This window comes from Prosopis cineraria, unplaced genomic scaffold (assembly GCF_029017545.1).
Source record: "Prosopis cineraria cultivar Desert tree isolate PC_DT_omini unplaced genomic scaffold, ASM2901754v1 PC9, whole genome shotgun sequence".
NCBI classification, from domain to species: Eukaryota; Viridiplantae; Streptophyta; class Magnoliopsida; order Fabales; family Fabaceae; genus Prosopis; species Prosopis cineraria.
In genome coordinates this window covers 24,408,848-24,553,026 of record NW_026555340.1, presented here as the reverse complement: position 1 = coordinate 24,553,026, position 144,179 = coordinate 24,408,848, and the positions used below count along the sequence as shown (strand labels likewise).

At 31.1% G+C, this 144,179-nt stretch overlaps 12 protein-coding genes and 1 pseudogene across 13 annotated transcripts; 6 read left to right on the top strand and 7 right to left on the bottom strand.

Annotated features, from left to right (window-relative positions):
- Positions 1–4,145: 4,145 nt before the first annotated feature.
- On the bottom strand, positions 4,146–7,668 carry LOC129319224 (glutamate receptor 2.7-like). Of its 2 annotated transcripts, XM_054964223.1 has the most exons (5): positions 7,307–7,668; positions 7,020–7,094; positions 6,437–6,761; positions 5,875–6,287; positions 4,146–4,753 (listed from the first exon to the last, which is right to left on the bottom strand). In XM_054964223.1, the coding sequence occupies exons 1-5, from the start codon at positions 7,664–7,666 to the stop codon at positions 4,307–4,309; spliced, it is 1,620 nt and encodes a 539-aa protein (XP_054820198.1). In that variant the 5' UTR covers positions 7,667–7,668; the 3' UTR covers positions 4,146–4,306. The 2 variants fall into 2 exon arrangements, with proteins under 2 accessions (XP_054820198.1, XP_054820200.1); XM_054964225.1 differs by lacking the exon at positions 7,020–7,094.
- Positions 7,669–37,049: 29,381 nt separating this feature from the next.
- On the top strand, positions 37,050–38,387 carry LOC129320448 (protein GLUTAMINE DUMPER 3-like). Its single transcript, XM_054965909.1, has one exon. The coding sequence runs from the start codon at positions 37,196–37,198 to the stop codon at positions 37,718–37,720; it is 525 nt and encodes a 174-aa protein (XP_054821884.1). The 5' UTR covers positions 37,050–37,195; the 3' UTR covers positions 37,721–38,387.
- A 14,021-nt stretch (positions 38,388–52,408) lies between these two features.
- Positions 52,409–53,983, bottom strand: LOC129320385 (zinc finger protein CONSTANS-LIKE 5-like). Its single transcript, XM_054965813.1, has 2 exons — positions 53,176–53,983; positions 52,409–53,086 (listed from the first exon to the last, which is right to left on the bottom strand). The coding sequence occupies exons 1-2, from the start codon at positions 53,902–53,904 to the stop codon at positions 52,691–52,693; spliced, it is 1,125 nt and encodes a 374-aa protein (XP_054821788.1). The 5' UTR covers positions 53,905–53,983; the 3' UTR covers positions 52,409–52,690.
- Positions 53,984–68,000: 14,017 nt separating this feature from the next.
- On the bottom strand, positions 68,001–78,374 carry LOC129319700 (probable 1-deoxy-D-xylulose-5-phosphate synthase 2, chloroplastic). The gene is made up of 11 exons (XM_054964784.1): positions 78,281–78,374; positions 71,428–71,654; positions 71,109–71,309; positions 70,768–70,932; positions 70,526–70,676; positions 69,850–70,121; positions 69,472–69,748; positions 69,053–69,360; positions 68,671–68,952; positions 68,281–68,565; positions 68,001–68,159 (listed from the first exon to the last, which is right to left on the bottom strand). The coding sequence occupies exons 1-11, from the start codon at positions 78,372–78,374 to the stop codon at positions 68,001–68,003; spliced, it is 2,421 nt and encodes an 806-aa protein (XP_054820759.1).
- Positions 78,375–83,027: 4,653 nt separating this feature from the next.
- Positions 83,028–87,014, bottom strand: LOC129320779 (ADP-ribosylation factor 1-like). The gene is made up of 8 exons (XM_054966375.1): positions 86,785–87,014; positions 86,645–86,683; positions 86,250–86,312; positions 85,549–85,567; positions 84,535–84,646; positions 83,829–83,876; positions 83,399–83,529; positions 83,028–83,263 (listed from the first exon to the last, which is right to left on the bottom strand). Exons 1-8 carry the CDS (start codon positions 86,885–86,887, stop codon positions 83,230–83,232), a joined length of 549 nt encoding a protein of 182 aa, XP_054822350.1. The 5' UTR covers positions 86,888–87,014; the 3' UTR covers positions 83,028–83,229.
- Positions 87,015–87,909: 895 nt separating this feature from the next.
- LOC129320543 (xylose isomerase-like) lies at positions 87,910–92,994 on the bottom strand. The gene is given in 22 exon segments (XM_054966049.1): positions 87,910–88,161; positions 88,331–88,410; positions 88,494–88,563; positions 88,696–88,795; positions 88,920–88,960; positions 89,062–89,132; positions 89,259–89,338; positions 89,466–89,517; positions 89,996–90,022; positions 90,025–90,050; positions 90,129–90,174; positions 90,273–90,324; positions 90,562–90,663; positions 90,745–90,799; positions 90,874–90,947; positions 91,515–91,571; positions 91,770–91,861; positions 91,950–92,079; positions 92,175–92,256; positions 92,470–92,570; positions 92,680–92,748; positions 92,947–92,994. Coding segments are annotated over 21 exon segments (1,437 nt in total). The 5' UTR covers positions 92,743–92,748; positions 92,947–92,994; the 3' UTR covers positions 87,910–88,125.
- A 6,679-nt stretch (positions 92,995–99,673) lies between these two features.
- LOC129321025 (pathogenesis-related protein PR-1-like) lies at positions 99,674–100,563 on the top strand. Its single transcript, XM_054966754.1, has one exon. The coding sequence runs from the start codon at positions 99,737–99,739 to the stop codon at positions 100,322–100,324; it is 588 nt and encodes a 195-aa protein (XP_054822729.1). The 5' UTR covers positions 99,674–99,736; the 3' UTR covers positions 100,325–100,563.
- Positions 100,564–104,368: 3,805 nt separating this feature from the next.
- Positions 104,369–105,291, bottom strand: LOC129320858 (pathogenesis-related protein PR-1-like). Its single transcript, XM_054966511.1, has one exon. The coding sequence runs from the start codon at positions 105,216–105,218 to the stop codon at positions 104,700–104,702; it is 519 nt and encodes a 172-aa protein (XP_054822486.1). The 5' UTR covers positions 105,219–105,291; the 3' UTR covers positions 104,369–104,699.
- Positions 105,292–116,525: 11,234 nt separating this feature from the next.
- Positions 116,526–117,261, top strand: LOC129319406 (zinc finger protein 2-like). The gene has a single exon (XM_054964464.1). It carries the CDS (start codon positions 116,599–116,601, stop codon positions 117,106–117,108), a length of 510 nt encoding a protein of 169 aa, XP_054820439.1. The 5' UTR covers positions 116,526–116,598; the 3' UTR covers positions 117,109–117,261.
- A 4,928-nt stretch (positions 117,262–122,189) lies between these two features.
- Positions 122,190–123,435, bottom strand: LOC129319311 (xyloglucan endotransglucosylase/hydrolase protein 24-like). The gene is made up of 3 exons (XM_054964334.1): positions 123,054–123,435; positions 122,766–122,959; positions 122,190–122,668 (listed from the first exon to the last, which is right to left on the bottom strand). Exons 1-3 carry the CDS (start codon positions 123,330–123,332, stop codon positions 122,278–122,280), a joined length of 864 nt encoding a protein of 287 aa, XP_054820309.1. The 5' UTR covers positions 123,333–123,435; the 3' UTR covers positions 122,190–122,277.
- A 10,574-nt stretch (positions 123,436–134,009) lies between these two features.
- Positions 134,010–135,386, top strand: LOC129320511 (xyloglucan endotransglucosylase/hydrolase protein 22-like). The gene is made up of 3 exons (XM_054966003.1): positions 134,010–134,359; positions 134,467–134,660; positions 134,764–135,386. Exons 1-3 carry the CDS (start codon positions 134,081–134,083, stop codon positions 135,167–135,169), a joined length of 879 nt encoding a protein of 292 aa, XP_054821978.1. The 5' UTR covers positions 134,010–134,080; the 3' UTR covers positions 135,170–135,386.
- Positions 135,387–138,631: 3,245 nt separating this feature from the next.
- On the top strand, positions 138,632–139,869 carry LOC129320509 (probable xyloglucan endotransglucosylase/hydrolase protein 23). The gene is made up of 3 exons (XM_054966002.1): positions 138,632–138,951; positions 139,043–139,236; positions 139,326–139,869. Exons 1-3 carry the CDS (start codon positions 138,688–138,690, stop codon positions 139,717–139,719), a joined length of 852 nt encoding a protein of 283 aa, XP_054821977.1. The 5' UTR covers positions 138,632–138,687; the 3' UTR covers positions 139,720–139,869.
- Positions 139,870–143,263: 3,394 nt separating this feature from the next.
- Positions 143,264–144,179, top strand: part of LOC129320508 (probable xyloglucan endotransglucosylase/hydrolase protein 23) — a 1,279-nt pseudogene continuing 363 nt past the window's right edge.

The window sequence follows — 144,179 nt, the reverse complement described above, 5'->3', positions numbered from 1 at the left end:
ATATATTAAAAAAATTAGTAAGTTAATTATTTGGAAAAAAGGTGTGTTGTTTAAATACCAATCCTTTTTATTATTTATACATCATATGAGAATCTCATATAAAGATAGTTTGGAAACAAAATAAAAAAGATGAGAGATAAAAGAGGTTAAGATCTGGTTACCGAAAAAAAATAGAGAGAGAGGTTAAGATCTTATACTGAAGAGCAAAAAAAAAATCCCAACTAGCTCTTACATTTAAAGATTTTATAAACACATAGGTAAGGCTAATTAATTGGAAATAAGAATGACTTGGATTGCGACATTGAGACGGAAACTTCGGAGAAGATGGAACAAAGTCAACCCTAAAACTAGATGAGACATGATGTCACCAACCTAATTGTGTCATCAACAAATTACTAATTCTACTTATAACGGCTTCCCTTTTGATTGATTAATTCCTTAACTATATTATTAATAATGATGTGTAAATTATTAAGTGCTTGGTGTCAAGCATCAATATCTATTATTATAATAAAATTAATGAGATGATAAAACTTTTAATCCCTCAAATTTTTTTAAATTATATCTTTTAAATTTATTTTTTATTAATTTAATTTTTAAATTTGATGTGGTTATTGATTTGATCATTAACAAGAAATCAAAGTTGAAAAAAATGACTTGTCAATTGCGCGTTGATATGATATGTATGGCTTACTTGGATTTTGTGACTGTATGGTTTTGTTATATCGTTTTAAATTTACTTTTCAGCGAAACTTACAATGATAATAATTTAAGTTAATTATTTAAAGCCGGCTGATGCTGACATGAAATAATTTTTTAATGGAGCAAACTTGTATTATGTCTCTAAGCCCTGTTTATTTGTTGAAAAAGAATGGATTAAAATAAATATCATAAAATTAAAATATAGTGATCAAGACATGGATAAGAAATAAGCCAACCATGTTCACAAGAAGAATAAATAATTCAGTTCATGATGTTGAAAGTCTTGATTTTTGAAGTTTTGTAGTAAGTGTGACAATTCTCACATTTAAAGTATGTTATGATATTAAATTTTTTTCATATTTATTATAAATAATTGAATAATTTAATTCATTTTTATTTTTTATTTTTTTAATTTATTCCATTCTATTCTCGTTCAGCAAGCAAACATTATATATATATATATATATATATTATAGCTGTTAATGAAACTTCATTAAAAAAATACAAACCCTATCTACCCGTCTTAGTGCTTCAAATATGAATACATCGCTTCTCATCTTCCTCTTTGGCGCTGAGTCTTCCTCTTTAAATGTTTCCTATATTTTTGTCCTCTATGTGATTGCATGCATCCCCATCAAGACTCTGCTCGTTGAGGCTTTTAGTTTTCTTGGTCTTGATCCATGACAGCAAGTAAGGCTGCGCAAAGGATTGAACGAAATTGAATTTTGACTTAACTCAAAGTTTAATTCTTTAATAAAAAGGACTGGTTTAGGTAATTAGTAGTCCGATCTAATTCAGTAATAACATGAAAATTAACAGGATTGGACTTGATCCATAGAAATGAAAAACTGATCTTATTCGTCCAGTACTTACTTAGTTTTTTTTTTCCTTTTCCTTTATAAGAAGTAATAATTCATTTCAACTTAATAAACTTAATTAAAATAATAAAAATATTTATAATCATAACAAATCTATAATAATTTCCAACAACAAGAAAAAAATTACAGTTATAATCCAAATAGTCCAAATTATTAGTTTGAGCGCGCGACTGCATCAAGAACCAAACTTATTAAATTATTAATAATCTTAACTTATTATTATAAATAATTAGTAAAATAGTTATAATCATATTAAATAAATTTAATAGGATAAGACTGGACCAAGTAGTCCATATGCCCACTCTTTTGTCCAATCCAACACAAAGAAATAGTCTAATTTTTTTAGTTTTTTAATTCTAAAGGATCAGTTTTTAACCAAACTAGATAAACCAAACTTTCTAGGGTCAGACTGGATCAAATAGAACTACAGGACTTCTGCAAAGCCCTAATAGCAAGTTAGCAACCCACGTATTAAAAAAAAAGTATTTCCACACCAACTGATTTAACATTTGCAAGTGTACAATATTGAAAAAAAAATACTATGATAAAACAAAATAGCCCTTAAATATTTGCATGATTTTCATTTCTCTTGCTCCAATTTTATGTACTTTAAACTTTCGTAAGTGCACCAACAAAGTCTATAAGAAATTAGTCTTTCGCAATGTAATAAACTAAAATTTAAATTTTTATTAAAAGAAATACTTACATTTAATACTCAATGATACCTTAAACAAAATTGTCCCTAACAAAAAGAAATCTGTAGTTGATAAAATAAAAACTTTCAGAAGTGCAGTCATATTCTATATATTTAGCTTTGGGCCAATGTTGCTTCCTGTCCAGCCCACGAAGTCGTGCGTCAGTAGAATGTCTTGCTTAGCTTAACATTACAACTGATATAGGCCCATTAAACGTTTGTTTTTTGGGCAGAATATAAGCCCACGCCAGTTACTTGAATTTGAGATTTGAATTATCTTAATTTACCCAAAAAAACATCACTTAAATTTTACAAACTCAGTACATATTTTTTAAAATTTTTTTGGTAAACTTTTGTTTATGTCCCCATCCAAAAAAAAATCATTATAGATTAATCCCTAGTCATGTGTTCGTTTTCATAGATGTGCTGTCCGGTTTTCAAGAAATTTCGATGGAATTGACATATTAATTAATTACATATAATTAATCTTTCACGTCACGGAGAGATGCGTGAGCAGGGAGAGCAATTGCCTTCAGTTTATGCAATATTCATCGGTGTTTAATGAGAGTGCCGTTTATGTGACTTTGTGGGAATTCAGTAGTCCTTAACATTATGGATATATAATATCAAAATGACGTGCTCTTATATGAATGTATGTATTGTATTGTATTGTTAACTTCCTTGAAATATCGGCTTTTGGTTTGCAAATATCACTGCTGCGAGGGACCACACATTGTAGAGACGAGGAAGGCCACATATTGATCTTTTAGACGCTTTGCTTGAAATTTCGGTGGTGTCGATTTCTCACGTATAATGTTACTGCTAAAGTTGAGAATATAGAATTGAGAATATAGACCAATCCCAATTATTTAAGTTGGCCAATATGAGTTGGAGGATATATGAATTAGATTAAATTCAATCAATTCTCATAACCCAACATTTGAGAATTGGTGGATTAAATAAACTAACCTGTCAATTTATTTATTTTTTAAATTTATTGTTTATGAATTTTTTTAAAAAAATACACTTAAATGATAAGTTTTATTATGATAATTGTTCATGATTTATTCTAAATACAATAAAATATTAACTCATAATATTTATATAAAATATATGAATTGAGTCAATCAAGTAAATTATGCCTTATATAGTCTATAACTTGACAAAATTTTCTTCTTTTTTCCTTTTTTAAATTTTCTTAAAAATAATATAGGTTAAACAAGTTAATCTTAACTCATCAGAATTAATCTATATAATTCACGAGTTATATAGTCTGGGCCAATAAAAAACTGTTTTTATTTGGGCTACTTTTTCTCCAACCTAACTTGATCTGTATGACCGATTATTCTAGCCAACTTATATAATATGGACTATATTGCCGGTTGTAGTTACAGCTTCCAAGCTATCTAGAAATGGAAGCACTAAGGTTAATGCGAATAGGAACTTTTATTTTGCCGGGTAGCTGAATTTCTTCCATTGGGGTTTTGCTAGACGTAACGCTATGTTTTCTCCTTTTTTTCCCCTTCATTTCAATATTTTAATGATGCCAGGTGGTGGAAAAAAAGCCCATTTCAAATTAGAATGAGCTAACTCGATGGACTACCAGCATCATATTCTACCTCGTAACTTAAAACAAAATGTGTTAAGCCGTTTTTTCATTATCTTTTTTTTTTCCAAGTCAAAGTTTAAATCTAAATTTGAAACTCAAATGGAGAAAGGAATTAACATTGAATCTAATAATTGTTATATTAAACTCACATGATTAATTAATCTCTGTCAAACATATTTTCTTTAAATTACGGACTGCTCAATTGAAAATGCATAAGAAAAGGAAAAGACCGAAACGAAACCAAGAAATTATACGCTTCAAAGATGCCAGAAGTCCAGAACACATGAAAAAAACTATAATTATGCACATGGTTTTCACAACCTAAGCTCCAAGACAAGCTTGGATATTACTTCACAGAACCTAATTAACTAACTGACACTCATGTCTAAAACTTAATTATCCGAGCAATGTTTTAGTACCCACTTAGGGAAGAGATGCCACCAATATCTTTACGTAGTTATATTCTCCATCTCCTGATAATCTAATATTTTCTCTGTTCACAGAACCTTCTCCATCATCATCAACATTTATTCTCGTTCTAGAACCTTCCTCTGACGTGTTGGTTCTTGTGGAACTCCAGCTCAAGAATTTTTGGCTATGCATTTTCATAAGCATGACATGTCTTCTCCAAAAATGATGTTCAGAGATTAACAAAGCTAAGAGTGAGAGAATTCCAAATACTACAAACAAACCTGCAAAGCTATATGCGGTGAGGCTGGGACTATCAACATCTGACGATGAAGAAGATATGCCATCATCTTCACAGGTGTTAAAATATCTATCCTCAATGCAGTCCATTTCTTTACTCTCACTTACATTTAATATGGCTTGAGAAAAGTACGAGGTTAAGGTCGAATTCTTACAAAATGCCTGAAAAATCATGCAAATGTTTGAACAGGTCAAGTGTTATGAATAGTATTGGAATTTACAACCATGTTAATTAGATAAAGGGACCAAACAACTATTATGCATGACACACCGATATTTATGTTTTTGCTATTATTCCTTGTACCAAATATAACTCTTTTTCCGAAAGTCCTAGAGTCTATAATATAAGTTATGTATCTTTATATTATTAAGTACGCGTTTGGCTCTTAGAAACAAGAGTAATAAAATAGATATAAACAAAATTGATAGGAATGTTGATTACCATGAGAGCTTATTGGATATTTGGGTGATCAAAAGAGAGCAACGACAGGAAAAGATGGGATAGAATAGAGAGCTTGAAGGAGGGAATAAGTTGATTGGTGAAGGGGTGGAGCGTAATTTAGTCTAATCATGATTCACGAGATATTTGGTAGGTGTCTCGCTTCCAATAAACTTGGTAACAAGTTTTCCAATGAGCATGGTTATGCTAAGATCAATGTACAACCAAATGAATAATACGGCGTAGAATGGAGATGTCATTCTCATAATCAATGCCCTGTGCTAGAATTCAAGCGATCAAACGGGTCTCACACTTATTTTTTTCCAAATACCCTTACCTATTATTAAATGCTTAATTTTGGAACCAACAAGCAAAGAAAAGAGAAACATTAATTACTAAAGGCAATAAAAACTAACTTTAAATAATTTTCTTAATCAGCATGTATGATGCTTGTATAAGAACAAAAGGTAATACTCCTTCCATTCTAAATTATAAGATATTTTTGAACAAAATCTCACATACTAATAAGTCTTACTAAATATATTTAATAACTTTATGTAAAAAATAAAATATAAACTTCTAAAAATATCCTTTATTTAATATATTGAAAAGAGAGAGAGAGAGACAAGAATTAAAGAGACAAAGAGACAGGAATTAAATAGAGAGAGAAGTGGTAATATTGAAATAAGTCTATTTAATGAAATATTTATCTTTTTAAAGTATCTTATATTTTAGGATGCCAAATATTTCCTAAAAGTGTCTTATAATTTAAGATGAAGGGAGTTCTCACATTAAAAAAAAAAAACTTAAATGAGATAGGAAAAGAGAGAGAATGGAAACTCACAAAGCCAAATCCAGCATTGCGATGCCTAGGCCCCACCATGGCATAATTTGAACCATATTTGGCTAGAAAGACTTTAATGTAGGGAACCTCGTCAAAAATGGCATCAACACCACCTCTTCGGCTTCCCTTTTCTAAAGCCTCCTTATATTGCTTAATGCTCGAGTATTCCTTCACTCTTGAACTATCAATACTCAAGCTATCAACTAATAAGCCATTTATGAATGAGCCATAGTGGCATCCAACAAAAATGCTAGGGTCTGTTATAATGTCATCCTCACTAGGGTAATGAGATTGAAGCTGATGTACTGTCAAGATTGATGATAAGCAAGCAGTGTAACTTTGCATCAGTATAAATACTAGAATCAACCACATCACCAACACAAACTTTGAGCAATTCTTTGCCAATGATCCTCCTGCAAATAGTACAAATGACTATTCATGTTTTCTCATGCATGTGCTGCACAAAGTCAATGGAACATTTGCAAAATATTGAGAAAAAATTGTAATGAAATAGTAAGTGTGTGTATATATATATATATACATGATAGGGTTAGAGACTCACTTTCAGGAAAAACTGCTTGCACTACAGGGAGCCACAAGATTGAAACCCCACTAAGTTGTTTTCTAATGGGAGAATTTTTAAGCATTGAATCTTCTTGGACATTGTGTTCCATGAATAATATAATACCTCCAGTAAAAACAGAGACCACGACAATGCATAGCCACATGTCCCAGCTAAATGGTTGTACAAAAGTCCACATATTCAAGCGTGGATCATTTCGGAGTTTCACAAGCATCCTCACATCAGACTGTGCATATGGTAATGTAAAATCTACATAGTTTGACCTATTTGCCACTATTGTCAAATCTGCCACAGCAGCATCATACTGTTCATAAAAATACATCTACATAAGCACAAATATAAAGAGAGGGCCTATCCCAAAACACTAGGCTTTAAATGGGAGAGCCGTTCAAATTTTTAAGGGAAAAACAAATTTAAAGGGAGCCCAACCTAAGAGATTAGTCTGTTAAGTAGCTAAATAAAAAAAAATTCACACTTATAAATCACATTTTAATTATGAGACTTCGCAATATAGGACTTATAACACAAGTGTTGACTATGGCAAAAAATAAATTTAAAACACCTTGCTGCAAAAAATAGTGAAAAACGTGGAAATTCCAGGCCTGACCAACCTCGTTATACAGTCAGCTGGCTTGGTCTGCATGAATAATAATAGAAATAAATCTCTTCAATTGTACGTATTGCTACTGATGAATTGAAAAGAGAGAAAAATAGACTGGACTTCTGTAAAACCCATGTGACTAGAGGTGTAATTAATTAATCTTTTTCTTTCCCTTCACTCTAGCACTAATACATTAAGGAGATCTTCATCAATACATGCATCCAAGACAGTAAATTAAAGTGTCTAACCTTTCCTTCGTTAACCTGGCGGATGAGTGCGTCGTAACCCCCAATAGTGTTTCCATTTTTGTCTACAAAAGCACTAAACTCGAAAGAAATATTGTAGTTTGAACGCTGAAGATAAGCTACTGCAGCCAAGAAAATGTCAATAGAATAGCCTGTAACATTCACGAGCTGACTCTTGTTCAAGGGATTCAGTTGTACATCCACAAACTGGATGAAGCTCACTTTCTTAGGAACACCAACTATCAACTTCTTCCCTCCCAGGAGTGACCCTGCACCATCACTTGCTCCAATCTGAGCTGTTAACAACACAGCACAAGAAAACATTACAAGATAACCATGGTAATAGTAATTTGGGTTGGCCATCTCATGAAAGTTATGTGAGCAGCAAGAAAATGAAGATATTAAGAAGCTAGCTAACTATATATAGTCTGAGTTTGTGCAGCTATATATGCTTCTTTAAGGAACAAGCACGCATGAACTTAGGAGGTTTCTTACTGTCTAAGAAGCGATTTAGTTTCGAGGAAGTTCAGATCAGAAGGCGACGTATTTCTAGAATGTATTTAATTTTCCAGAGTGACATGCTTTTAACGCTCATGACAGTGACTTGTATATGCAGGTTATGAATCAATAATCATGTACAGTTTCATTTTCCATGGAAGCTTTCAGGTCAAAAAATAAAAACAGGAATAATTGTTTACTTGAGTCTTGAGAGTAAGCTTCAAGCTTAAGCTAGTATTGGTTGATTCGCGAAGACTTTCATGTTCCAACAGTACCTCTGAACATAGACGTGTTAAAGATGAATGAATTAAACGGTTGGTTGATTAGTCAAGGCCTTGCAAAGTTGTTATAGCTAGCTACATCATGTTGCAAAGATGAATTTTAAATAGTGATAATTTTGACAAAAAGTAGGGCAGAATACATCATTTCTCTGAAGCTATTTGCTCGAGTGATCACGAAATTGACCTGTTTACGGTTTATGAGCCTTGTCAATTTATGGAATCACTGAAATGGGAAACCCTTTTTCTTGACTCAACCTAAGAAAATTTCCAACTTCGCAGAATGAATGAATATATATATATATGTGTGTGTGTGTGTGTGTGTGTGTGTAATGTATGTATGTATAATTATATGTGGATTGACGTTTTACGTGTCTAGAAAAATAAGTCCCATTATATTATTCATAATTTATGAATTTTACATTTTATTATATATTTTTACCAACAGCTTATCAGGGTGTTATATATAGATTAAAATTATAATTTAATATTACTTCATTATTAATGTATTACTTCATTTTTCTATTGTTATATTTCGTATGACAGGTTTAGATATGTTCCGTAATGGTGCAACTATTCAAGTCTTTAAGTGAATAGGAGAGCCCATTGATGAGAGTAAGGAGATTTGAATCCTTGACTTGAGAGCTGGCTTTGGTTCATTCAAACCATAAATTAAATGTTAGTATAATCCAACAAGACTTTCCCAATAAAGATGAAGATAAGGAAGAACCCTAGAAATTTTGAGGAATATATACCACATGTTTAGTCTCTGAATTTATTGCTTTAAAGATGAATACGGCTGGGCATAATCAATTCTTAAATAAAAATTAATGTTTTGTGAGATTGATTTCAATTATTTAATTATTTTTCAGAAATAATTTTTTGATATGATATTTCATTTTTTTATTTTTAAATAAAAATATTAAAATTAAAAATTATGAAATTTAAAATTTCTTTGAATTTAATTTAGATAGTCCAAGTTACATCAAAATGAAAACCACCAGCTGCACGGACTTGACTTGAGTTTTGACTATTCAAATCAGTTTAGTTTGAATATCCATTTCAGAACATTGAACCAAATCCATCTGCCCCAGAAAAAAAAAAAAAAATTCCGAAGCATGAACCAATTCTTTTGTGTGGGGCGGCCAATTTCTTTTTTTTTTTAGATCTATTTATATGTATTTAATTTTTAAAATAATAATTTGACAACATGAAGGAAAAGTAGTCATTGAAAACAAAATTATGTATAATGGTATCAAAGCAAAAAAAACATATAATACTAAAACTATAAAACCAAGATGTTAATTGTATATTAAAAATCAAAAAAATATGAAAAATACATAAAACGATTAAATTTAAAATAATTTAAAAGAATAATCTGCATGTTCCTTTCCTTGACCACTTCATATCATTTTCTACTCCCCCAAGAAAACGAGTTTATTTTGAAATATAAAATTATTGGCTAGACTTTGGAATGAAAGTAACTGGTGGAGGTTTTATTTGAGGAAAAAATATAACAACTGGTAAGCTCGTAGAAATTTTGGAATATCTTAATTTTAGTTGGGACCATGGCTACATTTTAGGTCATCATAATCATAATTAAGCAACTATTTGATGAAAGCCTTGAAAGCTTATTGTGAGATAATAATACCCATTAACTGACTTCCCTCTGGTAAAAATGAATTTCATATACGGAAGTTCTTCAATTCATAACTGGATGATCTCTATAAGTTCTCAACCCAACGTGTTGCCACTATTCAAACGCGCTAATATGAGAGAGGCTGAGCCAAAAAAATTTATTAGGAGGCCAAAATGACAGAGCACATATGATACTTAAAAAAATTAAATCTATATATATCACTAACATAACATAAATATTTTAACATATATATTTATATTTAATTATATATATAACAAAAAATATATATACTGTTATTTTTTAAGTTTTGTTCATTAATTTTTCATAACATAAGAATAATTAATTATTATATTTATGATAAAATTTTTAACAATTTTCTTCTCAATATAAACTATAATTAAATTGGTGAATATTTCATCTTTTTCTTAAGTATTGAATAATTTATATGTATTATTGGAACCTAGAATTATGTTTAATCTAAAAAGATCTATTACTTAATTACTGAATTTACTATCTAATTCTTTCAATTAATAATTGTAGTAAATAAATATATTAACACCATAATTATGCTTGATTGTCACAAATTCTTTATGTCAATGAGATCTAAATATATCATAGTAAAAACCATTCACATAATAAATGTCAATAGTTTAGTTATTACAAAAAAAATAATTTTTTTATAAGAACATATTTTAAATTATAACCTTTTAAATTTTGGATAAGGGATTTCATATAAGAGATTAAGCACATAACATTCAATATGCCTTGGGATTTTTGTTGCAATGCTTAACAAAATTTGATAATAATAATTATCATAATTTTCTTCATCAAATATAAAGTGAAAAGAAAATTAAATAACATCAATACTTTAAGAATAACTGTAACATTATTTTGTTAAAAATAAGTAGATTATGTGATGATTATATATTTAAACGATGAAATGGTTAGACTATATATTTATAAAAGACTACTATAGAATTGCAATGAGAATTTCATAAATGTCTCAAGGCTTATATAATATGTTAATTTAGAGAGCTGAAAATATATATTTCCTACATTTTACAAAAAAAATAAAAAGTTGGGAGGTAGTGGCCCCTGTTGGTCCCCCGGTCTCCACTATTTATTTTAATTAATTAGAACTTCCTCTGATCCAAAATATAAGTAGCTTTTGGAAAAAATTCACATATGCTAATCGTGTGGGATTGGCCAAGTTTTCATTCTTATAAAAATACATATTATTTTTTCTTTTTACCCTTAGTTTTAACTACCAATATACTCTATGATGAGTGAAAGATATATTTACATAAATATCTAGATTAATAAATACAAAAAATATAATGGAAAAAAAATTTTACATGTACTATTTTGTTTATATTTTAAACCAAGATTAACTTACAGGAAATGCTTATATTTTAAATTGAGAGTAATTAATTAATTAATTAACACCATGATATGGATGTTTACTTCAAGCTAAGATATTTAATTTGATTCCCTTCCCCTTGGCTATTGGAATTTGCTATGGTCATATGCTAATTTAATTTGACCATGTTAATCGATCTACTCCCCCACACTTCACGGCCTTGTATTGATTAAGTTAAACGAAAGATCAATTAATTTCATCACGATCAACTAACTTGTTATAGTTCATAAAGTCAAGATACTGCTTGATGAAGAACTAGTTTACAATGAGCTAATGAATACAATCAACACTTCTTGTAGGCGCGTGAATATTCTTCATATTTGACGAAGATGGAATGAGTCCTGGTTCTTTTGGTCAATAGTGATAATATTCTGATCTTACCTCAAGTCATTAACGATCCATTAGAAATAAACTAATAATCCAAAGACTCCGTATGGTCAAAGTATTAAAGTCAAACTCCGGTTTTCTAATAATATAATGAAGAGCAATTACCTGAAAAATACCCCAAGATTTATACAACACTTAATCTCTCAAGTCTCAACACCGTACGAGAGACTAATTGCTTATGGTGACTGCTATCAAATTGGACAAATTTCACCTAAGCAACATAAATTAATCAAATGACACACAGTTTTTTTTTTTTTTTGAAAAAAAAGTGATACCTTAAAGAAGTAACTTGGTATTGGTGCTCCTCAGAATTGCTACTAATATATATTTTCTAAAGTAGTAATATAGCCTTCTTCTTCCTCCTGATAACTTTCCTCTATCTTCTGTGTGTCCTTAACCCTTCAAAACAGAGCAACGGGAGAAGCAGAGGAAGGCATATGGGAACTGTTACGTTGTCCCTACGAATTAAAAAGATTGGAACTGGCTCTAAGATTTGTCATGTGCTGTTCTAATGTCCTTTTCCTTTCGCGTCTGGTCTTCTGTCTTCTGTTAGTCCTTGGCTTTCTTTTTGTACAATTAAAGGTATTCACATGTTCGGACCAAACTAATCTGTTTATTATAGTTTGGGACCTCTTTGATTTTTTCTTCTAATCAATTTGGTTCGTTTTGAGTTATTTGGTTTTGTTTGGTTTAAGTCTAGATCAAATTTAAACTTTTTTAATGAAATATTTTTCATGATCACCCAAATATATTTATGTTTATGGATAATATTTAACTATTAACTATGATTTGTAATGGAAAAATCTCTTGAGTATGAGAATTTTTTTTAACAATTAATTGGCATGTTTAACTATTAAAAATCAATATATTTTCTTTAAAATACTTGATTATGAAATTAGAAAGTTATCTTAAACAATTGTAAATAACATTTAACTAATTATAACTTATTTTTACTAATGATTTACAAATAACTAAACTTGAAAATAGGAAAAAAATTTCACAAATTTATAAAAATATATACAATAAATATAATAGTTTGATTTGATTTAAATTTCTAGAAAAAAAAACGTAGATAAAAAAATTAATTGATTTTGTCAAAAGAAAAACCAAACCAAATATCATTTATAATCATTTTTGATTGATTTATATCGGTTTGATTCAGTTGATTTAGTATAATTGGTTTGAATTGGCTTTTAACACCCTTGATCCACATCATCAAGACATTTCATGTTTATATCTTTTTTTTACATATGATGGCAGATCTAACATCTGCAAGTATATAATATTGAAAAACTATAATAAAAAGTATATGCATTTTAGGTCTTATTTTCTTTTGGGCTTTGTCTGATTTTAATTTTCATGTTCCAACTTTCTATGCTAATAACTTCGCAAGCCCAGTATCATATACAGTATTTTGGGTCAGCCCATGAAGTCATCCTTTTGTACTGTGTCTTGCGTAATATTACTAAATTACATGAGCCCATGAGTTTTCGGCTAATGGAAGCCCATCATAAATTACGTCTGATTGAATTTGAATTATCTTTAATTTACCAAATAAAAAAACAGAGAATAAATTGTTAAAAAAATACTCTCCCTGTCCCAATTTATAAAATATTTTTGAAAGATATTTGAAGTTAAAAAATATAAAACATCTTAATAAAAATAAGGTTTCATTAATTATACTTTTTAATATTATTTTTTCATAAATTTTCTCTTTTTAATGTTTTTTTAACCAATGAAATATTAAATGAAGTGTATTTTAAAAATTTATATTTTGTAAAGTGTAGTTATAAAGATTTATTGATATGTGTAATTTTATTTAAAATGTCCTATAAATTGGGACAAGGGTAATAACAAATTATATTTATGAAAACCAGAAAAATTTTATTGGAATACCAAACCAGAATAATTTAATTCAACATTTTAGCTTATGGCTAACTTCCACGAGCTTTCCATCCCTAAAGTTTTCTAATTTCTTTGCTCACAACACAGGACTCAGGAGTAAAGTTATTTTTCGCTCCAAAACTTCAGCCAAAAATATGGTGATCATTCTGCAATGTTACAAAAATTTCACCTATAATTTATTTTCTTCCATATGTATATAAAAATAATTGGCACATACTATAAACTAGTAACAAGAAACTGTGGCTGTGAACAAATATTGTTTTTCAAATCAAACTGAAAATATATAGTAAATTATAAAAGACTTATTATACAGAAGGAGGTGCGAGCACGAGAGAGGGCCCTTTGATGAAACAACATTCTGGGAAGCTAGTGAGTCGTAGGGCTATTCGTGTCTCCTCAAGACCAAACATCATGTGCTGTCCACTCTTTATTCTTTGTCACCCACTTCCCTCTCTCTCTGATCATCCCACTCATCCTCTGATCATCCCACTCATCCTCCACACATTTCATACCCCCTCTTCTGTGTAACGCAACGAAACTGGTGCTTAATTTGTTTTCTTTTTTAAATCTCTCTCCCACTCACTCATCACTAGTCACTACACGCCCGTCATTTCATAAATCACTCCAATGTTGATCCTCATTGATTGAAAGCCTCCTTTCTCATTGCCTCCAAATTGCTCATTCCATTTTTAAGTTGCCAGATTTGGAGTACCACGAATCAGATCTTACTGATTTCTAGTACACATCAAATATCTTGCCCTACCGACAAGTTTCTGCAGAATTACTGTACAATAATAACAAACCCTAGGTATTTAAATATATCACTGTAGATACATAAGTATATTGAAGATTAAAGCCAGGTGATCCTGGAAATGATTCCAGCGGGAATATAATGATTGTTCTCCGATGAACTGCCGAATTACTAGCTGTGAAGTGGCACTGCAAGTGGTGGAATAAATTTGCAAGTGACGTCGTTGTGCATTTGTTGTGATTGCTACGTTACGTTACGTTACAGTACAGTGACTCTTGCTCTGATTGAAAACGATGCATCATAATGAAGGGTCCCATATTATTGTATTTTCTCAGTCTTTCTGAACCTATCTGACTGCATTTTTTCTTTTTCTGGGTTAGCTCCTATTTATCATTTCTTATCCTCTCTGATACATCAATTGCCACAACTACCTGGCTTCATGTGGGATCAATATATTTATACATTTGTCTAAGAATTTGTTTCTGAGACTTGATATCTGCATTAATTATTATTGGATCATTTAGATCAGAGCTATATGTTTGCCGGATATTAGCAAGTTTTTAAGCTTATCTCCACAGTACAGATCCTTTGGATGACATGATCGCATCCTCTCAACAGTACGTTTTTATCAGTAAGAGAGAACAAAATTCACCAGAGTATATTCCTCTATTTTTTAAGATCTTACGAAATATAAGGAAAATTAGGTTATTGAATATTGAAACTTCCCTTCTTTAAAAATCCTAAACAAGTGAAAATTAATGTTGGGAATGAGGAGTGACTGGAAATGAGGGGAGAGCTGAAATAAGTGAAGAATACTGGAAAGACATGACATCTTAATATGCTCAAAACATTAAAACTCGAGTTTATGAATTCTTTTTATTGTTATTAAATTTAACTTTATCTTATGTGTGATTTTCCTACATTATATTAAATTCACTCACACTTAAACATCTAACAAGTAAGCTGCTGGCCTCATGTTTGCGATTTGTAAGTTCATACTTTGTTTTGTTCAGGTGGCTTTTTGGTGTGCAACAAAGTCATAGTAAATAATAAGGTGTGCTTTATATTCTGTGTGCTCCAACACGCAGATACCACTCGCCGCTTTTAGATTCGGATTAGCTAAGGCAACTAATTGGATTGGGAGACCTTTTAGTATGTATATTGAAGTTGAATTATCACATCAAACACATCCATAGTGTTTGCAATTTGAAGAAGTTAGAGAAAGAAAGTGCTTAATTATTATATATATGAGTTTCCGGTCAACGCAAGAAATCATGGAAGGGACCAGGGTGTCACTTCCTCTAATGACACAAGCTATGTAGTGCTCTTCACACTCAGTTCACCGTATTCAACTTTAGTCACGGACGTACCATCTCTTTAACTATGATAATCTCACTGATCTAACGTGTCAGATTCTTCGGCTTGCTTTCTCAGGGCCAAACAAAAACAAATTGAGCACACAATGGTGGAAAATCTATTGTTTGCTTCCAAGCTTACCATGACCATGTTCGACCTCTCATAGTTTTTAAATAGGTTGGGTCCAGGGGCAGAGTCAGGATTTAAGAATAAGTGAGGCTGAAAATAAAAAACATATATATTATAAAGTTTTTATTTAGAAGGACCAGAAATATGTAACACATATATAATGTGTTAGAGCATGATTAGCTTACGATTTGTTAATAGGCATATGTGTATAGAATATCCTATTGTAATACGTGGCAGTCTGTTATTATTGCTTATTCTTTCTGTTGTAACGGTCTGGCAAGCATTGTACTATTTATTGCTCAATACAAAATACGCCTGGGCATCTTGCCTTTTGGCTTCATTCACTCATTTGTCCTATTCTCAATCTTGGTATCAGAGCAAGAGGATTACTCTCCTGTTCCTCAATGGCCGCCTCTACTGGTGCACTCATCTCCTCCACTGGTGCTCCTCCTATTATTGTTAACATTAGCTCTAAGGTCAATCCGCTATTCTCATCCTCTCAGGTCGTCGTCCTCTATCAAGTTGGATAAGGGGAATTTTCTTATCTGGGAATCGATTGTTCTTCCTCTTATTGAGGGAAACAATCTTGAATCTCACATTAATGGTACAACTCAAATACCTCCTCGCATGGTCGTTGATGGTGCCACGACCAAACCTAATCCAGCTTTTGTTGAATGGTCATCTGTTGATCGTCTTCTTGTCGGATGGCTTCGAAATACTATGGGTGTGGATGTTGCCTCACAACTTCTTCATTATCATACAGCTCAAGAGTTATGGGATGGTGCTTGTTCTTTGTTTGGTGCTGCAACTAAAGCACGTGTGATGGTGTACAAAGCTGAGTTACATCGCACTCTAAAGAATGTTCTTTCAATGGCTAATTATTTGTCTAAGATGAAGAATATTACTGACTAGCTTGCCTTAGCTGGTTCTCTTGTTCCTACAGAGGATTTGATCATTCATACTCTCAACGGACTTGATGCGGAATACAACGCTATTGTTGTTAAATTAGTTGATGCTCCAAACTTATCCTGGATTGATGCTCAGGCAGCTCTTCTAGCCTTTGAGAGTCGCGTAGAGCAACTTAATCATTTTGCGTCTCTCTCCCTTCAACCTACTGTAAATGTTGCTCAACGTGAAGATAATCGTTCCTCTGCTTAGCGTGGTTTTCGATCAAACAGAGGCTTTCATTCAAGGGGACGGTCACCATGAGGAGGGAATCGTTCTTATTGTGATCTCTATCATCGTCATGGTCACACGGTTGCTAACTGTTATCATAGATTCGATCGTTCTTTCCAGCCACCATCTCATGGGTTCACACCTCAGGCACCTCAAGCTTACTATGCTTTACCTTCCACCGTTAATGACTCTGCATGGTATTTAGATAGTAGAGCAAATTATCATGTTACTCCAGATCCTACTCAGCTTGATTGAGTCACTCCTGTAGGTAATACTCATTTACTTACCTGTACTGGTGAACGCACAAGGATTAGTGGCTCAGGATCTATGTCCTTGCCCTGTTCTAATTCTACTCTACAACTGAATGATGTTCTCTTTGTTCCTTCTGCAAAGAAAAATCTAATAAGTCTTTATCGTCTTGTTGATGATAACTATGTTACTGTTGAGTGTTTCTGACCAAGGTTGTGTTGTGAAGGACAAGGTAACCAAGCAAGTGCTGATGCAGGGAACACCACAGCAGGGAATATACCTATTAGCAAGTGAATCGATGCAGGCACAAGCTCATCATGTTTATCTACCTGAAGTCAATTTTTCAGCATAGCTTGATTGGCATTACAAACTTGGACATCCTAGTGATAAGATCTTAAAGCAAATTCTAAATAAATGTAATGTTAAAGTTAGTGTTGATGATAAACATGTTTGTGAAGCGTGTCAATATGGTAAATCAAAAATGTTGCCATTTTCTTTATCCTCGTCTCATGCTTCAACTCCGCTTGAACTTGTTCATACTGACTTATGGGGTCCTTCACCAGTGCAATCTGTTCATGGGCACAGATTTTATATTAATTTTGTGGATGATTATAGTAAATATACTTGGATTTATCCTTTAAAACATAAAGCCGAGGCAGTTAATGCATTCAATCACTTTCGTGCTTTAGTTGAAAATCAACTTGGAACTAAAATAAAGAATATGCAATGTGATGGTGGTGCAGAGTATAAGCCTTTTATTCCTATAGCAAACACTCAAGGCATTAACATGCGGTTTACGTGTCCATATACTTCCCAACAAAATGGCCGTGCTGAAAGGAAGCATCGTCATTTGGTAGAAATGGGTTTGACACTGCTAGCACAGGCTCACATGCCTCTAACATACTGGGTAGAAGCATTTCAAGCTTCAGTTTATTTAATTAACCGACTGCCAACTCTTGTACTCAAAGATGTCTCTCCCCTGTTTCAACTCTTCAAAATAGAGCCAACTTATAGTTCACTTAAACCTTTTGGGTGTGCTTGTTATCCTTGTCTAAAGCCTTATAATGAGCATAAATTCCAATTTCACAGTCAAAAGTGTGTGTTTATTGGATATGCTTCTCAACAAAAGGGATACAAATGCCTTAGCTCAACTAGACGCATTTATGTCTCTTGGCATGTTATTTTTTATGCTTCTATGTTTCCATTTGCTACAGGATTTTTGAATAGAAGGTCTACTTCTCACAATGAAGCTTCTATTCCCTTGATAATCACTTCTTCAGATTTTCAATCACAAGTTTCTGGTGAAGTTTTACCTTCATCCACTAATAGTATTCCAGTCTCAGCCACGTATTCATTGTCTTCTTCGTCAGACGAGGTCTCAAATGATCTGGTCCAATCGGATTCACTAGGCCCAAGACTTTCTTTAATGCCAAATCATTCAGATACTCCAGCCCATGAAGTTGAAGGTTTGATCAACTATAATGAAAGTCCAAATCTTATTTCCTCGGCTATTTCTTCTATGGACCAGACCAACGTACACCCTATGGTTACACGGGCTAAGAATGGAATTTTTCAGCCTAAATATCCTTTTGTGGGCTTGTTACATTCTGAAGATTCCATTTCCTTATCTGATGTTGCAGAACCGAGCTTTGCACGAGAAGCACTTCAGTCGGTGTCTTGGCGGCGAGCAATGTTAGACGAGTTTGAGGCACTTCAACGCAATAATACCTGGAGCTTCGTTCCCTATGATGGATCTCAGAAGGTTGTAGATTGTCGGTGGGTGTTCAAGACTAAGTTTAATGTTGATGGGTCCTTACAGCGTCGGAAAGCGTGTCTTGTAGCCAAAGGTTTTCAACAAGCACCAGGAATAGATTATAATGAAACATTCAGTCTAGTGATTAAGGCAACTACAATTAGACTTGTGCTTACAATTTCTGTTATGTTCAATTGGGAGATTCGACAGCTGGATGTTAACAATGCATTCCTAAATGGTTTTCTTCAAGAAGATGTTTATATACGACAGCCGAAAGGATTTGTAGATCTTAAACGCCCAACTCATATCTGTAAGTTGTTTAAAGCTTTATATTGCTTAAAGCAAGCACCTCGTGCTTGGTTTGAAAGGCTGCACGTAATATTGCTTTAGTAGGGTTTTACAAATGCTAAGAGTGATACTTCTCTGTTTCTTCTTCGCTCTGCACGATTGACTGTCTTTATTTTAATATATGTGGATGATATTTTGATTACAAGTAACAATTCAGCCTATTTGAAGAATTTTGTGCACCAATTGAATTGTTTGTTTTCCCTCAAGGATCTAGGATCGATTCACTATTTTCTGGGCTTAGAAATTTTTCGTGACAGTTCTGGAATATTTTTGAATCAGGGAAAATATGTTCTTGATTTTTTGAAAAGATTTAACATGTTAGATTGTGCTCCTGTTCCCACACCTATGGTAACAGGGCGACAATTATCTACAAATGATGGAGAGCTAATGAATAATCCATTCTTATATGGACAAGCAATAGGTGCATTACAGTATCTTACTACTACTAGACCAGATATAGCCTATGCGGTTAACAAACTCAGTCAGTTCATGTCTAATCCCACTGTGATTCACTATCAAGCAGTCAAACGAGTGCTTAGATATATCAAAGGGACTTATAATTTTAGTTTACATTTAAAACCTATAGCTGCTATCAGGATCATGGCATTTACTGATGCTGATTGGGCTACTGATGTTGATGATAGAAAGTCTGTGGCTGGTTATTGTATTTATCTTGGTGGATCTCTAGTGTCTTGGGCTTCTAGAAAGCAACGTGTAGTCTCTAGATCAAGTGCAGAATCAAAGTATAGAGCATTTGCTGATGGTGCAGCAGAAATACGTTGGATTTGTTCTCTTATATTTGAAATTGGTTTTATTCCTCGTAGTCCACCTATCATTTGGTGTGATAATGTCAGTGCTAGTGCACTTGCAGCCAATCCAGTTCGTCATGCCCGAAGTAAGCATATTGAAATTGATGTGCACTTTGTTCAAGATCAAGTGTTAGCTGGTCAACTTGATATCAGATATATTCCTTCTTCCAATCAGATTGCTAATAGCCTCACTAAAGCTTTGTCTTACTCTCAGTTTTCTATTTTAAGGAGCAAACTTGGGATAGCTGTTACTCCCTCTCGTTTGAGGGGGAATGTTAGAGCATGATTAGCTTACGATTTGTTAATAGGCATATGTGTATAGAATATCCTATTGTAATACGTGGCAGTCTGTTATTATTGCTTATTCTTTCTGTTGTAACGGTCTGGCAAGCATTGTACTATTTATTGCTCAATACAGAATACGCCTGGGCATCTTGCCTTTTGGCTTCATTCACTCATTTGTCCTATTCTCAATCTTAATGCAAAGAAAATTTTAAAAAATTGAGAAGGTTACGGCCCCTGCCGGTCCCCCCCTCCCTCCGCCACTGGTTGCATCTCAAAGAACACTTTGAAAAAGATCTCACAGATGGGCCACTAAGTCATTAACAAAAATCTTACATCAAGGTACATCTAAGTTGTATCCAAAAATAAGGCATCGATGGTTGATCATCGATAATTATTTTTGCTTTAGGTCTCTGCGGAGTAGAGATCACGGAATGAGAAATTCTTTTTCAATATAAGCTCTGATCAAGGGCAAAGCACACGTGGAACAAATTAAATTGATAAATGATGTATCAATTGGACCGCATTGAAATTTTTAACCGGCCATCAGAGGAGAATGAACAGAACAGTTGCGTTCCCAATCTGGCAAACCAAATTAATGAATAGCAATAATGTTCAAATGGATCACTTGGACCACATCACAAAAGTTTCGTCTGTTGGTGGGATCAGTTCCTTCAATTTTCTGCCAAGAACAACATTGCGAAACACAAACATCACATTAATTAACCTATGTGAACATGTTCTGCTGATATATATATACATCGATCTAGCTAAGCCATCTGTCCATTATTAACACGCGCGCGCGCATATGTATATATTTACACCCTCTTTTGACTTGAAAACCCACAAAAACGTGTGGGGTTCATTTACGCACATAATAGAGCTATCTCTAAAAGTAAGGGGATGGGGACGAACCAGCATCATGCAGAGAGCCTACTTTGCATGTCATGGTGTACACTGACTGATGATTGGTCCCATAACGCCATCATAATCGTTGAGTGTGTGTGTGTGTGTTTTCATGATTGATAGTAATATAGTATACCACTAGCTAGGTAATGCTAATTTTGCCAAGTACTAGCAAGGATGAATATATGAGAATGGAAATGCTTTTGATTAATTGTGGCATTCGCTTTCTTTTCTTGTCACTGTCTGCTATACACATCGTTTTAGCAAGTTTTAACGTCTTCTAGTAGTACTGACAGTGACAGTGCCGGATACAGCATGCTCACCGTCTCCGTTTTCACCAGGAGTCACCATCTAATACAGATTTTGTTTAATACAATGCTTTATTATTGTCTTACTCTTATCAATTAACGGTGGGTGGGGGGGTGTGAGAGAGAGAGAGAGAAGGGGGGGATTTGATGAGTATCAGCATTATTTGTTTGTGGGATCAGGATCAGCAAGTCCCTAACTTTCCTGGATCCCCCGAGACTACATTGCTATATAATAATTCATTCGTGGCTTCATTGTTGTTTATATATATGCTGCTCTTCGAAACAAGCCAAACCTACAATGACAAAATCCACCAAATCAACTTTTTATTTCTTTCTTATTATTAAACAAAGATATATAATAGAGTTGTGTCATCTTTGCTTACAATTATTATTTTGCTTTCTCTAAAGCATTCTTGTCATTTTATGAGTCATTCCATTTTAAGGGATCTCTCTCTCACACACTCTCTCTCTATCTATATATAATATAAATTTATGATTGAAGATAATTTCAAGTATTTAACTTTAACCTAAACATTTGAACTGCATGGAATCTGTTAGTAACGCATCAAATATGAGATTAGTAATGAGATTAGTAGTTCCCCTTTTACTATACTGAAATGAAATTATTAGTATTGCTTTTCTTATATTAAGCATATGCATGTGTAGTTTAAATCCGAGAATACACAGGGTGGAAGTATATATATTTCATGTATACATATATTTGCTGATTAACTTTAAAATATAAAAAAAGGAAAGGAAATGGTGAAATAATTTTTGGGCAAGGCACCTGAGTGAATCTTTGCTTGAAAAGAAAAAGGAACAAATTATGAAGCACTCTGTCCTCACACTAATGTTGTTTGCTGATAAGAGATTCCAACAAGTTCTTCAGTCATTTCAGCAGGCAAAGGCGACCCTGATTTATTAATTAGCCTCTGATTATCTATAGAGATCGTCCACTCAAGTGCCTTATCTTGTCTGTACATGTTTTATTGTGTATGTATTAGCAAAGAATAGTGTTAAGTAACATAACAAATGATCAATTAACTTTAATTTACCCCAAGGCCCAATCCATTTTATTTCCGTAAACTATGGGCTTGGGCATGCACGTCACATCTACCATCATGCATGATTGATTATTCTTTAAAAGCAACGTAGATATATCTGCCCGAAAAATTAGAGCATCTGCATCGTGTTAAAATTTAAAATTTAGTAAACGTTCTAAGTTCACTCAATAAGTATTTTAATTATAATTATTGAATTTCATTCATATTTAAAAATTATCCAGATATATCTCAATCTAAAAATTTAAAATAATTTTTATAATCAAAACACTCATTATGTATGCTATTCTCTTAAAAAATTTGAAATTTAATACCTTCTTAGTGTTATATGATAAAATCTTTTTCATCCATTCAATTAAATTAAATGGTTGTTATCGATTTGTCGAGCAATGTAAAATAATTATTGAATGAGTGGATGTAGACTACTTACTAGATACACATATTATTAAAAAGAAATCACCAGTTTACATATAATTATTCATGGATCTATGTATGCGTGTATCAATGGCGGAGCCACGTTGAAGCCATGGGGACAAGGGCACTCCCTGAGTTGGGTGTAATTCCACGCGAGCAATGAGGTGTTAATTCTTTGCTCCATTGAATCATAAAATCTCGAACACCGTGACAGTGGGGTAAGAAATTAGAAAGAGTTGAACATTGAAGAACTTGTCCAGTAGGAAAGAGAAATTAGAAACCCATAAAAGTTTCGTGCACCATCAGTGCTTTCCAATTCATTCTATAAAATACTCTTTATTTTACATTAAAAAATAGAAATACTTCATTTTACAAGTAGCTTGTGTAAGATTTAATCTTTTACATCTCCTGTATTCTTGATATTTTACAATCTTACACTTATCATTGAAGCCACCTACTTTTGATTTATATCTAAATATATTTTATTTAAATATTTCATACATATAAATTGTAAATTTTGAACACAAATTGTAAACTCAATGATATTGAATATGGCTTTATTTTTTTTTTTCATTTTCATATATCAAGTCCAAATTTTTCACAACAATTTTTTAACTTTTTTATTTTTATTTCATATTCAATTTTTTAAAATATGAAATCATAATTATAATATATGAATTTAAAATTTTATTTATTAAAATTTTATTTTAAAATTATTTATTTTTAATTATATTGCACCCCTTGAGCTGAGGTTTTGGCTCTGCCATTAGTATGTTTGTATGTATGTATGTATGTATATGCATCAAAGATCTTACATAGGCTTGACACCATATTTGAATCCAAAATATTAAAGCGATGACTTTATAAATCCTTGGGGGGGAAAAATAAGAACATCAATTTAGGGGGGAAAAAAGAATAAACAACAAATTGTAGCATGATTGAAATATAATGGAGTGGAGAGAGCAGGGAAATAAAATAAAGGTCCCTAAGGATCTGCGTCCCTGTCATTAATTTCCGTGGTCGAGATATTTTCAAGCTCATATATGCCATCCATCTTTTTAAATTTTTTTGTTGCATATCCTTTATCTTTCCATATGAACTTTGCAAAGACCATGTCATACTCACAATTGGGTTCCAGTCCATTCCATTTGACAACAATATCACATCAGAAACTTTGCACGCGTGATAACATTACGTCAAAATTAATTTCATGTCTTTATATTATATATTCAGTCCAATTAAAATTTTATATCGCTAGCTAAAGATACTTTACCAAATTTTAAAAAACTAATTGGTTGATTTATCCAAGTTCCTTGCTGTGTGAGTGTGTGTTGTTGTTTCACCTGACGCTGCGAAAAAGTTTTACAGCCGATTTTCTGCAGCACGTGAGGTCAATCATTGCTTCTCAGGTACGATTGAGGCGCTTTAATTAAGTGGATGAAATGAAAGCTGGTAAAGATATTTGTTAACTAAATAGTAAGAAAACTAAAAAGATTATCGACTTTTACCGTGCGTATATGAATTATAGATTATAGATTCCAGCTCATTTGTGGAAGTTGAGTTGAAATGCATACTTGTACGGTGGTGGATTTTGGAATTACAGAGCATGTTACTGGACAATTATATATGTGAATTGGGGTTACAAATATAGAATTCCACTCATTATTAGTGGGAGCTGAGTTGAGATGCATACTTGATTAATTAGGGTGGTGGGTTAATATGGAGCTACTAATCATGTTATTAGACAAACTTTCCTCCAAAGGGCTAATAGAAATTAGAAACATAATGAACACAAGGATTAATCATCATTGATCAATAGCACGTAGAAGCAAATATCCATGATTACATGAGTAGTGAGAGCCTAATGAGAGGAAAGCATGCCATTACGGAACCCCGGGGGGTGGGGGAGAGAAAGACGTGTAGTTCACTTAATTAATCATCATTCATTATAGACGAAACGAAGTGAGATTTGGTTTGGATTTGTATATGTCTAATCCATATATATATATATATATATAGTTTTACTTCTTATCCTATTGTTGGTGAGATAAGATAATAATGCATGTGAGTGCGCAGAATATTAACGAAGCCTTCGCGCGCGGTGTGTGTTTAGACGAAGAGTCAAGGCATCCTTTAATTTTATTAATTACTATATAGTATTATAATTAATAATTATACTTCCTTTCTCTTAAATTATAAAATATTTTTAGAAAAGATTTAACGTTCTAAAATATAAGATGCTTCAATAAAAATAAAATTTTATTAATAATATTTTTTTAATATTATGCTTCCTATATTATTATGCCTCTTTAATATTTTTTTATTAATAAAATATTAAATGAAGAGTATTTTTAAAAATTTATATTTTGATTTTAAAAAGTAAGATTGTAAAGTATTTAATGAATTTTATTAATATATAAAATTTTATTTAAAAATCTTTTATAATTTCAGTTGAAAAGAGTATATAATTTTAGTTGGTGGTGGAAGCTGACGAGGCTTAGTGCGTCCTTACAAAGAGGGCCCAAAAATTTAAGTGGATGGAAAATGACATGATAGAACCGGACCTTTGAATTTGATTCTATCAGTGTTTCATATGCCTCTTAGCCTGTCCACCCTGTTGCCGTAAATTTTTATGAACGCTCAAAAATTCATACTTAATTAAAAATAAATGAAACAGCTGGTGACTTGAAAAACAGTTATATGAGAATGTATTTTCAACATTGGATTAAGATACTCTCTCTCCGTTAAAAAAAATAAAATATTTTTAAAAAGTTAAATATTAAAAAATATAAAATATTTTTAATCTTTTAAAATGTAATCATTACTTTTTAAAAAAAATTTTATTAATAATAACTTTATATTTATTATCGAGTATTTAATAAAGATAAATATAAAAAATAAAATTAATTAAAAAATAAATAATTATTTTATTAAAAGATATAAAACAGTTCTATCAACATTGCCGTAAACCAGAGGGCTGTGATTTGGTGTTTTCTACATACATACATGAATACATGTATACATCATTCATATATCTCTAGTGCTTATCCATTTGATGAAATTGACCATTTTTATAGTGTTGTGTGAATATTTACTAGATCAAAGGATTTAGAACACCCATGAAATCTGGATTCGAATATAACAATCATTTTAATTGTACTTTGAGATTAGAGTGAAGTGATAGAAAAAATATTATTTATTATAAATTAAATGGGTTTTGTGAATTTACATTTATATATATTTTTACATAATACTCTCTCCACTTTAAATTATAAAATAATTTTATATAAAATCTCATATAGCAATAAATCTCATTAAATACACTTAATAATTTTTTAAATAAAAATATAAAATTTTTAAAAATATCTTTCATTCACTGTATTAAAAAGATAATGAATGAAAATTAAATATAAAAATAAAAGGTAATATTAAAATAAATTTATTTAATAAAATATTAATATTTTTAAATTATCTCATAATGTGAGACGAGGGAGTACTTTCCTGTTTATATTATCGTGATTTTGATTTTCAAGTGATAAAGGAGGGGAAAATCTAGCTTCTTAAGAATTCTCTTACTTTTATTGGAACATGCATCCTTCCTCCCCATGGGACCCATTATTACGTACCTTGCAAGGGATTAGAACTCATTTTTCCAAGTTTAGGTATTTGTACCTTTTTAAAATCTGCATCAACTTTTTTAAAACAGAAAATTATAACGTCATTCTCATGATTTGGCTAATACACACCGATGATAGATATAATTTCTCTTATTTCATTATATGAGGTATCTTTTAAATATTATTTCGATCGATCTTTGATATGAATTAGTTGATAGAATATTGATTACATTTTTTAATATTACTTCATTTTAAATTTATTATATATATATATATATAGCTTTTCCCTTAAACACCATTTAGTCGTTAATTTGATGTTTTTTGTCTCAATATTTTATAAATAATAATAATAATGCATATTCTAGAGAGATAATCCATCAATCGTTAAAAGTATATTTATTTATTTCTTTCGTAATAGATCCTTCCCAAGTAGGTTTGGACGTGCATGAAGTTGGGAATAAAATTCTAATCACTTTGTTTAAGATGTGAGAATTCCCACCGCTCACAGCATTTAAGTTGGCTGTTAAAATTATGATTTACATACACAAAATTTAATTTAATTGTCCTATTTATATCGTAGTTTTGAAAATTAAGGTAATATATGAATATTACAATCGTCAATTTAAAGACAGCAATCATGTTATGACACACTTGAAATTTCAAAATGTAAATAAATAATTACGTATACAATTAAGTTGTTATTTAACTGAATTTTCCATTTAATTAAATCATTTTATAAAAACGATCAAAATTTTAATTCATTCATATATGTAAATTAATTTTTTTCTATTGAAATAGATTGTAAATAAAATTATAGGCTATTAATACAGCACTAAATCCTGAGATGGTAAATAAATCAATTTGATACAGGTTATATACTTTGTTTCTTCACAGTAACTTCATAATTTGAGTTTTTTACAGTACCTAAAAATCATTTTATTTCGTTAGTTCATGTCAAGAAGAGAAATCTCTTGCACATAGCCAAAAAAGAAATAAATATATATGTGTGTGCAATTTGATACGAAGAAGCAAGCGTAAAGTAGTGGAAGCTTGTTGGTTTGGTTGTATTCTCTTAGGATGTTTTGAAAATGATACAGATGATAATAAGGTTTTTTGAGTTATTTAAGTAAATATTGATAATATTTGTACACATTTCACAGTGCATTTAATATATAAAAATCCAAACAAATATTATGAATTTTTTATCGATTTTAAATGTTATAGTGCTTGATAGTAGATAATGAGGACATACATACATACATGCATACATACACGATAACAGTGCGTGATGAATAAGAAATAACAAAATGGATGATAATTGTACTTTTAAGATGTTTGTTGAATTTTTATGTGCTTATTAAATAACTTTTTGTATATGAAGCACTTGTGTTGTATTGAATTAATATGATATTAATTGCATTTGAACTCTATTTTGTTGTGTCTAAACTATATAAATACGTTGCAATAGTAAAATATTGCACTATGAGGAGCCTATATGGTAAGTTTTCGCTTTAAAAATTTTATTTATATCTGGCTAACTTGAAAATATGAGAAAAGCTATGTTTATCCTTAGCTATAGCAATGGGCGATTGTATGATAATGTTTATGAAACACATGCAAACGGACGGATTATATCTTTCATTTCTGATATGTCACGATGAAGAGTCCACGTACGCACGTCACTGAGAACAACATTCAATTTTCCTAATTCTATCTTAATTTTCAAATTTCAACCAACTGCGACCCCTTAATTTCTGCTATTCTCACCAGAGTTCATCTCCCGACGTTGTCAAATCAAAATATTTTATGTTATCATTATAAAAACCACTGTTTTATGGGGCCCAGTAGTAAATGCATCTTCAATTTTCAGAAATTAACTCTATATTCTCCAATTATAGATGTAACGGTATATACTTGCCCACTACACATCAAGTGATAATTTAAATTTATAAATTTACTATGTCCTGGGGCGTCGGAATGTATATTGTATATTCTGATATGATCTTTTTTTTTTAATTCTCCTTGCACAGTTTTCTGGTGACTATGTATTTAAAAAAAATGCACATAATTGCTTGGATTTCCAAATTAAATTTGAAGAAATAGTTCAAATTCCAAAAACTTTTATGTGGTTCTTGGCATAGTTACTCCCTGATCTCCGTAAATTTATATTCCTCTCATTTCATTATAATCATCGTTTAAGGCTATTGCATACATGTTAAGAAATATAATAAATATGCAACAATATATCATAATATATTTATCAATTTTGTCTCTCACTTATTTCAACACATTAATGACTTTAAAACCATGCAAGTAATCGCCTAATAACGGAATATTCCTTTAAAATGTCATTAAATATTGATTTGGAAGTATAAACTGAGATGTAATATGAAACAAATTTTTTCTAAAGAGGCAAATAGTGGAAGGGAGGGAGCATTAGTTAATAATAATGGTCTCTCTAATTGTACGTACTTGTAAAGAACTCAAACATAACAATGATAATACAATATGATCATAATACTGCAGTTGTCATTGATCAAGAAGGAAATACAAAAGGAACTCGAAATTATCTTGCCGTTTTTTTCTTTTTAGTTTCATATCATATAACATATATTATAATAATAATAAAAGACTTATATACATCTGAAATCTGCCTAACAAAAAAATGAATATTTTTAGGGAATGCTCGGGCAAAGAAGAAATGAACCTCTTTTTTTTTTAAGCCAAAAAAAATGTTAAAGTAAATAATAATAATAATAATATGGTTTAATTAAAGTCTATCCAATCCAAATAACTGTAATTGGATATGCACAATCATACTGAATTTTCAATCCAAGAAACACACTTGGTTCGTGCGTGTTGTGCATGTGTTACGTGATCCATAACTGCGCAAGTGTGTAATCCACATGTTGGATAATTTTGTATGCTCATCCAGAATTAAATCATTCCACATCGAAATAACTCATTATTATTTTGTTTTTATTTTTTTTTACATGCAAGGTCTCATTTTTCCAATCTAATGTAAAAATCAAGAACTGAAATTCTCACCAATATAAAAATATAAGAAAAATGTAAAATGTTATTTTATTATTTATAAATAACAAATACCATACTAAACATAATCTCGGAATTAATGGCCGAAAATCACGGTATTAATCATTGAGCCGTCTTAATTAAGATGAAGCTCGAGAGTATTTCCATACACGTATATAATTATAATTATAGTATAATATTATACAATTAAAATTCTTGTGTGTGATTAAATGTATCACGCGGGTTGGCCAAAAAAATATTAAATGTATCACGAGGCGAGAGGCCCACGCGTAAGAATTAAATCTGAACGCTACATGGCATCTTGGAATTTTTCCCTAAGGAAATGGGCCCCAACCTAATAAAGCATGACGCCACTAGGTCCTATTCTACACTTAGGCGTACGGGTACAACTGTACAAGGTACCCCATCACGTAACCTGTGAGCAGAGCTGGAAATAAAAATCCGAACATTGTGAGAAGTATAGGTTGAATTAGATTTAATTTATTTTTATATAAATTAAAAAAATTTTAATGCAACCTAATCTTTGAGTATTGGCAAGTTCAGTGGACTAATCTGTCAACTCATTTTTAATTTATTTTTTATTATTTTTTTAAAAATATGTATAAATGATGAGTTTCAATTTAATATTTTTTTCATGATTTATTTTATATATACAAAAATAATAATTTATAATATTTGTATTGTATATATGAATTGATTCAATTTAAGTAAGTCATATTCAATATGATTTATGCTTATAATTTTTTTTATTTTTTAAAAAATAATATAAATTAAATAGGTCAACGTTTAAGACTAACCCATCAAAGTCAGTTCATAAAGTTTACCAATTATATAATTTTAAAAAAATATTTTTTATCTGAGTTAAGTTTTTTTAATTCAACCTAATCCTTTTTTAATTTAAGTTTTTTGTTTTTCAAATTCAACCCAACCATTATAATCAGTTATTAGGGCCAATTCATAGTGCCAACTCTATTGAGAGTGCCTTTTTTGTTCTTTTAAAATAGAGCCGCGACATCTTAAGTGTTGGAATATTGATAAATAAATTTTACGGATAAGACACACTTCCAGCATCTATGATGGAGGAATCCACTTTCGGGTAAAAATAAAATATTCCTAATAGCGCAACGCTTTGTTGTGAAGGAGCAAATCAGGTTTCAGGAGGATCCTTGTTTGTTAGTATCTCCATGAATATTTGTATAAATATTTAGGACATCAGAATTAGGATTAGCACTTGATTAAAAAAAGTTAACTCGAAGGAATCCTTGTTGTTTTAAATTTTATTTATTATATAAATCTTAGCGTCATGAATCATGCACGTCCAACAGATATTGATAAATATTAAGAAGTTATTCCTTGGAAAACCACTTACATACATGTGTTTCCAATTATAAATCTCAATTTTTAAATTTGGGAAAACTTATATAAATGCTTAATTTTATATAGTTGCTTATATTTTGTATTCAATCAAATCAGAGCAGTTGGATTTTAAACTGACAATATTAATAATACAAGTTTTCTATAGAACACATAATATATAAAAAATACATGTCTTCATTTAATTATAAGTATTTTATTGGTAAAACATATATAACTAACTATAAAAATACCTTCCTTTTAGATTAATCTATCGTGCCCTCAATTATAAGTTTTATTGCGAAATTATAAGTGTAATTAAAATATTTTCCCTACAATTCTCCTTTATAGGATCAAAATTACCTGTCTTGATAAAAAAGTACACACTTTCTTTAATTTTCTGTACACATTTATTTGATTTCAGTGTTTTCTTAGTTGAGACTTGTAATTAAGAGGATTATAATTTACTACTACAAGACAATATTAAGTACCAACGCATACGCACCCAAAGTGAGGCTTTTTCTTTTTCTTTCTTTTCTTTTCTTTTCTTTTTCCCAGAGAAAAGTGAGGCTTGGTTGTACTTGGTCCCAAAGAGGGACGCTTTTTTTGGGAGCATTGTGATCGAGTAAAAAAAAAATGTGGTGTGTATTATTAAAATATAGGAGTATTTAAAGTGGAAAAAAATGCACTGATAGAGATACTTTATTAGGTAATATGATCAAAAATTACTTATTATTGATAATTGTCCCTAAAAAGGACTGGACATTAATGATGAGGTACAGCGATACACGTAAATTATTAGCGGTAAACTAATTACTGATGAGAATGAAAGCAGATGAGGATGTAATGATGGAATGAAAGAAACATTAATTGTGTTAATAGTAATACAGCATCTTTTCATTTTTAGTTACAGTAATACTACTGCTCATAAGTCATAACCACTGATAATTATCCAGCTAGTTAATTAATTAACTAACTAATTAACTAAGAGCCTTGTACGTAAGATTCATCCCCCCTAATAATAACAACATATTTCTCTCTCTTAGCCAAAAAATACGCACACATGCATACATATATTTCTCTTATTTTTACGACTATGTGAATGCTGAGGCAAATTAAAAGAGATAGGAGCGGAGATGAAGAGAAAAGGAGGGCCGAAATTTGATGAGAAAATTGTTGTTTTTGTTTTACTAATCGTTTGAAAATCCAAGTCAATATACCTCATGAATTAGTAAAGGATTAATAAAATATTTTATTTATGTTTGGTTTCTCACAGTTTAATTACAAAATATCAAACTGTGCATACTTATATGTGTACGAGAGAGGCATATAACTTATGTCTCTTTTGGGTTTTTTTTATCAGCTCATATCTTTTTCAGTTATTATATATTTAAATCTGTTTTTTATAACTACATCATTCAAATAATTAAGTTTCAGCTTGTTAAATTAACTTTTCGAGCGTATTCAAACATAAACTACATTACAATAATTGACTGTTATTAACCCAACTTCAATTTGCAAACTATAATTTATATAAAATGTAGTTTAATAAATGTTAATCCAAACAAGCTCTTAACCATGGCTTTAATTTTATTTTCATTACATTAGCTTTGCTTTTAAGCGCCCATAAAAGAAACCACCTACCAAATTATGATGTTATGTTGCATATAAATTTGTCGCTTTTTAAGGCAAACTTGACCATTCCCGACCACCAAAGGCTGCTTGATACAGTGTCAGCGCCAGTCGGCTGAGTTTTGATTCAATTTTAAAATATTTTATATTCTTTTAATTTAATTTAATTACCTTACTAAAAAATAATGTATTGAAATGAAAATATATTATTCATAATACTTTCTTCCAAGTGCGGGGTTATAAATTTTTATTAAAAGAAGTCGAGATCACAAAGTATTTATAATAATTAAAAAAATTTAAATATATATACTACTGACATAATATAAATATTTTAACATATATGTTTATATTTAATTTTGCACATGCAATTATATATATATATATATATATTAAGTTTTGTTCATCAATTTTTTATGGTGTAAAAATCATTAGTCATTATATCTATAATAAATATTATAACGATTTCCTTCTTAATATGAATTTTTATTAAATTGATAAAAATTTTATCATCCCGCATGAGCATTAAATGATTTAAATACATTATTAAAATTTAAAGTCCTATTCAACGTAATAAGCTATATTACTTGCTTATTAAATTTATTATTTAATTTTTTAATTGATAATTATGGTAAACAAATATATCAAAACATTAATAATGCACAACTATAATAAAATTTTTATATCAATAAGATTAAATTATATTAGCATAAAAACCATTCATATCATAAATTTTAATAACTTTATTATTTTAAAAAAAGTAATTTTTTTAAAACATCTTCACTAAACCTCTTAACTTTTGAATAAGTAATTTTATAATAGATATCAAACACATATCATTCAATATATCTTAAAATTTTTATTGTAATACTTAACAAAGTTTGTTAATAATAATTATAAAATAATATCAATATTTTAAGAGTATGTATAGCATTATCTTGTCAAAAATGGATAGATCCTGTGACAACCATATTTTTAAGCTAGTACAATAATTATTTTATACATATGTAAAAGACTACATATAAAATTAAAATGAGAATTTTATCTAGTATTTTATAATTTTTATAATGTACTGACTTAAAAGAGCCAAAAATATATAACACTTACATTTTATTAAAAAAAAAAGGTTAGGTGGGGCCATGGCTCCTATCAATCCCCCCTCTTTTCACCTTTGCTTCCTTCAATTCAAAAGATAGAAGTCAGAAAACTAATTTATTGGTATTAAAAAATTAATTATGTTAGTTCTTTGTTTACAAAAAATGTGTCATAGTTTCACCGGAATACTCTATTTAATCATGCACGTCATGAAAAATTCTTGTATGGATGGAAATCCCTTTTTACCATGTGCAATCAATTGAGATAGTTTAAAAGGAAATTAAATTTTTAATTAAAATCTTATATTTAATACAAAAACAAATTTCATCAACCGGCCCTTATATTATGATCGGAGATGGTTTATGAATGGTATGACCCTCTTTATGTCTCTCGCGAGAACGACACGAAGAGAAATGTCTCTAGACAAATGAAATATATAGAGAAAGGGGTCGGAAATCATACAACTTATTTAAAAGGATTTAAGTAGATTTTTTTTTATCTTAAAAGTATCTCTATAATTATTAGTGTCTAAAATTATGAAACAATGTAGCATGATATATTTCAAAATCCTTGTAATATTATTTTCTTTTTAATTATTAATGTTAAGTCTGTTAGTGTGGGAAGAATTTTTTAACCCAGCGTTGACTTAATATTGACTGTAAAAAATGACAAATATTACACCAATTTTAAAAATTATACACTTCATTGTTTCCTAATTTTTAAAAAATATTTATAACTTCTCTAAAACTACTTTCTAGACAAAAATGAAGTTTAGTTTAATTTTAAAACAAGAAAAATATAATTCATTCCAAATTTTGTAAAATTAAGCTTATTTTATTAATATTTCATATAAATCAAATATTATTAAATAAGGAAAACGATTGATACGTTGAAAAAAACCCAAGCTTATTTTATTATTGTATTATAAAAACATATGAAGTGAAGCTAAAACAAAAGGTGGTAGTGACATGATTGGAAGGTTGCGGGGTTGTACCATAGTTGCACGGTAGGAAGTAGATGGCTAAGGCCTACATTTATAGATAAATGTCTCCAAAGGGATTATAAATCCAAAACAAGCCCAAGTGAAATTTTGTTGCAAAAAAATCATGAATGAGTTAATTAGGATCAAGAGACTTATTTATAAATAAAATTGATGAATTTATAAAAACACTTTCAAATTTGATCATAATTAATTTTTCACGTGGAACAATACAAATGTTTTTGGACTTATTTTTTGGACCAGTATTGACCAGTAGTCGTACTAATTTGTCAGATAATTTGTAAATTTTTAAAATTTTCAAGTTTCTTACATAGTTGCATTTACAAGTCAACTTCTTATAATATCTAATATTTTAATATTTAGTCCAAGTTAAATTTTATAAATTTACAAGTAAATATTTAACATTTACAAGTAAACTTCTTAAACTTATAAATAAATATATCATACTTCACTTGAAAATATTGAAATATTAACATTTTAATAAAAATATTTTTTAAATTTTTATTTTCCTTGATTGTTTAATAGTTGACAATAGTCATGATCAGTTATTCAAAAACAAGGGACACGTGTGACATCTCACGAGTGAAAGTAATAACAAATTAGTCTATAGGAATTTGATAATAAAAATTAATCTTTTATTTAAGACTTACATGTAATTTCCCCTCTTATTATCATTATTATTATTTTTTGTGTGAATTACTATAAAATCCCACTAAAGGAATGAAAACACAATAAATCCCACTAAAGATTAAAATATCCTTGAAGTTCCAAAATCCAAATCCCATGTAAATGAATTTTCATACACAAAGTTGTTATTTTGGTGGCTGAGCATGAAAACTTATTTAAATACAAGAAATTTGGGAGTCTGGAGATATTTTGGCATTTTCTTAGGGATCTGCTGCATTTTCCTTTATTCCATGAGGCTTTATAATAATTGCCCCGTTTTCTTTCTTGCCCTGCGGCCGAGGGAGAGATTTGATGTGACTAATTTGCCCCTGAGTGCGCTTCACTTTACTGCATTGATGAATCCTTTACTTGAGTATCCAAACACGTTATTAGTCCCACAACTCACGCAACAACGCAACGCTGCCTTTTGCCTTTCGGAAAAATAAGGCTCTTTTGTTTGCCTAACCCACTCTTCCAATTCCTCCCGGGCCCCATTTCCTTCTCATCCAAAATAATTGGAAATTTAAATTCAACAATTAAAAAGATACAATAGATATCACTCTTTGCATTGTATGGCTAAATTAAATCTTTATATCTGCCAACCTCATATTTAATTAGGAGTCTTAAGTTAATCTTAAAAATATTATTGCATTAAATACTCATTGAAAAAGCTTTGTCGTTATTGTAATTTCTTCCAACTTTGGATGGGAGGTGAGAAGCAAGAAGATGTGTTTAAATATTATTACATAAAAATAAATATGATTCTCTTTTTCATTTTTTTGTTAAAAATACTTAGACCTTTTTCATTTATTAAATTAATTTTTTGTCTATTACTCTATCCATTAAAAAATATATCGAATCTCACTCTCAATAAAGTAATTATTTATTTTTAATTAATTTTATCTTTTTATATTTATCTCTATAAAATACTTTACAATAAATATAAAGTTATTTATGAACACTAAAAAAAAAAGGTAATGATTACACTTCAAAGATTAAAAATATTTTATTTTTTAACATTAATTTTTAAAAAAATGTCTTATATTTTTAAATGAAGGGACTATATTATATCCAATTTATTTAAAAAATTTATATTTTCTGACTTGCAAATCTCCCTGAATAAAACACATACTTTGAATTACCTTCCAAGGTTTTAGTTCTCAAATACACACATAAAACAAGTGATACTGCATTCATCAAATCCACTTCAATTAGATTAAATTATATACAAATTATACAACAACAACAAGCTTGACCCGACCAAGTGGAGTGAGCTAAATTGTATACAAATTATAACCCAGAAAACTAATTGTATATAATTGAAAATGCGTATAAAAAAGAAAATAAAATCAAAATCAAAATCAAATGGTTAAAAATATATATCTCACGATCCAAAATTATGCAGTTATGTCAAAAAAGAGAAGATAAAAATAATTGCTGGCCAAAAATAAGTGATAAAAATAATTCAAGATTACACAGCTTGATGCAGATTTATATTTACATACAAAGTATATATACCATTATTTTATTTACTATTGCAAAAATACACACGCACACGCGCGCGCGCGCGCACACGCACACACACAGACACACAATTAAAATCCGCCTATAAAATACGGCCAATTATTTATTAGAGATATTGAATGTGTCCTTGTACGAGCCAAGCCTGTCTCGATCCACTCTTTCTGGTCTCTATATATACCTTTTCCAACCCCTCGTTCACTTCCCAATCCAATTCTTTCTTTTGTATCGCCATTTCCTTAGTTCTTAATTAATTCTTGCTCTTCTTCTCTCTCTCGAACGGAATTAATGGCGGCAGCGGCTTACAGCGACCCCGTAGACGACTCAGCCAAACCCCCCGCGTCGCAAGCGCAGCCACTCCACTCGCCGTGGCATTCTCCGGTCCCGTACTTGTTCGGCGGCTTAGCGGCCATGCTGGGCCTCATCGCTTTTGCCCTCTTAATCCTCGCCTGCTCTTACTGGAAGCTCTCCGGCTACCTCGAAGGCGACGGTGACGGCGAGCGAAACCTCGAGGCCGGCGACTCCAAACTCGACGACCAAACCCAAAAAACTCCGATTCCTTACGAGGAGAAAATCCTGGTGATCATGGCCGGACAGGAGAAGCCGACATTCTTAGCCACTCCGATGTGGTCGAGCCGGTCATCTTCCTTCGGAGACAACACCACCACTTGCTGTTCCTGCGACAAGAACGCTAAATCTGAACTCCATACGGGAGAGACCACTGTGAAACCAGAGGAAATCAGCGGCCACGATCAGGTACAGAGCGAGAACAGGGGAACTACCCCAGAAACCTCACATGACCAGAGCCATTAGATCTTCTTCCTGTCTCTGATTTTCTTTCTCTTTTAAGCTTCCTCGAAGAAGCTCGTGACACAGAGATATTTTTTTCCCCTGACCTTTATATTCAGTCAGTTTGGCGCGGGTATGAACGAGCTTGCATGTTGAGTGATTGGGTGGTGCAGAATCAGAGATAGACATATCATATACATCCAATTCTCTTCCTTAAATGTCTAGTGATAATTAATCAATTCGGGGGCCGTAAATTCAATTGAGCTGAAATCGAAATCTGGTTCAGTGTTTTTGCTTTTGTTTTTTGTTTTTAAATCATAATGGGATGAGATTTGAAGACTTTGAGAGATGGATACGTATGAGAAAAGTTAAAAAAGAAGCTAGAACTTTGACATCTGTTTTCTGTGAATCTGTGGGTCGTGGGATTGCCAGATTAGGGATCGATGTATACGTGGAGGGTACGTGTAAATCTGTTTCTGATGCGGCGAGATGAAACTGTTGAAGCAAAGTTTCTTTTATTTTTTCTTTTTTATTTATTTATTGTAGTCTTCAATTTTCTGGGTTTCTCTGAGCGCTATACACATGAAGAAACGAGCTTGACTTCTTTGATGCTCATTAAGTTGATGATGTAATTTCAGGAGGTAAAAATTAAATATGAACCTTATGCTGGATGAATCAATTTCCTTGTCCCTGGATTGTTGTAGAGCATGATAAAAAGAAGCTTGGTTTATTGAATAGTTTGAGGGGATAGCTTATTATTTGGCTGGCTAACAACAAAAACAATAATAATAATAATAATAATAATGGTGCTCTATAAAGCGTTAGGATAGAATAAGGGGAATGAAGGGTATGGAATTGTCAGGCTTTAAACTTTAATGCGTGTCGCTGGGGGGTCCCAGAATGATGATAAAACGACAGTTCTTACTGCGTTTGAGTACCATGGTGCTACTGGCGAGCCACAGGCTAGGAAGCTCACTTCCCAACAACGCTTTTAAATAATCATTCTCTTTGATTCTATAATTACAAGTTATTTTTTAGCATTTTTATCAAAATTAAAAAAATTAAATTTTAATAATTTATTGATAAATTTAATAAATTTTAAATTTCATTCTCATTAAATATATATATTTTAAAAATAAAATAATTTAATTTTTAATAATATTTTTAATATTTAATAAGAATAAAAAGATAAATTATATACAATATTTATTGAGATGTCTTATAAATAAATTTAAAATAAATATTTTTTTTTTATAAATAAATCCAAACCAGTAGCCCCAATCCATATTGGTGGGTCAGATTAATGAACCAGTCTGGTCAAGAGTTTTGGGCAAAAGTGAAACAGGTTAAGTTTTATTTATTTATTTTTTTGGCTTTTGTTAAGCCTAAAACGAAATTGTTTTAAATTTTAAAAAATTAGCAGCTTGTTGGATTTACACTTTAGTAGCTCTGTCTTGTTAAATTGTATGTGGTTTATACATTATTTTTTTCATTTACTAGTGAATTAATGCTCTTGTAGAAGTTGTATATGAATTTTTTATATTTTAATTAAATTATATTATTTTAATCTAGCTGGCCCCAATTCAACTACATAAAACCATTGACTATTTACTATTTTGACAGTTTAATATGAAGTTTGGTTTACAGTAAGTTGCATTTCAATTCCCACCCCCCCCCCCCAATCTTCAGTTTGAAACTCATTTCATAAGGGAAATTCTATCTATTAAAATTCATAAAAAAATATCATTCATAAATTATAAATAGTATAATTGGTTTTTGGCTTCTACAATTCTCTCTTATACTCTCTCCGATCTCATTTATAAAACGCATTTAGAAAACTCTATTTTATCTTATTTATAAATTATGATACAATTTTTCAAGCTATATTTCAAAGTATTTTTAAAATTATCTTTAAATAAAGAACAAATAACATGCTATCACTTTTTAATATTTTTATAAAATTATATTTAAAATTTTACATACTTTTATTTCTGTTATTTTGTATATTGATAGTGATAAGATTGATAGAAATAATTTATAAAACAGGTACGAAGGAATACTAATTTTACACAATCGTTACACCTAATCGTTGCAGTGTACGCGCACACATTTTAACTATCACAAGGTGTTAGAATTTGAGTGGAATCATTTCAAAAACGTATAAGAATTCATTTTACAGTTTTAAGCACGACTCTAATTATAACAATGCACCCTTCCTTGCGTCATTACTCTGAAGTATAGGAACTTGACACGTACGTTTTTGTTTCCATGACAACTAATTGCCATTAAAATTAATTAATATAAAATATAATATAAAAGATATAACTTGATGTAAGGCATTTTAGAGTGTAAAAAGAAGTCTCACATCAAAAAGATTAAAAAATTGATTATGATATATAAAATTTAAAAAGTATTAATCAAATGATTTAAGCTGTTTTGATAGATTATATTATCCTTAAGCATACTTAATATAATAAATCTAATATGGTATCATAAGCCATTTTCTTGTGGGACAAAAAAAGAAGAAAGAAAGAAAAAAAAGAAAAAAAATGAAAGAAATAAAAGAGGAAAAAAAATACAAGAAGTTAAAAAAAAAAGAAAGAAAAGAAGAGAGAAGAAGAAAAAAAAAAGGAAAAGAAATTGAATAAACCTGAGACATATGAGATTGAAAAAAGTACAAGTCCAGGCAAGAAGAAGAAAAAAATTGAAAAAAAAATAGAGAAAAAAAAAGTAATAGAAAGAATATTATAGTGTAAAAAGAAGTCCCGTATTTAAAAGATTAAAAAATTGATCATGATATATAAAGTTTAGAAAGTATCTAATCAAATAGTTTAAATTATTTTGATAGAGTATACTATCCTTAAACATACTTAATATATTAAATCTAATAAGGCAGACTCAAGATACCAAATATCTCTGAAACAAGAAAATAGCTTGATGCTAGATTAGTTCTGATTTTTTTCTTCGTAAGATGCATTGGCATACTTCATAATAATTGTCTGCCTTGCAAGCCTCACTTATTCCAATCAAGATATATGCTTTGCTCTACTTTCACTTGTTTTACTTAGGCATTTATACTTTCTTTCGTACAAAATTTTATTTAAGCATTTTCCTTCAACACACCTTCGTGCATGGAATCCCATATACAATACATTCATAGAAGAGTAAAAAGGAAAAGAATAAAAAGGAAAAGAATCTGTTCAACAATCATATATATTTTACAGTTAATAATATTATATTATCTTCAAATAGGATCGATCAATGCAAAAAATGTAAGAGATTGATCAATTAATATAGCTTTGATGTGAGTTACACGGTTGGTCATCATTCATTAAATTTAAGGAGAATTACATTTAAAGACAATTTAAAAAATTTATTTACAAATAATGATCAATACAAAATAAGATATGACTTGTACTTTTTTAAATGAAATTTATTATTAATTATTATTTATAAATAATTTTTTTTAATAGTCCTTGAATGTAATTACCCTTTGAGAGAACACATTAACATGTGACTAGCACGTAAGTACATGATGAAGAAACAATATGTGAGAAATAATTAAAAGTACCAGGGAAGATTGAAAATTGAGGGAAATGTTTGGAGAAGTGTCAACTTCAGATTGACTGTGAGAAAAAGAAGCCTGAAAAAACACGAAACTGCTCTCACAACATAATAATTAATAATTGGATAAAGTTGTCTAAATTAGAAATGTCCAGCTGCCACATCCCGTTTACATACTTGTCCTTCGTACCCTATCTACTTGCTTCTCTCAACGCAAAGCCATTATTTTCAATTTTTCTTTTTCAAGCAAATTATTTTATGACGGAAAATTTCCTCTGTGCATGCACACACACGCCTTTATATGTTTGTCATTAGAGATAAATGAATTTTTGGGCGCTTTCAGGGGGTTTCTGATGTGAATATAAAATAGCAAGGAAATACTTTGATGCGGTTAATGAAACGGCACGTTATCGATAATTATGTAATAATTAGAGAACATGATAAAAAACATTTTTAAAGTATACAAATAACAATTAAATATCATAAAATATGATAAATATTGTTTAATTTTTTGGAACTTGTCTGTCATCTTAATTTTTTACGAAATAACATATTGACCCACACAATAACTATTAATCAATAGTATGGAGCTCAATGAAAACAAGAAAGAAAGTTTTGGGGAAAAGTTACATTTTATATATCCAAAAAAGATAAGCTGAAAAAAAAATATAAATTCAAAAACTATTTATTCTCAAGGATTTCAAGTGTTTCAAATGCTTGAGCACACATTTGTAAATTTTGTAGTTTGAGTATTAAATATTGGGATTTAATCCTTATGAATAATTTTCGCAACATGTCGTATTAATAAAATGATAAGTACAACTATCAAAATCCGTAATTGCTTTAATTAAATTAATCTTTCAGCTACTTGGGTCACATCAATTATCAATTATGCTCAGATAGCCAAATTTTCCCCCTCTATAATTAGGGTCTGTCTGCAGATCTTGACTTTATCGGTTGCAAGGAAAAATATGTGATGATCTAACCATATGGATGATCCAAATATGATAGTAACAGCACTAATAAAAATGTATAAGCACAAACCTGGAACAGTTTCAAATAGTAAAACCACTACAATCTCTGTTTTGTGTCAACGCCCAATTATATTTGATTTATTCTCAGATTTTTCAAATCAAAATTTGCAATAAAAAGCGAATGGTTTAGTGAGTTCTGACCTTGGTCACCTATGGATAAAATGTAGGAGTATAAAACTCAGTTGTTAATTTCCTTGTAAATTTGAAATAAAATTAATCCAAAATATTCTTATTTCACGCCAATTGTCATGGTTCAAATTATGATTTTCAACTTTGACCAGGTTAAATAATTGAAGAGACGCGACTAGCGACTTGGAAATGGAAATCATTCTTTTGGACGGCCAATTGCTGTGGAATATTTTTCTGGACGGACATGATTACTGTCAATAAGAGAAATTAAAGCAGGGCCAGTAATAATTAATCATACCACATCGATTTAACCCTTCCATCTAATCATGTTTCGCCTTTTCTTTTTTATTTTTCCTTTTCTTTGTTTTTTCCGCCTCAACCAATCATCGATTTGGTCCTGTCGTCAGGAAATTAACCATAGAATTATTTTAATATTTTAAGGATCTAAGTGGCTAATTATTAACTGATTTGTAAGTTATCATTGAAGGACCAACACATGAAAGCCCAATGATGGAGAAGAACAATATGCAAGGAATCTGCTGTCTAGTCTTGGTCGGCCCAATACGAAGTTCAAAGCTAAAATGTTGGGCAACTTTATGAGTGCTCCACCATACTCAAATATAATTTATTTTTTAAAAACTTGTTTGATTTAAAATATAAAATATTTGATAATTTTTATAATTATTTTTTAATTATATCCTTACTTCATTTATTATTTTTTTAAAAATAATATATTAGAATTTCAATTACTATTATCAAAATTTTTATATGAAAATATTTAACAAGGATAATGTTGAAAAAAATATAAAAAAATTTAAGAAATTAAGTTCTAACTAATACTTTTTAGAAACTGTAAATTAGTTGCTAATACATTATATATTGATTTGGAGGGGGTAACAATTTAGAAATGCAAAAAAGGTTTATACGTGTGTTTAATTTCCAAATATACATACCGAATTATTTACAAATAGAAGTAAAAAAAAATTAAAATCAAGTGTTATGTCAGAAGCTTTATGCATTCATTATGAATCATTTTGAAGCAGAGAAACCGAATAACAAAGCTGGCATTCTCAAACAAAATGAATTAGTGACCAAAGCGACCGACTAACGTTGGCTTTAAAAGAGAAGAATCTATCTGGACGTACAAACAAGTAATGGTTTGAGAGTGTCTATTGGGGCAAAACCAGTGGCAGTCTCTTTCAATGTTCATGGTTCATTTCTGAAAATATTTGAATCTATTAGCACCTAAAGGATATGCAAAACGTGACAACATTAGACGAGAGAATTTAGATTGATTCGTATGAGGGACACTTGTTCCAAAATATGCATAAAATTCTTTAAATTTTAAGACAGTTGCATATAATTCCCTTCAATCTTAAAAGTTTAAATTAACCCCGTTAATCTTTAATTTTATATTTGCAAAACCCTTATTATTAATTATGATATTTTTTAATGAAGGTTAAAATTTTATTTAACTAAAAAATGTTATTAAATAAAAATATTATATTATATAACTATTTATAATAAATTTTTTATATTTTTTTGGATTGTTAAGGCATTGATAATAGCCAAAACAAATGTTAGTATCATCATATAAATTTTAAATATTTACTTTTGTGTTAGTTTCATTTTTTTTTTTTTATTATCAATGGTGCATAGTTTTTTTAGTATTAAGAGATAAATTAATTTGACATGATAATATTTAAAATTTTAAATATTTTAGTCATGTGCATTACATTATCTAACATGAAAATATAATAAAAATTTATTTTTTAAAATAATAAAATCATGCACCATTGATAATAAAAAAAACATGGATAAAATTAATATAAACATAAATATTTAAAATTTTATACAGTGATAATAACATTTTTTGTTATTGATGCCTCAATTATCTAAAAAATATAAAAAATTTATTATAAATAGTTATACAATATAATATTTTTGTTTAAATTTTTTAATTGAATGACATTTTAATCCGCATAAAAAAATAACATAATTAATAATAGGGGGTTTGAAAAATAAAATTAAAAGTTAAATGATTAATTTTAAATTTTAAAAAGTGAGAAGGATTATATATAATTGTTTCAAAAGTTAAAAAAGTTTATGTACTTTAGCCTAAAGTATATATAGATGAGTTAGATTATGAATACTCTAAGGACAAGACATGCCTCCACCTCAAATAAAAAAGTATTTATGAGTTACTAATAGATTGACTAAAACAAAATTCTCATATCAATAATGAAACCTTGTGAATTAAGAACTAAATTCTTATCGATTAGATAAATTTTTGTTGACTGCTTTTGAATTCTTTTGACAGAGCTCATGATTAGAGGAAAGCCCATCACGAAGCTTCGTGGCCTGGTGGGCTCAAAGGACAATGATTTACTGGGCCGACCCCTTGAAATATATATCTAAGACTTTGGTGATGGAAATCAACTGAAGAATGCCATTAATGTTGGCTGCTCTTTGCGTGCAAGCTGAACCAGAGAACCGAACCCAACATCAAACAATTCTTATCTCATGCTTTGTTCAGAGAGCATGCTAGCGATGCCTTCAATCATGGTATCTTATGTGTTGGGTGTGTGTGTGTACATATATGTTTGAATTTTTTTTTTTCTTCTTGTTCCATTATATGTTGTTTTCAAGAGTGCTCTTTGAATGGTGCGGTTTCTAAGCTCAAAACCATAGCTCGAGGCATGGAGTTAGAACCTTTTTGCTGTAATTTTCTTTTTATTCTATGTGTATTGATCTTTTAGTGAAACATGTATAATAAGGACACGAAAGATTTGCACTAGATTAAAGCAGTGAGGATGGATGATCATGAAGGTGAAGGTTTTGGTGATTCTGTAGGTGCAAAAAATGAATGATCCTTACAAGCAGTGGGCCTATTGATATTGACAAAGTAGTTAAATGTTAACAATTTCTATGACTTTCGAAAACTACTTTTTGATTGTTACGCCTTTGATATTTAATATAAGACTCAATTAATAATTAAGAAAATTGATTAAGTTATTTTTTCATTTATTGTGCAAAACAATGCGTGTTACTTTTCCATTAACTTCATTAGTTATTAGTCCTTGATAAATGATAATTTTATATATTTTTATCCTTTTAATTTAGACTTTTAAATATTTATTTAAGCTAATTAAATTTAATTAGATATTATTTAATTTATTAGCCAGTATTCAGTTTAGAATTTTAACTAACTAAATCTTTGATTTTAAAATATAAATATATCTTTAATATTTTTGCACAGGTGCTATTTAACTTTATTTTATTTATGCAGATTTTCTAAATTCAATTTAAAAAATATTGATAGAGAATATTGGATAAGAAGAATATGGGAGTACTTGGAGATCAAATCAAGAATCAAACCTTTAAAATTTTATTTGAATTTATTTTGAGTTATTTAGTGTAATTTTTCAATTAGGGTTACTTAAAATAGTTTAACTTTTGTTTGGCCGTACGCAAGTGATCACCTACTACACACACACACACCACACACACCACACACACACACACCACATATATATATATATATATCAGGAAGTAGGGCACATCTGGTACGAGAAAAAAAGGGACTGCACGAAAAGAAAAAGAAAACAGAATAGCGATCGCCGTTCGTCTTTTCTTCCTTCAATTTCTTAGGTGATGGCATCTCAATTTTTCATTTATGTTGTTTGATTTTTAGTTCTATGAAGAGCTAATTTTTTTAGTGTGATCAATCATAAACTATGATCCTAAATTTTAATTAGAGTCTTTAATAATTAGAAAAAATTTTATTTTAGCTTTATTCCAATTTTTTCTTCTTCTCTCTACTCTGAATTTTATGTTTTAACTGCTATTGTTGATTAGAGTAGCTTTTATTACATAATTTTAGGTTATAAATTTAACTGAGGTTTTATTTGCTATAATCGATTGATATAGTAACTTAAGAGTAATTTGGCTTGACTTGAGTGATTAATATGCTTCGTTTTGGTGTAGCTCACATGAAATAATTGTTAGGTTGTGGGTTAAGAGAGATTTCAATTAATTTATAAATAATTTCTTGTTTAATTCTTGAATGATAATTTAAGAAATATATAATAAAATCAAAATAATAAAGTTAAATAAAATTAATTTAATTTGTGGATGAGGAAGATTAAATTTAGGCGATTGAATTGTAATGATTACGCTGCTTATTTTGATAATTTTTTAGTTGAATTTCCTCTATTTATTTATTTTATTTAGTTTTAAATTTCATCATAAAAAACCCCCCATTATTTATATTTTTATAATCATAATTTAAATAATTATTCTATTAATTCTTAAGGAGACGACCTAAGTTGCACTTTATTCAAAATCTATTTTTATTAATTTTGATACTATTTAACAGTAATGTCGGTCTCATTGGAGATTTGTGGTATTGTTTTTATCTGTCCACACACATTGTCTTTAATTCATTTAATATTACTCGTGTTTTTTTTTTTATGAGGCCATGTTGATCTTTGCTTCACAACTTTTCCTTAATCAATCAATTATCTGTAAACTTTATAATTGAAATAAAATGAGGAAATAAACTGAAATCATGGAGGCCCATTGGGCTTTGGCGAGCTTAATGGTTCACTTCATATAGGAGCTAACATGAATATCAAAGTCACAGGACAACCAACGAGGGTTGGTTTTAGGGGAAAGGTTTTGACCACCTTAAATATGATGTCCAGAGTTGGAATCTATATAAATGCAAAAAATTAAATATTTTTAAAAGAGCTACTTTCCAATTAAGTTTAATAATACTAGAATTAGATCAAGTTAGATAGCTCTATAAAAAAAAAAAAAAACCCCATAGGACAACAATTTGACCATTCTCGCAATGCCTGAGCCACGCCCTTTTCTATCCTATCCAAAAATAAATAGATGTGAAAGCAATAAATCGGACACCAATAGATGCAGAATACACCCCAACCATTCTTTTCTATATATTCGTACGTTTCATTTGAACTTTGAATATAAAACTTTTGAATACGTGAAACTTCTAGTAAAAGGTGGCTTTCAACATTTATTTTTTTAAGATAAAAGTTTATATTTGTTAAATTTAGGAAAAAGCATGCCTTACATGGTTTAAAGAAAACTTGTGATATTATTTCAGAAGCATTTTTATGACCAACTTTTGCTAGCAAAACTTTTAATTTTTCTAATTGCATTGGTTATATAATTGTCTAATATTTACTACTCACATACTACTATTGAGTTGGATGCAAGTATTGTTAGAGTAGTCCTATCAATACCATTTTTAACATTTACAATCAGATCCCCAACCTTATTTAAGAAGAATTAAGTCAGTGACCTAGCTATGTTGGTTACTTACTAATGAGAGAAATAACTTTTATCTATGAACTTATATCTAATTATTTTTAATTCAGTTTTTGAAGTTTGACTCATAACAACTCAATTTCTACAGTTTTATAATTTAGAACAACTTAATCTTTATAATATTTCGGAGTTGATACATTTCAGTTCATATAATTTCTTAACTTGATAAATTACTATAACTGTGCCGTATTAAGTCAACATCCAATAACTAAATTGATAAAGGAGAGAAAGTTTAGAGACCAAAAATTATATTTTGTAAAAGAAAAGATGATTTCATATAATAACATACACCAATGTTATACAATACACATGGTAACAATGAGTATGGGACCTTTTGCAACGCGGCATGGACAATACGGGTGAGACATTAACGATCCTGTCATTTCAATTAGAGGATAATAAATAAAAATTATAAGTTTTGAAAAGGCGTAAATAGAACTATAGTGTCACTAGTTCTACTGGTTTAAATCTGAAGAAAAATGGCAGAACCAAATGGAAAAACATTGGTACACGTTGTCGGGTTAACGAAGATGATCAAGAGATTGTTTGGTGTTGATTTTTCGTTCCACCATTCACAGCTTAATCCGGATAGCGACGTATGCTGGTTTCCAGACAGCCGAGCCCACTGCCCAGTGGGTTGGGCTGTTGGCACACGTGAACCTAATGGGGCTGGGCCCACAATGGGCGGGCCCCCGATTTTCTGATGGCGCCTCGTGTGCCCCACACGCTTCCATTTCCCCTAGAACACTGAAAACACGACAACTTGCTTACCCCAAGACAAAGGGACAGAACCATCAGTTATTGAATCTCGCAGTCCCCATTAATTCCTTTGGAATTTGGATTTGTAAGAACCTTCAAAAATCAACCACATTGATTAGATTAACAACTTTTAAACTCGTGTTTTGTCATATAATCGAGAAACATACAGCGTGAGATATCCTCTTTAACTTCAAAGTTCAAATTCCATTATGTCATCAAATTTTTGCCACGCACTATTGATAGTCTCCACATCTATCAAAAGAAATCCTACCATTTTTCTAAATTTTTTATTATTAAAAATTAGGCATGAATCACATCATTATATGAAGTAATCATGTATTTCATTTCCAAATGTCGTATGCGAGTATCTAACATCATTTCAATCAAAACATACCTTGGCATTATTATTTTCATATCTTCTCTCTTGGGTTGTGTGTGTGTGTGTGGAGTACTTGTTATTGTGGACCTGCTCTGTATCAAGTTGAAAAGACTTTAACAAATGTCTATGTTAATTTAAGTTGTGTGTGTGTGTGTGGGTGTGTGGAGTACTTGTTATTGTGGACCTGCTCTATATCAAGTTGAAAAGACTTTAACAAATGTCTATGTTAATTTAAGTTGACCCATGACAGGAACCTTTTAAGAGGATAAGCTCTACCATTAACGTAATGCTGCTATATTTTCAGATGTGAAACTCGAGATTGTTAATTAAATTGATATAACTCTCTTATCAAACGAGTCAAGTGTCTGGTTGTCGTTGTTTCTCTTTTATGTTGGTCGAAAGAAGCTTAAATTAACTGGATTTTGGGCTCCATATAGACTTTAGGGTATGTGAGTCTCATAATTTAAAAAATGCTTAGAGAGTTACAATGGCACTCCCTTATTCAGTAACAAGATAGGATTCATGAGAATATATGAGTTACATTCTTTCCATCTCATGGAATAAGTTTTAATTCCACAGGCTATTATTTATGATGTGATTACTGATATGGAAAACAATGCAAGTGATCTATGGAAGATATAACAAATCAGAAAGAGGGGTCCTGCAAGGGAAGATACGGGCAGGCTAACAGCGACTGCCATATACGTCCCTACAAAACGTCTTTGTTCTCATCAATTCCCAGTTGTCGACCCTTCTCCATTTTTAGACCTTCATGCCCCATTTCTATAGCTATAACGATCTTACCTCTTTTCTTTTTTACTTTTTAAGAAGGAATTTTTATTTTCTGAAGCTGTCGGTAAATGTTGCATTCATGCTTGTCATCTCGTTAAATTTAACAATTATTGATCTTCATTTCATTTACACCTAGAAGTTATCTCACAGCACACCATTGTCCTGTTTGGTATATTTGGATTTATGAAAATTTGGATTTAAACTAAATTTTTTATTTGTATATATAAAAAATTTATAAATTTAGATTTGATTCAAATTTAAATGTATTTCATATTATTTTTTTTTTGTAATTTAAAATTTCTCTACATCCTAGTTATTTAAAATTTCAGTTTATGGTCAATTTAAAAATAGATTTAAACTCATTACTATAATTATGTTTTTCAAATCTCAACTCATCTTTTTTTCATGTGAAATTTTTTAAATTACCTAAATAAAAAATTTTAAATACATTAATTTTAAATATGAGATTTTAAATTTAAAATTCAACTTCACTGATCTAAAAACTACCTTAGATAAAATAAATTATAAAAAATTAATTAATACTATTAATTTTGAATATAATTGAGTAGGTTATGAATGTGGTATAATTGATTTTAAGTTTAATTAAAAAGAAAACTTGAAAATAAGATAAAATTATTGTTTTGTAAGAAAATATCTAAATACTTCTATTACATGCCAAAATCATTATAGACACAAAATTATGATTTTTTTTATATTTTCAAATACTCCTATTACGTGTTAAAATCATTTAAAAACTAAAAATTATTTTTTTAAAAAATACAAACATTTTATGGGCCAGTTTGTTTCAGATTAAAAAATAAATAATTTTTAGGTAATTTAGAAATTTTATAGAAAGGGATTTATTTTGAAGAGATTTTATAAACATAGATATTATTTATGTTTGGTTACAATAATAAAAAATAATTATTAGTTAATTATTTTTAAAATTTATGATATCTTTTTTTATTTTTATTTTATAAAAATAATTTATTATTATATTATTTTAAAATTTTATGATATATTCACAAATCTGCCTCTTTAAATCACTCTCCCTCATTTACTATATTAGATTATTTTTAGAAGCTAAACAAAATAACTTATTGAAATAATTAAAATTTATCTTTCTTTGGATTCTAATTATTTTCAAAAGTTTAAAGAAACATAATAAAAACTCACAAAATAAAATTTATTTTTCAAAAAATAAATCTCATCAAATAAGCTAAAACCAACAGACCTTATATATATTAAAATTAATTATGAACCTAAAATTATAATTTATAAAATAAAGTTCATACAAAATCGCATATTACACACAACTTTGCTTCCATCGGGAAGAGCTTGATGCTATTATGGCATCAAATCAAGCCGACGGTTTAAGACGGTTGTAACGGCATACATATTGAAACTATTTTCTTTTTAGGATATGCCAAAAGTTAAAAGGAAAAGAAAGAAATCGATGACAAGTAATAATCTGAGAGATCATGAGAGTATGGCTTTGCCTGGTTGGGTGTTGAGCCGCTGGCTCACGGGGTCTCCACTCTCCACCACTGAGGACAGCGACACGCCACACGCCACTCTCCACTCTCCAAAAATATGTTCGCAATTAAATTTTAAAAAGAGTAAAACAATACATGCTCCTTTCCTGCATATTCATGTGTGTATGTCTACAATTCTTTTTATCTTTTTTTTAAAAAAATATCCCTAATAAATAAATTACTTTATATTTCTTTTAGAATAAAATACCTCATTAATTAAGGATAAATATAAAAAGATGGTATTAATTTAAAGATAAATAATTAATTTATTAAAATATAAGATTCGATTAAAAATATTTTATATTTTTAAACGAAGAGAATATATATATAATATATGATGTTTTTTAAAAGTTTATTTTGTTCTTATATAAAAAGTGTCGTGGTAACTTTAAATAATTTAACAATTTTGCTTTTGTTTTCTAAAAAAGAGAAGATAGATTGATTTCCATTGTCATGACATTAATATTGATATTATTAAGAATAAAACTGAAAAATTGATATGATTTTAGGCACCCTTTTACTAAATAGTAATTTTTTATTGATATGTAAGCATTTTGTTAAAAATATTTTATATATAATGACTGATGGAGTAAATTTAAAGCCTCCTTCCTGTGTTTTCTTTGTAAAAAGGAAAAAAAGAAAAACTCAAAGACCTCAATTAGATGGTCCAGGATGAACAAGATGCATGCGAGAAATAAATCGCTGTGTTTTCCGTTGTTCTAATTCTGCTGCTCCATCTGTCTCTTTGAAAAATGGTGCTGGTTGATAGACTGTTATTGGTTTTTTTCTTTGTTTCTGTTGTGTGTTTTTTTTTTTTTTTGGGTTCAGTTGTATATTAGGTTGTATCTAATTCTTTTTAAACGTTTTATTGGCTTGGACTGTTGACTATTGTAGCTTTTTTTATGATTAATAAAATTAATTTTTTTAATCAAAAAAAATCACACAAACATTGATTTTTTTTCAAGCAACAAACATGATTGACGACTTTGTCCTTCTAATCCCTCTCACACTTCCCAATTTCCCATCTGTCTCTCAAATTTCCCAATTCTTTTCAAACCCGTCCTTAGAGTTTGAGTCCATCTTTTTTTTACTCCAAAGATTCCGTAATCGCGAAGCAACAAAAATAAATAATAAAATAATAAACCAATAACAACGCGGGAGAAGATACGCCATCAGACGAAAATGATACTTTTTACTGGATAGCGATACACTGAGTTTACAGTACAGATTTCAGATTCCACTCAAAGTAAATCGGCTTTTACTTTCTTACTAAAATAGACACAAATCTTCGGGTCCAAAAAAGCTCCACCTTATCGACGGCCTAGGATCGCCCACGTCCCACCTTTCTAGTCATCATCAACGGTCCAAGATCAACGCTTCCCAACGGGCATTCTACAAACAAACTTGGTTCACTATTCAACTATTCAACGTCCTCGCTTCCCCACGTTTAAAAAGAGGGCACAACGCCGTACTGAGTATCCAGCAACAGATCTGTTGTGGGTTCAACCGCGTTGAACAGCCGGTCAAAATCCGACTCCATCTCGGTCCGTTTAGCGAACCGCCCTTTGATCCTCGGCCGAGTCTCTGCGTAAGCCTTCCGCGACGCGTACCGTATGGTTTTCTCGAACTTCCGGTTCTTCCTCTTCTCCCTGTATCTCAAAACCCTAGCTTCTCGGTTCATGCCACTCGCCGAACTTCCCAATTGCGTTGTAGAATTACCGGCCGATATGATTCCGCTCGATTCCGAACTGTTACTTATGTTCTGGCCGATCGGGAACGAGATTTCCGACACCGTGTTTCCTCCGTCTGGCACTACTCCAACATCAACGGAAGAAGACGATACCTGTATCACCAATTCGCTTCCAAACATCAGCGCGACTTGAATTGAATTAGTACTTTGACTGAAATGAACTGATTTTCAATGATACTCACGCTTTGACGGGTAAACGACTGCGTTGGATAGTTAATTGAGGAGAGCTTCGATCTGCAAAAATCGATGTCGAAGCAACTCTCCATATGGTTCATAACCCGAGCTTGGACTGGGACTACACCATCGTTGTTACCCCCTCTGTTAGTGTCATTCTGATCGAAGGAGTTTGAGTAATCGAAATCCAGCAAAGGATACTCCATTTCCGGGAAAAACATATCGCCCGATTTGATATCCGGAACATCCATGATCTTTGGGTTGAAACTGGGATTTGAAATTAGCCACGATGCTGATTCGGATTCTTCCTGGAGGAATCCATCGGATCCAATTCCGTTATCAGTTGGAACCAGCAAGTTAAAGGCAGCAGCAGAGGATTTCGCTACAGAGTCGGCGGAATCAAAGAAGGGCTCCACGGGGACACGCTCGTGACGGCGGGCGAGCGGATTGGCGGAATGGATATCCGAATCGCAAGTGACGCAGAGCGCGGCGGCGTCGGCCTTGCAGGTGACGGAGGCGGGAGCCTGCTCGCACACCTCGCACATCCACACACGCTCGTGGCGCAAAGCCAGCTTATTGGCGGAATGAATCTCGTTGTCACAGAGCATGCAGAGGAAAGCCGAGTCGGCTCGGCAGAAAACAGCCGCTGTCGCCGATTTGCACGAGTCACACGGCTTTGGCGGCACAGTCCAGCTGCCGCTCCGAAAGCCCTTGAGGTTTCCTCTTTCGATTCCCATGCAGAAATTTTCGTTCCGGTGAAGTGGGAAGTTAGCTGAGTGGTCGGTAGCTGAAGGCGGAGAAGCTAAAATGCTTTGTGGGAAGGTTGAAACGAAATTGGTGCTGGGGCAAGGCTTTTCTAGCATCTAAGAGAGAGAGGAAATCTAGGTGATGACGAATGAGAGAAGGACACGTGGGTGAGTATTAGCCACATAGAGGAGAAATAATAGATATATATGAGTATCAATCCCTGTATTGGGGGTAATAGTTGCAATCGTGTGCGGGCCCATCGAGAGAGAGATTCATTTAGATGCACAGACGGGGCGTTTTACTGAGAAGAGGCGACAAGTTGAAGTTGGGAAGCCGCGAAACCCACATGGGATGGGACTCCCCCGCCCGCCCCCCGGGCCGGGGTTAACTATTATTTTTTCATTAACTATTTTTTTCAAGTGAATTATTTATATCATCAGACGATATAAAATCAATTTTTAACTTTTAAGAATAAAATATTTGGTAACCCATCATTAATTTTATTTGACAGACGTTATCTCAAGCTTGTAAATAACACGTGGTGTTTCATCTCAACATGTATAAATATGTAAATTTAACTATAAATTATTTTTAGATGAGCGCTAAGCTATCTCTATTATAAAAAACAGGCTATGCAACACATTCTTATCAATTTTGATCAAATATCATTTATTTTTAGATTTATGAGACCTATAACGTATCAATATTTTTAAAGAGTTTTTATCTGAAGACATCTTACGAAGACAACGTCAATAAAGTAAAAGAAATAATTTATAACTAAATTAAATTAGAATCAAGTTTTTTTTACGTATAGTAAAATCAAACTTATGCTTTCTTAGCATTGTCCTTGTGAATATATTTGGATAAAAGCTCTTTGAATCTCTCATTCTTAAATAAGATTGAAGAGACTGTCCAATTGTGCATCTCATAAGTAAAAAAAAAAAAAACTCTTTTATCAAAATTTATGAGAAGGTGTTGAATGGTTCTTTTTTCTTTTTTTATAATAAAAGCTATCCAATACTTTTCAGAAAATGATTCATAGCTAAATTTGCATCACCATGTGTCACTTGTAAGACTCACATAACATTCATCAGGTGAAATTGACGATGGGTTACTTGATGTTCTGTTTTTAAAAATTAAAAATTTATTTTACATTATTTAATAATATAGGCTATTCAGTGTTTTTAAAAAAATAATTGATAGTGAAATTTGCACTTCACTTTGTTTTTTTTTTTTTGGCCTTCTTTCTCGTTTCTTTCTCAGAAATTACTTGATTCTTTTTAGTTTTTGCCTCTGGGGTCTGGGGAAATAAATTGATCTTAGCGAGAGACTTTATTTTATTTTTTACCACTTCTGGAACAAGATGGTGCATGTGTTTTTGTTTTTTTGTTTTCGAAGAGATTCAATTTCTTGAAGAGAATTAAGGTATTTGATTTTAGGAAATCAAACAGCGATGACAATTTCTAGGTGGCGCAGAATTTTTGCATGATTTTGGGAACACATGCAATCTACCGTTTCGGGAACTGAAGCTTCTGAGTCATAGGAAAAATGCAAGAAATTACTAATTTTTTTTTTTTGAAACAGCCTAAAAAAAATAGAGAGGTGTTTATGGACTGGAAATTATATTTAAATTTTAATTAGCACTAATATAAGGGTCGTTAAGCTCCATGTCGATATAATATATATCAGATTAATAAAAAGCACTGAGCAAAAAAATCTGTAAAGATAGATCTATCGTCTATTTGGAACGAGCCTGTATCAACTTGATGTGCACCCACAATCTATCACCATAATGCCGTCCCCAACCCATGAAAGTGACAAATTTCTTATACAAGTAATATTGGACATTTACCAAGTTATATCTGAACTCTTAAATGCTTTTGCTGTTAGAAAAATAAATTAAAAAGGTAAAACTAAAATCGTATCAAAATGATATATCAAAGGATATCAAAAGAAATTAAAGAAAGAAATAGCAATTCGAGGGGGAAGAATTATACACACACACATATAACAATTCAGAATGTCTCAAGAAATGATCTAAAGAGCCTGTCTGTTGTTTTTTACGTCAAGAACAAAGCTGTGAATAAGGAAACTGACACCGAATTAAGTTTTCTGACCCAAAAAAGAAAATGAAAGTAAGGTAACTGGAGTCTGGTTTTCTAAATAAGCTAATATCAACTGCCCATGTTACAAATTAACTATCTATCGCATATTAAACACACTACACCATTTCCACGATATTTATAAATGCATGCATGATATTAATCAGTGACACGCAATCTGTTGATTAGTCTAATTAAGATTACTTTACGATCCACAAATTAATTATTATTTTTTCAGCTTTCGAATGGTAATAATGTGCAAAAGCAATTGTGTGAGAACTGGAAATATTAATGGTTCTCTACCATTTATTTCAATCTAAATAATTCCATAAAAAATGTACAAGAATTAAATAGAAAGAGCCAATTAACTTTAGAATAAAATAAATACTTCACGCTATAAACTCAAAGTCATGGCAGTGGATAAGAGAAGATAGATAAGATCATAGGACTAGTGACAGACATGAAATGCGACATACATTAAAGGTGAGGGTGTATATGAATTTGTAGTCATAATTCCAAGAAAGAAAAGTGTGGCATAATGGGTGTCATGTTCAACCCATAGAAGCCACTATGAACAAATTAAAGCGAAGCAGTAGTGCTACAAGATTGGAGAATGATCTGCGATCACCATGGACCATTTTCTTTCTCCTTTTGGGAAAGTCATATGTAATTATATCTTAAAAGACAGTAACCATGCATGAACCTTATTTTAGTATATATTATTATTAGATAAGTTAATACTAAACTAATTTTACATTCAGGTAAAAGAATTATTATGATTTGTTTCTGAAAGATTAAAGTAATGCAAAATATACTATTTCTTTATCAATAACATAATAAACTCAACACTACTAGAAAAATGTGAATCAACGAGGAATTGTCTATCCCTCTCTAAAATGTCAAATTAGTGAGGGATCCTGATTTTATAACTAAACTTATAATTAGTGAGAGAATGTCAATCACTCTCTGAAATAAGATAATTTATGAAAAAAATAGTGAGAGATTATTAATCCCTTTTTAAAATAAGATAATTAGTAAGAAAAATAATGAGGGACTGTCACCCCTCTCTAAAATTATATAATTAGCAAGGGATTTAGTAAGAGATTTTGTCCCTAGCCAGCTAATTAATGCAAAAAAATGGACTTTAATTAATTAATTATTTTCATTTAAAAATAAAAATCATATTTAAAAATTAAATAAAATATTTATAATAAAATTATTTAATATTTAATATTTGCTTTATTTCAAGTTCATTTTCCTTTAAAAAATAATATTTTTATTAAAAATATAATATAAAGAGTCATATAAATACAAATATAAATATTTTTAAAGTGTTAATAATTGAACATAAAATATAATACACATGTGTATTTTTATAAAATATTATTTAATATATTTGTATAATTAAATGATATATATTTAGTTTATCATATAGTGATTGTAAATACATTTTAATTTAACTAACAAAAAAAAGTAATCAAGGGTTTAAGTTTGTTCATTAATGTGTGATAGGTGGTGAGATATGAAGTAATAGGTGATATGATATGAATTGATACACGTGCAACTTATGATATGGCATTAAGTATTTATTTTTAAATGTAAATATGTTTAGTGATGGATTAACAAAGGATTAAATTCTTTGCTAATAACACACATAAAAACTAAAACTATTATTAATTATAATGAATTTCAACTCTGTTTTTGCCGCTTGCGCCAGCCACACTAGTGAAAAAATCAAACAAATTAAATGCAAAAAGAAAAGAACCAATGCACGCTGCACTTTGTCCGCTAGCACTGAAGGTGATTTGTAAGTTGATTAGTATATGAAACCAATTAGAATACTCTGGACCAAAAAAAAAAAAAAGCATAATTGATTTTTAATGGTCTGCCCCTGGAGCCTCAGAAGGATAATTGAATAGGGGTGAACATCAATGATTTGATTTGATTTGATTCGACGTCAAGATCAAACAACTTTAAAAATATAAATCAAGTTTTTTTGACCAGCAAAAAAATAAATCAAGTTAAACTGAATAAAACAATAAAACTGAACGAGAATCAAACTGATATTTAATAATTTAATTCAGTCGATTAATTTAGATTTGAGCTTTATATTGGGTCGCTGAAACTTGAGATAATTTTATTATTTGTTCTGCTAAAATAGACAAAGGGCAAAGCTTATATATAAAAATAAAATTAAACTTGTAAAGTAATAATAGTCTATTTTAATAAAAGGTTAGGGTTTCAACTTATCAAATTATATATTTACTTTTATTTAAGTATAAAATTAAAAATAATTAAATAAAATAAAGTAATTAATAAACTAAATATAATTTATAAATTAATAAATTATATATATGGTAATTCAGTTGGTTTGATTTATTTAATTTTAGGTCTTACTAATCGAATCGAGCTAATTAAATAAAATATTTTAAAAAAACAAATAGACTGAATAAAGTAATAAAAATTTGATTCAATTTTTAATTTTAATTTGATTTTGCTCACTCCTATTAAAAGAGTCGAAAAGGGGGAAAAATTTAATGTGATAAACTATGTGAATCCATATTTGTGCTGCGTGTATTGAATAATGAATTAATGTAGCATGATTATTAAAATTAATGTATATATAGTTTCATCACAAAATAAACGTCTCTCTTAAAAAGGATTTAAATAAAATGAGATATTAATTAGCTTAAGAAATATATTTATCCAATCTTATTTATAATTCATTTCTAACATATTTTTATCAAAATTAAAGAAAATTTTAAAGCTTATTAATTCTGTCTAAAAATTTAATAAATTTTTAATTTTATCTCTATTAAATATATATATATATATATATTACCAATACATTTTCTCTCCTTAATATTTAATATTTAATGATATATAAAAAATTATAATAAAAATTTATTGATGTGATATATAAATACGATAATTTTTTTTCCTCTATCCCATAATCTTAAACTAGGTGAGGGCCCGGGTTAGCGAATGTATCGTTGTGTTGACGTGTGACAGTGCAAATATATATATATTCCAATTGTTAGTGACTAGAGAGACTTAATATCTTGTGTTTTTGCTTAAATATAGTCAAAATGCTAAATGACACGTTAAGTACGCTGATAATGATTTGAGTTCATTAGGTTTATTGGATGTCTCTCCATTATTAGTTACCTTTTTTTTAATCCGCATTTGCAAGAACAGGTATAGATGTAGCCAACAGGAAACTAGTGAACCAGATTCAACCTTGGTCTGGTGCGTGGACGGCGTGGTAGAGTAACGAGGTGGGATGTTCGGAAAAATTTAGGATCCAAATTCTCAAAAATTTAATGTTGATTTGGCAACCTAATTTAGGAATACTTTTCTGCTTTTAGAATGAAAAAAATAAAAAAATGTTTGATAATATACTTTCAAAAAAATGTTTTGAAGAAAAAAAGATCAAAATTATCTTGGAGAATAGAACAACAAAAATATAATTTAGGTATTATGAAATTATTATTTAAAGAATAAAATAGAATGTAAAAAACACTTATTTTTTTCAGAATATTTTTTATAAAATTAATTTTTATAACAATAAAACAAAAAAAATTCAAACAAGCCTTTAGTGATAATTTTGTCTTTCTTTCTTCATCATATTTTTTACTTAATTAATAATTAATTGTCATCTGATACTGTAATTATTAAAAAAAAACCAATGTATATATACACCCTCCATCTTTTATAATACAAGACAGGCTTTGAAAGTATTTTTATTTTCAATATAAAGCAAGGTTAGAGTAATTATTTTTTAATTTCAATTTTAATAATTTATTTATTATAATTTGAATTACTAGAGAATAATTGATTCTAATTATTAACAATTAGAAATTTATATACTTTTTTAAACAATTTTTAGTATATAATTATCATGTTTTAATAAATGTGAAGTTAGTTAAGTTTATTTTAAACCCCTTCCAATACAAAAGACAAGAAAATTTCAACTATAATTTGCACATCAATAAAATTCAGTTATATCATTATTTCGTAAAAATATATAATTTTTTTCTTTTCACCTTTTCCCTAACTGCCAATAATAAATTAAGTAACACAAAGATTAAGAATGATTAATAAAAAAGTTTATATTTTAGAGAGGAGAGAGTATTAAAAATTAGATAGAGTATATATTTTCTCATTTAATTTATGAGTCACTTCTAGCATTTTTGTCAAAACAAAGAAAATCATTGAACTTTATTAAATTTGTATAAATATTCAATAAGTTTTTTTAATTTTATCCTTATTAAATATACTATTTTAAAATAAAATATTTTAATATGTAATTAATTTTTCAATATTTAATATGATCAAAACAATAGAGATAAATATAATATTTATTAATATACTTTATAAATAAGATCAAAATAAACAAACCCTCCGTATCCTATAAATTATAGCACGCAAGTACATAAATGGCGAGGCAAAAGGGTGGCCGAGGCAAAAGGTGGAACCAAAAATTAGGGGAAGAGTTTGTTTTGCGAAAGAAGAAAAAGAAAATTGGGAAGTTTTTTCTTTTTGGGTGGTCGTGTCAGGCGTTCCAACCTTGCGGGATGGATATCCTTGCCACCTCACCTCTTGGATGACTATCAAATTATTTATATAATTTATCAACATAATAATAAAAAAAATAATTTTTTAATCCTTCAATTTTTAATTCGTTTATAACTCAATCTCTCAATTATAACTCACTGTGATTTAATTTCTTAATTATAACTCACTACGACTCAATTTTTCAACTTTTAATTCGCCTATAACTCAATCCTTATTTTTTAATTTTTTTAAAAAATTTCTTATCAAATAAAAAAAATAAAAAATGTTTATATATTATTTTAAAATACCCTCCTCTTACTCATTAATATGAGATATAAGTTAATATGAAAAAAATTAACAAAAGTTAAGGAATTAATTTGTAAGCGATTCAAAAATTGAGGGACTGAGTTATAAACGAATCATAGTTGAGGGATTGAGTTATAGGCAAGTTATAATTAAGGGACTGAGTAACAGCGAGTCATAATTGAAGGACTGAGTTATAAGTTACTTAAAAGTTGGAGGACTGAAAGATTAATTTTCTCTAATAATAACAGTCAACATTAATTTTTTTTGCCAGGAATTAATAAAATTTGTATTGTGTGGACAATGTTACCCTCGTACGTGTTAGGTGATTGGATAGAGTATCAAACATGGCAATTCACTACGGGCGTGCCACATAAGCCTAGAGCACTAGGCAGTTGAACTACGCTTCCTCTTCAAGATTCTTCCAGCCCTACTTTCGTCTACCTACGTTTAATTTTCACATCTCCTTCATTTTTCTATTCCTTCCTTTGCTTTCAATCTTCATTTTTCGTCCCTTCAATTTTTTTTTTTTTCCCGATCCGACAACTTCTGACGATGGCCTTCCAATTTTTTTTAATCATAATACTTAAGTTTGTTTTGGATAGGAAATAAATTAAAAAAATAGGGAGAAAAAGGATACAATGACTGAAAATTTTTAAAAATAACGAAATCTTGCGAAAAAAGAAATTTATTATTAATTTAATGTTAGATTTAAGCAATGATAGCAAGTTTCTTTTAAAGTGTATTTTGCGTTTACACATATTGGTATTTGAGATCAAATATTTAATCATAATCCTCTCCATCCTCGTTCTTTAGTTTTAATACTTTTAATTTTTTTATTTTTTATATATTTTTTCGTTTAAAAATATAAAAGTATTATTTAATGCTTTAATTTATGGGGCGAGAAAGAAGACGACCGGATTGGAAGCACTACAATAAGATGCTCAAAATAGAATGGAGGATGACGTCGTGAATGACCTCATTGCTTGATGGGGAAATTTTAGGGATGACCAACTTACAATAATTTTTTTTAAAAAAGCGTAAAATAAATAAAGTAGTCGAAGAGATAAATTAATTTATTACAGAGTCGGTTCTGGCATTCCACTAGTGCTGCTCGGTCAGAATGAGGGTCATGTTAATGTACATTGAACTGCTCAATAATTAGCTGCTGCTATACCATTTCAGGAAATTAATTATGCCCCCTCAATTAAATATTATCATCCCCTTTCATCATCATCATCTTCTTCTAATCCTAACATTTAAAAAAAGCGAATCCTACTCACACATGACTATTCTTAATACTATATGCCAACGGATTCCAACACAATTCGAGAGTCTTCGTTAAGGCAGTCCATAAACTTCGTCATTTTATCTTATGAGTTTCACAGTTATCAGCGTATCACATTATATATTGATTACCATTGATTATGATCAATATCATTAAAAAAAATAAAAAATCTAACACGCTTTATCATCTATGAGCCATAAACAGTAAATATTTTTCAAGTTTTCTATATATGTATGTATGGGTTCACAATTTAGTTCATTTTTACTTCATTAAATTATAGTATTATATTATTTTTTTTGGTCAGATTAGATGATATTATGGACGTTGCAAATTATGAAATTCACATATTCACTCTATATATATATTATAATTTTAATTAAATAAATAAAAAATTAAAAAAAGGAAGAAGCGACTGGGGGAATTATATTGCTTCTTTGGAGGGCATTCTTCACCCCATGGCGAGCTGCTTAACGAGCAGCCCATTGCAATGGTAGATTGTCTGAGATTTAATAATTTTTAAAAGTATATGTGGAGTTTTATGATAAAAATTTGACTAAAAGATTCAAAACTGGAGCGAAGATATATACTTTAACCAGTACAAAATAAAGCAATAATAACTTCTTTACAATTATGAAGAGAATTAAAATTAGTTGAAATTTTAATATTTTAATTTAAATAATTTTTTATTTTCTACTATATCCTTATTAAAGACCATATACTCTTAAATTTTATAAGTGGTTTAATAATAACAAAAATTTTAATAGAAGACATTTTTTTCAAAAAAAATAATAATAAACAAAATTTAGTATGAAAAATATAAGGTATTTTGAGTTTTTCAATGTATAATTAATAATTTTTTAAAAATACTCTTAATTAAGAGGCATAATTAATAATATTTTTACATTGAAACACCTTATTAAATAAGGTAGCATTGAAAGAGTGAGTAATTTTAAAGATAATTAATTAATTAATTTAATGAAAGTGTAATTCAATTAAAAATGCCTAGTAATATTGAAAGTATCAAATATCTTATACTTCTTTGCCCCAAAAAAAATCTTATACTTCCTGTTTATATCTAAAATTTCATGTCATTTCATCATATTTTTCCTACATTCTAATCCATTTTGATTCATTTGTATATATTTTTATTGTCTAAATTAAAAAAAATGTACATTTTGCTTTGAGTTTGTATTCTTGACTTTAATTTGATACTTTTGAACTAATTTGTGTTATTTTGATTTAAGATTTGATTGGATGCATTTTTGAACTTTTGTTGATGCTTTTGGAAGGTTTTTGGATGAAAAAACCAAATTCAAAAAGAATAAATTTTGTTAACTGTGAATACAGTTCAAGACTGCTAGAGTCATTAAAAAGTCGCGACCTTTGTTAGTGACTTTTACCATTGTCAAAAAAATGCTATGTTTTATTTATTAAAAATTGGTTGGCTAGGACATACAAATGTTGAGAGCTCGACCCAAAACGTATTTTTCAGACTTTGAGCAACTATTTGGAGCTTTATGTGTTAGGGTTTGGGCATTGAAAGAGTTAGGTCTTAAAAATAGTTTTAAAGACATTTGAAACTCTTTTTTTTTAGTTTTTCTATTCCTTTTCCCTTTCTTCTATTATATTCTGATGTGGGTTCAAATATTTTGTGTGTTTGTATTTTTTGAATGATTATGAGTAGCTAAATATTTTGTTCTAATGTTATTTAAAACTTTTGTATGGATTAACACTATGTTCCTTATCTCTTTTTGTGATTAATGATGTGTGTGTGTGTGTGTGTGTGTTTTTTTTTTTTGACTCTTTTCTTAATGCTTCTAAGATTGATATTTGGATGTTAGGTTCACTTGATTGATACTTGAGAGGGCTAGGTTGAATGTAAAACTTGGATAAAATAGTGCAAGAACTTGATATTTGCATGTTGAATGGATGGTTTTGCCAGTAAGATAGAGATATAATTGCTAGCCTTGCATAACTACATTAGGGTTAAAGCTAAAAATTGAGTTTTATTAATTATAACAAGAGATTGGATAATTGATTTAACTAAACACTTGTTTATAACTTGAGAGAGCTTGTCTAAGTATTTTTAAAACCCTACATTAGCACTTATTTTTATTAAAAATATTTGGTGAAAAAGGTGATTTTTATGTTATGAAATATAAGAAGGATAAATAATCCTCAGTTTAAATTTGTGCTTGAAGTTTGTGAATTAATTTATTTTTTTATTTTCTAGTCTTAATTTATTTTGCAAAATCACGTTTTCCTAATTATGCTTGGCTCAACTTAATTGAACTCATTTAGTCTTTTGTTTGATAACTATTTTTAAACAAATTTATAAAGGAATGATACTTTACTTTTATTATATTACTTACTATGACATGTGCGCTTGCGATAAGCAATAAGTTTTTGGCGTCGTTGTCGAAAATTTGGCATTAAAAATATTTTGCTCAACCTTAGACTGGTAATAATAAATTTCAAAACATTGTAACTTTCATTTGTTGTGTGTTTTTGCTTCCTCTTGTTCCTTGTTGTTTTCTTGTGTTCTTGTTTTTGTGTGTTTTTGTTATTTTTCTTATGTATTCCTTGCACCATGAATTAATTTGCAATTTTTAAGGAATTGTAGATAATATCTTGATAAAAAAAGTTTGACTTTTCAATTTTATCCTTCACTAAAATTAATTATCACAATAAAATGTTTCTAGAAATTACAACTTAATTGGTGATATAGAAGAGAAATATTGAAAAAAAAAACTAAATACTATATCTTTCCCTATCCTTAAAACTGAGTAAATTTTTAGACTTTACCTTATAATTAAGACTAGAGAGAGTGTATATTTTGATTGAAGCAAACATGATTTCAAGAAAATAATGCTTGCATGTATTGAGATTTGGATTCAATGAATAGTTTAAATGCACTCATTCAATGAGTATCTCAATTACATTCATTACATTTCATCAATATTTAAAAATTATTAAGATATATTTTTCTCAAAACATTCAAAACAATATCCTCACCATCAAAACACTTCTTATCTATATTATTCCCTTAAAAAAATTGAGATTTAGTCATTTTTGAGTATTATATGAAAAAAAAAAAATCTAACAGCTGTTGAATTAAATCTACAAAGTCCCAAAGTAAAGAGAGGGAAAAGGGGAAGATCGTCAGGTTGTGAGAATTAATGGGAAGGTCGGCGTAGTTTGGTGAGGATGGGTTTGGATGCCCTGCCGTCAATGCCACAGCCTTCGGCACTAGCTGACAAATTTTAGTGACTCCCACTCCTTAGTTAATACAATCCCCATCTTCCTTATTTATTAGCACTTTCCAATTTCAATTCATGCTTCTCTATCTATGTATTCATGTTTCTATCATCAGCTTCCCTTCTTCTTCCTCGTTTTCCACAGCCACTCTCATTCATCCATATATTAACATTCCATCTACCGCCCACTCAATCTTCAATTTCATCTTTCTTTTTCCTTCCTTATTTACTTGTATTTTCAACCTAAAACAACAATACATTCAACTCCTGTTCACTAAACCTCACCATGAATGTATCTTTTCACTGTTTACTTCAACTTTTAAAATTTTCATTTATATGTGTGTGTATGTCTGTATGTATATTGTTGTTGTGCATACACATCTAGTGAGATAAAATTTAAGGTGAATCACATCTAATGCCTAATACATTATAAATTGGTTTTATAGGCCCAAAAAATGCCCCAAATACAAGTATGTTTCTTCATGAAAAGACACATTTATCCCAAATGTAAAATTTTCCAAGGTGTATATATATTCAACATAATGCCTATAAAGAACATGATAATATCCATGCATAAACAATATAATATCTGTTTGTTATACATAGTGCATTTAATTAAGGGTAAATGCTTCTTTTGATGAAGAAACATATTTGCATGTAAAGGCTTGCAAAAGTAATTTAGAATGTATTGGGCCTTATTAGGCGCAACTTTTATTTTAGGGATCTTAGGTATGATTTTCTCAAAACTTTATTATTATTTTTGTTGTATAATATTACACACACACACAGTGTGCCTAGTTTTGTGCCAAAGGTCTATTGGTCTAGTAGCACCAAAACCTCTATTCGTGAGGAAAGATTATAGTTTTTTAAAAAAAGGTCAGTGTGGTGTGGATGCGCGTCTCTTTCTTTTGTTTTTGTTTTTAATATAAAAACCGTGTTAAAAGATAAAATTGTAAATGTGCATGTGTATATATAACTATTTTTACCCCAACATCTTCACGAGGGAAATAGTTCGTCCTCATTCGATGAAACTGTCAAAGATACATGTGCGTGTTTGTTTAGTACTATAATTGCCATTTTTGGGGCCCAAGTCCAAAGACGAAAGATTTTACTTATAATTTTTTAATTATGAAAATGTTAGAAATTGGAGAGTTAGTCATGGCCACTTCCAACCTCACCACTCACGTAGTAATATAAAAGAAGCGGGGCAAATTAAAGAGAACAAAATGATAATATGAATCCCATGGGCCAAGGTTTGAGAAGGCCATTACCATCAAGATTAATTCCCACCTCTCATCAATCACGTCAACGGCCAATATTAATTTTCATCATTTTCCAATATCACCCACGCTTTAATTTCATTAAGCCTGTCACACACATCCTGCAACACTCTCATCAAGATTCTCTCATGCATCAAGTCATTGACATGTATATTTCTCATCATCTTCTATATATCTTTGACGAACTTAATTAGCTTTCGGGCTGTGTGTGTATGCCCACTTTTAATTTCATTTTTTTTTTTCATATGGTAGCCTAAATCCTGCACTGTACTCTCACTTTCTACTCTATACAATTTCCTTTCTATTTTCATGACGTCACTTGTATTTTTTATTTTCTTGCATCTTAAGAAATTAAATTGTGGCAAAGGATTTCAAGTCACTCATAATTTCTTGTTGAAGTTAGATTTTATTAATGATACAGATTCGAGATCTGTTGGCATCTGGTGTGTGAGTGTGTGCATGAATGAAAAGGAAAAGGGAGGAAATTAAAGGGGGAATAAATACAAAACATAATTTCTTCAACCAAAAAAAAAAATCTTGTCGGTCGAATTATTTTAGATTGAAGGTAAACAAATATTCTTTTTCTTTAAATTAAATTACACATATATATAAAAGTTATATTGCATATGCACTTTATTTCTCTAAAAAAAAAAAAATCTATGCACAAACATTCATTTCTTATTTTTTTTTTAATTGTCGTTATCCTTTTTACCTCTATCTATATCATTAATATCACGGTGTTTCCTTATCTCTCGTGTCTAAAATCAACTTTTTGATTTTCATCTTTCCCACTTTATCACTTCATCTTATCTCTTCTCTGTTTCTTTATTTCTAAGGGTCATCCACGCACGAAATGATTTCTTCGGCAACTTTATTAAATTTTCGTGCATTTTCTTGCTCCAAAAAAGGAAACTAAAATTTATAAAGGTCATATTTTTCCTCATGACCACCGCAGGTTTCAAATTCCGTCATTGTATCTACAATACATAAATTTTATAACCATTTTATATAATATCTTCTTCTAGATGTTGTGGTATTGGGCACGCGAAAGATAAGCTTGATAAGATCTAACTTTATAACAGAAAATTAAATTAACTGAGTTATTACAACTCTATTGCTATAATTTCTCCTGTGCCCCACCCCAATACAAAGTCAAGATCGACTTCGCTATTCATACTTTTATTACTATGTGTATATACATAAATTGGATTCCCTGCATGCTTACTGCGGCTGTGCCCCATTGTTACTTGTTATCTACAGTTTCATCCACAAAACGAACAATTAGTAATGGCTTCCGATTCAAAACTGCAGGCTGAGAAGAAGACGATGATCCCAATTCACATTGGTCAAAGATAAAGCAGTAGCTGCAATATGCTTTGAAGTCAATCCTGCAACTTCAATCTGATCAATCTGAGAACCATGGTCAATGTATCTATCAGGCAGTGTCATCGCCCTCCACTGCAGCAACGTAACCATACAAATAATTAACTCAAGTCTTAATACTCTATACTGTGACATGCTTCCAGTTGAACAAGGGTGATGGAATAATAGAGAAGTTCAGATTGTAAAATGGCGATACCTTGAGATTTCCATCAAGCAGTCCATATAAGCTTAGGAAATGGGAAACATGAGAACCAAATCCTCCAATAGATCCCTCTTCAACAGTGATGAGAATTTCGTGGTTTCTAGCGAGTTCCCTGATCAAGCCTCGATCCAAAGGCTTACAGAATCGCGCGTCAGCCACTGTCGTTGATACACCCAAAGCTTCAAGGATTCTTGAAGCTCTAACGCAGTTTTGGACCACTGATCCATAGCCTAAAAGGGCCACCCTGCACCCTTCCTTCAAAACTCTTCCCTTTCCAACCTATAAATGCATTTCAAGTAGTCTCACTTAGAAGATTAGTTAGGGTTAAAGCTATTTCATTGCTGTAATTCTAAGCACTGTGATCATGAGTTATTAAGTAAGTACCTCCAACGCTGTCCCTTTGTTATTTGGTGGGAGAGGCGTACCAATTCCATTTCCTCGAGGATAGCGAAAGCAACTCGGCCTGTCATCTATAGCTACAGCCGTAGCAACCATATGCATTAGCTCGGTTTCATTCGATGGCGCCATAACCACCATGTTTGGAAGACATGCCATAAACGTAGTGTCAAAAGCCCCACAATGTGTCGGACCATCAGCTCCGACGAGGCCAGCTCTATCCATGGCAAATCTCACTGGTAGTCTTTGAAGGTCGACATCATGAGCTACCTGCACGTACAGTCACGTACACAATGCCAATCAGACAACGATGATGAACGCACACATTTTTAAACCATTCAAGGGATTGATATTGATTATCGAGTGAAACCTGATCGTAGCCTCTTTGTAGGAACGTAGAGTAGATTGCACAAAAGGGCTTAAAGCCTTCAGTAGCAAGCCCAGCAGCGAAGGTAACAGCATGTTGCTCTGCGATTCCAACGTCGAAACACCTATCGGGGAAGTGCTTTTGGAAGAGGTTAAGTCCGGTGCCTCCTCCCATGGCAGCGTGGATGGCCACGATTCTGTCATCAAGCTCAGCTTCTGCTATCAATGACTCTGCAAAGTACTGGGTGTAGGAAAGCGTGGTTGTTTTGTTCTTCTGCTGCTTCCCTGACCTAGGATCAAACTTGACAACCCCTACATACAAGAGACACAAACCCTGCATCTTTAGTTCATTTACAGTGATCATATAACAATATCAGAAACACAAGATGATAGTAGCAAATTACACTAGTCATATAGCTATACCGTGCATTTTGTCAGGAGCAAGTTCAGCTGGGCGATAGCCCTTTCCTTTCTCGGTGATGGTGTGAACGAGGACAGGCCCCATAAGTGGCGAGTCGTCCTTGAGCTTTTTAAGAATAAGTACGAGGTCTTCCACGTTATGGCCATCAATTGGCCCAATATAGTACAGCCCAAGCTCTTCAAACAAATTCACACCAGAGCAACCTACGATCCCTCTCACAAAGGTATCCAACTTTGCAGCAGCCTCATGCGTCTGGCCTCCAATTTGCTTCGTGATCCCCTGGCCATTACCAAATTTTAGGTTTTTCATCAAGTTCTTGGGCTTATAATGTCCAAAACGGGTTTAGAGTTAAGACATGAGAGAACGTTATTATTACGTACCTTAGCCGCCTCACGTAACTGAAGAAACTTTGTATTGTTTTGAAGCTTGGTCAGGGCTCTGCTTAGGGCTCCAACAGGTTGAGCCGGACCATCAACGGTGGCTGTGGGAAGAGAGACCTGTTCGTTGTCATTTAAGATGATAATAAGGTTGGTGTTTAAGAAACCAGCATTGTTCATGGCCTCGTAGGCTTGTCCTGCTGTAAGGGCTCCATCTCCTATCACAGCAATCACGTGGTTTTTCTTCCCCATCAAGTCCCTCCCCACTGCCATCCCTGTTAGCCACACACAAGTTAGAAAGTTACAAATGTCAACGCAGGGCTCCTTCTTCTTTTTATAATTATTATTTTAAACAAAAAGTGGGCTATATGGCACACAAACTTTTTTGGCCCATGGGTCCATTTTTGGGCCTATGACTATGAGTCTCTTGGACTTGATAATTCCAGCAAAAGAAGCCTCGTGTGAAACGGATTTGAGGTGTTTATTCTCCTCTCTCATGTCTTAAATCTCAACCTTTTATTTCTGCTAATTGTCACATAAATCTCAACTAATTTCTCTAAATGAAGAGTAGAGATTTGGAGCATTAGAACAGTACACACTCCAAATCTGTGGGAAACAAGGAAAGAGCGGAGAATCTAACAGAAATGATTGAAGAATAATGAAGAATGAGATGATATACCTAAACCAGCAGAAATGCTAGTAGAGCTATGACCTACTCCGAAAGCGTCATGAACACTCTCGTCCCTCTTTGGGAACCCAGCAAGTCCATTAGTCTGTCTGATCGTATGCATTCTCGCTCTTCTTCCTGTCAATATCTTATGCCCATAGCACTGCGACAATCTCATAATAAACACACAGACACACACATTAAATGGACTCAGAAATTAATGCAAGAAACGGTTAATTTAATTTGTTTATTACCTGATGACCAACGTCCCAGATGATCTTGTCCGCTGGACTGTTGAAGACGTGGTGAAGTGCTACGGTTATCTCTGCCACCCCGAGGCTCGCACTTAAATGCCCTCCTGTCTTTGACACTATGTACACTATCTCTTCTCTCAGTTCATTCGCAAGTTCTTGCAGTTCCTGCATTTCAGAATTCAGAGTTCAATGTCACTGTCACGCTCCCAAAACGCACCTCATTTAACTAATCTGGTCAATGCAGCTTGATCTGTCTTCATCGGTCCAGATAAATGAACATTAATAATGAATGCGGTTAATTAACTAACTAAATCCATTTTGTCAGTTTACTTCGCTCGGACCTCAATGGACAGATTCTTCAAGTGAATTGGGTGGTTGATGGTGTCCAGGATGGGAGTGAATGGCTTCTCTCCTGAGAAGTTCAGACGTCTCTCTCTCTTAAGCTTTGGACCATCACCGTCCTGTCTGCTTTCTTGGGGTTTCTTCACTTCCTCACCCTCACAAGCATTATCCACTTGTTGAGCTCGTATCGTTCTCTTCATCTGAAAAACATCGAACACGAATTAACGTTAAAATATTTACCAGCACAGACAGAATTAATCTACAGAGATTTTTGGTCTTTCTTATTCTTCTGAACTAGCAAAATCGAGATCAGCATACCCTTTGAAAGGTGGAGCCAGGGATTTGGGTTCTGAGATTTGGAAAGCAGGATTTGTTATACTCATGTGACTGAAAAAGGGGAAGGAAGGTGGTTCGGTGAACAGAGGAAGCCATTGTTGAAGCAGAAGAAAATATGTCGTCAGGAGGTTGGTGGCAATGACGAGGAGAGAAAATGGTGAGAGTACGTCGCCACAATACAGTGACACGCTCAAATGGCTTTTGTGGTTCTGAGATACGAGGATTGAGGAGGGTTTCAGGTCAATTTATAGCCAAAGTACTTGGTACAAAAAAAAAAAAAATTGTAGGTTTGACTAGATCTGTCGAAATTATATTTCTCCACCATTGCATTTAATGAGTTGCTTCTTCCAATTTTATGGTTGTTGATGCTGACTATAATGCTATTAAGGCTAGAAAATTTTTTTAATATTATAAAATATTTTTAACTGAATTATATTCTTCAATAAGTTAATTAATTGTTAATAAATTATATATTTTTTATATTTATCTTTATTGAAAAATCTTGTTAATTGCACCTTCTAATTAAAAGTATTTTTTAAAAAAATTATTAATTATGTCTTCAAAAATTTAAAGTATCTTATATTTTTTAACAAAATGCTTTATATTTTTAATGGAAATTTATTTCATTTCCCTCTTATGAATTGGCTGACATTAGACAAATAGAAAATTCCAAATTCACGTCACAAGAAAATATTTCAATTTTTTTTGACTAAATTATTTGAATTATTTACATTTTAGTCTGGAAATTTATTTTTAAGATTTATCTTTTTTTCTTGTTAAAATAAAGCAAATATTAGAATAAAAAAATTCCCTATGAACTTTAATAAAAAAAAATTCCCCATGAACCATTTATATTCAATTTAAATGAAGAGTTTATTTTTTATACTCATAAAATAAATAAAATAAAATTACAAACGATAACATATCTTATTTATATTGTTAGTATATATGAGTAAATTCGATCTCTCCATTTATGCATTAATATTAATGCATTCAAACAAATGATGATAGAAGATTTAATGGGAAAAAAAAATAAATGAGTGTATATCTACGTTCGAATTTTTCATTCTCCTCATCACTCTCCAAATATATTACATCTGTTTTGGATTTGGAGGCTCCCGATCAACGACATCCTGATAATTAGAATTAAATGTTTATTTAGATTATGATTGGCATGTTCAAATATCACTCTTTCCATTTCTTTCTCTTTTTGGTTTTAAATCCCGTTTACATGTATATGTGCGAGCGCATGCACATACATGATACTGATATGTAAGTGCATTGTAATATTTCATGAGAATGTATCTTTAGATTTTTCTGAACCATCTGAAAATAAAATCATAATAATTTGTACGAAGATTATAAGTGATATTATTCCATACTTGGTTTTGATGTTTGTTAGCTGTATTTCTAGTGTAACGCATGAGAGAGATTATAACTTAATAAAATGTCATAATAATGAAAATAGAAATTAATACAAATGTTCATGAGAATCTAAATGCTTTAATATCGGCCAAAAAATGCTTTAATTAAATTAAAACACGTTAATATCGTAGTCTATTAAGTTGATTATAAATTAAGACATATATGTAAATCTAACGATAAATTTTATATTGGATGTTGATTTTCTTTTTACCTTGAATGATATTGATTTGTTGACTATTAGTCTTCTATTAGTATTACTCAAAATGGTCAAATTAAGCAAGACAAATTACCAATTCATATTTATGCATGGTTATGGAAGTCACATAAAATAAAAACCAAATACAGTATTAAATGCAAATAATTAATGGGGAATGAATTCTACCAATAAGTAGCAGTGTTATACTGAACCTGACCAGATTCACTTTTATTTAATTACAATGCAATGCACATGGTGCAAAAATTAATTCACATTATGTGAGATGCATGCCACTGGAAAGTGAAATTAATTCATTCATTCATTCATGTTCGGCCAAAAATAAAATACATTCATTTATGTTTATATCTCACTCAAATTCTCTTAACAATTACCCTATCATAGCCTTGTAACTTTTCTACATCTCCACCATTAGATAACACTTACATTATGAATCAAGAGATCTTTCTTTAGGTTGTAATTTAGCTTAAGAAGGATAAACTGGAAATGCCTGTGAGAAACAAGAGTTAGGCACAAAAGTAATGCCTATTTTCAAAAAACCTCTCAATGTATAATGCATATAATAGTTCAAATAGGTGAAAATATTTACAACAAAATAATAAGCATTAAGGTAACAAGGAAAGAGAGTTTATTTTTAGGTTAAAATATAGGTTTGATCCTCCAATTGTATATAAGATTTCAATTTAGTCTTTTAATTTTATGAAGTATTTTTTTGGTTTTCTAATCCTAACACCGTTAGTTTAAAATGATTACTTTTTATGCTCGTAATAATTATTTTAAAAATTAAACTCAACACATTAATATTTAAGAATGTTTTATCAATATTTAAATATTTAATAAAATTTTTTTTTAACATGATGTCAGGGTTAAAGGACTAAAAATATATTTTATAAAGTTAAAAGAATAAATGTGCACTTTAACTTTAATTTTTTCATGAAAATGGTTTAGTCCTAAAGAAAATAAGGTTTTGAAAATTTTGTATAAATAATATGCTTGGAAGATGGAAGTAATTTAACTTTATTTTCATTTCCAACCCTTAAATATTTATATTTGAAAAAAACATTTAGGGCTTGTTTTATTTTGTTTCTATTTTTCATTTCTAAAAATTATTTTGTAAACTACTTTAAAATAATTTTAATATTTTTTCAAAGAAAAATAAAAATAAAATTTGTTTGATTAATGTTGAACTGAAAACAATTTTAAACTTAAAAAATTATGGTAATGGTTAGCCACGATCAAAGGTAGTTGTTAGCCAAGATAGCTAAAAATAACTCATGGCACAGGTGGACCTCCCCCTAATGGGCTTGGATTCAGAAATCATTTTACCTCAAAAGTGACCATTTCTTTGACCTCGTTAACTTCTATTAATATTGATGGAGCTAAAGGCGGTGCTTGAAATTAAAGCCCTTTTTTATTTTAAATTTTTTAAAATTAATGTCATCATTATAATATTACATATTTATGCTCTAAAGTACAAATTAATTTTTAAAATTTTAAAATACGTAATACAAATCTTATTCTAATATGAACATATAAGATACTGTTATATTGCAATTTTTTAAGTTTAAAATAAATATAGACTTAAATGAATAGCTTGATTGGTATTGAACCCTTTTGTTAAGGGCTTAAAAAATGCTAAACTCATAAGTCTTTTTATATTAAAATATTCAAATTTTCAAAGCCTGTTTATTAAAAAAGACTTAAACGGGTAGCCTAATAAACTTGATCCCTTATTCTTAATACTAGGTGTGGCTAAGATTGTCAACGACAATGTTGTTGCTGGTGGCCAGCAATGAGAACCAATGTTAATGACTAATAATGACTGTTGGTGGTAATTGATAATAGCTAATGTTTAATAAATAAATATAAAAGTTTGACTTGTAAATGATATTAAAAAATATTTAATTTTATTATGTGGGATCTAATTGTAATCTTTTTATATTTTTTGTTATATCAAGAAGCATATAAATATTCAAATAATTAACTTTTAGTAGAATTTTAAGTTCTCTAATTACAGTATAATTACAATATCAATATATTATATGTACATACGAACTCTTCTCTCGATTCAAGTTTACAATTCAAATCAAATTTGAAGTATTATGATGATTTGTGTTCACATGCTCATTTTCTTTGATGTTTACATTTGTATACAAGCGTGCAATGCAGTCTAATATAATATGATCAAAAATAAGGCGTTGACGCTAGTGCGAAAGCAATAAACTAATAATAACATTTATCTGTCATCATAACTGATAATTGAAAACTTGATGAATCTCTATATATTATAAAAGTCTGAATGATACTGCAGTGCTGAATGACGGATGTACGAAAATATGATTTATTATAATATTTTTTTATTATGATATTATTATGTCTATAAAGATTTTATATAACTGCACTAGTTGACAAATCATAAATAAAGTGACTCACTTTGAGAATTTTCTACTAGCTCATCCTAATGATATTGATGTTGACACACACATTAATCATTGATCATTGATGTTATTAGTTCATTATATATTCGTTATCAACTGTAATTATTATATTATTTCACTACTCCTACCATCCCTAAATATAACTCAATTTTTAACTCAATTTTTAAGCCCCTGTGACCTTTTGCAATACCTCTCCTTCAAAATCAAAATTATAGTTTGGCCAAAAAAAAAATCAAAATTATAGGATCGATGTTTTATATTATTTTCATAGGGATCCCTAGTCAATGGTTTTCTTCTCCAACCCTTGGCAAATAATTTTACCGTCCTAAAACATTTAATCATATCAGGGTAGATTTTGGAAAAGTGAAAAAATATTTAAACAAAATTTTGTATGTGAAAATATTTTTTTAAAAAATAAGAAATATAATTAGAAAAAATGAGAAAGATATATTTTCTTTAGTAAGGCAGAAAAAAAAAACTAAAAGCAATAACAAGACAGATAGATATATTTTTATTTGCTTTTAATTTGTTCATTGAATGCATTCATTAACGCAGTCATTGGATGATCTAATATATACATCTGTGTGTGTGAAATAAAAACTCAAATGATCATTAATGATCACATATTTCGCCTAGGTATGGCCGGTGGCGAGAAATTATTAATCAGTCAACATGACATGGATTGAAAGAAAATGACTAAGGAGAAAATTCAAATACTCAAAATAAAAACAAAAATGATAACAATAACAATAATTTATGTCCGGTTCCAATGAACGCTCTGCACTCTTGTCACACAACACAAGACTACTTGACGATGATCCTACGTACGTAGTCTTTCCTGGATTTATAGTAATTCATAACAAACTTTTATATGTATATTTTAACGTATTTGTTTTCAATATCTCTTTTATAAATTATTTATTTCATAACAAGCTCATTATTAATATTATCAATGCATTAAAATTCACTTATTTTGATTTGGTTGAATAAAAATATATGTTTCTATTGTTTTTGTGCGGGCATATGAGAGGAGTGCGTCCTTGAAAGGAACGATTTCTTAACTTCTAAACTCAAACAATGAGTTTTGAGGGTCTTTTATCACAATTTTTCCAAATAAAAAAAGAGACACGTGAGATTTGGATGGCAAGATTAGCCATGATATTATTAATGATAAAAAAAATAAATTTTAAAAATAAAAAAATGAAAATGAAAAGGAAAAGTGCTGATATGTTGTTACTGTTGTTCTGTTAAAAGCAAACGCTCTACTAGTTACTCGAAAATTCACTTCTCTCTAATGAATGCATTGCATGTTAAAGGCACTGTATCAAATCTGTTGAAGATAAAGGGAGTCTTACTAGGTGAAGTAAGGGATGATGTAAGAATAAGATTTGAGTTTTGCATTGAATGAGTAGATTGAGTTGTTAAAATGTTTAGAAAGAGGTTATGTAAAAACGTCAGTGTAGTTGAAGAGTTGAAGCCCTTGTATAACAACCTCTTTCCTAGAACCTTTAGATGAAATTTGGACAAAAATGACTCTTTTTAGCCTAACAAATTGGGCTTGGAGTTGAAATTAAATTTTAGCTCAAATAGTATATAAATGTACAAGATTATGTACATAAATTTTGTCCATTTTAAATTTCAAATACATATTTTGATGGTTGGTCAGGTGGCTTTTATGTGTTTGATATGTTATATCTAATATGTCGAATGATTTTTTTTTTTTAAATTTTAGCTAACAATAAGACTATTTGATATGGAAATTTATAATTACGACTATCTTAATCTCTACTTCAAATTCAATAAATTATAAATAATAAAAAGGTCACAGCTACCTGACGAAACAAATTAAAATCAAACAAAAATATGAAGTGAATCACGGTGAAAACACATGCGAGAAACAAATTATATTGGCTCGGACAATGAAATCAACGTTTACGGTGGAAATTTTTTTTACAAAATAAAAGTGAAGAAATTTTCATGATTGAAAATTATATTAATTTTAGTGATATATAGCTAAAATTTGAACCGTTACAATATTTTAAAAAATTAATATTTTATGTAAAAAATTATTTAAAAATTAAATACAATGGCACTCATAGGACTAAGCGGCCGGGAGCCTCCAAATTCAAGTCCCTTTGTAAAATTACTAAATTAGAAGAACTGTACAGGACAATTCTTATCAATGCGTACAATTCTAAATTGACAGAAACCACCATATCAACAATTGGTGGCTTTACTTGTCCACGTAACAAAGAGGCTTTTCTTGTTTTGGAGACACTTTTTTATTTTTTATTTTTTAACAAAGAGGCTTTTCCTGCAACATGTGTGTTGGTTTGGTCACATGAGGGTAGAGCAGCAGAATCTTTAATTTCCCTTCAAATCCCTCTAACTAATTAAATTGACCATTTAAAAAGGAATATAGAGAAAAGGAATCAAGATTCTCATATACCAAGCACTGTAAATAATTCATAACAGATTTAAAAAGTTTTAGGCTGTCCAGACAACAAATATATAATATTAAAACACACACACACACACATATAAGCAGAATGGCAATAAAAAACTTTTAAAATATATAAATCACAAGCAGGCATCGCAAAATATGAAGATTATTTTCTAACCCCTAGGGTCTTGTCTGACATTTTAATTTTTCATGAAATGACATATTTACCCTCTCATTCTCCATTTTTGCTGTTGCCCTTATGCCTGGATATATGCATGGAAGCTTGAATTTCGACCAAAGTTTCCGGTCACTCACCACCTGCTTCGCGTGCTTCCATGTCAATGCCCAAAATTACAAGCCTGTCAGAGAATCCTCCAGCTTCACCTTCGAGAGCATCACGTCCAGCCATGCACTACCCATTTGTTGTGCATCCATTTATTGTTCTTCAGGATCTCGATGAAGCTCTGCGCGGACGAGGATATTGAAGAGATTCTTGGGGCTTGATTGACATAAGCCTCTTGAAGGGGTGCAAAAGGGAGATATGTGCTCATCGTCATGATGTGTTTGAAGAACGTTGTGAGGAACACGAATTGACATCGTTTTTCCTTTATCCATTGTTGATCTGTTGAAATCTGTTTCGTTAATGTCTCTTTACTTTTGAATCTTGGACATATTGTTTCTGATTCAGATTTTGATTGGATTTTTTAAAATTTGATATTTTTTTAATAATATCTAATTATGTGTTTTGGATTGAAATATCTCGATTGATTTGATTTTTGGAAGTGAGAATATTTGGATTTTGAACTGCACTTGGTACTTTATTTGCTGCCATCGACTTCCATAAGCGAGAGGACATAGCGAAGCATATTCTTGCGATTGTGTTGCGCGTCAAAGAAAGCGATGGATTGGGCAACAATGGCGATAGGGGTGTCAATTAAAGGTGGGTTTGGATTTAGTGGTGGTGGTGTGGTGTAAAAATTGGAGGGGATGAATCGGTCCAAGAAAACACTAGAGAACAAAGGATCATAGGAGAATTGACGGTTTGGAGAATTTTTTCTCAGAAGGGATAAAATGAACTTTTCACATTAAAATTAATTGACAAACAAGCCTCTGAGGACTAGAAAATCATCATTACATTCTGTGATACTTATTTGTCATTTGTATATTTCGAAGGTTTTTTTTTTTTTTGTCATTCTCCCATATATTCCTTCCAATCCTATTGATAAGACATATTTTAAAAATAATTTTTAATCCAAAATATATGACTATTTTTAATAATTAATTTACTTTTTTTAATTTTATTTCTTCTTGATTAGCGTGAAGATATTTTACATAGTTGTATTATTATTTAAAATCAAGGATAAAAATAAAAGTATATATTACTTTTTTATAATATCAAAAAAAGAACTAACTCTTTTTAAGATGTGTCAAACGGTTGAAAATATCTTATAATAAGGATCGAAAAGAGTATGTATAATGCATTATCATTAAAAGAATATAAATCATGCTAGTAATTGTTCTCAAAAGGTTTTCATATTTTGAAAACATTATTAACAAAAATTAAGAAGAAATAAATGGGATTTCAAAAATTGATTGGTATTAAAAGCAATGTCAAATATTGAGTAATATGAAGAGAAATACAAATCATCTTCAAATGAAGTGCCAATTGACAAGAAATGTTCACGTGAAAGGAAGACTCTTTGTTGCTTGGGCGGAAAGAAGAAGCAATAATCAAAGATTCAGAAGGGGGGGGGGGGGGTTTAAATAATAGATTGATAAAACCTTGTTATTAATACGAGTGATGGCAAATTTGCAATGGACGAGGAAGGTACTTTGATGCGAAAGAAACACATTTTGTTCTAAGGCTTTCAAATGTATATCTTACTAATTCCCTTGCGTCATAATACCGTGAAAATTAAATTACTCGATTAGCGAAGAGGTTGTGGGCTTGTCTGTGTGTGTAAATTCTATTCACACTAGTACAATTTTTTTTTTTTACTGTGAGACAAAATTTTTTAAAAAACTATTTTTAATACATTAAATGTTACCCCTTGTTTATTGACATATGATTAAAATTCCTATAAACAATAATTATTATGATTATTAATTATAAAGAATGATGAAATTAAAATTCAAGTGTTTTTAAAAGAATTTATTGATATAATTGCCATTTTTAAATAAGCATGAAGTTGGTTTTACCTTGTATTAAGGAGCGAGAGTATGTGTGTGTATTTCTTTCAATTTTTATTATAGGGCACTTTTTAAAATGATTATTTAATCCTTGATATAAGACATTTGGTGGGATATTAATTGCATTTTATTAATATTATGCTTATTTAAACTCATTAATTATGAGAGATAATATAATACAAATTTAATTTTTTATTTAAATAAAGGTAAAATTAAGAGTTTATTTTTTTCAATATAAAATTAATGACTTAATCATTTCTCCTCAATTTTAATGAGATAAATAGAAATTAAAGGGAGTATAATCCTAAGAAACATCACTCTCCTGCATTAATGCATGGTTGTTAGAACTGGAGTTGCAAAACATCAATTTGCAGAATGCAATGACGAACCAAAAGCGAAGGACTATTTCAAGTTAACGATAATTATCATAAAACTTAGCACGCTTTTAAGTGTTGTCAATTCAATACCATAAATGCTAGTTTATCCAAAAAGATAGTAAAAAAAGGGTTATGTTATCCCACCAAGAAATAAACACTCATCATTGTCCATTCAACATTGTTAATTTGATTATTATTACTCCCCATGCAGGTTAAAACTATGATCATAATTGAAGCAATTTACAATGCTGGACACAAATAAAAAATTAAAAGTAAAGCAATTCAGAATACATAAAATAAAACAGTGCACAGACATGTGCAATTCCTTAAAAATAATAAGGCAATGAATAAAAAAGGAAGAATTAATTTGCAGGTCCTTATAGTTTTCCTTAATTTAATTTGCTAGTATGACACTCATCTTAATCTTTAAAAATAACGGTAATTTTTTTAACTTAATGGCAGGGTCACAGGAGCTCAAAATTTGAAAGGAAAGTTTTTGAATATTTTAGGAGTTCAAGGTTCTAAATACTATTCACGCAATAATTTACGATTTAAAATGCTCATTAATTCAAATTTAATTTAATATTTTTAGCCAAAATAAAAAATTATTTAATACGCTGTTAAAATTTTTATTATTTTTTTATGAACATTCTATAAGTATACAAATTGTTTAAAAGAAAATCTAATTATATAAATTGAGTTATAAAAATTATTTAATTAATTTATATAATCATTTAATAAAATATAAAAATTTTAATTTTTTAAAAAAATTCAAGGATTTTAATTTTTAGGGGTTAAAAAAATTAATTATGCAAACTTTAAGGATTCAATTAAAATAAAACAAAAGGTAAAGATTAATTTAAAAACAAAAAAATTATAAAACTTGCAAATATATTTTTTCTATAAAAAAAGTGATATAATAAGATTAGTGTTTTGGGTATATGTATATTGACCAGGTTGATGTCATAGGCCAGGGTACTATAGTAAAACTTTAATATCAAGTTAATGCAAAAGACTGTTTAATCTTTTCTCCTTCCACGATACATGCGTCCGCATGAGCACCTGGGGCTCATTAGGTTTGGGACAATTCTGGTCCTTCAATTTACTTTAAAATGATTTTTACTATTTATTTAAATTAATTTTTAAATATTTTTAATATTATATTTATTACTCTAAAAAATATAAAAAAATTAATGCTCATCAGAAAGTGAGTATCATAGTAACCATCACTTTTAAGGAAATCTGAACCGTTTAAATTCAAAATTATTTTTATTTTTATTTTATATTTATGAAAATAAAAATTTATAAAAATCATAAATTTTTTTTATAATTGTACAATTTGAATATCCAGGTAAACTCTAAATAATTCAGATATAATCTGAAAGACTTAATTTAATATTAAAAAATTTATAAATTTTATAAATTGATCATTTAAATGTGCTTTAAATAATCCAGATTTAATATTAAAATATTTATATTAATAAATATAATATTAAAAATATTTAAAAATTAATTTAAATGAACAAATCATGTTAAAATAAAATGGGGGCTAGGATTGCTTCAACCCCGGGTGCACCAACATACGGACCCAAAGTTTATGTGCGCGTGACGTGGACCCTCAATATTATCATTAGTTCTACTATTGGTGTAATTTAGGTAATTCATTTTTTGTTTTAAAAATTTAAAAAAATAATATTTAGTCATTTTAAGTTTTCCAGATTGCAGACAAAGAATCAAGGCGCCATGCTTCTTTTAGTGGGGGAGAAAAAAGTCCATGAGAAAGCCGAAGAAAGAGGCTTATGTTTCCAATGTTCTCTACTTAATAAACGAATTTGTTTAAAAAAAAAAGATATGAAGAAATAGAGAGAAATATAAAGAAGTCAACTCGTTAAATCTACGAATTTATAAAGAAATAGATAGAAATAATTTTTTAAAAGAAAAACTAAATTATGGCTCAAAGTTTAAGAGTTAGATCTTTTTTACAGCCGAATAAGAGCATCCATTTGAAATATAAAATTCAAATATTGAAGACAATCGTGGTAACCATCATGCATTTGTTACAGATGAGAGTATATTCATTTCCGGAATAATTTTAATGATTCATTTCTATTTCACTTGGCATGGTTGAACAAATAATTAGTTCCAATGTGTAAGTGAAAATCATTTTCACCTGCTGAATATGAATTTAAAGATAGTGAGACTACGTCCCTTGAGGGTACAGTTTCAGAAAGAGGCGAGAAAAAGAGAGAAACTATCTTCTAATGCATGCGATTCAAACAAATATTCTGATACTGTGATTCAATGGAGATACCATCTTATTAATTCCCACATACTATGCCCTATCTCTTGACGCCATCAATCAATTCCTTGCAAAATTAAGAAGATCTAAGTCCATTACACAATCAGATTAGATCAAGAAGATTTTCCTTAAAAAATATTTATCAAGGAGAGAATGAGAGAAGAGAAATAAAAAGGCCCCAGAAAAATGCAGCTCATGACAAGAAGTGACCAGAGTTCATTATCTTTACCAAGACAAAAAGAGAAACATATACATGTATGTGAGAGATGAATAAAATCATCTCGTAAAAATATCATTCATGATAGATTAGTGTGAAAATCATAGAAAGTACACGTCAGCCTTCATTGTACATCAGTCGGATGAAGCGTCTTGTCTTTGAAGCCGACACATTATCACCCCTAGCCACCTCCAGATTTGAGCGTATTACTCAGCCTACAATAGAAAGCTCATCACTAACATTGCACACCACGAAAGCTGGTGGTTGCAAGAACAATGTACCATAGTTTATCAGAAGCATGGAAAGTTCAGATTGGTAACAAAATAGGGTTTCAATCTTATTTGACTCACCAGTCCATTCCTTCAAAAAGTCCTTCGCCTTTCATGGCAGAAGTTTTAAAAATAGCCCATTCGCGATTTTTAATCTTGTGCAATTCTAGAGCCTCCGTCACTGCAGCATCATCAAGGGCACCTGGGAGGTCCTGTATCAGAGATACATTTACAAGTAAATCACATAATCAATTCTTGAAATGTGATATGGACAGAAAGTATGTTGAAGTATGCCACTTGTTCACTCCTGAATATATATTTCATCTATCCTCACGTCCAATATTGATATTTTCTTTTGTAAAATGTCATGTAGTAAAGACTTCAGCAAATTAAAATCTTTTGTACTCTGTATTTATATAGTCTTTTGCATTATTCACAAGGTCTTCTTCCTTTTCCCCCATCTGTCCCTTCCCCTTGACTATGAGAACCCTACAAACAATAATTCACTTACCTGTTTGTTTGCAAAAATGAGAACAACTGCACCTTTAAGCTCTTCCTCCTGATGAAAAGTTCCAGCAAAAGTAATAAAGATAGTCAAATTTATTAATAGCCCTAGAATTTCAATCATCAAAAACAACATAATGAGCCATGTAAATCGGCAAAGATAAACAGGCAACAATATATCTATCCATTCCAAGAGTAAACATCAAATAAGAGGGAAAAATATATTATTTAATATTGATATAAAATTACTTTCACAAATAAAGCGTGCACTAAAGAAGATTTATGAAGCTTAAATAACTTAAAAGTTGAAATTGACTATTTGGGCACCGACCACGACCAGTATGCTAATGACGGTATCAAATTACTTGGTTAAACAAATAGCTAATACATACTACAGAAATTGCTCGAGCACTCATTTCTTATCACCAAGCCAAGGTTGCTTATGAGAAGCTATTTTTTATCAGACATTTCAATCTTTCAATTCAGAGCAACCATTCCTAAGTGGAAGTTGGTAAATATAACTACAATATAAACTTCAAATCCACAGCACATGTGCCAGAATGGGCCATAGTGCTAACAATTTTTTACAACACCTGTCATGCCTTCCAAGTATTGGTTTACTCATCATATTTATTTTTAGATTATGAAGTAGTTAAGGGTTCACATCGTGTAACACATTGCATATATCTCGACTTCAACTATGAACAGCAAACCTCCAGAATAGCGTGAAACTCTTCCTTGGCTATCACAAGCCTGTCAATGTCACTTGAATCAACAACATAGATGATTGCTTGAGTATTTGGAAAGTAACACCTCCAATAAGGCCTGGGATGAAAAACCAAAATAAAAAAGATGTAATGTTCATGAATCCAATTGGAAGTTTATTTTCAACAAATCAAGGGGAAAAGCAACATAGCCTAGATATAAATTAACAAAATAAAAGTTCATCTTTGATCACGTATCCATGAAGACAAAGCGGAGTCTACCATGAATGACAGAGCAATTCTAGTTGATTTTCAAACTTAATTATATGGTTACCTTTTACAAGTTGTGGCTACCATAATTTCAACACAAGGATGTCACCAAGTATGACAAAATTCCAAACTATTGGGACATTGGATTCTGATAGCAAAACTTTATTCATAGACCCATTTTCAATGTCCTCACGTCCATAACCCACCTATCTTCTTAATATTTTGTCAATTATTTTTTATTTACTTAAAGAAAAAAAAAAATTCAGTTAACGCAACATCACTTAACAAAATCATCAACCACAAGATTCATTATTAAATTAACAATAATGCTAGAATTCATCTTCAATAAATATATTATACAATTTCTAAATATCTGCTTAGTAACAACACATGGTTCCAATGCTCTTATCTTCTTCATCATGCATATCAACTGGCAATTAAGTAGAACAGCTACCTAGGATTTTGTTCAAACCAAGAAATTAATATGGTCCAATGGAGTAATATCTTAAGTGAAAATTGGGGAAATAGTAAGAAAACCCCAAAACCTGACATGTTAACTGACAACAAATAACTGAAGTTTGGCATACTTGTGTCTGAAAAACATATTTCGTACTAGTTTGTCATGACCAAATTTGCCAACAATTTCCCAATACTTTCCTATCAAAAGGGAATCAGGGGAAATGGAAGGATAGTGCGAAAAATGATATATCTCCTTTAAGCTCAGTGAAGCAAAACAGAATCCAAAAGGCTTACCTAATACTTGTTTGCCCACCTGTTTCAAGAAAAGTATGCTATCAGAACAAGAAACAACTCCTCTGATGTTAAAAATACACGCCAATTCTCAAGAAATTATAAGCTTATATTGAGAACAATAAACTAAGAAGAAAGCAAAGAAGTCCTATTGTTGTCTGAGTTAGCGTGTTTATTTCCTAGAAGAAATAGAAAATAGGAAGGAATAAAAAAAGGACCAACATGAAACAGGACAAAATTATTGCTAGGTTCTCTATGTCTTCCTAACCTAATTGATCTCCATCAACCTGAAACAAGACAATATTATTCCAAGGTTTTCATGTATTTTTAACTTATCTGACTTCCAGGAACATTTAATGATACCAATAGACAAATATACAATAGGCCAAAAGAAGACGAAATGTCATCTACTAAGTTTTATGTGGTGCACTAATACTATCTACCATTAATACCAAAGCGTTTTTTTCTGACATCAGCTCATGTCTGCACAATGGGACAGCCTGAGAGCTTCATTGGTTTAATTCCTGGTCACCTATATTTCACTGCAAGGATGGACTCAGGAATGCCAGGTGGATAATTATTTTTAGGATTCTATGCTATCAATCTATCATATATAAGCTTAAAATCTCCCGGTCGTTTTTATTGTAAATCCAATAAAAATATATGCCAGCTATATCAAGTAAACAAGTTGCTTAAGTCCTTACCTAAATCCCAGACTTGAAATTTAATATTGTTATATTGCACTGTTTCGACATTAAACCCAATTGCTGCATCAAATAACAAAAAAAAATCTGTCAGTAACTAACTATACATAAGGGAGATGTCAAACATCATATATACAAATTTCCGCATTCTAATTCCTATTTTCCGTATCTTGGACCAAGAAATATGAGGATTGACGTATTATACGTATCTGTTGGGCAGAACGATTTAGCTTTAACAGAAAAAGTTCCTAGAAATGTAACAGGATAAAAAACTCCACTAAAATCAAAATTCAAGATTAAAACATTTGCTCTATAGCTGGCAACCAATGTAGACAAACCAATTATTCAAAAAGAAAGCATGATTCGTCCAAATCTAAAACGAAGAGAGTACTAACTTGGAATAGTTGAGACAACTTCGCCCATCTGAAGCCGATCTATAAAGGTAGGACATAAAAAACCACGTATCAATTACAGAAAAGTAATTATTAAATCAAAATTCAGTCAGGGTGGACCAGCTCAGAGCTCGCATGCATACATAGAATTGTTGTTTTTCCCGCATTGTCGAGACCAAGAACAAGGATTCGAGCTTCCTTGCTACCGAATAGGGAAGAAAACAATTTCGTAAACACCAAACCCATGTTCCGATTCCGGAGAGGGACGGGCAGAATGCTTTAGTGCATGAATAGCATTCAAATCACTAGAAAATCATCACTAAGTTGTTTTAGCAGAAAATCAGATCAGATCCTAAGGCAGAGCCCTGATGCTCCCTGCAAAATCACGAAGAGTAATCAATGTCACTATGACTACGATTCTGAACAGCTTACAAGGACGAGTGAGGAGAATTCGCGTGCCTGAGAAAACAGGAGAGGGCCTGCGATTGAATTGCGAGAGAAGAAACAAGACGGATGATAGAAAAGTTGAGTGAGTCAAGCTTAGCTTATCTCTCACAGGAAAAGGAAACGAAAATCGGGAAGGAAATGGAAGCATGGAACAAACGGAATTAGAGGGAACCAGGCAGGATGCTTAATTCCCGAGTCGTTCGGGACCTAGTCATCTCTTGTGCATTGCGGGTCATGTGGTCTGGGCGGCGCTTGCATCGTTGGGCTTGGCCCAAATCACTCAATAACTAGAAATTTTTCTTTTATGAATTTATATAATGTCTGACATTATTGAGCTAAATTTAAACAATAATAGCAACCAAAATCATAATTATTTCGCCCTATATATATATATATATATTTAAAACATTTAAATCCTTAAGAATCGAGTCTTTTCCTCTCAACTATATTACCGTCAGGCGTTAGTACTAAAGAAAATACTTCCACGATTTTCTATTCGCTGGGAAAACTAAATATATTTTTTTAATACTTGGAATATTTATTAAGTAAAATGAAATTATATATAAGACAGAGAACAACCCAAGTTACTTAAACTTTGAGTGTTTTAAAATTTTTGATTTAAATTTCAATATATTACTTTAAGATTATAGAAAATATGAAAAAAAAAATTTATTTACGATGGGTTTTGATTTTGCACAAATAAATTTAAATAAAATGAAAAATACCATTGGGATGCGTTCTTTAATTATTGACAGAGAGGAAGCCCGAGTAAAAGCTAAGTAACATTAACAAGTCAATTCGTTCGTAGACTTATTTTGCCGTGGTAAGTGAGCGATCCATTATTTTAAGCCAGAAATCTGTTCACCAAGCACTTTAATATACATGCAGAAGCACGTGGATCTTAGTCTTTTCCACGTTTTATTATTAAAAAAAACAGAGACGAAAAATAAAGAAACTAGCAAAGCCTATAAATCTGAACTACTACTGAAAAAAAACGATTATCGATACAGAAGCCCCACGTAGCTAGATGCTGCTTCCTACATAGCAGACTGAAAGATCATCTCTGCTAGCTCCTGCAACACATCGCACAAAGACGTATTAAAACTTATGGCAAGAGACGTAAGCAAAGTTTTTGATTGCAGTTAATACTATGCACAGGACAAATAAAAAAATAAACAGCATTCTTTGATTTTTCTCCTCTTAAGCAGAACAACACAATCATTATTTTGCACTTTGCAGTACCTGTTTAGCAGAAGAAACCTTTGGTTCGCCAATTTCTTTGACTTTCTTCTCAAGCGTTTCAAAGTCAGCTTTACCAGCCTATTGCAACATACATTACCGTTAGGCAAGAGGGGAATTCAATGAAAAGAAGGGAAAAAAGAGAGGAGGGAAAGGAAGTCACCTCTACTTTGAGCCCCTAGATCGGTGTCAAAACTGTGATATCTCTTGCGTACAAGCTCAGCGAGAGAACCATCCTTTATTTTGACATAATGAAAAAGATTTAGTTTCACTCACAGGATAAAACAAATAAATGTGAAACTTCCACAACGAATATTCCAAACCCCTGGAATCTAGAATAAAAGCTACAGGGCTCTACGCTATATCACCTCGATTAACTTGGCAGCATTCCGGAGGCCTCGTGCCATGGTATCCATTCCAACAATATGGGCAACGAACAAATCTTCTACGTCTGTGCTCTCTCTCCTCCTAAAATATTGTTTTGTACAGATATTTAGAAAGAAAATGAATAAATGTGCACCAGAATTATATCAGATGCGAATAACCCCACAAGCAAAAACTTCACGGTTCCAAAAGAAACTAGGCTACTCACAGTTTTGCATCGAAGTTGAATCCACCTGGTGCGATTCCTCCCTGGCAAAGATAAAATAGACAAGAATCGAGACAAATGAGTTTGCATTTCTAATTACAAGGTTTATCACATATCATAATGCAAGTAAAGACACGTTTCTTACATTTTTAATCACACTGAGCATCACCATTGTGGCCTCTCCAATATCTGTCAAAAACTGATCTGTGTCCCAGCCTGTAATATTGAGAAAGGCTTCACATTATAACTGTCTATCTCAAGGGTTATGACAGCAAGAAGTCAAGATTTCTATGGTAATGCACTAAAAAATGCTACTTTTAGATTGAAAAAGAATCTACATACCAACTTGAGGATCACCAGTATTTGCATCAATATTTCCCAGCAAACCATTGATCCTTGCAGTTTCAAGCTCGTGATGACAGCTTTTATGTTGACAGGATTTCAAGGTTTACGTACAGGTCCACAATTTCAGAGATGAATATCACATTGAAAATAGCAAATACAATCAAGAACCTACTATACTTTACAGTGTTTGTCTGTTTGATTTACCTGTGACCAGACAGGGTGGCATGGTTGCACTCGATGTTGAGTTTAAATTCTCCTATAGAGGGGAAAAAAAAAAACCGGATTGAGCATATAGTAGGCTGACAGTTCTCAACACAAGACATGAAGAACATTTTAATTATAATACAAGAGTCTCATGCTTAAACCCCAGTTTTGTTAGCTTCGTTTCAGCAATCAGTCAGTACAACACCCTAGTTGGTTCTCTATTTACTTAACACGTATCAACTGAAGAAATGCTAGAATAAACTGTCTAAGTTCTTTTGAAAGAAGGCCAATGTGGTCATAAACTTGGCAGTAGTGGAAGAACAAATTCACACAACCATGTCAAGGACCAATTACTAAGCACTACAAGGCAGACTATAGCATTTAGATCAGAGGTGTTGAAATATAGCAGGAAATGGTTGAGAAAATAGCATCTGTTTATTTAAGGACAACAATTTATCATGGAAAATTTATGAGAAATCCAACAGCTGGCTCTTGAGAAAAAACAGCTAAATGAGACAGATAAAAATTACCTATAAGTCCATATTTCCGCAAGAAATGGCAGTGGTTGCAGCATCCCAATCATATCTACAGGAATACAAGGTCGTAATTTAATTAAGATGTGAAAAAATTCCTGATTTAATAACAGACAGGAAAGAAAAGTACTGATGTTTTGTAGGTTCTTGTGGCTTGGGTTCAATCAGCAGTGTCCCTGCAATCATACAGAGGAAAACAAACCTCATAAGGAAAAGAGAGAGGCAAAATAAAAAGAAGTTTAGCATAATGTAAAACGAAAATAAGCATATTTACCATTAAATCCGATCTTCTTTTTGTAAGCAACAGCAGCTTCAAGAAACCTGGCCTGTAAGCAGATGAATTAACAGTCAACAATATGCAACTTGTTCGAGACAAGCTATTGAATGCTTAGCACAAGCATCCGTTTCAAGAGATAAAGCATCTTGTGGGGTTAACAAGTTATTGAATGCTTAGCATAGCCTTTCACTTTTACAGCAATCCTGCTCTTGTTTTCTTGATAAACAGATTCAAGGTAATGAAAGCATAACCAATAAAAATGGTTTGCAGATAGTCAGGGACACACCAGATGATTAAGTTCCCGTTCCATGTCTGTGTTCAAGAGAGATTGATAACCTTCACGGCCGCCCCAAAAGACATAATTTTCACCTCCCAAGTAATGTGTGACCTACAATATGTATATACATCAGTACATAAAGTTGGTTCCAAAATAAAAACGGCACCTGTATAGGTAAACAAAGGAAGGTACCTCCATTGCCTTCTTCACTTGAGCAGCAGCATATGCATACACTCCTAATTCAGAGCTGCAAGGCAATCCATTTTGTGAGACATAAGTCCATTAATAAAAACCATACAAGTCAGGCCATATATAAGTTACCTAGTGGCAGCACCATGCATATAACGGGGATGCATGAACAACTGAGCTGTTCCCCATAAAACTTTCTTGTTACTCTGTGTGGAGAAAGAAAATAGTTATCCCAAGCATAAGGGAGCTTCACATTCACTAAGGACTAATGAAATATACATATCTGAGCATAATTTGTGGAAAAAGTACCATTTACCTAAAACTATACAAGGATTTGAACAAAGTCAATACACATAAGAACTCGTGGAGTTTTGTGTTGCAAGATAAAAGCAATATAATAGTCTACATCTTAATAACGTCCCGATCATATAATAATTTCCTTCTATCACACAGCACATCATGTCAACACAAGTTATAACTATCGCATGAAATGCCTCATAACACATGAGGAGGAAATACACACTTGGTTTTGTATTAGCAAACTGAAAGCCATGTTGATAAACAATTGATTTCTGCATTACACTAGCTCCAAAACATTCATTATAAATATATACAATCTCATTTGAAATGCCAAATAGTAATTCACGTAAATTTGTACAATCATTTGAGCCTTGGCAGTAGTTATTAGAACAGAGCGATCCTTTATCTACCTGCCAATGATGCCTGTAGAATTTAATAAACATGAACTTGTTTGATGATGTCAAAAAAAATACCTCTTTCTGGAGTTTACTGGCAAGGGCCACCACTTCATCTAAGTTTGCATTAGCTTCCTGTGACACATAGCACAAATCCAGAGACTCAGAAAGCAGATTAAAACCTTAAGCAAGATAGCAGACAAATACTCAATAAAACAAGTCCCATAAACTACAAGCATCGTTGGAGAGTTCTATTTTCAGGAACAGAAAATTGAAAAACATAAGCCATTGCCTCCGGCACGTCACATTGAGAATCATTAAAAGTTGACTCACCTCAAGAGTTTTCCCATCAGGGGCTATGTCCCTATCATGGAAGCACCACCAATCCACTCCAAGCTTGTTTAGGAATTCAAAGTTAGCTCTCACTGCGTGAATTAAGGGAAATCAATCTCTTATCATGCATAAATATTTTAATGAATATGAAGTAGATCAAAGAATCATGTAGTAACGTACTTCTTCTTTTAGCCATATTTAATGAATTGGTACCGTCTTCCCACGGCCAAAATTTGGTTTGTGCACCAAATGGATCACCACCCGTTCCACGGAAAGTATGCCAAAATGCAACACTAAATCTGAACCAATCCTATCATTCAAAAACGAAAATTCAGTCAGAAGACAGTGGCAAGAGGATGATCAAAGTATTAATTAAAATAACAGTGAATAGAAATAAAAACCAACCTTCATTTTCTTCCCAAGAATTTCCTCCTCTGCATTGTAATATTTGAATGAGAGTGGATTCTTGCTAGAGGGGCCCTGAAATCAAATACCGAGACGTACATGCAAACAATGATTAAGATCTCCTTTTCATCGAAAATACAAGGCACTGCCCCCTTTTTTCCAGAAGGGGTTTAATCAAAGTGGATGTTTGAGAGGGGAAAGAAGTCCAGAATAAAATTAAACAACTACACAGATGATTAATCATTTATCATCCGTACAAAAAATAGAAGCAAGCCATAACTAAATCTACCTCATATTAATTGGGGGAATGCCGGGGAAAAATTCCCCTTCCCACCCATCTGAATCGCCACATTCGTCAACGTTCTCAACAGGGCAAGTCTGCGGCTGCGCAGAAATCTGCTGCTTACAGACAATAATTAATAAAATGAACATCGATATGAAGAAATAATTGTTAACCAAAACAAAAAAAATAAAAAAAGCATAAAGAGTACTGCTTCATTCATACCACGGCATGAGAGAAGACAGTCAAGCAAAGAAGAAGCAATAATACTTTTCCAGCTTTCATCATCTTTAGCTGCCCAGAAAAACTTAAAAATTAAACTGGCAACAGATATAAAGCAGACGGATACCATGAGCGCAATTCCAGATTGTCTATGGGATTGTTACACAATAAATAACTGAAAGCAGGTGTCGACATTCCATCAAAAGAAAAAAGGAGAATGCTGTCATCGAAAAACCAGGCTAGCAGGGTATGATAAAGAGAATGACTTACAGGCTCCGATTTCAGAACGAAACTAACCAGACGAACTCCTGATACCGAAACATAGTGACAATAGGCTTATATAGATTGACTGGAGTTATTATTAATATAATATTATAAATCCTAAATATTGAAAATTTCGGATTACTATGGTCATCTGATTTGAATTTGGATAAAGATCAAGAAAGATCGAGTATCATTGATATCTTACGTGGCAATTCCAGACAACGTTAAGGGGTTCACATTGTTGCCTTTCTTCTGTTTCAACATATGACATTATGTTTCAATTTTTAATATTTTATCAGATAATTATTTTTTATTGTTATGTTATCGTAATCAATCAAGAATATGTTTAATCTTATTTAAACATGCATATATATGGCAAATAACTAAAGCTAGATTATGGTCCTGTCTACTTAAGGTTAAAAAATAAATAATTTTTAGATACTTTGCAAATTTTATAAAAGAGATTTATTTTATAATGGTTGAATAAATAAATAAATATAATATATAGAGAGAGAGGGTTTTGGTTACAATAATAAAAAAGTATTAATATTACTTTTAAATTTTATATATCTTCTTTAATTTTTATTTGATAAAAATTATTTATTATTTAGTTATTTTAACATTTTATGATATACTTCTATATCTGCATTTTTAAAATATTATTTTTCATCTATCGGTTATTTCACATTCTAATTATTTTTAAGGTTTAAAAAAATATTATAAAAACTGATAAAATAGTTTTTTAAAAACTAAGTTATTTTTTATTAAAAAACTGAAACAAATGGGTCTTAATTAGAATAGTTATACTGTTAAGAGAGGCAGCTAGGTAAATAAGACCTGAAACAGTTGGCATTATATGAATTCCGTGTCAATATTTTGTGAATCTCTTTTCATAAGTTGTTGAACTTTTATTTATTTATCTCAGAATTTGAAAGGAAAATTATGTCTATCTACTTACAAAATACTATACGGAGAAATATTATATATATCCGTATATATTCTCAACATACAGGGAGAAAATAACATATTCCAATATACTATAATTGATTACTGATTGCTGAAGACTCAAAAGCCGGTCAGCAAGGGTTGCTTGTAGGTTATGATAAATTCTAGCATCACTCATGGGTTCTCTTAGTCCAGTCGGGGCTTGCATTCAGAAAAGCCCACAATATTTCAGCCCACCGGGCTAAGTTGCGGCCTGAATAATGTCCACGTGGCAGCAATAAGCTAATCATTATCTGTTATCATGAAGCTTCATGCTATATTAGGATAGTTTTGTTTAAAATTAAAAAATAAATACATTTTAGATACTTTAGATATCTTACATTTTGAAAGTGCATTTCTTCACGGAAAAACATCATGCAAGATCTTTATAGTTTTTTTGTTTTAATTTTTTAATTAGGCCTTTACAATTTTATTTGTTAGAACTTGATTTTTATACTTTTTTCCTGTTAAACCCGTTAATCCTTCCAGTCACTAAGCCGTTAAAATAATTTAACACTGTCAAGTCAAGGTTCCAGCCGTTCATCTTGTGGTAGCAGCTCCCGCAAGAACCCCATCTGCGTCTTCGCGCACTATGTTTCAGTTGCTTCTCATCACTTTCCGACCCATCTGCGTCTTCACCTACCAATGTGTGGCATATCGATCAGCTACTCAGAATCTTGGATGAATTTGTTGTTATCTTTTAATGTTCCTTGCGAACTCAACTGCAGTGAAGGCTACAAAGGACGACCATTTCATCGGAGGGCAACTCTGTTTGATTGTATCTGGATTTCATCATTATACCCATGGATTTGAGCGCCTGCCTGATAGAACTCACGATTAACCTTTACCACTTTATCTTATGAAATGGGCTTTTCTTTGTTTCCCTTTCATTTATGTTTTTGTCTTGTTCCCAAATGAATGTTATATTTTGGCTTAAGGTTGTCGTCTGTCTGCAGCTGCAACAGTCCATAAAAAAATGGCAAACGCGGGTAGGAGACACAGCAAGTGAAAGCGCAAATGGGGTTCTTGCCGAGACTGCTACCGGGTTCAGTTTCGGCAGCTGATAAGTTAACCTAGACGGTTTAAATATGAATTTGTTGTCATCTTTTAATGTTCCTTGCGAACTCAACTGCAGTGAAGGCTACAAAGGACGACCATTTCATCGGAGGGCAACTCTGTTTGATTGTATCTGGATTTCATCATTATACCCATGGATTTGAGCGCCTGCCTGATAGAACTCACGATTAACCTTTACCACTTTATCTTATGAAATGGGCTTTTCTTTGTTTCCCTTTCATTTATGTTTTTGTCTTGTTCCCAAATGAATGTTATATTTTGGCTTAAGGTTGTCGTCTGTCTGCAGCTGCAACAGTCCATAAAAAATGGCAAACGCGGGTAGGAGACACAGCAAGTGAAAGCGCAAATGGGGTTCTTGCCGAGACTGCTACCGGGTTTCAGTTTCGGCAGCTGATAAGTTAACCTAGACGGTTTAAATTTATTATTTTATTTTATATTCTATTATATATTTATTAAAATTTAAAATTTTAATAAATTTAATTTATCATTAATTAAATAATACAAATTTAATCTAAATAATTTGATTTAATATTAATTTTTTAAGAAAAAATTGTAAATTGACTATCAAATATACTTTGGACATAATTTGTTCAGATAGTTGATTTATAAAATAAAAAAATTAATATTAAATTATACCATTTACATTAAATCTGTTATGATAAAGTAAAATTTTTAAAATTTTAAAATATTTTATAATAAATATGAAATTAAATTAAAAATAAATTTTATAAAATTTGAATCGTTCAGATTTTTAGATGTGGTGCTCATCAAAACTGAATCCGGCTTCTACCCAGAGGATCCAGATGCGTCCAAACCTTGACTTGACAGCGTTCAATCATTTTAATGGCTTGATAATAGGAAGGACTAACGGGTTTAAGATGTGAATATATAAAATACAATTACAACAAATAAAACTATAAGTACCTTATTAAAAATTGGAAAAAACTATAAGAATTTACAGATTTATTTTCTTTTTTTCTCATGTCCAGACTATAGTGAAATTCTTTGAATACCCTTATACAGTAACTTAAATTTTAAAATGTTTGGTAATATTAATATTAAAAATTGTTGGAAAAATAAAAAGAGAAGTTCCAAAATATGAATGTAATTTCTATGAGAGAACACAACTTGCAAATTATATCTATTGAGGAATAATCCGATTACCTATTGTTTGTTATATATAAACCTATTCAATTAAAAAAAAAAATCGTGTCGTAAATCAATACAAGCTAACTAAGGAAAAGGGGAATTAGAATAGAGCAATAGGAAAATTGTCATATGGCCCATTTGTTTTATTTTATTTCATGAAAATTATTTATTTTTTTAAAAAAGCTATTTTATAAGTTTTTTATTGCATTTGTTTAAACTTTTAAAAATAATTAGAATTTAAAAAAATACATTTCTGATTATTTTAAGAAGCAAATCAAAGTAATCTAACATAACAGTTAAGAGAGAGAGTGTCCTTAAAGAAATATGATATGTAAAGATATTATAAAATTTTAAAATAGTATAATAATAAATTATTTTATAAACAAAAATGAAAATATATATCATAAAATTTAAAAATAATTAATTAATAATTATTTTTTAATGTTGAAATCAAACATAAACTAATGTCTGTTTTTTATAAAAAAACATAATGTCTATTTTTTATGAAATCTCTACAAAGTAGCACTTTTTTAAATTTTACACTTCATAAAAATTACCTATTTCTTAATTTTAAATAAATGGGCCCTATGTCTCTTAAAATTTTAAAATCATTTGTATCTTACACATTAAACTCGAAACTATGATATTACCATATACATAGGTCAAAATCTGGTTCATAAAAAAATATTTTATATAAAAAAATTGATGTTATTTCATATTTGGTTATAATAATAAAAAGTAATTTTTATTTTATTATTTTAAATTTTATGATATTTCTGCAATTTTTATTTGTAAAAATAATTGATTATTTTTATTTAAAATTTATAATATTGTCATGTATTTTTGTATTTTTATAGCATTTTTACTTATCTATCATATCAGATTATTTTTAAAAATTATTAAAAATAGCCTCTTTTAAATCATAAATAAAAAAAAATTTACATTCTTATTATTTAGAAAATTTTAAGTAATCTTAAAAAAGATTGTTTATTAAAAATAAGTGATTTTTTAAGGGGAAAAAACTTAAACAAACATATCCTAGATCCAGGTGGGAATTTAACAACAGGTTTTTTTTTTTTTTTCTAACGTGATCATGTGATGGCACATCACATCATCGGATTTGCGATTGCAATTCTTGCAATTTAGTATTTTTTTTTTTCAAATATGACAAATAATTAGATGAATCTAAAACCATTGATCGTGAAATATTGTGTTTTACGAACCTGTTAAAAGGACACTCATAACCATATCTAATTTAATGGTGCCACCACCGTGGTTCCGCTGCGGCCGCCACCAGTTACTGGCAATCATGGTAAGATACTAAGTCAGGGGATTTTGATATACGTACTTAAAAAAATTTTCAATTAAAATTTATGGAGTTTTAAGGTTTTTTTTTATTTCATGAAATTTCTTTCATAATCAAATTTGTTTAAAAAATATTATATATAAGTTCCACACACAACGCATTTGAATATCACAAAGTCTATTAATTACTTTAAGCAAATTATAATATATTTAATTGTTATTGTCAATGAACGGATTTAAATTGTGTTGAGTGAATTTTTGCGTGGTTTTTATATTTAATAATAAAATATTTCCTCTAATCTTATTTATAAATTATTTTTATAATATTATTTTTTTTTTTTTTTATCCCATACTATTTAAGAGTAGTTTTATTTTATTTAAAATAAAATATTACTAATTTATAAAGTAAAATATTTTATTTTTTTAGAATGTGATTTATAAAGTGAATAGGAGGAAGTACGTGTAAAACACTTTTGAAGATCTGAATTGAGATGTCTAAGATGTAGGACTATTTTGGATCTTTCTGGAAGTTGATGATTAGGGAGTTAGGGTTGTTTGGCACTCAATCATAAGATCCATAGATGTATCTATCGTTTGGTAGGAGCAAATATAAAACTCTGTTTTCTGTTTTCTGTTTTTTTTTTTTTCCCGGTTCGGTAAGAAAAGTGTGGGAATTTTTGCTTCAAATTAAACTTGTATTTTAGTTTAAAGCCTCTGTTCTTGCATCTTAACAGGTACATAAAATTAGGATTAGTTTTGATCATACTTTTAAAGAAAGTAATAAATACACCGATTAAACCTGCCCATAAAACTCACAAGCAAAGACATTTTGATTCTCAAGAGCATGTGTAATTGTATTTCCTCTTACTCCAGTCCTTTATGTAAGATAATTCTCAAAAATAAAAGCGATCACAATTATAATATGTCTTACAAGAACTTGTAGCTTGAGAATGCATCACGAGTTTGCATAAACAACAAAGTGCCTCCTCGTCTCTTATTGGCTATATTTTTATTATAATATTTATATTCCTTTTACTAGCAAGAGCATAATTAAAAAATAATTTTTTTAATAAAATAACATAATAGTTTCTCAATCTGTATTAAAAATATATTAAACATCTCATATAATGACGCGGAGAGAGTAAATCATAAATATATGGCCTTGTCATAAAAAAAGAAAAAGATAAAGAAAATAAGGGAAAAAATGGTGCTTGGTTTTTTTTGTACTAGAAATGAAGTAGAAGTGGTAAATCTTTGTAAATAGGAAGCTTTAAATTGATGAGATTAAAAAGAAGAAGAAGAAGAAGCTTTAAATTGAGACAAGGGGACGGAAATCTGGGACCTGGACCGGCGACAAGGATGATAGAAAGCCACGCGGGTAATTCTAGAACGTGCCATGGTGGGCACGGATGCTTGAAACTACCCATAATATGGACAAAGTATAACTCACGGGCACAACTTAAGCCCGCTCCCTCACACTCACGAGACCCTCTTTCCCCTTCCAAACATCATCCTATTTCCCCAAATTACCCTCCATCTTATCATTTTCCTTCACCTCCCTCTCCTGCGTTTGGCCAACACTCTCCACAAATTTCCCTTCTTCGTTGTTTCCAGAGTAAACCATCTTGTGTCTGAAAGCTAATGATTTTGACTAATCTAGATTGAATCGAGTTGAGATCCTTATGAGCTGAAGTAGTTCTACTATAAAAATAATTGCATTTTCAAGACTTGAATTCAAAACTTTCTAATTAAACTGACATACAACTTTTTCCGCTAAGTAATCGTTGCTTCAGATATTTTTAGTTTTACATTTGAAAATTGAAACCATTAAATCATTTTAATGAACATCAAATTAATCGCTTGCACTTCAATCCTCCATTCTGCGAGTGGGGCTACTTCTGTGACGCACCTTCACTATTCAACCTCATTTCCTTGCCTGTTGATCCAACAAATGCATAATCAGACTTTCAATATAATCTTATGATTTGCTGCCAATTTGTACTGTTTCAACGTGAGACAGGGCAAGCATGACAATAAATATGAGAAATTTTGTTTTTTCCCCCACATCCCATTAACTTTATTTTTATTTTATTGCTTCAGCCAACCTAGCTTCCATGTTGATTTATTTTTCCAAAAAGATTATTAGCCACATTCTTATTAAATTCCTAAACTTCATAGGCACCATTCTACTAGTATAAAAAGGAGGTTACAGAGCTCAACATTTAGTGCCAGTAAGACTTGCAGCGGCGAAACAGCAAGTGAACCTGCAAGTCTCGAAGACATGAAAGCCTATTTGGTTCTCTTCTTCATTCTCTCTGTCACCTTCACTTCCACCATCACTCTCTCACTAAATCCTTCTTCTTCTTCTTTATCAGACATTCAGAAAAAACCAGACAACCAGACCATATACAGAATCTCAAAGCAACTGTGCTGGGGCTGCTTTGCAGAGTCAGTAGAATTCTTGTTCGCACACAACCTCGTGAGGGCATCGAAGTGGGAGTTTCCATTGATGTGGGACTTCGAGCTCGAGAGGTACGCGAGGTGGTGGGCGGGTCAGAGGAAGTCGGACTGCAAGCTGCAGCATTCGTTCCCGGAGGACGACTTCAAGCTCGGAGAGAACATTTACTGGGGAAGTGGGACATCGTGGACTCCGACGGACGCCGTGAGAGCATGGGCTGGCGAAGAGAAATATTACACTTATGTCACCAACACGTGCGAGCCTGGTCAGATGTGTGGCCATTATACTCAGATTGTGTGGAAGACGACAAGGAGGATTGGCTGTGCCAGGGTTGTTTGTGACGATGGAGATGTGTTCATGACTTGCAATTATGATCCACCTGGGAATTATATCGGTGAACGACCATACTGATAATAAGCTATATATAAGTAAGCTTTCGAGTTTGATTAGAGTGTTAATTAGCTGGTTTTATATGTAGTGGGAACTAATTAGGATTGGGGTGTGCGTGAATTGTAGGTATATCTATATACATATATACTTGTAGGTGGTGGAAAACGAGGGATTAATTTCGTCAATTAATTTGTGGTTTGAGAAAATAATAATTGAATGGAAGTAAAAGGGTGTGAATTAGCACTTGGGTATTTGATGGATTTTAGATGTGAGATTGAACTCCGTATTAATGAGTCAAGTCCGTAATACAAGATTAAGATCCAGAGAAGGCAAAATACTTAATTTCGAATATATATATATATATATATATATTTTTTTTTTTTTCCCAGATCTCACATTACATACTGAGTCTGAATTAAAGGTTGTCTTTATTTCTATGAAAGAGCCAGCACGATCCCAAACTAATATTTCATGAACAGAGATCATAGTAAATCTCTTGTGTCCAAATTTCATTCTTATATTATTAATTTTTTTAGCTTAATATAGATGCACAGTTTAAAATAAATATAAATTTTTTAAAAGATATGTTTATTATTTAAAAAATATAAGTTAAAAATGAAATAGACTCTTGAAATCATATTGGATGCAATCATTTGCATATATTTAAAAATATAACGGGAAAGTGACGAATAGAGCTGGGAATACTGGTAGACTCGGCCCTTAAAGGCCAAAGTTTTAAAACCCGGTTCTTCATTTTGAGCCTTATTTTTCAAGCTCAACCTTATATAAAGGATAACAGGACGGGCTCACAAGCTTTTTTTAAAAAATAAAAAATTAAAATAAAATAAAATATTATAAATTAATTAAATGTTTTGAAATTAAAAAAAATTAAAATCGTCATGATTTGTTAGAAATTAAACAACACACATTTAGAAGTCTAGTAATAAATTTAAATCTTAGTTAAAAAATAGTTCATTTTTTATAAACACACAACAAATAATAATTATAGAAAAAATATCATAAATTTTATACTATACACTGATATTTATTAAATTATGTTAAATTAATTTTATAATAAATTAAAATTAATAATAATATAATGCATGTAAAATCAAGTGAGCAGTTCACTAATTTCAAATATGTGTTCTACTAAAGAAAATATAATGATAATAATCTAACAGGGCTTAAAGGGTCGTTCGGACCCGAGCTTTTTTTACAGAACTTATTAGAGTCAAGTTCTCAAATTCGATTACTTTAAAAAAATTATTTTTAAAGTTTAAAATTTTATTTAAATGGGACTTTCAAGCTCAACTCTTCAAATTCAACCTTTATTCTCGGCTCCAGTGATGAAAAGACCCATGCGGCGGGAATCCTATTTATTAATAGTAGAGTCGTCAATTAGGGTAAGGCCTGAAAAAATTGAGGGCTGGGTTTCTATTTTACCTTTAAAAAAGTAATCGGGCCTAAAAGGCCGACTTATTATTTTTTAAAAATTATAATATAAAAAAATAAAAGATTAAATACATAACTCAAAGAAATGAACATATTAAATGCATTCATCCATCTCTCATTTAGTTATTAAGATTTAATTGATAATATTAGCTATGTTAATTTTTATTGGTATTCACTTGGATGTTGCTATTTTATATTAGACCAAATGTTTTAATTTTCTTTATTGTTGTGTGTTGTAAATTGATTTAAATTTATTTTCTTAAATTAATTTTATGAATAATAACTTTTTATAATTATAATATATTTTTTATAATTTTTAATTAAAAAAATTTAAAAAAAATAGGGCCCAGGCCCTGAGGCCCGGCCCTTTAGCCCTGAGGGCTAGAGCCGGGTCTTATAAATAAAACCCTAACATGTAATTGGGCTTATTAGGATCAACCTGTTTAGGTCTTGACCCTTCAAGGGCCAACTTTTTAGGGTCGGACTGATCTTAATTGACACCTCTAATTAATAGCATTTTTAGTTTTTTAATGTTTTGACGCAACCTTTTTTTTTTTTTGTTTACATTTGCCAGTAACAATAAGCCAACTTCTTTTTTATTTTTTTGGTGGGGGAGGTTGGGCCTGAACGGGCCTATCTGTGTTTCTTTTGTGTTTTTTTACCAACAAACGGGCCTATCTGTGTTTAAAAATAGTTGGTTAAATATTGGGTTACCTTGTGTAAAATATCCATATTTCAAATTTCCTCATATATTTATATTAATATCATATCTTTATCAATACTCATTGATGCTTTTTTCATATATATCTGTAGAATATTGAAATATTATTTTAAAAATGTAGATACTTTTTTGAAAAATATAGGAATATAATTTTTTGACATGTAAATCCTAAGCAGGAAATTATTGAAAGAGACTAGGCAATATATATGTATGCCATTTTAACTATTTTCTAAATTTAAATTATATTTTTAATATTTTTTATTATTTGTGGTGTGTGTATGGATGTGTCCTATATTTTAAAAAATGAAAGTATTAAAGTGTCGAATATATTGATGCTTAACATTCGACATAAGCATCATTATCCGCGCACGATAAGTAATCTTTCTTTTCTTTCTTCGCTTCCCCACAAAAAGTAAATTGTAGTTTCGAAGCTGTATTTTTTTTTTTACCTGGATAGTTTTGAAGCTTTAGGGGTAAGAAAATATATAATTTCAATATTCGTTCAAAAATTATAAAGTTTTATTATGATAAACATAACTCCTTTAAGGTTATCGAACAGATATAATCAAATAAAATTCTTATACGTTGATTTTTGTTATCATTAATATTTACTGCGACAACAATATCTCATATGAATGATTATGAATTCTTGTTTTTTATTGATTATTAATCATTCTAGTTAACAAAAAGTAACACAGAAAGAATTTCTCAAGACCAATCATACTTTTGTCAATTCGCACATGGCTCGGCTACAAACTTTTCAATTTCATTTACAGACGGGCTGTATGGGGTCGGCTTTGCAGAAATATGCAATTACCATCCTACCCATACGCCAGACGTTAGGCATATAAGTAATAAATGAAGCGTGATGAATTATTAAATACGAGGCTCATCGCTCATGTGATGTGATAATGGCGAAATAAGATATGAAAAGATTAAAATACACACACACATCCTCTGGTCCTATTTGAAATCTTATTCTTTAGTTATTTTGCAATATTTATAAAAAAATTGTTAATATTTTTTTAATAATACTAATGGATATTGTCAAATAATTATAATGAAAAAGGAGTGTTTGAAAGAGGTAAGATAAGATAATTTTAAAGCGATCGACTAAAAATTTACGAAGAATTTGAAATCTCTTTCTATCAGCAATCAACTTTTTAATTTTTTCCTTTGCTGCTGCTGCTTGACCAATTCACTTCCACACGGAAAAGCTTCTCTGTGTCATCCCAGTTGGAGATTTCGATTTCAAATTCTAAACGAGGACTGTGTATTACTTAAAATTAAAGCTAATTGAAATAAAATGTATTAATTAATAATGAAAAATTTTGAATGAAACTCGTGACCATGTTATATTTTCTGATTATGGTAGAATGCATGGCTGATTTAAGGGGCAAAATTAATTGGTAAAATTTTTGACCGAATTTTCACGAGGAAGCAAGCACATGGGCTCTAATTGAATGATATAGTGGATTTATTAGATTAGTTGGTAGGTGAGCTGACAGAAGCTATTCACTAACCAATGGCTATTTTGACTCCGAATGGCTGGCTCCAAAAATTTGTACAGTATTATTTACTAAAAACAATTTATATTGTTTTTTTTTTGTTAAAAAAAAAAAGGCTCTCAAACTTGACATTGTCCTTGTTCATCCAAATTTATCCGGTCTAGTTGAGAGTTTGACGAGACCATTATAGTTTTAACCTCCCCAAAATCGTTTGGCCTTTTGCTAGTTTAATTTGCTTTTCGTCATCTATTTTAGCTTATTTGATATTTTCCAATTTCGCTCTTCTTCGCTTTCACATAATTATTGAGCCAAGAGAATTGGAGTCCTGCACCCAACACAAATTAAAGAAGTCCAACTCCATCATGTCACAGATACAAGTTCCAGTTTTAGATAAATCAGATTCCATTTAGAAATGTTACTAGCTTTTACACTTCCAAATCAACCATACATAATTATATATAATTAATAACAAGACAAATATATAATATACAACTTAACTAGTAAACAAAGACCACATAAACCAGATCCAGCTCAGTGATTCAATGGAGAACTGAGCAAATATACTTGGATTTAGATCCACGTCATGAACAAACAGTTCAATCTTCAACGATACAGAAAGTATCTGGCTAACACATTATACATTTTCTATGTCTTTATTCCACTTCCGGAGATCGGGGACGGCGGCGGCGGCAAGAAAACCCAAACAAGTCATTGATCAGTAAGGTCTCTCTCCGATGTAGTTACCAGGAGGATCGTAGTTACAGGTCATGAACACGCCCTTCCCGCCATAGCAATTAATCTTAGCACACCCTACCCTTGTCGTCGTCTTCCACACCACCTGCGTATAATGCCCACACATCTGCCCCGCCGCGCATGAGTTTGACCCGTAATTGTAATACTTCTTCTCCGACACCCACGCCGCCGCGGCCTGAGCTGGCGACCACCCGGTGCCGCTGCCCCAGAATATGTTCTCGCCGTAGGGGCCGTTGGAGTGCTGGAGCGCGCAGTCGGAGCGCCTCTGGTTGGCGTACCACCGGGCGTAACGAGCAAGCTTGGGGTCCCACACCAGCGGTCGCATTCTGAGCAGCGATCGAGCCGCATTCTGGGGACCCATGAACAGCTGCTTGGTTAGGCTGGGCCGTCTTTTCGGGCTGGGAATGGCCCGAGCGGGCGGCGAGCTGGCGAGGATGAGGAAGAAGACGATGGTGGCTAAGTAGGTGACAGGGTGTGTCATTGTGAAAAATTGGAGGGATGGGCACCCTAGAGAGGGGGTTGGGAAATTATTATGAGAAGTGCTTTTACAGGCAAGCTTAAATCATGCATATATATAAGGTGGAACTGAGGATAGGTTTTTGGAGGATGGTAAGAAAAAGAGAGGAAAAGAAGAAAAGAAAAAAGAAAAAAGGGTGGATACGTTTGGGAGTAATTGGGCACCTGAATTCAAACCTGTGAGGTGGCATGCATGTTCGATAATGATTGCCACATTTTTTTCTTTTGAGGGGCCCATCTCATGTACGGTTCACAGTTTTTTTTTGACTGAAATCTACGGTTTACAGTTGAATGGCATTTTAAAATTCATTGTTCGTTATCGTCACTATATTTCAACGAACTTGAATCGGATCTGTATCATCCGAAGATGGCATCTCTTAATTAAAAGTTAAACGTATTTAATGCATATATTTAATTATTTTATCTAATTTATATATAAATACTTATTCATTAATTGTTAAACAAATGTAAAGAAAATTAAATAGCCAAAAGTTGTGTTGGCTTGCCTTTGAGAGTTGAGTTCAGAACCTCACGCCTTTTAAGGATTTGTTAGGCATTTCAGAAAAAACAAATTCTCAAAAGAGTAATTTATATTAAGTGATTGTGTGGGTTCTTAATATCCTTTATCACAATTTTCGCATAGTAACAAGGAAACTCGAGAAACAATGGTATGTCAAATGACGCATGTGCAAGTTTATGGCTGGTTCTCTGCCAAACGGAAATAAAAGTGAAGTTAAGACTACAAAGCACAGTGAGTTGGGTCGGCTGAAATTAAGTGACGCTAGGTGAAGGTATTGAATCTTTACACTAGGCAAGTTAAATTGATTGAATTAATTCTATAAAGTATCAAGAGATCCTTAGTTATATACTCATTGTCTATTTATAAAGAGTGATAGCAACTCACTCCTTCAATTTGCTTTCTAACACCTAAAGATAACAAGTAAAGGCTTGTGCCATTAGGTTAGCTAATGGTGCACCCCATTGCGTGGATAGCCATGAGCAAGGCATGCCGTCTTTCTCGAGTATAAGGATGAGTGGATGAAAACTGTTAGTAACTTACCTTAACGTGGTGTCCCACCTAGCATATGATAAAGCAGGTTGGCTAATTGATGGGCTTTCATATCAAGGAATTGGTTTAGGCCCCAATGAACTCCTTTCTTATGTCCAGTGCCTTAAAACCAATCCAAACATGTTGTTTTAGTGACAATGATAAATTGATTCAGATCAAGAGTATAGGACTCAAACTTCAAACTCTACATCTACATGTATTGTATGTATTGAGTCTAATCTTAAATTTTATATACATTATTTATGTAACAATTTAGTCTTGAGATGTCTACCTTTTAATTTTGGTATCTTGGAAGAGATTTCTGTTATATCAACAAAAGCCTCCTTCTCATACTCATGCTCGTGCTCATGATATCAAAAAAAAAAAAAGTTATATACTTGAAGAATGGTACACTTTAATTTCAATTCCAATGTCCACTATATAATATCAATATACACGATTGAATTATTATTACATTATATTTTATAATTTATAACTTTATAAGTCAGGGATAAGTATCTTTAAAATCTATATAATGCATGTATAGAAAAAGCCTATTTTTTTTATATTGTTATATAATATTTTAAATATTTATTAAAATGTTTAAGGAGCCCCGCCCTCTCATTAAATTATAAGCTCATACCAGCTACAAATTTTATTAAAAATTTTTAAAAAATATTTAGTAGTTAATGAATTAGAGTTGAATGCGGTGCCTTATTCATAAGGTTGGCGTCTCTAATTATATATTCAATTTTGGATAGGTCTCTAAGTGCATGTGTGAAGATTGGCCAAGAATAATGCATATATATAGAGAATGAGACTTTTGAGTTCGAGAGCCTGAAGTTGTGGCGGAACATGTGAATGAAGCAAACTTTTTTAAAATAAAAGGGAAGAATATATGTTAAGTGTATTATATATGTGCATGCTGTGAGAGCAAGCTAACACTAATTAGGAGGCAAGGTGCATTGGCCGGCCGATTATCCCGTGCTTATACGGCAAAACGGCAAATATTCCCTTTTTGTTCATACTTGCTAGACTTTTTTAAAGTCTTTTTTTTTTAATTATTTTGTTTAGTATCCTAGAAAGCATAGGACTATTATTACTTTCTATCGAAACTAATCTAAATCAGTGGAATAGTTATTGCCAACAATGATCTCATGAGTACTTCAGGGATGTCATTGTCATATTTATTTGATACAACTACTTATTCACTATGTTCTCTTGAAGTATTTTTTTTTTATTTGTAAGATTTAAATTCACAATCTTATTTAAGAGGAATGATTGAGTTCCTTTTACTAATCGAATTATCATTAGTTGAACAAATTTTATATTCAACAGAGATGACCAATTCAGTTTAATTCCAAAACTCTTTTAAATGATTTAATTCCACTAAATCTATGTTAGGTTAAATAAAAAAATTTTAAAAATCCCATTCACAAAACCTAAAAGCCACAGAAGAAGTCAATTTTTTCCTTAAACACTTGGTATTCTAGATTTGCCCTACATTGAGTTGAAAAACTTTAAAAGCAAATTGGGATCATTTGTGTGTAAGTTCTACTATCAACATTGTTATATTTTCAAAACTTGAATTCGAAATTTTTTATTAAAAAAATGTACAATCTCCTTACCAAATGAATCAATTTGACAAATATACTCCTGACAGACCGGAAATCATCACACAAATTAAGTAAAGTGAAAAACAGAAAAGGGAAAAAGAAGTTAATTAGTTGGGTCTGCTTTTGGGAATGAGAGATGGCGTAACCTTCATCACTGCCTGAATCGGCGGAGCCTTAATTCCCGGCTGAGTTGGTGGACGAAAATCTGCAACCTCTCCCTTAATCATTGTGTGCCCAATCTCCCAGCGAGAACTTAGTCAATCCCTCAATTCTCAATACCTCTTACATACTAATATTGTATCATAATCCTCTCTTCATCTCTCCTAATTTTATTGCTTTAGATAATTAATTAATTTTTGTACAATAAGAAACAATTGCCCCTACAAACGACATGTGAGCGTGAACGAGGGAGGTGGGAAAAAGAAAAGTCACAAAAACAAACTGAAGTCAGTGTTCTTTCTTTTTCTTTTTTGATGTAAACACTATACAAGGAAGAGGGAAAAAACAGAGTCTAGGTTGGAGCAATATATTTTATTTGTACACATCAATATGAAAGTTTTCTAAGTGAAGTATCAAAACTTAACAAATTAAATCTCCATTTATATGATGGGTATGGTAACAGCTAGTTTGAGAAGGACTCGCTTCTCTTTCCAAACATGAGATCATATATGACTGACCACTCTTGCATGATGATATTTCTTATTTTATTGATAGTATTTTTTAGACGGTATTGTTTAAACTAAAATATTCCTTCGATATGATATTTAGAGCTTTTACTGATCTGAATCACGATAGAGCTCTTTTTTTTTTTTTTTTAAGCTTCTGTGAAAGGTTTAAGCCATGCAAAATTCCCATCAATTTAGTTGAGGTATTGCAAATGAAAAAAAAAATTTCTATCAAACCCAATAATCCATATAAATGGTTGGATTCATCTTGATGATGAGCATCATCAGGGTAATGAAATTTGAACCTTTTAGATTTTAATGAAATCTAAATGGTCCATATTTAATGGATTATTTTAAATTTTTATTTGATATTTATTAAATAAAAATTTATAAAAATTATAGAAAATTGTAATAAATTTTTTATCAACAATTAGATCTAAATTTAATTTGAAAAGTTTAATTTAATATTAAAATTTTTATATATTACCTATCTAGACGTACTTTGTATAATACAAATTTAAAATTTTATTAAATTTATACCATATAAAGTACATCTGATTAATCAAAATATAAAATTATAAAAATTTTAATATTAAATTAAATTATGTAGAGTATATCTGATAGTCAGTATATAAAAATTATAAATATTTTAATATTAAATTGAACCTTCCAAAATAAATATAGATCAATTAATTATAAAAATATTTATTAATTTTTTTATTTTTATAAATATTTTATTTTGATAAATAAAAAATAATCTATTAAATTTAGATGATCTAAATCAAAATCTAAATAATTCAGATTTCATCATATAAACCCTAAATGATTTCACCATGTTGGTCCACCAAACCATATCCATATTTTAGCCCAAAGCTTGCTTGTGGAGGAATCCATTTGAACTATATATCTCTTTGAACAAGGTTGAGTGAACTCTTCAAATTATCACATTTGAGATCCTTAACAACTTTTTTGAGTGTGAAGAAAGACAATGCCTCCATTCAAATTCTCTAATGAGTGTTTCCGTATAAAGTCAATCTAATGTTCATTTTATACCATCATGTTGTTGTAACTTACAAGAAAGTGGCCTTTATGTTATGATAACTCTTTGATGATACATGAACTTTCTATCTTATCCCTTCCAATCCACATTATCCAATAAATCAATATAACGTTCATTTCAAATACGCACATACAAAGAGAGATATATTGGTTAAGCTAGGCTTGTATATAAAGGTCCAACCTCAATTTCTAGAATGTTGGTTCCACCACGCTTTGCAAGCAAAGAAAAATAATTGAACAAATATTAAATTAACTTGAGAAGAAAACAGTATTTTAATTAAACTAAATAGAAATATTTGGTTCATTGACTTAAGAAAAATGATGAGATCATTTTTCAGGTTGTTAATCAATTCCTTAATACAAGATATGAACACCAAAACATGATTTATTATCAAGTCAAGATGAAACACATTCCTTGGATTATGATATGATGATTCATTAAATTGGTATGTTAGGCGTCCAAAATTATAAAAAAATGAAACAACTTATAGGAAAAGGATTTTCTGTTATTATTATTATTATTTCTTTTCCTAACCTCAGTTTGTATTTCACCGATATAAAAGTTTCAGAATTAAAAAAAAAAAAAAACACCTTCGGTGGAAACGATGAAGGGTATGATTGAACTACAGGACAGGATCGCTGCAGACCTGGGAAATAGGGCCCATTGAACTTTGCAGAACTGTCAAAACCCATACCCAATGACCCCTGTGAAGCAGAAACATAAAAGCCCAAAATTCTGGATTGAATATCACGGGCCCGACAAAATGACCCTAAGTTGTGTGGAGCCACGTTTTGAAGCAGTTAACACTTTCATCTCGATTTTTTAGAGGGCAAAAGGGGGAAAAAAATTCCTGCAGGATGGACGTGAAGTCGGTTGCTCTAGGCTATTTGATATTATAATTCCTGTAGTCTTAAAAACATAGTTTATCTTAACGTATATTTTTAGTTATCTAATTTCATATAAAATTTTAATTTAATCCCCTAATTTTATAAAATATTTTTTAATTTTTTAATCTTAACGTTTTAAATAATTATTTTTTATGTTAATAATTATTATTTAAAAAATTAAACGTAACATGTCATCATTTAATAATATTTTATCAATATTTAAAAGTTTAATGTAAAAAATTTTCGTGACAAAACTAATAATATTAGGGTTAAAGGATTAAAAATCTACTTTATAAAATTAAAAAATTAAAATAAAATATTGTATAAACTTAAAAGACTATAAAAATATACTTAGCTATTTTTCAATATATAATAAGTTCATCAAAGAGCATTGTCAAAAGCCATGGCTTCTTATACATAAAAAAGCAATGACTTCTTTAATTTATCAAAAGAAAAAAACGAGGGCTTACTTATTTCTATTTTTTTATTATAAATCTTGAAAAGAAATTTTGTATTATCATGAACAATTTGTGACCATTTATAAGTAATTATTTCATATAATTCTAGAAAGTTAATTTGATTGATGAAATGAAATAACTTTCGGTCTGGCAAAATTTAAAAAAAAAATATATACAAGCCTTCATTGAATTTTGTTAAAATTTCACTCATCTTCTCTTAAAACAAAATTTATTTTATATACTTTGGTTTGGTCTTAATCTTTTGGTTGCTAAAATATCCTCATCGGTTAACTTAAGTACATATTTTTTTTAAAAAATAAACTATTTAATAATGCTAAAAAATAAAATGAGTTTGAAATATATGGTAATTTTTATTTATTAAAATATTTTATATATAGTTTAAAAATAGAGAAAAATATTGGAGAATGATAAAGCAAAATTGAGACTCTGATTTGGGCGCTTTTGCCCCCTTTGTTAAAAAAAAAAAAAAAAAACTGACCCTCTGTGTGTGTGATGTTTACCCTAAAAACTTGTCTTTATATATCTATACATGCATGACATAAAATTTATAGGAAATTAGTAAGCCATGAATAGTTTAATTACCTCAAATAATCCTGTGGTCTTACAATATAGTTGTTATTAATGAAATAAATTCAAACCTGGCAAGAGGGGCTTTTTAACCTCCAATATTATCTAGCTAGCTAAAAGTTGGAATATTGGCCACACCTCATCTTCCAAGTGTAGACCACTTCTAGACAAGTCTTCAAAATTATTATTGCCGAGCACGGTTAATGAGGATTCCATCACTGGAACGTGGTGTGTGTATGTTTCTTTGAATCTGAGAAACAATATGAGGTTTATGGGTTTCATCATCAATCATCATTACATGTCATTTTTTTAACTACGTATATAAAGCTCTCTGTATATAAGTATGGACGATACGTGACACTTACAGATCATCATCACTACGAAAAAAAGGAGGCATTTCCCGGAAAGTATGTAAGCACTCACGCTAGTCGCTAGAGAATAGAGAGGTCTTCATCGATGTGTGAAGCATAACAAATATATATATTCTACGGTTTAGCTGAGTTTTAGCCTTAGGTGTTGTCTGCAGAATGTATGTCAGATCAACGAATCTCTAGCTTAACTAGATCTGGTGAATGTTCTAATAATCTGTACGTACTTTGTGCCTGTGTGTTTAAGAAGCTATAGAAATAATAGAAACAATATGTTTCCATTTCAGTTTCGGTCTCCTACAGGAACATCCTAGTGGATTAATTATAGATATTGTACAGTTAAGCACTAGAATTAATGTCCCTCTAGGGTTTGAACTTTGAAATCTTACAGCAGCATATGTAGTGTTCTTGGTTCTTTGTGTCCTGTGATCAGTAGACAAGGCTCACTAATCATAGCTGATCTTATCATCCCCCAATCATAGTTTTATTATTAATTAAGTTCTTGAAGCTGCGTACCTTGTTTCCTCATAGGATATATATATAATATAAACAATATCGACGTGTTCGAATTTTATTTATCTGCTACAGAACTTTTTAAAATCCCATATCCCATGTGCTTGGTCCAGTCCACAAAACATGTTCAGAGATAGAGAGAGAGATGAAAGATCCATGTGTGTGTGTGTGTACAAGTGTATATATTTATATTTATTGATGTGTGTGTCTATATTTATATGTATGGCATCATATGTAAGAAACAGGCCATCACAAGTGTTTCTCTTCCAACTACCTCGATCTGAGTATGTAATTAATTTGATCTCTGAAGGACACACACATCCACAGACACACTAGCCATACATACATACATATATATATATATATATATAGTTTTTTTTTGGAAACTATCAATATAAATATTTAGATCATTGAATGGAAACTAATGAACAGTCATTCTTCGATTTATTTTGGTTGTATCTGAAAATGCACATTAATTCATGAATGAAACATCAAGACAAGCTAAGTGAGAATACTTGAGTGAGAGCTGGCATTAATAATTGCAATTATTGACTGATGAATGGAGCCAAAATCACTAGTCTTAAATACTTTTTATTTCAAGTGGTGACAAACATGTATGGCTTGTATATGTATAATAATATAATTTAGCTGAATCAGTATGGAGCTTTAGTGCATAAGTTCATGAGCTAGCCAGCACAATTTCAAACTTGTGTAATGATTAATCCGAGTCACTGTTATTTAAATAAATTAACGTCCAATGTCTTCTGGTCAGATGGTGAGCTATTAGATAGGGACACTTAATAAGATAGAGATTAAGTTTAATCATGTTCATTAATTTGGTCTAGTCAAGGTGGATTATCCTGGCCAGTCTGCAATGCCAATTTTAGAAATTGGATGGAACGGAACACTGCATGACTTTCAAGTTTGCTTCAGACCTTGTTAATTATAAGGTTCATGACTAGCTTTTATTTTTTGGTATTATTGTTCGTATGATCATATCCAGGATCTGTCAGGGTTAAGTTCTTTCCTAAAATTATTTTAATGATGCTATATATATTTTAAATTTATATCATTTTGGTGTATCATGCGTGAGCCTCTGGATAACTCTTAGAATCCCATGACAACATTGACAAGGACTATAATTATATGTTTCTTAAATATGAGTACATATGGTGGGGAGAATGACACAAAAGGACCCTGGAAGTGATGCTATGTTGATGGATCCATTCTTGTAAATGGTAGTAGTGGATGTGGTAAAATCATTTGAGACCATCAAAGAAACTAGATGAAAAGATATAGCTGTAAGCTTACAAATGTTCCGCTTGTGATAGCAGAATTACTTGCTATCATTCATGGATTATTTCTTGTTGGAATGATGGCCTATGTATAGTTAACATATGTTGTGATTGCATTGAATTAATTATTTTGATTGTTAAAGGATGTGAACCTTCACACTCCTTTCAGGATGTAATAAGAGATGTTCCTTTTTTTGTTTCACAAGAATTCAAGCATACTCATTCATTATGTTAGTAGAAGCTCTAATACCTATGTTAAGCACCTTGCTAAGATATCTCAAAGATTAGTTGTTAGCTTTTATACTTTTGATCTTCTCTACCTTTATCACAAGAAGCGGTGGATGATGAGAGTGATTTAGTAGGTTATATATCATTAATGTAATCTCATTTTAATTATGAATGCATTTCTTTAGTTTAAAAAAAAGGATCTTGAAAGGAAATTAATTATTTTAAAGGATCATAAATTTTTTAAATTACAAAAAATGACTAAAGTTTTCAAAAAAGAACTAATGGACAAAAATACCCATACATGCATGATTGACACATAGCTTGGTCACAAATATCTATCTACAAAGGAAATATAACAATTTAACTTCAAGTAATTTGATGCTCTCTTATTTTTCTAATTTACAATTTTATAACCATTAATTTATAAGTGAGAATTGTCATGTTATTTGAAGGGCTTACTGCTGATCTATTGCTTAATTTTGACGATCAAATCACTAAAAGACCTTCAGCCCTTGTTTCGGTAAATCTTTTAATTTTAATATTGAATTAATTCAATCATTTGGTCCGGCTCAAATTTCATTTCCCTTTTATAAATTCAAAAAGTTTAATTTACAACTCATTTGCAACTAATTTTTCATTATTTATAACTAAAATTCAAACTAAGGTTTAAGGATTTACAGAACTTCTACAATTTATAAGTCATTTGCAAATCTTTCTAAATTTGTAACTAAACTACGTGTCAACCATATAAGAGTATTTTTTTCTATTTAATTTTTTTAAAAAATTGGTCTTGCTCTGTAATTTTAAGAATTATTCATGGTTCTTCATAATAATTAATTTTCTTTTATCGTCCTTATGCGTCATTCTTCCTATATGATATATGGGCCGTACATGGGCTTCTTAGGTAATATCTCTCATTTTATTTAGATATTTTATTTTAAATTATTTTTAAATTTTTAAGTTTAGAATTTTATTTTTAAATTAACCTATTTTTGCTATATTTTTTAAATTAACTGTTAAAAGTTAATTTGAATCTGATTCCCTTTTTAATAACCAAATTATCCAAACAATGCATAAATGATGTATATCTTTTAAGACATGCACCAAATTTTATTCGGACATATGCACATAGTTATATTAATATATGCACTAATGAATAATTACTAAGAACATCTTATCATAATAAGATAATTTTTACAACATAAGCGCAAATGAATTCGAATCAATTAAATGATGACTTATAATGATTTAAAATTTAATAGTCTGGCCTCAAGATCTTTTGTGGATTTGATCCGGGATTCAGTCAAGCGACGAATCTCCCTCTCCGCTTGATGGAGCTGTGCGACAAGGTTGAAGAGCTCATCCCTAGAGCTAGCAGGAAGGGTGAGATTGACATGCCTTTGGCGCCACTTTCACCCTCCCCTCTGCATGGGGCCATCATCATGCTGAGGTTCTCTCCCCACCAGAAGTGAAAGCAAAACCAAAAAACAAGAATGAGAAAATGGACTCGCGACCCACTCCCAACCAAAAAGCCAACTAAAGAGTAAGCGGGTTACCGACTTGCGTTTTGTTCAATTAGTTGAGAGAGTTGAATCAAGTTATTTTAGAGTTTTAAATTCAAATCATGAAATGTGCAACTGCATTAAATAAATATGTCAAACTCAACTAAAGTTTATCTTATTTTAATGAAAACAAGATTTAATTTCCTATTTCAAAGATTCAGACTAAAAAACTTTTATTCACTCACCATATATATATATATATATAATATCCAAATTGCACTTTAAAAGAAAAAATATAACTTTAAATCTCTACACTTTGCTCGAATTTTGCTATTTTGAATAGGTTTTTACACTTTTTGTTAGTATTTTAGGTTCATGTAATTTTTTTTTTGTTCTGAGGGTCTTCATGAGCGGTGTTATAGAGATCTAAGGAATAGATAGAGAAAAGTGTAAGGATTTAAAATACAAAAAAAAAAAAATCAAGTTCCTATAACAAAACTAGAACAAAATGTAGGGATTTAAAGTTATATTTTTCTTAAAAAAATTATATGAATTTCTTTGAGGCATTTAATTAAGAACATCCAAAATAAATAGTTATACAACTGAATACATAACTACTGATACACGACCAACTTAATCTAAAAGTAGCCGCAACTACCTTATATATATCTTGTGGCTAATTAATTAGATGCCGATATACCCAACACTAACATATTATGTCCAAGACAAGATCTAAGATGAAAAATTCAACTATATCCCCATATTAATTAAATTTTAATATTGTTGATAATGTGTTTTGTGCGTGTATATATATGAAGTGCCTTCGTGTTATTAATTTTTCTACGCCGTGGACCGACAAAGGATTGTATCCGTGCCATTAATGAAGGGGACAACCTCTTTGATTCCCCACTCATCTTGCAGATACATGTGTCTCTCTCTCTCTCTCTCTTTATGATAACATCTCTTCTTCACTCATAATATTACTCATCTGTGTGCTTCTCTTTATACTGCACCAATATAAAAAACCCTTGTATATATCACCCTACTCACTAATCTCTTTCTTTTCATATCTCTCCGTTCTGTAAAGTAAAGCATCGATCTCCCTCTCTCAGCCACCATGAGTTTCCACCCAAATACTTCTCTTCACTTGAATATCCCAGACGACAATAATGCTCCATTACTGAATCTGAATCTTCTTCTTGAACCTTCCTCTTCTTCTGCTTCTTCATGTTCAATTACAGCTTCCAATTCCAAGGAGCCCAGGATTTTCTCTTGCAATTATTGCCAGAAAAAATTCTACAGCTCTCAAGCTCTAGGAGGTCACCAAAACGCTCACAAGCTTGAACGCACCCTAGCCAAGAAAAGCAGAGAGCTACTAAGCAGTTCGATTTCTTCCATGGAACCTTATCACAATAACAGTGGTGGATCGGCAGGATCGGACCACCAGCACCACTTGAGCTTCAATGCATCGAACCATCTTAGCAATTGGGTCAGGTCGTCGCAGGAGGCGCTGGGCGTGTTCGTGAACCAAGGTCACGGCGGAAGGACGACGAGAGATTTTAGCTATGGTTCCAAGGAAATTGTTCAGGAGGATATTAGCCAGCTTGACCTCTCATTAAGGCTGTAATGAAGTTCATGATATGTGGGAAAAGCGCTATTGATGATGATGATGTGTGTTACCTTTATTATGGTTAGTACTTACTTGGCTTGTTTGTTTCTATATTGTAAGCACATATGGGAGAATTTTATGTATTATTGAAACATATATAAGAGACATATTCTTTTAGAGATGGAGAGACGTTTGGTTGAATAAAAGCAAGCAACAAAACAAAAGTAAGAGGCCCCATAACACAGGTTATTCTATTATATATGATGATCGATACATATGTGTGGGCTTTTGGTTTTATAACAGTTCCATTCCACTATACATAGTTTTAAGGAAGATTCCGATAAGTCACATTTGGCGTTAATAGGGTAATAACAACAGTGAAGACGCACAATAATGATCAAAGCTTGAGGAGTGCCCACAATTGCATAGTTATGGAGTCATGTGGAGATGGTCGGTCATTGCATAGGATCTGTTTCCCTTTCCCCTTGCAGATACAGCATATCAACTATATATAGATCCAACCACTAATGCATTATATATATAAATACACACACGAGAAGTGATTGGTGTATATATCTGACATGCTTACGTACATGTTCATGCAATATTTTGTTCAAAAATTTACTTCTGCATATTTCTCTCTTTTAATTAATTAATGCATTAAAGAACCAGAACTTGATTTATTGTTGCAGCTGCGAGTTGTGGTGTTTAATCTCCTTGTCTCTGCTCTCTGTGGATAAGCTATTTATCATGTGTTTGCTTTGAACCCACCAAATATAGGACCACGTAATTCAGAGGTGTTTTAATTTCAAGCATGCTCATGTGAGCTCTTTGAAAATTCAAAATTCATTATTAATATCTGCTTCAGGGAGCTATCAGAGTTCTTGAAAGCAAATAATTCTTGCTTTTGGGAGTTATAATGAGTCTTTTACAAAAAGAAGTTGTAAAGGAAGAGGAAAACAGGTGTCAAATATAATAAGCCTAAGCTAAAGTTAGATATCACCAGCAAAATTCATCTGGCCAATGAAATAATGGCCTTGAATGAACTCAGCAGAGTCATGTTATACTTTTGCCCAAAAGAGTTTTTTGTTGAATTACAAAATATCAATAGATATACTAGATGTTTTCATGCATCTAATTAAGTTATCTTATTCAATATTCTACAACATAATATCGTGGATATAGAATGAAAAATCATGAAATTAAATTTTAAGGGAAATAACCATGGAAGTGTCATGGCTATCGACTGGGTGATGTTTTAGGGTCAGGCTTCTCTCTTGATCTTTTCCAAAATGTGCACATAAATAAACATGCTTTGTGTGTATTTGAAGGGATAAGACCACTTGATTATGATATAAAATTTGGACCACTGCTTCTCTTGTAATATAAAAAATATCATATGTTTACAAAGGTTGAAAATACAAATTAAAGTGGCTACTTTGACAACAAATTTCATGATTCTAAATTATTTGAAAAATAATTAACAAAACCGGTTAAAAATAGTTTGAACTCATCAAAAATTTTTTCTTTTACATCTCTTAATTTTTTGGAAATGAAATTTTTTATATTTATTTATTTATATATATATATAGAATTTAATCATTAGCTTTGTATAAAAAATTGTGTATATATATATATTTTAAATGCATATATTTATTTAATTATAAACTATTATATATCGACACCTTATATATATTTATTTATTAATATGATCACTCCAACGACCTAATTAAAATAATTGCAAATATTAACATTTGATATGAAAAAGTGTGAAGTTAAAAATATATAATCAGAAGAGGAAGCAGAGAAAATTGAATCAAAAGGAAGGAAATGATCCACAGAAGATGCATGCTGTAATCCCTTAATTCTGCTGTTTTCACACAGTAAGAATGGTAAGGAAATGACAGTATTGTGTGGATATCAAATGCATCCAATTTCAAATAGTAAAGTTACTGAGCCAAGACATATGCAACAAATTTAAACCAGACAAGGATTGTTACCAAGTACCATGAAAACCCTCATTGTGGGTACGACATGGTCGGCCATAATCACAAGTTATAGGGATAGTGCAAATATTAGGTGCCTCTTTAAGGTTATAATCCTAGCTAAGCTAGTCCTCCATCACCACTTGATGACCCCCCCTCCCTCTCTCAGTTTAGTTTCAGATAATAATAATCTCATCATCAATCAGATTATCTGTATTTCTTCGTGCTTCTGTGGTCCATCCATTAGTTCTTGACTATAAGACTAGAGCTCCAATACGAGTCCTTCATGTGGGGCACTAATAATGAATGTGGGAGAATTCTAGCTATATAGCTTAGACTTGAGTTCTCTTCTTTACAGCTTTGGGTAAAAAGGAAACAAGTCTTTCTTGTTCCTGTTATATATATAGATGGCAACATGTGATTATTTAGATATAGCTTGTATATATGTGTTTTAGTTTCTGCAACACTATAACTTGAAACTTTTTTGTTTCTGCTAAAGAATGATAATCTGTTGAGTGAAACATCAGTAACGAAACAATTCAACACGCAACGGCAACTACAAGGCCAATGAATCACGTCCCTCGATGATTTTGCTTTTCATGAAGATTATTCATAAAGCTGTATCTCACTAACATGATATAAAAGTCATGACGACTAATAAGTGGCTTCTATTTTGGTTAGTCAGACTGTCATTATCATTTTTTCTTCATGCCAACCAATTTTTAGGAAGGCATGTTGAACCTCAATTAATTTGGATCGGGTCAAGTTAAATCACACAGATGTAAATCTTTTTTTGTAGTGAGTTTCTCTATACATAAAACTCAAATTTAAGACCTTAGCTACAGGAAACAAACACAGCAACATTACCCATGTTTTATAGACGGTCCCAAACTTGAATATAAATGGAGAGGTGTGATAGGCTATTTTAATGTAAAACTTTGTCAAATTTCACATCAATATAAAATGCAATTTATATAGGTGATTTTACTTAGTGAGATAAGACTCGTTATTGTTGTTGTTATGAGAAACAAGCATGGAACCACTTGAACTAGCTATTATTAAATATCTGTCATTATCATTTTGTTGGCAAGAACCGTGTTCAATGCATGTTGCACGGTGTGAAGATAATCTAGGCTATACGATTAACCATTTTTTTCCTATATTGTAATGTACCAGCCGATATTTGGGAAAATTTTACAGTACTGAGTATGAGTACCATTAATCTCACTTTTGTTCCATTATTATTATACTCTAGTTGAGCATTGGGTTTTCAGTTCTAGAGGGTTCTAAATTTGAATCCCATTGAGATTGGGTGCATTTTAAGTTAAAGGAGGAGAATAGAACTAAGCTTTTTCTGCAATCGAAGAGCCCCCAGCTTTTTTTATTGGAAAAACACTACAATTTTTTACTGCAATAAAATAAGTTTTTTTTATTTTTATTAATCAGTGGTCTTAATCATTATGTTATATTTTATTATGGGCTTAGGCATTTATTTATCTTAACCCACAATTCAGAGAATACCGATTAACCCATTACCCATATGTTACATTCGTGGGCTGGCTCGTTTAATATTTTTTGGTATGGGCCTGATATTTTAACTGGGCCTGTGCACCATCCATATCAGTAAACTAGAAATTATTGAGATGGGGAAAAAAACCATGAAACTAATTCACATATGACACGAGGCTCCAATCTACATCACACAAGTAAAAAGTGTAGAGGTGCGATGGAGACCCTTAGTAGAAGGTTGGATTCATCTTGATATTGATGGGACTATCAACTTCAATAAAAATATAACTTATGATGGAATCATACGAGACAATAAAAATAATTGGATCCAGAAATTTTTCAAATACCTCAACTACCAATTTAGTACCACAACAAAATTTTTGGGCATTTCAAAGAAACTTCAACTTCGTTGAAATGTGCGGTTCAATAAAATCAACATACACTCTAATTTAGTGAAAGCCCTCTCACCTATCTAGCATAATTTCCATGACAACTGTCCTCTCTTTGAAATTATCAACAAAGTCAAAGAATTTATTATAAAATATTAAATCATTACCTTCAACCATATATTTAGGGAAGCAAACAGATATGTGAACATGCTCGCTTACTAGACCTCTCAAGAAATCCAAATTTTATTATTTTTAACCATCCATTGTCAGAATGCAAATCCATCATAATATGACCTGATTTTTGTTCATCTTTCACATGAGTTTTTTGTATTCTTGTATTAAAAAATATTTTAAATTAATAATTAATAATTTAATTTTTAAATCTTATCTTCAATCGATATGAATAATCTATAAGAAACCTTATGAAAGATGGAACTCATTTTAGATTTTATACGAAGCTTGACATCCACAACTAGTTCTTGACAGAGTTTCTTACTTCATTATTTGTTTAATTTTTTTTCTTAATCAAAATAGCTCTTTCATTAGATGGAAACTTATAGGTGCCTATTAGAGTTATCAGTGTACCATAAACAAGAATAGCGTATCCTTGAAAACTTATGTTGGTCAAAGGAATATCCTTATAATCTGACATATTTATGAACCATTTTCTCTGGAAAATTAAATTGTTCAGGATAATTCAAGGTCATTTTCTAAAGAAAAACATTTTTAAAGAATCAAATTACATCAGGTTCAATTGATTACGTTACATAGCACCTTTCTATAAATGGCTCAGGCTGGATCGTGCACATACCAGAAAATCAGGCTACTTGCACAGCTCTAAGTAAAGAGGAAATTTGCTCACATGGTAATGGGAAAATCACTCCAATATCGTTTGTATGGATTTTAATTATCAATAAGTCTCATAAAATACATAAAATGCTTTCAAATTTCAAATCATATCTAATTACAACTTGGCAAATAAAAATGACAATGTGGGTGTAAGTTTAATATCTAGTTATCACTTTTCTTTGTTAAGTTATCATTTTTTTTTATTAAATTATAATTATACATAACAATATGTACATTTTATGAGATTTTAAAGTAATTAAAATTGGGGACTTCTCAGTAATTTTTCTATAATTAATCAAATTCTTTTTCTATTTTTTATTAATTTCCAAGCTTCATTATCATTTTATTAAATATGAAATGCCATCCGAACTCACAAACATCAGATCAACGTTCAAGAAAAGAATACGTACACAGACAAATATACATTCAAACTTGGGTAAAGTAGAATGAAGCGTTTATGACTTAACAGTGCACTCAAGGGGACGACCCTGAGGGAACCGCTTTGTGTCAGAACAATAATCATAGATCATCAACTTCTTCTTCACCCACCTGAGCCTTCTCTGATCATTAGCGTCAAGCTGCTGAGTGAGCCAAGCATTGCCAGAAGAGTTAGAACTGCAAGAAGAACCGCCATTAGCCCACACACAAGCATCAGCCTTGAAGTTTCTGAAAGAAGTGGTGAATGGAGCTTTCGTCCAATCCGTCTTCACAAGTCCTCCTCTTGTAGCCCAATCATCTGCATTCCACAGACTCGAGTACAGTCTCATAGGCTGGTTCTTTGGGTATGGCACACCTACACCTTCCATGTTCTTGAACTCCCTTATTGGTCTCCCATCAACATAGAATCTGAAATAGTGACAAGTTTTAATACCATATAAGGATGATTACCCATAGAGAAATATAATAGCTTTAAGTCTGGATTGTGTAATGTGTATATACTTACACAACGTGTTGAGGATTCCAGAGAATAGAGTATGTGTGAAAATTTGCAGTTGGGTCGAACCAGAGATGGAATTGTTGCTCTCTGTCACCTTTGCCCTGGGTATACACATTCGTATGAACTATATAAGGATCACCACTCAAGTTCCCCAAGAACTCAAAGTCTATTTCATCCCAGGATGATCCTTCAGAACGTAACTGCACATGCAAACACACATTTAATATATCAGAGTCAGAATATAGAACTCCATAGACATGAAACTACATAGAAAGAAATTGATGATGAACTCACGTAATAGGCTGTGACAGTGCCAGCTGAATTCCCAGGCACGAGCTTGATTTGCATGTCGATTTTTCCATAGAGGAATTGTTTCTTGGACTGAAACCCAGAGCCAGAGGCCTTGTCAAGAGACAGAGCAAGGAGCTGACCATTGTTCAGGATCTTACCTCTGCCATCTCCCCATGTTATGTCAACATCCTGGTAAAAGTTCGCGGAGACAACCTTAGCAGAACCAGACAGCAGCAGGGAATAAACCAGAAGAATCCCAACCAATAACGAAGAAGAAGCCATTGGATCAAACCAAGTTGAATATCTAGTAAATAAAATTGCAAAAGCTATTGATGATAATATGCATGTTTCAGAGGTTAATTCAATTTATAGTGAAGAATTCCAGGGCGGTAGCTACATGGGGAATGTGTCTGAATAATAATAAGAATAAAGAAAAGTGGGTTGGTGGCGGTGAGCTGGGAACCGAACAGCTGGATAGCAGAGTCAATAAACAAGCAAAGGATTGGCTTGTGTTTTTTGAATCATATCATAATTAACAAAGAAACAATATGGTCCATTACTTTGTTCTATGCTTCCTGAGGCTAGAGTAGTGTTTTAGGAGGCAAAATATTAGGAATGTGAAGGTGGATAGGGGAAAGAAGTGGATTCCTAGGTTTGTTTTTGGCGTATACGCGTGTGGAACTAATGGTCTGTGGCTCATCATTATCAAGATAGTGCTCCAACTTGAACATTATAAAAATTAACAAACATTGAACTTGTGTCTATCTGGTATGTTCCGGTGGGCATTCTATATTGGTCTAAGTTTTTCCTTTGTGAATTCTAGAAACATCTCTACTATTACTGCCCTGTTCATGTGTATGATATATATTATTCAAGATTGAAACTTCTGGGTCCACATGCTTATTCTTCTTTTAGAGGCACCAATCCTACAAAGGAACCCCAAAAAAAAAAAGGAAAGTTTTTCGATTACAGCTCCTGAGAAAATCCAGCACAGAATATGGAAGGGACTCTGTTACGAGAAAGGGAGAGGGGCACCAATTCAGACGAGTCTTCGTAGAGTTTCTATCATTTATTTATTGCCATTATGTTGAGCCCAGTTGGATTCAAATTCGACTAGCTCGGTGGATTCAATGAAACGTTGTATCTGAATTCTGATCTTCTAGGGGCGGTGATCATAAAAAATATGTTATACGTTTTATTTTGATATATTAATTTTATAAAGTGTATTTTTAATCTTTTGATTTTAATACTATTAGTTTCATTACAAAATTTTTTTTACAAGACAAAATATTTTTAAATTTTGACTCGTTAAGTTTATTTTTTTAAATAATAATGGTTGGCAAAAAATAATTATATTAAGTTAACCTTGTCAGAATTAAAAGACTAAAAATAATACTTTATAAAATGAAAAGACCAAATTAAAATTTTGTTTAAAATTATGAGATTAAAAATATAATTTAACCTAGATTTTATACACACATATATAGTTTGTTATGGTATAAGAAATTGGGAAGCAGTGAAATTTTGTTGAGACTTGTGACAGGAACCAGTTTTGGTGAATGATGAGCACTAAAAGCTTATCATCTTTGAATCGTTTAGATTTAATTTAGATAATTTAAATGTATAATTTTTTACTTTTATTTTTTAAAAAAATATTTTAATGAATATAGAATTAAAAAAAATCTTTTAACTGTCAATTCTTTTAAAAATAATTTTTTATTTAAAAAATATTCATTGAAAAACTGTAAATCTGATTATAAAAATTAAATTTAAAAAATTTAGAGGTGATGAGCTCTCAATATTTATGTCATTTATGGGTACTAAAACCGGTTCCTGAGATCATATCTCATTGAGCAGAAAACTTGGTAAAAGCGGTGAAGTTGTTTCCAATGAAATTGAGATCACGAGAGACGAGGACAAAAGCAGAATTAGGAAGCTCGTGAGAAAGCCAAGTTTCTTTATGGTATCGGATAAGGATGACTGAGTCATGTCTTCGGTGTGATTTTAGTGTTGCTCGTGCTTATTGGGAAGATGCCCCCATGAACTACAATTATGGGCTTCAATGCATGAATCTTGGGCTTTTTCTTCCCCAAGCTTTCCCTGCTGAACAAAGCTCCACGCACACGCATTACCTGCAAATCATGTGATCGCTTGCTTCACCCACAAACACCATATTTAAGGAGCATAAATATAGTTGAATGAGCTAATTAATTTCTCACAATATAATAGATCAAGGATTGAATTCTTATGAGATGAGGAGCTTATATTTAGTATCTGATTATATTTTAAATATGATTGCCTCTGATAAAAGAATATATATACATAATTAAAAAAAAACATAATATTTGTAAGGAAGGTCAAACGCACAACCATGTCATTAAAAGAGGTACTTATCCATGATTTGGATGGTGAAAAAAATTAAGACAGAGAGAAAATTAGAAGGAGAAACTTCCACTAACATGAGATGAGTGTATAAAATCATGATTTCATCGTCCTTATACTAGTTAGCTTATTAGCATAACACTTCCTCTACCTTATTTTATAAGAAAATTTTGCGTGATTCAATATTCCATGATATGAGATGTTTTAAGAAAAATAATGACTATTTTTAAATGTCAGTCGTGAAAAAATAAATTATACTCTATAAATATTTTTTAAAATATAGAGACTTTATTTTGTTTGGTGTCTCAGCATTTTTATGATTAAAAAATACTCCTTCCATTTTATATAAAAAAAATGTATCATACAATTTAAAAAATTTTATTGACTATAGTAATTATATCTGAAAATAAAAAAATTGAACTAAAATGTCATGTGATAATCAATATAGGCATGTATTAATTATTTTTTATTGATATAAATTATGAGAGGTGATTAAAAAATACATAATAAATATTTATTAAAATATGTGATTTTATTTATATAAAAAAATATTTATTATTTTTTAAACAAAAATAGAGGGAGTATATTAAATCAAGGGTAATTAAGAATTAATCTTATCCACTTGCAATTTGAAAAACGGCGTTATCCATATCTTGCAAACGAAGCCAATGAGAGCACAACAAACACGTGGCTCACTGCTACTTGATTGTTGAAAAGCACTCTTCAACTCTGTCCTTGGTTAGTAGGGTAATTTAAAAGCCAGTTAACTACTCTATAATAATGCATCGTTATTTATCCAATGAATTTAACATTATTAGTGACCTTGACGTTGAAGTGATCCCAAATCCCCAAGCAGCCGTTGACTGTATCCCAAGCGCTTAATTCCAGCCTGGATGAAAGAAATTATTATTTTATATAAAAAATGACTGATTCCAACCTGGCAGGAGGGGTCAGGGGGTGACGTGGACCTCATCCAGTAAGATCAATCTTGTCGTACGTTGTCCCTGTTGCTGCGCCGTGGCGGATCAATGATCGCATCCTCCTCAGTCCGGACCTGAAGACAGTGAACACTGAACCACTCCCATTCGTGCTCCCAAAACCGCGTGCTCCTTCTACCGTTCTTCAGGGACGACTTCTAAATCAACCCCCTCTGGGTAAAAAAATAAAAATACTTACAAAATCATCAATCAAAAATATCTAATATTTTAAAATAAAAATAATAATAAAAACACTCATAACATTATATAAAAGTGATCAATCATTAATTTTGATCTAACATTATTAACTTGAATAGTTAAATGCTGATTGTATATATCACGTGTCGATTTTTGTTAGTGTAACATTTTAAGTTTTCTCATTAGTAATTATCAATGTTTTTAAGAGTAATTTGGTTAATTGTAGATAAATTATTATTTAGTGAGATTTATAGAGACTAATATGATTTTTGGATCCTTGGACAGCCTTAGAAGAGGGTTAGGTCGAGGTTCAAGCAGGCCATGGCACGGAAGGGAGTTTAAAATTTTGTGGAGTTTTTTATGCCATGCGCTGCAACGAACGTGACGACGCGTCGTGGCGCACGTGCAAAATCTGCACTTATCAGACATAAGAAAACATATTGAAGACAGAAGAGAAAAAAGAGAGATAACGAGAGAGCAACAGATAAAAGCTTATGGTTTGTTAGGGCACAATTCCTAGGCTACTTTGAGGGCATTTGGAGTTTGAAACATCATTGGGTAAGTTGTACATTCTCTCTTTTCCCTCTTTTATGCGAAAATCTGAACATTTAGGATAATAGGAGCTTTAATTTCGGTTTCTTGAGTTTAGACCGAACCTATTAATTTATTTAAGATCTTGAGAAATTAAATCAAGTTTCTAACCTTAAGTTTATGAGTTCTGGTGATTGAGAATTTTTGGTGAGGTTTGGACGAACCCTAAGTATAATTTAAAAATTTTAAGATAATGTGGGACATTGATTAGCAAATTTGGTTTGTTAAAATGTTTAATAGGATGGCTAGAGTGTGTGGGAATGGTTAATATTGTTAGAAAAGGAATTTGAATATTATGAGCACTTAAAACTTAGAGAATTCGAAGTTATCCGGAGTGATAATTGACGATTGTCACTTATTGGTGTAAATTGAGCATTGCTCGAGCTCATCGTGCATATAGAACGTGTAGAGCTAACGTTGAGCCATAGTAACCTTTTTGTGTGACAAAGGGTTGAGGTAACCATATAGTTTATTATGTTTATTAACTATTATAACTGTGTAAAAGTAATTATAAATGATAAAGTTGTGGTTTTGAAGAGTTTTGTACATAATGTGACGTTGTAAATGATTTTAAAATGAAAAATTGATTTGTAAAATATTATCAATTTTAGTTGATATATATATATACAATGTATATAAGATTGTGATGTGAGAATATGATGAAAAGTGATGAAATTGCGAAAGAGCATGATCATAAGGGGTGAGAGTTCACCCGAGATATGTGGGAATATATGTGTGTGGAGATATGTGAGTGAAAAATTCATATGGTCGGGCAGACACCATGGGACATCCGATATAGCATTATATGGGACTATTATCATGGGACATCCAGGTAGTCTGACAAGTCCCTAGTACCCATTAAGGTGCGGTTAAGAGTCAATGACGCTTTTATCACAGGTGTGTGAAGAGGAAAAAATCATAATTCGTAGGGGGGTTAAATTACTTTTGGTCGGGTATTTCTGTAACATCTTGATTTTTATATAATAAAGAAATTGTGGAATTTAGGTTTTGAGGAAAAATGATAATAATAGGAATTTATATTATTTGAGGTTATTTAGAAATAATATTATGGTTAGGTATTTAATTATGAATTTAAAAATTTAAATTTAAAACCACATAAGCAATATTTAGTTAAGATATAATACATAAATAATTTTTTTTATGTGTGTGTTAAAAAAAAGAGAATGTAGAAGGAACAAAAAAAGGGGGGGAGGAAGGTTGTTGTTTCTAAGTCCCACATTGGTTAGATGAGGGAAGAGAAGAGGTGCCTTTATATATAAAAAGGAGGGGGTGTGTGCATTAGGAAGTATGAGAGGCTAAAATGCAATTTAAAGAAAATTGTAACTTTTGGCCTAAAGGTTTGAATAATTAAATTCAAACCTATAATTTTTTTTTAATATAATTTTGGGACCACAATTACATTTTTATATTATTTTTCTCTCTTCCTCTCACGTTGCTTGGCGTTTTCTCTCAAGGGAGGATTATTTTCTTTTTCTTTAGGTATGTTCTAACTTTCCTGTTTAGATTAGCATTTAAAAATTTATTTAATTACAAAATTAATTTTATAGTTATTTTCTAAATAATATTAGCTTTCTAGTGATATGATTATTTTGTAGGATAGAGTAAATATTCTGATTAGGATTTTTCTATAGGATAGTTAATCTGATAATATGATGGAGTAAAAATATAGATTAAAACTCTTAGGGATATAATAAATATTATAGAATATTTTCTTGAGGTTGAAACTTATGTTTAAGAATTTTTGAGTTAAAATCTAGATCTATATGGTTGAATTTATGTGGAATCTGAGATGTAGGGATGAACCTCTAATTATTAGATATTTATTTAAGTATGAATAGATATTTTTGAGGTTATAGAAAGGTGATTTGAGGCTTCAGGATAATTCTAAAATTTTTAATTTATTTTTGGACGAATTTTTAGAATATAGAAGGATGAAATTGTGATACTCGAAGTGATTTGAGGCTTAAAAATAGTTTATTAGGGTACGAAAATTTTAGAAAAGAATTTGGGAAGTTAAATGAGGCATAAATCTTAAATTAGTGTTAATATGGATTATAGATCTAAGACTTTCTAACTCTTTAAATTAGAGTTATTTATTTTAATATAAAATTAATATATAGTATTGTGAAATAATTATGTAGATTATATTGATAAAGATAGTGGTGAAAAAGGAGTTGTGAAGGGGAACTTGTTATTCAAGACACAAGGTAACCATTATTAATGTGTTGTGATGGGTGTGTTTGTGAATGGTTATGTGTTGTTTTATTGTTTGAAAAAATTATGAATTATTGAAATAAATACTGTTATATACTTCTGTGAAATCATTGCCAAGTGGGTTAAAAATTTATTTTTGTTTATCATGATGAGATATTATTGTTCGGATATATTTCTGTTTGGATATTTGAATGATGCATGACTTGTTAGGGTATTTTAATGTATGGTGTTAATGGGAATTTCTATTCGGTTAATTATTACCACGTGGTAAGCCTCATTGGACCCAATGAGTGGCGTGTCGCTTGGTCCAACTCACCTTTGGCCAGGTGATTTGGCATTCGAGCATGGTGAAAGAAGGATATAAGGTGTAGTCATGCAATTAAATACTTGTTCGGTTTGTTTGAAAATATTGTTCGGTTAAATGTTTTGTGTGCCCACTTGGCAATCGCATGATTAGTTACATCCGCATGCATCATTACATATTAATTTTTGGTTACTGGGACTTTTAAGTCTCATGCCCCGTGGTTAATATTTTTACAGGAGCGAGTCCGGCCGAGAAAGCACTAGAGATGTAATTATAGTGTATGAGACACCATCTTTTATGTTGCCTCTTATTTGGATTATACAATGTATTTTGTGCCAACTTAGGACATATCTTCTTTGTGAAGCATGTGAACTTTAATCCTTTTTATTAAAAGTATTTATTTGACCAAGAGGATTATGTTTGTCCCTCTTGATTCATGACTTGATTTAAATATCATGTCATGAGGATCCTGTCTGTTCCTCATGGTTCTAATTGCTTTTTTGAGATATTTTAAGACTTGTGGTATATTGTCTTGGATGTACCATGGTAGAAATTTTTCTACCATGATAAGGGTATGATAAGGGTTCAATGAAAAAAAAAGAAAGTAAAAAAAAAAGATTTGTTGAATTAATAATTTGCGAAAAATCGGTTTGTAAATTTGAGGGTGTTACAATTTCTGCCATCAAAAGTGTGCTCAGGTCAACAAGTGATTGATCCAAGAGAGTTTACGATTTCATGTCGTGGAGTATTGGAGGTTTGGTAGTTAGACGATCATGCTAGTGTAAAACTATATGTTTTATTGAGAAGAGATACACTTATCTCATAATTATGGTATGCTTTTTATTTCTATGGTTTTGATACTTTGTTATGGTTATTTGTGGTAATAAACATTTGATGAACTATATTGGTTACTGAGATATTTATTTCACCCCGTGGTTACATTTTACGGGTGAGGGCTCCGGTAGGGGCAAGGGAAAGGAAGGAGCGTCTGAAAAGTAAAGAGCATTGTAGTATAGCTCTTCCCTTTCTCCTTTTTGGTTTTGTAACAAATATTGTTACTAAATATTGCAAACTTAGGAATATGACATTACTTGGATGTTACTTGTGTGAATCTTGTGATAAGTATGTATATCTTGGTCTAAGGATGATGTTATGGAGTAAGTGTTTGCCTGGCCAAGTTGCTTACATGTGATATATGTCAAGTGTTTTGAATGCCAAAGTGACCAATTGATTTGTGTGTTGAATTTTATCCACCCTATTGTGTTATTGTCAATTGAGAATTTGATGGTCATTTTGAGCGTGATTACTCAATTGTGTGTTATGATTGAATTGTTATGTGGTGTATAGTTCATTTGAGATGATCAAGTTATCTTCGGGGCTAATAGCATTGTGTATTGTGAGTTGAACACCATAATATGTGTTTTGTTATGAAAACAAACCATTTTGAGTTTGGATGTCCATCTTTTAAACGAATGATTATTTGAGTATGAGACCGGTGTCATTAGCTAGAGGGCTCAAAGAGCTTCGTGTGGACACTTGAACAGCTCAAATTGAATGTCGGATGGCAAAACGGCATGCTCTAAAAGTTTAAATAAAAGTCATGATAAAAATCTGCTGTCTTAATAGCAGGTACGTGCCGCGGCGCAAGAGGCCCTCGAGGGATTTGTCCCTCTATGCCATCCGCCGCAGCAAACAGACTGGATAAGGACAAAGTGACTTGTTTTAGTTTGTTTTGTAGTGAATAGATTTTCATACTTTCGTATTTGCTTTTAACTGATTTTTAATCATAGTTTGAGCACAAAACAATATTCTAAAAGGGTTTTTCTTAGGATCCCAATGTTTTTAAACTAATTATCTTTAAACCCTTGAGTTGTGGTAACTTCTTCAGAGGATTTTATTTAATTCGAGTTATCACAATGATATGTGAGTGTTGTCCTGGTAATGTCAGATGGACATTACAGTTAGTGTGGACTAATAAATAAGCAAAAATACTAACGAAGTCGTCAGCTATGAGTAAAAATAAACACAACGTTATCAGAGTTGATGCAAAAATGATCAATCCATTAAATCCTTTAAATGTTGACTGTTTAGTTGATACGTAAGCAAAAACTGATCATTTTTTCACTAACATGGACAAAAAATATTCTCATATGAAATTCTCTGGAGATTAATCGATCATTATATGGATATCATGTGAGAAAATATCTTTTTGACCAAATATTAAATTAAATCACTAGTCTCTTTATAGCAGTGGTAAAAACCATTTGAAATTTTTAAACCTATCATAAATGAAATTATTTAAAGTTATGATAATATTCTTAAGGTAGGGCGGCGTAGGAGGTATGCTCAGTCTCGATTATTGATTATGTATAACCTATCTCACTATATTGAATCTTAGGTTTTGTAGATAAGAAAAATGAGTGGAGAGGGAGGGAGAAAGGAGCTGAAATATGCGGCAATATAAAAAAAATCATATGGTATGGATTTCAATAGATTGGTCACTATTGCACCTATTAAAGTAATATTATGGGTATTCATATAATGATCGATCAATATCCATAAAAATTTATTTGTGAATATTTTTTGTCTACATTAGTAGAAAAATAGTTAACTTCTGCTTAGGTGTCAGCTAAACGATCAACATTTAACAGATTTGATAGATTGGTCACTTTTGCACCGATTTTGATAATGTTATGAGTATTTTTACTCATGGCTGACAACTTTGTGAATATTTTTGATCCTTTATTAGTTCACGTTAACAATGATTGACGCGTGGCAACTATAATCAGCATTTAATAATAAAAATTAATGGTTTGATCATTTTTACATTTATTCATGTAATGTTATGGGTATTTTTATCCTTTTTCTCACTTTAGAATATTGATTGCTCCTGACTAACCATTTTGTGAGTATTTTTACCCTTTTATTCATTTTTCTTTAGAATGGAAATATTTTTTTAAAGATAGAGAAAACTAAAAGGAAAAAAAAAACCATGAAAGGAAAATGTCTTTTTCTTTTTCTTTTTTCCTTTAATTTTTTCTCTCTTATCTCTCTCTCTTCTTTTCCCCTCACTCTGAACATAGGTGTAATCTCTTTTAATATGCACCGTCCCTTTTCACAACATAATAAGTCTTTAAAGTAGCTGCATCAGACTAAGAAATATAATTAATAGTACATAGAAATATTGATTACATTATTAAATGTATTCGTAAAGCTTAACAAATGCTCCTTGAAATTGCTGAAGTAAATAAGAACATATTATTAAAACAAGCTGATAATGCATTTTTTTTAATAAGATTATTTTTATAAGAGTTAGTAATGCTGCTTTGAACTCCTGAAAGGATATATAAAATAAACTAAAAATTTTCACCTAAAAAGATTTGTAGTATTTTGAAAATGAGGGAGTATGATCTTTTATGTAAAAATTTTTCATTTCTTAATTAAAAATTTAGATGAGTTGAGCATGAGAGACTTGAAAAACTAAAATAGATTTGGATTTAATGATTATACATTGAGTATCTGTATTATTTAAACTATTAAAATTTAAATTAATTATTTAAAATTTATATTCTACTTAAGATTTATGAATAAATGAATTTATTTAAATTATTAATATGAATTTCAATGATTCAGATGATACAATCATTCAGTATTTACAATTACCGAATTCACATGATCACATCCGAGTAAAACAAGCCTTATTATACTCAAGGAGGAAAAAACCATCTACTTAACTACTCACCAATTAGCTATTATTAATTGCAAGTTTTTAAATGCTATGTTGCTGAGTATCAAATGGTTTTTACTCCCTTTGTTTAAAAATATAATACATTTTTTGAAGAGTTGAATGTTAAAAAATAAATGACATTTTTAATTTTTTGCAATATAATTATTATTTTTTTTAAAAGTATTCTTACTAATAATAATTTTATATTTATTGTAGGGTATTTAATAAAAATAAATATAAAAAAATAAATTTAATTTAAAAGTAAGTAATTATTTGATTGAGGGTGAGTTTTGAGTAAAAATATAATATATATTTTAACGAAGGGGTACCTTTTACTTACCTAACTATTAAATTTATTTAATACGACAAAGTTTTCTGTCGGCCTGCTGCGTTTTGACATTTTTCACCCCAAGACAACTGTCCACAGCTTAGCTGACACATACCTTTTTCTTCCCTTCCCCTTCCTGCAAGTTGATCACCTCCCATATGTCACACCCTCGCCTTCTTTCCCCTGCTCTGCCACCTTTATAAATGCCCACAATCACTTCTTGCTCAAGTCACTCCAAGCCATTCACTTCACAAACCACAGTCTCTCTCTAGCTTCTCTCTTCAGAACATGGCTTCCTCTGTTTCTTCTTCTTCAAGAATGCTTCTGCTTCCTCTGTTTCTTCTTCTGACTTTTCATACTGCTTTTGGTAACTTCAACCGAGACTTCCAGATTACATGGGGAGATAGTCGTGCAAAGATACTCAACAATGGAAATCTTCTCACTCTGTCCCTTGACAAAGCCTCTGGCTCTGGTTTCCAGTCCACAAATGAGTACTTGTTTGGCAAGATTGATATGCAGCTCAAGCTCGTCCCTGGTAACTCTGCTGGCACTGTCACTGCCTATTATGTAAGTCCAAACACGGCCTACGCAAACTTTCATTCGTCTCAACATCTTTTTTCTTCTGTTAACATTAACAAACTTGCTGACAGATGAATTTTTTGTTCTTGTGACAGCTATCTTCTAAAGGATCAACCTGGGACGAGATTGACTTTGAATTCCTAGGAAACCTAAGTGGAGACCCTTATATCCTTCACACCAATGTGTTTAGCCAAGGCAAGGGTAACAGAGAGCAACAATTCTATCTCTGTTTTGACCCAACTGCTGATTTTCACACCTATTCTGTCCTCTGGAATCCCCGACACATTGTGTGAGTTGCTATGATTTATATATATGTAGCAGACACGTAATATATAGAACAACGCAGTCTTTAGAATTTTTACTGACATGTTTTGTGTGTTGTTGTGTATCAGCTTCTCTGTGGATGGCACCCCAATCAGAGTGTTCAAGAATTTGGAATCGTTTGGTGTTCCGTTTCCAAAGAAGCAGCCAATGAGGATATACTCGAGTCTCTGGAATGCAGATGACTGGGCAACAAGAGGAGGACTAGTAAAGACGGATTGGTCCAAAGCTCCTTTCACTGCTTCTTACAGAAACTTCAATGCTAAGAATGCTTGTGTGTGGTCCAATGGAAGATCTTCTTGCTCCACAAGTTCCACTTCTTCTCCGTCTTCCTCAAATGCATGGCTGTCTCAAGAGTTGGATTCAACTAGCCAGCAGAGGCTTCGTTGGGTGCAGAAGAACTACATGATTTACAATTACTGTGCTGATAAGAAGAGATTCCCACAAGGTTTCCCACGGGAATGCACTCGCTCATAGACAAACATTTCATTCTCGGCCTAGCCTCCAACTCAAGTTTTCTTTTTTCTTGTTTTTACTTTTTTTTTTGAACTAGTTTAGTTTCGACGTGCACCGTAGTTCTTAGTTCTTACTATTCTTTTATACTACTTGTATATTTTCTGTGTGCTGCTTGTTCTTCACAATATGTAAAAATATATAATAAGAGTGGAGTTTTTTCCTATGTTGTGAAATCCTATATTCTCTCTCTTTTTAAATGAAAGTAAATATTAACTGACTCATAGTTTAAAAAGGTTAGATTAAATATAATACTTACGCCTAACATTAAAAAAATTAGACTAAAATATAATTATAATTAATATTTAATATATGAAGAAATTGAGTTTGTCTTGTGAAAATGAACTCTGAATTCTAATTTTATCAGAGGAAACCTAAAAAGAGTTTGTCTTGTGAAAATGAACTCTGAATTCTAATTTTATCAGAGGAAACCTAAAAATGTGATAATGTTTTTTAAATTTCATATTTTACTGATAAAAAAATAAAGCAGGTGAAAGTTTTTCTTATAATTAATAAATAGAGGGAGTAAAGTGAAAATTAGCTGGCCATTAAATTATATAACCGAGTATTTAAAAATAATAATACAATGGACTAGGAGGTCAACCTCTAGCTTAGACGAATGACGACGAACTTCGATCTCGAGATGATCCAGAAGTCGACAGTTCAGATTCAAACCCTCTTGACGAGTATCGGTCAAATTGTCTGAAGAAATGGATAAGGGCTCTGTAAAGTAGTAGAAAGTTGAAAAGTTATTTGTCACGTGTTGATGGGAAACCCAAGTCTGCGCTAAGTATACAGTAGACACTTCTTAATGTTAACACTCACAAAAGAAACCTTTCGAGTTTTACTTTTTTTGATGTCGCTCGCTCACCAATCAAATTAAAGCAGCCCATTTTGAATGGCATGTTTTGCAAATCGAAAACTCATTTATCTAACTATAACCATATTTGTATGTGAAGATAAAAAAATATTGGAATTATATATGGCACTAAATTTTATTGAAAGATTTCAAGACTTAATTTTTAGCTAAGAAACCCGGAATTATATATCTTGCAATTTTGGTGCAGAATCAATCAGGGTGGCATTGATTTTGTTAGTGAAAATTAGTTTTATTCTTCGTCCATTTACCTTTCTGGCAAATACTGCATATTTTTATACTAATGTTAAAAAGTCTTATATATCTGAATAAAAGGGGCCCAATATGCAAGTAATCATTTTTTTGCCACAAAGTTACTAATTATATTAAAATAAAAATGACGGAATGACTCATCATTCATATTAATAATTATTGTTGGTGTTTCTTAAAATTATGATTATAGCAGCTCAGCGCAAGTCAAATATCTAAAATTATAACATTATTTACAAGCAAACACATCAAATAAGCTTCTTATACAATTCATATGATATATATCAGTTGCCTTCTAGAAAAATTGATGGTTTTTCTATAAGTTATTTTGTCTAAAAAATATTTTCTTAATTATTTTCTTTCATTGTAACACTTTGGAAATTTTTAATGAATAAGGTAAAGTGTTAAATATAAAAAAGATATTGCACGTGTTTCTAAAAATAGCACGTTTAATAAGAATGAATTAATTTTTTAAATAATATCAATGATTTAATCACCCATATCGATTTTGATAAAGCGCTAGGTCATGAATGCGTCTCTCATGCAACACTATACATTATATAGATTGAATATAAGATTTAAGACACCTTATATTATTAAAAATTGAAGTCGTAATGTAAAAGTGCTTTGATAATAAAATGTTCAAGAAGTATCAACCAAAATAATTTTTTAAGAAGAACTCTCTCCCATCCTTATTACAGGATACTTTTTAAAAAGATTCTGCAACCTTAATATAAGATACATAAAAGATTAATCCCTCCTATAAAAAATATAAAGCATTTTTATAATAATTATATTAATTTTATATTTTTATATTTACCCCTATTTAATAGAGTAATAAATATAAAGTGATTTATTTAATAAGGATACTTTAAAAAAAGTAATTATCATACTTTAAAAGATTAAAATATTTTTTTTTAATATCCAACCCCTAAAAAATGCAATGGAGGGAGGGAGTATTTATTATCATTTTTTAATTTTACTAATGTTATAAATTTAATTATTTGATTTATTATATATTGTGTATCTCTTCCTTTTTATTTTTAATAAAGGTAAAGCTAAAATTTTGTTTATTAAATTATGCAAAATTTCTCAAACTTTGAAGCAATTGCGTAAAATCTCCTTATTTTAAAAATTTAAAAATTAATCTTCCTAACATTTTATTCTTTTATGACAGCCTCTCCTATTATTATTTTTTAATTATCTTATTAACAGAAGTTATCAAGTCATATTAAAAAAAATATAGTAGCTTATGTGACATTCAATATAAGCTAATAATAATTTTATAACAATTTTATTCATACTTTTCCGTTATTATTAGCTTATATTATATGCTACATAAACTATTAGGTGTCCTTTTCTAACATGAAATGATACCTTCTATTAGTAAGATAATTAAAAAATAAGGGGAGTTTGTTATATGAAAATAAAATATTGGGGAGATTATTTTTAAATTTTTAAAGATAAAGATCTTGTATAATTACTTTAAGTTTAAGAAAATTTTATATATTTCAGCCTTTTTCGTTTAAAATAAAATACTATAATTCTTTTTTTGGAATAATATCATTATTCCGTGCAAATACTGATGATGCTAGCTGTCCATGAACCACTTTTTGGCCACCATTAATAAATCCACTTTAATATGCAAATATCGCAATCTTTCTCGTCCATTGAATCCAAATTCCAGAATACATAAATGATAGTAATAGCCCATGTACCACCCACCTGCCCATATCATCCTTTTTTAAAAAAGAAGATGTGAAACTCGTTGCAGGATGATTTCGATTTGTAGACACAACTGGGGTATAGTATATAAGATCATGCACGCACGGTATATAGAGGGAGAAAATTAGAGATATAAGATATTGATAAATATCCATGGATCAGGACACGGAAGTTTCCTTTGGTGTCGTCACTGAGGCACTCAAGCGGGCCGTGGCGGTGGAGGCTCTTCTCGTTCAGGAATTTTAGTTAATTATAATAATATAGCTGTTAAAGATGAGGTCTCGGCTGGCGTACGGTGCCTCACCAACCCAGCCAATTGATAACTACTCGCCTCTATTTTGAACTCCTTTATCATTCCGCGCTACTTCAATGATTTTAATTTGTACTGCTTGTGCTTTCACTTATTACCCATTAACTAGTGCCATCCTGGACAGATGTTTCTTTACTGTCATCCAGCTTGCTTACTGCACTTTCATGGGGCCTTCTCACCACACTCGCTTCATTCATCCTCTTAACCTCTTTGCTATAAATACCCTCCTCACCTTCATCCATACCATATTCACTCTCATCTTTCATTCTTCGCTAGCAATATTAGCGAATAGCAAAGATCGCTACTGCGACACTTTTCAATATGGGTTCTTCTACTGTATCGATCATGCTTCTTGTTAGCTCTCTCATGGTTGTCGCCCTTGCTGGTAATTTGAACCAAGAGTTTGACATAACGTGGGGGGATGGTCGAGGCAAGATGATCAACAATGGCGAGCTTCTCACTCTCTCGCTCGACAAGGCATCAGGCTCAGGTTTTCAATCCAAGAATGAGTATCTCTTCGGCAAGATCGACATGCAGCTCAAGCTCGTCCCTGGAAACTCTGCTGGCACTGTCACTGCCTATTATGTAAGCTTTTTTTTGGGTTAGTGCAGAGTAATCTTTTAAGGGATCACCCATTATGACCTAACAAAATCTATGTCTTTATTGGCACTTGCAGTTATCTTCAAAAGGATCAACTTGGGATGAGATAGACTTTGAATTTCTGGGAAACCTGAGCGGTGATCCCTATATTCTTCACACCAACGTGTTCAGCCAGGGAAAAGGAAACAGAGAGCAACAGTTCTATCTCTGGTTTGACCCAACCGCAGATTTCCACACTTACTCTATCCTCTGGAACCCCCAAAGGATCATGTAAAGCTCTTATTCTCGATTCAATTATTTCTTGTGTTTCTCTTCTGTCCTTTTAATCCTGCGTGGACTGATAAATCAATTTGATTCAGATTCTCAGTGGATGGAACTCCCATTAGAGAGTTCAAGAACTCGGAGTCTATTGGTGTCCCATTCCCAAAGAACCAGCCAATGAGGATATACTCAAGCCTGTGGAATGCAGATGACTGGGCAACAAGAGGTGGCCTCGTGAAGACGGATTGGAGTCAAGCTCCCTTCACTGCTTCCTACAGAAACTTCAAAGCTGATGCTTGCGTCTGGTCTTCTGGCAAATCGTCTTGTCCTTCAACTTCATCCGCCACGAGTTCCTCGTGGCTCTCACAAGAGCTGGACACTACTTCTCAAGAGAGGCTCAGATGGGTTCAGAAAAATTATATGATCTACAATTACTGCACAGACGTTAAGAGGTTTCCTCAGGGCCTTCCGCCAGAATGCAAAGCCTCTTAATAACGTACCAAGCCATGCGTTAAATTTATGAGCTTTTTGTGTATTTGACATCGCTATATATTTAGGGTCATTCTTTGTGATGTAATTAATTTTTTTGATTACGGAAATCGGAATATATATATATATATATATATACTGCTTTCTCCTTCCCATTGTTTGTGTTATAAATTCCGCATGCAATTTTTCTGTTATGAACATGTTAGGAAAGCAACCTATATTTCACCGCGGTTCAAAAGGTAGGGAGGTAAAATCAAACCGAAGGCAATTCTATTACTATACCAGGAACCCATGATGACTATGGCACAAACAGGATTCAGATAAGCTACTAGTTTTTCACAGTCTCTACTAACTCCTAAGATAAAGCAAATTAAAAACGCTAAATCCAACTGGTTCACGAATACAGTAGTACGTAGTTTTTTTTTTTTTTTTAAGACGTCATCATCAATTGCATATTTAATGCGCAATAGTCAACATGAAAGGCACGTCTTTTACGACGCGTTAGTGTGGGTGTATATATACGTTCCTTAATTAACCTAATAGTATGATCTAAGAAACTTAATGACGTACCATATCTGACCGCTTCTCAGAAAGAATTAACCTTAATTCACCTAGATTTTCACTGGCCTTCAAAATATCATTTGAATCCAAAGTTTATACAAAGCTTCAATTAGATATCAATTATATTTCTAGTTATGATGCGTTGCTTAGTTGAGAAAAGTTGAAACATATATATTGAGATTTAACTGAAGATGTTAGCTCTTTACAGCATGATCATATGAATTAATATTTAAATTTTTATTAAAAGAGATACTCACTTTTAATATTTAATAATATCTCAAACAATATTACTTTTAATAATATGCATGTGGGTAGCCCAAACAAAAGTTTATACATACATACACGTATATAAATAGAATTATTCTGAAAATATTTCCTCTCTTCATAACAATGAATACTGTACTGGGTACAGGGCAATACATCATACAACAGAGGGCTACGTGGGCCAATAGGCCAGTACAAAATAATAAAGAATGCTCTAGAAACCATTACACAATAGATAACCCTAATACCGTGTAGTGTTGCAACTTCGACTTGATCTGGGACTCCTATGTATTAGACTTGGAACTCGTGCGGGCCTTAAATTAGTTTCTTAAAAAAAAAAAAAATACACGCGCGTACACGCATATGTGCAGTATTTTTAATTATATATTAGAATAAGATGTACCTTTCATTTAAAAATATAAAATATTTTTAATTAAATTTTATTTTTTAATAAAATAGTTATTTATTTTTAAACTAATTTTATTTTTTTATATTTATTCCTATTAAATATCCTACAATAAATTTAAAGTCATTATTAATAAGAATATTTTAAAAAATAATAATAATTAAATCTTAAAAGATATTTTAGCATCTAACTTTTTAATTTATATTTTTTAACTAATGAAATAAGTTTATATCCAGCACTAGGCATGGAAAACTTGCTAATGACAGATATGCCTGTGTTATAGAGTAAGAGTACATAAGAAGGATGATAAAGTTCTAATCTCTTCCAAAGTCGTCGGGAGCGCGTCAAACACGTGAATTATACTCCTTCCCATCTTTTTATAAAATCCTGTTAATTACTTTCCTCAAATATAAAAAAATAAGATAAAACTAATTAAATATAAATTTTTTAACAGCTTTTTAAAATTACCCTTAGCCAAGGTAAAATTACTAGTCAAGTTATGAATGGAAGAGATAAAGGACATTTTAAAAATGTGATTAATCTTATTAAATTTTGCAAGGGTCCTGTGTGAACAATTTAACATTGCTACGTAGAAGTAGAGGACAAGAATGGCACAGAGGCGGTGGAGCCCCGTGCCGACCACAAAACATCGGCGTAGTCGGTGTTGGCTGACAAGTGTAATACACGGCCATGGATGTAACAAAAGCTTTTAAAATTCCTTATCTTATCTTGATTATTGAGTACAATTTACACCTATATGTATATATTTTAAAAATCTATACGAATGTTTTTTTTTTAAATAACAGTCCCAAGACATAAATTTTTGTTTTGTATTAAAATTTTATTTTTATCCACGTAACTATATATTAATTAACCTTTGAATCACATATGCGAATGAAAATACTTCAGATGTTGTTTTAAAAATCATTTAGTTTACCTGAAAAGCTTTAAAATTTGAATCCATATTTTTTTTACTTTCTTGTTTGAATTTTTATTTAATAAATTTTTAAATTTAAATATATTAGTTGGGTAAAATAATAGTTCAAATTCGAAAAAATTAATGAAAATAGGGATCTAATAAAATATATATAATTTAGTTAATGTATTTTATGCTTATTTTGTTAAAAAAAGTATTAATTTTCAACAATATTTTTAAATTATTTATTTAAATATCATCAAACCTAATTATTTAAAGTTTTTTAAATTGAAGACAAAGAAAGTAGACAACCAGATTATAAAGAAAATTAATAATTTTAATTTTGTAATATAATTACAAATAAAAAACGTATTTTTAAAATCGTTAATAGAATATTCTTAAGCATGTTAAAAATTATTCTAAAGTGTAAGTTTTTAAAATATATGGGAGATCTATATAATTTTAACAAAGCAAATAACATGTCGCCGTAAAATTGAATTACAATCAATTAAATAAATTTATGTTTAATAAAAATCAATTTGATTACCCAAAAAAATTCAATTTTAAAAATCATATTCATTCACTACTACATTCATCTAATTCTTTTTGTTTTTTTAATTGCTCCGAGATATCATCTAAAACAATTTTATTTGACATATGGTAAAACATTAAATGTGAATATCTTTCTTAACATGAATTCAAATTTTTGTTCGTCTAATTGGGAATGTCTAGTCCCTTCATCTAATCTAACTCTAATGAAAACGGGTGAAAAATATGCCACAAGAGTCCTGGTCCTCTTATTTATTACACGCACAAATTTCACTAATGCTTGCAAGTCGCAATTGACTTCAAAATTAATTCAATCTCGCCTTGAGAGAGGCCAAATATAATGTTCAATTTACCTCCGCGTAAGAGAAAGCAGAAGGATGCTTCTCTTGCAAAAATTAAAAGGGCCACAATGAAATGCTTCGTCCATGTCTAACGGGTGGGCCATGGCGGTGAAGTCTCTTGAGGTTCAGAAATTGTAAAGTTTAATATGTAACTGCAGAAGTTGAGTGTTGGGTTGGCGGTGGTACCCAGATAATTGATCAATCAATAAACACTAATCAGGGGGTATGGCTGTGAGACATTAGATATTACAGCCACTCTGAAAAATCTGAACTTGTCATTCCAATTAAATACTGTATACATGACATCAGGTCAAACATTTGGTACAGAATATCACCAGATCCCAGTGCGATCTGCACAGCTAATTTGTTGCTCATGGGTTCGCTTTTTGAGGAACACGTCTCAGCATGATACTGCATTACAGCTAGCTCCTGCAACTTCCTGGGCCTTTCCTCTCCTTCTGCTTGCTTCACCTGCTTTGTTATAAATGCCAACCTCGACCAAATTCACAGTCATCCTCATTCTTTTGTTTATACAATACAAGCAATTAGCCAACATCACTTTCCTCTCTTCTCATTCAACATGGCTTCTTCTACAACTGTGTCAATCATGCTTCTTGTTCCTCTTCTTGTTAGCTCTCTCATGGTTGTCGCCCTGGCTGGTAACTTGAACCAAGAGTTTGACATAACGTGGGGGGATGGTCGAGGCAAGATGATCAACAATGGTGAGCTTCTCACTCTCTCGCTCGACAAGGCATCAGGCTCAGGTTTTCAATCCAAGAATGAGTATCTCTTCGGCAAGATCGACATGCAGCTCAAGCTCGTCCCTGGAAACTCTGCTGGCACTGTCACTGCCTATTATGTAAGTTTCTTTCCCTTGCCATTGCATATGATTTTTGAAGATATTACCCACTGTGATCTAACAAAATCTGTCTTTTCTGGCACTTGCAGTTATCTTCAAAAGGATCAAACTGGGATGAGATAGACTTTGAATTTCTGGGAAACTTGAGTGGTGATCCCTACATCCTTCACACAAATGTGTTCAGCCAGGGAAAAGGAAACAGAGAGCAGCAATTCTATCTCTGGTTTGACCCAACCGCAGATTTCCACACTTACTCTATCCTCTGGAACCCCCAAAGAATCATGTATGTTCTTATTCTCCATCCAATCATTTCCACGTGTTTCTCTTCTCATCTTCTAATACTGCATAGACTGATATATCATTCTGTTTCCTTTGTTGCTTCAGATTCTCGGTGGATGGAACTCCTATCAGAGAGTTCAAAAACTCAGAGTCCATGGTCTCCCTTTCCCGAAGAGCCAGCCAATGAGGATATACTCAAGCTTGTGGAATGCAGATGACTGGGCAACAAGAGGTGGCCTCGTGAAGACGGATTGGAGTCAAGCTCCCTTCACTGCTTCCTACAAAAAC

Excerpts from the sequence above, each read along its gene's own strand:
- LOC129320511 (XM_054966003.1), top strand. The coding sequence starts at position 134,081 with ATGGCTTCCTCTGTTTCTTCTTCTTCAAGAATGCTTCTGCTTCCTCTG. Across the intron at positions 134,360-134,466 it reads GCACTGTCACTGCCTATTAT|CTATCTTCTAAAGGATCAAC; the intron begins GTAAGTCCAAAC and ends TTCTTGTGACAG. Across the intron at positions 134,661-134,763 it reads TGGAATCCCCGACACATTGT|CTTCTCTGTGGATGGCACCC; the intron begins GTGAGTTGCTAT and ends GTTGTGTATCAG.
- LOC129321025 (XM_054966754.1), top strand. The coding sequence starts at position 99,737 with ATGAAAGCCTATTTGGTTCTCTTCTTCATTCTCTCTGTCACCTTCACT.
- LOC129319311 (XM_054964334.1), bottom strand. The coding sequence starts at position 123,332 with ATGGCTTCTTCTTCGTTATTGGTTGGGATTCTTCTGGTTTATTCCCTG. Across the intron at positions 122,960-123,053 it reads GCACTGTCACAGCCTATTAC|TTACGTTCTGAAGGATCATC; the intron begins GTGAGTTCATCA and ends TTGCATGTGCAG. Across the intron at positions 122,669-122,765 it reads TGGAATCCTCAACACGTTGT|ATTCTATGTTGATGGGAGAC; the intron begins GTAAGTATATAC and ends TCACTATTTCAG.
- LOC129320385 (XM_054965813.1), bottom strand. The coding sequence starts at position 53,904 with ATGGGAATCGAAAGAGGAAACCTCAAGGGCTTTCGGAGCGGCAGCTGG. Across the intron at positions 53,087-53,175 it reads AGTCGTTTACCCGTCAAAGC|GTATCGTCTTCTTCCGTTGA; the intron begins GTGAGTATCATT and ends TTGGTGATACAG.
- LOC129320779 (XM_054966375.1), bottom strand. The coding sequence starts at position 86,887 with ATGGGTTTGGTGTTTACGAAATTGTTTTCTTCCCTATTCGGTAGCAAG. Across the intron at positions 86,684-86,784 it reads GGGAAAAACAACAATTCTAT|ATCGGCTTCAGATGGGCGAA; the intron begins GTATGCATGCGA and ends CTACCTTTATAG. Across the intron at positions 86,313-86,644 it reads AGTTGTCTCAACTATTCCAA|CAATTGGGTTTAATGTCGAA; the intron begins GTTAGTACTCTC and ends TATTTGATGCAG.
- LOC129320448 (XM_054965909.1), top strand. The coding sequence starts at position 37,196 with ATGGCGGCAGCGGCTTACAGCGACCCCGTAGACGACTCAGCCAAACCC.
- LOC129319700 (XM_054964784.1), bottom strand. The coding sequence starts at position 78,374 with ATGGCTGGACGTGATGCTCTCGAAGGTGAAGCTGGAGGATTCTCTGAC. Across the intron at positions 71,655-78,280 it reads GGAAGCACGCGAAGCAGGTG|AACCACAAAAGCCATTTGAG; the intron begins GTGAGTGACCGG and ends CTCGTATCTCAG. Across the intron at positions 70,933-71,108 it reads TGAAGAATCTGTCCATTGAG|GAACTGCAAGAACTTGCGAA; the intron begins GTCCGAGCGAAG and ends TCTGAAATGCAG.
- LOC129319406 (XM_054964464.1), top strand. The coding sequence starts at position 116,599 with ATGAGTTTCCACCCAAATACTTCTCTTCACTTGAATATCCCAGACGAC.
- LOC129319224 (XM_054964223.1), bottom strand. The coding sequence starts at position 7,666 with ATGGCCAACCCAAATTACTATTACCATGGTTATCTTGTAATGTTTTCT. Across the intron at positions 7,095-7,306 it reads GCCAGGTTAACGAAGGAAAG|ACCAAGCCAGCTGACTGTAT; the intron begins GTTAGACACTTT and ends TTATTCATGCAG. Across the intron at positions 4,754-5,874 it reads GCAATGCTGGATTTGGCTTT|GCATTTTGTAAGAATTCGAC; the intron begins GTGAGTTTCCAT and ends ATGATTTTTCAG.
- LOC129320509 (XM_054966002.1), top strand. The coding sequence starts at position 138,688 with ATGGGTTCTTCTACTGTATCGATCATGCTTCTTGTTAGCTCTCTCATG. Across the intron at positions 138,952-139,042 it reads GCACTGTCACTGCCTATTAT|TTATCTTCAAAAGGATCAAC; the intron begins GTAAGCTTTTTT and ends TGGCACTTGCAG. Across the intron at positions 139,237-139,325 it reads TGGAACCCCCAAAGGATCAT|ATTCTCAGTGGATGGAACTC; the intron begins GTAAAGCTCTTA and ends AATTTGATTCAG.
- LOC129320858 (XM_054966511.1), bottom strand. The coding sequence starts at position 105,218 with ATGACACACCCTGTCACCTACTTAGCCACCATCGTCTTCTTCCTCATC.